A 144,179-nucleotide genomic window follows, 5' to 3' on the forward strand; every position below is an offset into this window, starting at 1 on the left:
CTCCCAGTAACCCAACGCCAACTGATCAGGGTTGGTCCCATCCTCACCATTGTCGTCGAGTCTAGATTTATGTTTCCCAAGCTCCTTATCGATGATGCCCCGTACGACCTTGTATTCGATCAGGTCGTGGTCATCTGTGTGGTGAATCAGGCAGTAGCCTCGACCCTTCTTTTTGTCCTTTTTCTCGAAGCGCCGGTGCGGTTGGCTGATCTGTTCGACCGCCATGACGTCGGGCGGTCCTACCTTGTATTTGCTCCTTTTCTCCTTCCGGCCGACCCTTTTGAAAGAGGCGGGGTGGTCGAAGGTCAGCTGCAGCTTTGGGCCGCTCTGACGCTCTTGGGCCTCAGCGGCATGTGCATACTTGTCCGCGAGCTCGAAGAGCTCAGTAGTACTCCAAACTTCCTTGGTGACCAGCCTTTTGCCCATCTTCTTGTCTTTGATCCCTCTCCGGAACGCTATGACAACTGACTCACCCTGATCCTTGGAATGGTGTTTCGGCGTTTGATGAAACGTCGGATGTAGTCTCGCAGCGACTCGTCCTATCACTGCTTGACCTGGTACAGGTCGTCCTTGACCCCTGGTCAGGCATAGGTCTCTTAGTAGTTAGCGACAAACTGGCCGCACAAGTCCTCCCAAGAGTGAACTGACCCGTAAGGGAGGTTCATAAGCTAGGAACATGCTGAACTGGCCAAGATGGTCAAAAAATAGTTGGCCATGACTTTCCCGTGGCCTCCCGCAGCCTGCACTATGGTGGTGTAGATCTGCAGGAACTCCTCAGAGTTGATCGAGCCATCGTATTTTTTGGCTAGGACCGGTCGAAACTGGTCCGGCTAGCGCATCTCTCACAGTTGGGCGGACAAGGTGTTGTACCCCGTCCTGTAACGAGGAGTCGCTCACTGATGGGCAGCAGCGTGTGCTTGGGGAGAGAGACGAAAGTCTCATGTTCCTGGTGATTGGGTGGAGGAGTCCGACACCTCCTGGCAATTGGGAAGTGAGTTGTAGGGCTACTTGTCCTTTTTCTGCTCCCACCGAGCACGATCTTCTTGCTCCCTCTCGGCCCTTTAGCCCTGGATCACACCGCGGAGGTCTTGTTGGCGAAGAGAGTCACGCGGGTCAGTGTGTTGGCTGTTCCAACATGGTAAGGGTCTCCAAGCACTTCCTGTCGTGTGGCTTGTTGAGATTCTTGGCGACCGCGAACTTCATCAGTCCTTGCAATAGACATGGTGTTTTCCGCCATGCTTTGGTGTTAGGAGGTCTCTACCAAGAGGGTGAGGTCGTGTAGCTATGGTGCTATTGGCAAACTCTCCGGCACGGCCATCGACAAGTGGTTGAGGAGCATTCGCATGGTTTGCATATTCTACGCGGAAGTCATAGCCTCGTAGTCGAGTTGCTGAGCGTTGAGTGACAACATATCACGAAGAAGGGAGCCCCCAATGCTCATGTGGTGTTAGACGACGATGCCACCAAGAACTGCGCCCTATGCGGGGGGCCCTCTGGGTGGCACTGTAGTAGACAGAGTTGTATCGGAGTGCCTACTTGTTCGGTACCGAGCCAGTTTCCCTCTGGGTGCAAGGCTGGGGGCTCACCGATAGTGCCTAGGACACGAGGGCCTCCACTGCCCCCTGCTGCACGGTCTTCCATGTAAACATCATGTTGAGTCTCGAAGCTTTTGGACTCCGATTCAGTGTCCCAAACTTGGAGCACATTAGACTCATCTAGGTTATACCCCATGATAAACACCTCATGGCGACCAGGGTCCTCGGAACGGGACTCAGTGGTTGCCATAGATCCGGCCATGGGCAGCCTAATCGAGTTATCAACACTTACCGAAACATGAAAATGCGTCCCCTTACCTAGCATGCCAATTGTCACGAGTTAATCCTTACCAATGTACCCGGGGTATGCTAGATGATGGGTGCGTGATTAACGTTTCCGGTGGTTGTTGGTGTGTGTCGAAGGAACTCAAGAACATTGAGGTTTATCCGGGTTCAAGTCTTCTGTGGATAACAATACTACGTTCTATGTATTTTCTTATGAGTTGGATGAATTTATCCAGAGTGTCCTGTTATAAGCGTGATCCACCCCCTTTATATAGCAGGAGGCGCGATGTACATACAAGAAGATTGTGCCAAAAATGGTGGCTACTCTATAGCTGACGAATACAACTACTCCTAGTTCATCATTATAGAGAGTGGGCATGCCCGACCCATCCTAGTCGTCCTGCACGCCCTGTCCTATCCGTCAAATACCATCACACCTGCCTGCCAGCCCATCATGCTCGCCTGTCAGCCCGTCTCGTAACATTAAATGCTACGTGACAGTCCACCTCTGCACCGGCCCACAAATTCATCCGTCAAAAGAGTGCCTGGAGAAGAAAAACATATGAGTGAATGACATTAAATACGATTAGACTGGTTATATGTGTACCTGCCTCATGAACAGCAAGGCCTAATCGTAGCGTTTTCATCTACGATCAGGGAACTGGTCACGCGAGCCCCGCCTGGACTCACAGTGAGATCATGGTCTCGAAAATATCAACTACTAGCTAGCATGTGAGTCCTTATGATAAGAGACTATCTTATTCTTTATACCGATAATTACCAAAAAGGTGAAAATATTGTTACGATATGCCCAGGTTTGAATTGTGTCTATCAAGGAGCATGCACAGTAGTGGCAAAAAGAAAAGGATAGTAAGATAAAAACACAAATTGATGATAAAGTGAGGATGAAACCATGGTACATGCATAATTAGATTTTTAATACTAACTGTGCAATTGCACGGGTCACCATGCTAGTTTATGGAGTGCTTCGTAAAAGATACACGATTGCTAATCGTATGTGCACCTTTGCATATACCAGGTCATAGTTTGTGTCTTATTACTGACTAATGTGTGGGTTTATCAATCTCGTTGTGGGGAATGATTAAACCGAATTTTGTTCCGATGGTATAATTTTTTTCCAGTTAATGAATACTTAACACGTGAATTGTACAAGTATTTGCCAAACTTAAGGTTTACTACTTTGCATGTTGTACACAACAAGATGCAATATGCATGCATTATTTAGCCATGGAGTCTATCAACAGTATTCTCCATGGGAGTTTCTTCCAAATTAAATTAAATACTTTTGGTACGCCAAAAAGGACTATGCGTTATATATGGGCATATAGGAATATTGTGGCAAAGACAGTACTAGCTGCCTTTCGGAGCTTGATTCAATAGCTTAATTACTACGCTGTGTCAAGAATGAGTTTGACTTGACAGTGGTGCCACATCTCTTTGGCCTATCCGGCCAAGTGCCCATACGCCAATAGATGCACTTGAGCTCCTCAAACGCGTACAGCTAGCTACAAGTGGACAACAGTAGTAGCGTGCTCCCATGCATGATCTTCGTCCAATTATCGGAGCCCCCAGAGCCATTTCTTGGCCTTCTTTGTACTGCTAGATCTGAAGTCATTTCTGGTGCCAACAAACCATAGAGGCAAAAAATGCTGTTGCAGGAGTTCACATATATACCGGGGTACATGAAGTTATCAATAAGTGGAAAATAAGAGTTCCAGAAAATCATCTTCTAAGCTCCAGTACTGGAAATGAAGAATTTACAATTTGCCAAAAAAATAGGAAAAAAATATTTCAAAAAGAAAACAGAAAATGGAGAATTATTTTAAAGGAAGCGGTACTATTTTTAATATATCTTTGCATGTATATGGGAAAGTCAGGAAAATCATTTAAAAGGATCGGATACCAAGAAAGCCCGATTCTGTTCCACAAAGTACGTTTATATATAGTCAATACCTCTGCGGATACTATAATAATATTGGCAAATATTCTACATGAGTTCCGCAAAATCATGTTGTATATGCGCACACATGCATATACATATTAACGAATATGAGGAGCCGATGATGACTATTTATAAGTGATAGATAAAGATTTGTTATCAATAAGTTTGTTGATGACGAGTCAAAATTTAATCTATCACTTATTAAGTATGACTGATTTATATTTTTCGTGTTTTTTATAGAAAAAAGTCAAAAAAAATAAATTTTTTCGCCTGAGCCATCCCAACACATGCCTATTAGCACTAGCCATGGATCACTTCTATTTTTTTAGCACTATTTTCAGTCTTTACGTCTAGCGAGAATCGAACCCGCCACCTCTCATCTCGCGCATGTTACCACCTCAGCTATCGTGTGTTTGTGATGGATATTGGATATTTTATCCTTTTACCTTCTTTGCCGAAGGTCATAAGTGATGGATCGTAACTGTGACCCATCACTTATAAAGGTTATAGGTGACGAGTCGTAATTTTGATCCATTACTAATGATTATTTTTTTTATTTTACATATAAAATTTGTATTAATATTTACATATCAAATATGTATTAATATTTACATCTAAAATTTGATAGGTGACTGGTTATAATTTACCTATAAAATTATATTAATATTTTATTAATTTTTGAATATCTCATGGAAACCATCGTAATTTGATAGGTGCTCTGGAGTGCCTCCGGTAAAATAGACATAACTTTTACATACGAACTCCGATTTTGAATTTTTTTGACTCTATGGACATCTACAGAAAAAGTTACATCAATTTCTCCCAAACTTTCTCGAATTCGGTGAATTTTTCGAGGTAAAAAACGGTTTGAAAGATTGAGTTCTCATCCCCGAAAGTTTCTGCACTATTTTCAAAACACGCGTCTGTGTCCATAGCCGCCACATCTTACATCAAACTTGAGCAGAAATTATATATATTTCCTATTCTAATGTTGCTGAAGTGATAAAAAATAAGAAAAAAATAAAATAAAAATTAAAAATATTAGTAAACTAAATGTCTATAACTATTATCATTAGTGACGGGTCATAATATGACTTGTCACTGATGTCAGGTGTGACCCATCACTTAAGAGTGTTAAGTGATGGGTCACCTTAGGTCAGTCATAAGTGGCGGATCATCTTGTACCATTCATAAGTGACGGATCATCTTGTACCATTCATAAGTGACGGGTCATATTATAATCCGTCGTTATTATCGTAAGTAACAAGTTATATTATGATTCATCATTAATTTCATATCTCCTTTATTTATTTTTCACGTAATAGTGATGAAAAAAAAATCAACTTGTAAGCACCAACATCGAAAGCCATGCGAGGACCGCGAGGTCTTTCGAGTTGGGTCGTGTAGGCCTTTAATTTCGGTTTCAGTGGATAAATCTCATCGATTAGATGGCTAGGTTTTACCTGAATTGATATTGTTTATCCACTATGACTGCATTTCTCATTGTGTACTTCTTTCCAAATTTGCAGAGTGATGGACGTACCATCGAAATTTGATGCGAATTCAATCCACAACCTCTATTTTATTTTCAGTCACGTGCTTTAACTTTTCTTTTTTTGTAGTTGAAGGATAAAAGTGAAACTAGTCTGCACTACTGCGCTGTTCATCGATCTCGTCGGTCTCTGTAACCTGATGCGGATTTTCCCCCACTGCCAATCCAGCCATTCCACACATGTACGGCAGGTGTACACGTACGCTAAGCGTATGAATACGTATTATGCAGTCCCTTATACGTCAGTCGCACGCAGTACATGTGGCTACGCATACGCCTGCAGACCCGAACATCATCAGATCATGCGTACACGGCACATGCATGTATGGAGAGAGAGGAATAATATTGCGGCAGCAGTCTCCTTCGCCCTTTCTGCCATCCCGTCGACCGGTTTCCGGCGGGTGGGCCCAGGGGGACGGAGGCGTAGATACGCACGGCGGGGCTGGACCACCGGGACTGTAGCTGTGTAGCACGTCTCTCCGCCTTGGCGCAGTACACGTCTCTGTCCCTCTCCTCCGACCCATCCCACGTTTCAACGCGCCGCCGGCGCCGATGGACAGCGACGCGCAGATATGCGGATGCGCATGCCTGCCAGCGCCACGTACGTGCGCCCACACTGTAGCCGCGAAAGCGAGCCTGCTCAGCTCGCGCGCGCACGTTTTCCCTTTTGCCGATGGCGAACGCAGAAATCTGCGACTGCTGGATGCATGCATGCATGCATCGGTGGGTGGTGGTAGGCCTTTCGTTTCCTTCTGCTGGGCAGCTGACCAGTCCGCTGGCGGTGTGTTATGCCTAAGCGCTCGATCTGGCTGCGAAGAGGAGGTATCAAAACCGGCCGGCAGGCGATTGTGCGGGTCAAGCCGGGCGGGGAGGGAGGCAGGCAGCGGGCCGGCCGGCCGGCGCCGTCCCATGCATGTCTGCGCCTCGCCTTTTTTTGCGGCCGCGACGGCGACTTCACGTGCCGGGCCGGCAGAACGTTCGAACGCGCAGTCGTGTCGCGAGGGCCGCACCCACACACGTACGTATCTCCGCCCGCACGCGCGCGCGTCGGCTCGGCCGGCCGGCCGGCGACCAAGAGTCCAGGACGCGCGGGGAATCGCCCAAGCTCGCGCCTCCGCCCCGCGCGTTCGCTCGATCGGCTCGCGGGTTCGCACGTACGCGTGCATGAGCTCGCACGTGCCAGACGACTCACTCTGTCACGTTGATTACGATCCCCCCCCCCCCCCGGTGAGCTGCCTACGCAAGTACTGCTTCGAGTACGTCTTCGCCGGCTGGCCGGTTAATTGCGTCCTGCGGTGGGGTGTTAGTACAATTAATCTCGCTCCATCCATTAAACAAGGTTATTATCTGCTCTAGTTATTGCGTGTTCTTTTCTCTTGTCACAGCAAGGACGTGAGTCACTAATTAAGCTTCCTCTCGACCGCCATGATCGATCGATGATCCATCTCGAGTGCGCTCGATCGATCCGGCCGGGCTCGTAATGATGATTAGGACTCGATCGATCTGACGCCAACACGGCAGATATCGCAAAAAGGAGATCGGACCCGTCGAATTCGGCCAGTCAGAGTCGAAATTCCGCCAGCTTACGAATTTTAAGAATGCTATCCGTTTGGCGCGGCAGCTTCTCCTCCCGCCACCTTTCCAGCTTCCTCTGCAAGCTTTCTGCCGTTCTAAGCGCCGTGCCCCCCAATTCCGACACAACACAGCAGATCATGTTAAGTCAAAGCACTGGCCGGCACGCCTGGTACTCTGCGCGCGCGGCAGAAGGAAAACATTTTCACAGATGAGAAGTTTAAAACTGTAAGGGACTTTTCTGCGTCTTCAAATGGAATAGTTAGCTGATCGTTTCTTGTTAGGTCATCTTTAATAGAAATTTTAAAAATTTATCCTTTATAATACTATTACAGCATCATCTAATACTATTATAGTATCATCTATTTTTTTTACTCCAACAGTTATCCTATTTTCTACCATCAATTTCTCTCCTCTCTCTCCGGACCTACAGTCATCCACACGTTACAGTGATATGAGATCCTTTTTCTTCCCGCAAATTTTCCGACACTAGTATCCTTTAATATTGCTGTAGCACGCGATACAGTTCCGTTGGAGAGTCCTTCCACCAGCTTCGATTGGCAAAATATCAGAAAACTCATCGCTACAGTATTTTACGGATGGAAAACCTCTCCGATGGAGATGGCCTTAAGCATTTTTCAGATTCGGCTGCTACAGTGTTTGCGGTACTGTTCACGTGCTGTAACAACTCCAGTAAATCGGTACCGGTACTACAGTTGCTACAGTGCTGTGGAGGGAGAAAAGGGACTGCATACCTGCGGAGCTACTGTAGCACCCGTAATGTTGTAGCAACACTGTTCACAGAGACCGACGGAAAAGGAACCAACGGCTGGTACTGTAGTGGTACTGTAGTAATACTGTTTACAGAGGCCGATAGCGGGTCCGGAGGGAGAAAAAGATGAGTAGAAGGTAGAAAATAGGGTAGCTACTGGAGATAAAAAAAATAAAGAATACTATAATAGTGGTAAGAGATACTATAATAGTATTTTTAGGATGAAAATTTAAGTAGTTATCGGAGATGACCTTATACCTATCTAGACAGCAAAGTGCAATGTCCATCAAAAGAAGAGTCGGAACATCTGACTGTCTGTTGTAATTTAGATCAGTATCTACTGAAAAAAAACGAACTGCACTGCAAGGTCGATCTGATAGCAAGCAATGAACAAAATGAACAACAAGCAGCCACTTCTCCATGTGTTGCTGTTCGGGAAGTAGACATGCATGCATCCACTGTAGAGCATTGACCAGAATCTTCAGGCACGTACTGCGTTTCTGATATATGTGCATACTCTACCTATCCCTACCGGAACATTAACAAGTCAACTACTTCTGACTTCCGATTGGTTGCAAGTTGGTTTTGAGAAAATTTGACTTTTCTTAGATGCCGTCATCAGACATCAAGAAAAATACAGTTTCATCTACTGTCGGTTCACGTCGTCACTGATTACAGACTCTGAGTTGAACAAGTATTGAAGTACGGGCCATGGCGCCATGCGCATCAAATCGCTAGTGCTGCCTGTCACCAAATATTTCAGCTCAACATATGGAAATTGAAAATGCCGCTGAACCACTCGACACTGATATCTGAACACATAAAATAATGGATCATCGATCAATGCAGGTGTTTGTTTCTGACAATCACAAAGCTATTCCTACTTATCAAAGATCTCAACCACTTCAGATCTGCGGTGCTCATCTGCAACGGACGCGGTGGCTCTATTCGGTCACAACATGCTTGTTTTCTGCGCATGAGGCAGTATGATTAGAATTAATATGCAGGTTACACCAGCAGAAAGTAAAGCTTACATCAGTGAAAATAACATTGTAGTCCAGTGGCAAATTCTCATGGAAGAGGTGAGCCAGGGTTCGATCTCCCCTCCTGCACACCTCCTTTAAAAATAGGCTCCAAAGGAGCCTCTGGGTAAAGAGGAGCCTGGTAATAAAAAAAAATATTGTAACAGCAAAAACAAGTCATATTTTATAAAATATGATCAACTACATGAAAACAAAGCTGGTCAAACAATCTTGTCAAATCTTATTTTCACACAGTAATGGTTGTCCACTTGTTGTATCTAATATCTGCATAAGTTGCTGCCTTGCCTCCAGCATGTTTGGCCGATCGCCATAAACTAGTATTATATTTCTTTCCCCCATAAAAGTCCTACATTTTTTGATGTCATAATTAAAAACATTATATGTGTTTTTTTAATACGGGGAAACCCATTTCTATTACCATGTAATAGAACCATAACAATTTGTCCATACTTACATGTCACAAAGCAAGGATAGAACGAGAAACCGAGGAAGTATCATCACAGAGCATAAACCTAAGCAAACGTAACAACTAGAGTACGAACTACCAGAAAAGAGAAACCAAAACATCCAAGTCCACAGACAGAACGAGAGCACAAAATAACAACATAACAGGACTTCAATTGTTCACATCATCATCCTCAGCGGGGATAAGTGCATCCTCATCATCAGGAGCTTTAAAAATCGTCACACCGGTACTGGGTAAGGCCCTCAAGTACGACTAATGATGTTGTTGGGCAGCAAGAATGTTTATCACCGTAGTTAACAAACCTTGAGCATCTTTAATCAACTCTGTCTTGTCCATATCCTTTAGAAGATCTTCCCAGGTTTTCAAAAGAGAGCAAGCATGAAAATAATTTTACTAGGGTCATGAATAAGTTTTTTTTTCTCAAAACAGGTTCTATTTTTTTTCCAGATAGCCCAGAATACAGCTGCTAGACCAACCACATGAAAAACTTTTCCATGTGGTAGAAAAGAATGTATCCAATTGTAGTATTGATGTATGGAGTTTGGAAATGAATCACCAAGAAACAAAGCCACAAACCCCCATACATACTTGACAATAGGACACAAAAAGAAGAGATAGACACAAGATTCTTGTTGTGTACAAAAATAACAAGAACCATCCCTGACCCACTTTCTTTTGATCATATTATCTTTAGTGAGAAGAGCATGTTGTTCCAACAGCCAAAGGAAGATCTTAATTTTTTGAGGGATTTTTGCTTTCCAAATATATTTGAAAGAAATATTGGGGGAACCCCTCATTAATCATTTATACATAGATTTAAATGTAAAGCAACCACTTGTTTCAAAGGACTAGACAATAGAGTCATCAAATTCATTCAAAGCTACCTGAGCAACCAAGCTTTGACACTACGTAAGAAATCAACATAAGAGACACCATGTTAGTGACAACCATTCATAAACCGTCACTAATGTTCTATTAGCGAAGGGCCCAATGACGACCCGTCACTAATGTGACCACAGGTTGGCACTCGGTCAAGACCCATCACTAATGACACGTCATTAGTTGCGGAAGAGAAAATCACCCATCACTAAAGACCGTAGTGACAACTCACATGAAAGCCCGTCACTAATGACAGAGAGACGATACACATCACAAAAGATAGACTCTGGCATTAGTGATGGGTGATAGCTACACCCATCACCGATAATTAAGTCATTTGTGACGGGTTATAACTATAACCTGTTACTAATGACTAGTCTATATATAACTCGAACCCTAGCGCCCGACCTCTTCTCACCCGATTTTACCGAACTCCTGAGCACCCTAATCCTCCCACCGTCGCCACCCTCGTCCTCCTGATGCCCACCGCCACCCGCTGCTGGCTGACGCAACCACCCCCTCCTCCTCCCGCCATACCCCCGACACCGGAGGAAGAGGCTCAATCACATAGCAGTAGCGGCAACAGCAAGCGTCACCGCTAGAGGAAGAGGAGTTGCCATGTCATGGGGGTGAGATGAAAGGAGGTGGTGCTCCACATGTACGACATGACAAACAATGACTTGGAGAAGACAAAAAACACAATCTTCCAGATCAATCGCATCTTCAAGGACCGCATCAACCTCAGCGACATCTTTCAAAGCGCCGTCCAGGTAGGATTCCCCTCTCCCCTCCCCACCCAAATCCCAACGAGCAACGCTTACGTGCGCTGCCTCCCCTTCCTAGATCCCTAAATCTTCCAGCTCCTCGAATTGCAGGTGTATGGAGAGGAGGAGTGGTCACTATGGTTCTGCGAGAACGGCAGCGGCTTGTTCAGCTACCCGTGAGGAAGAACCCCATGTACACCTATTACGAGCGCATCGTCCTCGGGGAGACAGAGTGCAGCATCACCACCGTGAACTAGATCCTGCACAAACTCAGCCACGAGAGACCGGGCCACTCGTACAACCTCCTCTCCAAGAAATGCAACCACTTCTATATTGTGCTCTGTGAGAAGCTCGGCTTCCCTAAGCTCCCAGGTAAGGCCAGCTGTGCGATGCGTATCTGTTAGCAGTATTCTCTGCCAAAAATATCATCATATTGATTGGGAGATTGCATATTCTAATTTAGTTAGTGATTTCCTTGGCTAGGAAAAGAATTAGCCAACTGCATGGAACAGAAGAAATGGTTGTGAACTGGACATCACAGAGAAAGCGTGTAGGGTTTCATGAATTCTGAATCAAGGAGCTGGCTGCTGTTGAAGTATGAGTAGATAAACAAGTGTTCCCTCGTACCGAAAGCTTTAGAATAATATGGTTAGTTTATGAAACTGAATGCTTCTTGCAATAGGACTCAACTTTGGAGCTAATTGTACCAACTTGTACTATAATTTGAAGCTTGGTTGAATAGGCCCCTTAGGTGAAGTAGGTGTCACTAGTTTAGAGCATATTATTGGATTAATGAACTTTCTACGTTGCTAGTAGCCTTGTACGGTAGTGTTACTGCTCAATTTTGAAAATTGAAATGGCATAATTAATTAACTTTTCAGTCTGTATGGCCTTGCAAGTTCGGTTAATCATTTTGCCCATGCTGGTGATACTACTGTAGTTGTTGTTGAGAATACAACAGTTAAGGTGTGTATTTATCTGTTCTTGGTTCTGCACTTTCTTTGTTTTCAATTGCAATATCACCTTATCCCATGGTTATTCCTTGTTAATCATGATCAACTACTATGTTACACTATATATTTGACTGTTACTTGTTAAGTCTAAGATGTTGCTGTGATGCATTATCAAATGTTTCATGATAGCACACCAATGCACCATATTCTTGTCTAAACCTGTTAAGTAGTTTAGTGGCACATTGAGTTGTATAAGAAGAACCAGATGTTTTCCCCCCTTATTTGAAAAGTAATAATACTAAAACATTGTATTGTTATGATAAAATGTATAAGTTCGATTTACTTAATCCTATCTCATAGCTTTCCCTGAAATCATGATTGCTCCTTGCTATCCTGATGTTCGTTATTTTTCCTTTCTAATACTCATGTTTTAGATCTCTGCATTTTCTCAAAGAAAATATCATCTATGTTTATGTTTTCTTTTTCCACATGCATTTGCATTGGAGCTTGAAATATTGTTTATGTAAAATGCTATAATAGGCTCATGGGTAGGGGCATTCCAATCAGATGATTAGTAATGGGTGATAGATAATTAAGTCATTAGTGATGGGTCCGCACCCATCACTAATGTGTCATCATTAGTGAGCGTTCAGAGTGACGGGTATGGAACATGTCACTAATGGCGTTAATCACCTGTCACTAATATGTTGTTCTGAGGTAGTGTGAATAGAATTCTACCGGGAGTAAAGATCAATATTCATCCATCTTCTAAAAGACAAATTCCAACCTTTATCGAAAGCATTTCTAAAGAAAATGCCAGTATTAATACAAATCCCATATAAAACTGGAAACAAATCACACGTGAGTTTGGGAGTCCCCCAAGCATCTTCCCAAAGTCTGCTATTCCTCCCATTACCAACAAATACTCTTCTTCCTTGAAAGTAAGCATACCTGACCTTGAGCAGATCAAACCATTTATGTTTCACATTAGCTAAAAGATAAAAGTTAAGGTATTTCTTTCTAACAATTTGTTGCCACATACCCTCATTTTTATCCAATTTTCACCATCATTTGCAGAGAAGGGCAATATTTATTTTGAATAAATTTCTAATACCCAGACCTCCTTTTTTTTTATTAAGATTGTAGATAACATCCCATTTAACTAGATGATATCTCTTTTTTATCCCACCACCTTACCAGAAAAATTTTCTTCTTGCCTTGTCAATATTCTTAATCACTATTTTAAACAGCAAATAAATGGACATATGATAAATTAGAACATTGAAAAGACTAGCATTAATCAGGACCACCCTTCCTCCAATGGATAAAAGACCCCCTTTCCAAACATCAAGTTTCTTATGAATTTTCTCTTCCACTATAACCCAGCACAATGTATAGCCTATTTGGGCTGACTGGGACTCCAAGGTATTTGATTGGGAAATACCCAACCTCTAACAGTGAAAGAGGATGGCATAAGTATCCATATTCTCATTATCACCTCCAATCACCAAGACTTCACTTTTTTGGAAATTTATCTTTAAGCCAGACATTAACTCATACATATAAAGCAAAACTTTGAGGTTGCTGGCCTTTTCCAGTTCATTTTCAATACAAAAATTGTATCATAAGTATATTGTAACATTGATATACCATCTTAAACCAGATGATACACAAGGCTAATAATTTTTTTATTTTTCTGGGCAGCTTGAATCATTTTAGAAAGGCTATCTGCTGCCAAATTAAACAGAAAAGGAGAAAGTGGGTCACCATGTCTAACCCCTTTAAAACTTCTAAAATATGGCCCCATTTTATTGTTGATTTTAACATTTAAAGTCTCATCAGTCACCACTTTTTTAATCCAATTCCTCCATTGATAGCTAAAACCTCTCAACTCAAGACAAAAGGAACTCTCAATTCACCTTGTCATAAACCTTTTCAAAATCCAACTTAATAATAATGCCAATTTGATTAATCCTCTTTGTTTCATGTAAAATCTCATGTGTAAAGCCATTACACAATTCACTTTTTACATTGCTATCCATATTTTAATACAAATACGAGTATAAATTCGAATATCCTCAAATGTGAATACGAATCGAATTGTTTGAATCCAAATCTGCACTCAGATATCTACTCGATTAGGTTATATGCAAATATCCTACACCTTTAACAACAAGAGTTTTTATTTTTGTGCACAAAAAATTCATTCACATTTGGAATTACTGAAATTTTAGTTCATGTCAAAAATTCGTTCATGTCAAAAATTTTAATTTTTGGTCAAATTTGACTAAAATTTGATCAAATTTGATTGGGCTAGAATATATAAATTCCATTAGCCTCTAAAATTTCTAAAACTTTAGCGAAATTTGGTTCCCTGGTGGTGGATACAGATATTATCCATTTCCACATCCGAATTCAAAGCAATTTGGATATCCACATTTACATTCGAATCTCGAAAAAGAATTCGGATACATTCATTTTAGTATCCATTTCAGAAATGAATATGATTATAGATATCCATATTCATGTTCATGTTTTGACGAATACGAATATTGGATAATTCAGATACCTGCTATCCATTTTCCACCCTAGGTTTTTATAAATGCATTTTGACATTCACTATTGAGTTTGGCCATAAAGGGCTCCAATCTAGTATTTAAGACTTCGGTGATCAACTTATAAGAACAGTTTAAAAGACAAATAAGTATAAATTGTTGTACTTTTTCAGCATGTGTTACCATAGGTAACAGAGTGATCACTTCATAATTGAGCCTACTAATATCCAAAGAACCAGTATAAAAATTATAGAACATTTTTAACAAGTCTCCTTCAATCACATCCTAGCATTTTTGGAAAAAAAAATCAATATGAAAGCCATCAGAACCAGAAGCTTTGTTGATATTCATTTGAAACAAAGCTCTTTTAACTTCTTCAGAAAAAGGAGAATCCAGAATTACATTGTCCTCATTATTTAACTTTTCAGATCAGTCCAAAGATCAGGGTCTATAAGAATCAAATTACCAGGGACCGGTCAAAAAAGTCCTTTATAAAAATTAGTAACATGCTCCATCAATTCCTTTTCCCCACAAATCTTTTTCCCCTCATGCAATCATGTATAAGATATTATTTTTTTTCTCATTCTGCCATTGACTATACTATGATTTTTTTATTTTTTTTTACCCCTTTCTGTATCCACTTTGTGTGGGATCTTTTAAATCAAATAACTCTTCTTCATCATATTTTTTTTGTAATTATGACACAATATTTACTTTTTCACAGCAGCATTAGAATCCAGAGGACCTCTTTCCTCCAATTTTTCCAGATAATCCAACTCTTCCTTAATGATACATTTTCTCTTTTTGATTTGTCCAGCCAAATGCCCACCATCAACATTTGAGGTGAGCTCTTAATCTTTTCCAATTTAGTAATCCACACATCAGCACTATTTCCATTTATATTTCATTCCAAATTTTTTCGACTTCAATCATAAAAGACTCATGATCCAGCCAAACAAGTTCAAACTTGAACACACTGTTTTTAATGTTCTTGATGTTAGAGGTAGAAATCACCAAGACATTATGATCAAAAAGGTCTCTAGGAATCTTTTGAACATTAGACAAAGGGTAGATGCATTCCCATTCATTATTTATCAGCACCCTGACCAACATTTCAAGAGTTGGATCTTCTCTGTTATTAAACCAAGTAAAGGCCCCACCACTTGTGTACCTCTCTAAGCTCGTGAACATGAATGATAGAGTTAAAAATATGAAAGAATTGGGATAAAATATTTGGCTTATTCTTTTCATGAGTATATCGAATTATGTTGAAATCCCCACCAATAACCATGGGCAAGTTTGTTTGAGCACAAAAGGTGGACAATTCAGTAAGGAAATCAGCTTTGTCTTCATCTTGGACAACCCCATACACAAGTATGAGTGACCATTTCGTTTTAATATGTTTTTCCATAAGGTCAATCTGAATTAGAAATTGACATTTTTTAACCATAATAATGTCAAAAACATCATTTTTTTATTCCACTCATGATCCCTCCAGATTTCCCTTGAGAAAGAATCCATTCTCAAGAGAAATTGGAAGCAGGGTCATAAACAGAGATATTAATTCTAGGTCTCTTCCAAGCACAAAAAACTGAGATGATAAAAAATAAATGAGATCTCTAATACAAAAACTCATCCCCTTTTTACCCAACCCTCTACAGTTCCAAAAACAACCAATCATTTATATTACTTTGGTTGATAGCTTCACCCACATGCCTCTATGAGATTCTCTTTAAGGATCCTAGTCTCAAAGATCCAGATTTGACAGAGCTAGCAGTAACCATTCTTACTCTTTTCCTATTTCCTTTTTATATTATTTGACCAAAACAAAATTGTCAGGGTCCGAAATTTCATCTTTCTCTAACCAACCAAGCAATTTAGGAGAGGAGGTATACTCAGTAATATCAAGAGGGACTTTTGGACAAACGATAGGTTTGGCTTTATCAGCTAATGCACATCTAGCATCCTCTAAGTTTTTAAATCAAATTAATCACTTCAAAATTAGAGGAGCCTAATAGACCACCCATATCAGAAGCTTTATCAACAATTTCAGAGCAAGAGAGAACAACAAAAGCATTCATATTCTTTGTAGAGGTAGGAGGAGGTGGTGTAACTTCTAGATATCTTTTCTTTGCACTTTTAGCAGCTAGGTCAACAATATTGCTCTTGTGGGTTGCACATGGTCTTTCTATACAAATGATTTCTCTTGTTGTTGAACTTGAACCCCCCAATGTTGTTGTCAACACCTCCAATATCTACAGTACTCAAGATATCCTTTGGTAAGCCATCGGGTTCCTAGATTATCATAGGTTCAACTACACTCTCTTCATTCTTATCAATAGCACATCATCTTACCATTCCACTGCATTGTTCTTCTGGGATTTTCTGAGATCTTGAGGCAGATCATTCTTCCTGCAACTCATCATAAATATGGTCTTCTTCTCCTTCACTTAAGTCTAGATCTTGCAGAGCATCAATTTTTTTCCCCATCTTTATCAGGGAAAACCATTCCAGAATATGTCCCTTTAGAGATTGGGATTAACTCAAAAGAATTCATAGTAGGGAAAATACTAGTAGATTGGCCGTCACTTTTTCCCCCATAGAAGGAAATTTTCCTTTGTCAAACTGGTCATAAGAATGTATTTTAGGAGGAGCAGATTGACTATAATTGGAGATAAGTTTCAAGGAGGGAGCACTCTTAAGTTAAGTTTTTCCTCCACTTGTCACCGTAAAAGATTGAATACTTCCTTTTCCAGAGTCAAAATTTGTCTTCTTGGGAGTCTTCTCACCAAGATCAGACTTAGCATGTGAAAGAATCTTTTTCAGTGTTAGCAGGAATGACAACAGACTCTCTGAGTTGAGGTTCATCCTCATTTACTTCTCTTTCAAACAGAAAATAATAAAAGAAGTATCCATCAGGCATAGCCAAACAACCCTCTACCATAGCAAGAACTTTTTTAATATCTCTACAACTATTTTTGAGTCTGGCATAGTCTTGCTTATGCATACTGACTTCATCAATTTCCAAGGTTATACACATAAGAGACCCAACATAAGCTAACACAGGTTCAGACCTACTTTCATGTGGAATATTCCTTACTCTAAACCAATCTATCTGAAGTAAAATGGGACCATTCCTCAATTTTTTAGCATTAGAAAGCCTCATGCTAAACTAATTGTCTGGCCATTTCTTAGCTTGACACCTCCATATGGTACCTAATATATCCTGAAATTTTTGCTCTATTTGTTGGGCCGAGTTCACTCCCTTCACAACAGTGATCATGGCCAGATTAGCATGCTCCTTGATAGCATTAGCATTCAAGATGTTTTCAATTAAAAAGAATGCATGTTCAGCACATTGCGTCCCACACATGGGAGGAACAAATTCCCACGGTTATCTCTCGGGACAGAGCCGAGAGCCATGCCCATCACGCCCACACCTAATGCAATGAATAGATCTAGGACAATCCTTAGCCAAATGTTCAAAAGAACCACAGCTAAAACATGCCCCAACTTAAAAGTTCATACCCCGCTCTCTCTTTAGATGTGAAGAAGCATTCACGTTCATAGTATAAGAAGGCATAAGGACACTTACATCAGATCCATGGAGTTTTGAAGCAGAGCGATCATTCACCTCCTAACTTTTATCTCCTTGTTGAAGAGCCGCAGATCTCTTTGCCCACATCTCTGGACGATGGTCCAGATGCCTGTGATTTTCTTTAGTATCAAAAGCCGCCCACGGGTCTGGAGCTTGTTGTTCTGAACCAGTCACCATAGACGAATCGATCTTCGGAGGACCTTGTTGAAGCTATGGATCTGGACACGCACCTGTAGGTTGCCATGTTCTTCCACCATCCTGATTGAATCTACTTCGGGCCAGAGTGCGCCTCACACCGTGCCCATACCTACTAGATCCAAAACCACCTCTACAACCTCCCCATTTTTGGCACCCAGCCATAACAAATGGAGCAACAACATTGATCTGAGAAGAGGGACACGCAATCACTTGAGAGAACGACCTCGTATCTACCGTGATTGTGCCTGGTCAATTCGATGAAGGATCTGAAGAACTTGGCTTCCAAAAGTGCTTAAGCTATCGTCCCAGCGTGAGATTGAAGGGAAGCGGCGCAACCAGAGGAGAAGTAGGGTTAGCGCGAGATATATGCGATAACGGGTTCACCTTCCCATGGTGTAAACCCAAAACTTCCCTACCATCAGCTGGAATCGCCTTGGTGGGAACCGCTGGACCCGCCTGTAGACGTGCCTTCTCCCATGGAAAACCAGGGTCCCAACCCATCGGCTCACTACCAGGGGCGAAGCTACGTTGTGCTACCCTGGTGCATGTGCACCACGGTAAACAAAAAAATTGCAAGTAGCTAACTCATTTTCACCATGTATTTCTTTAAAATTATTAGGTAAACTACACCATGGCATCACCATCGTTCTGACCCTGGCTTGCCACTGTGCGCTACCCAGTATTTCTAGGAATATTCACGCGTTACACCATGCCACCTCACATGCGAACATCCCACAAGATCGAAGCTGCGTGAATGGAGGAAATCGCCCAGCTTCGCGGGGAAGAGTGAAGCTTGATGTCGCCCGTTCGTGCTTCGCCACCGGAGAGAGCGGGACTTTCCAATTTGGCAAAGGTTTGAGGCGACGAGGTTGCTTTGGAGCCGGTGCAGGTTTATCGTCGAGAGGTGATAAAGCACCGGAGGTCCTTTGACTCCACCGCCAGGTGTCGATCCCTACTACCTTGGCCTCGATTTCTGCTGCTCGAGTTCCAAAGCCAATCGGAGGCCGTGTGGAGCAAAGATGTGCAGCCGCAGTAAGGGCTCGCAAGGAAGAAGATATGCAGCTAGTGGCGAGGCGAGGGCACACCTGGAGGCAGATGCGTGAGGCTCGGATGCTGCACGTCGCTGGAGGACATACGGGCAACGAGGACATGGATGGAGTCGCAGAGACGAAGATAGCGGGGCTCGTGGCGAGTGCGAGACTGTGAGGACGAAGGGGTTCTGTTCCACACATTGGGAGGCGTTTTTTTATTTCCCCATCAATCCACACGTTTTGAGGTGGAATGTGCCAGGGTTTTTCCAGCCCGCCTTGCACCCAAACGATTAACCGAGTTGGGAGGAGAGCAAATTCACGTGGCAGTTTGTACCCAGGAAATTGGCTGGGATCCCAACGGGATTTAGGACACCCAAACACACCCTTAATGGTATGCAATTGTTTTTTCAGACATGTATACGATTGTTTGCTACGCAAGTATACACATATCGCACCGTTTACAAGCATCCAAGAACTCTTTATGCCTTAAAGAAAAAGAGAGCTTCCAGCTTAGCTTGGATGGATTTGCTTTCAGTCCTAGTTATAAAGTGCAAGAATTTTCAGCCGTCGGTCTTTCTGATATCCGCTCCCAAAATGCAAAGAGGAGGATCTACATGTGGAACAGCATTATCTAAGTATATTTTCCCATTGTATTTGAACATAAGATCTCGTGCGAAGCCCTAAACATAATGCCTTAGCTATCATCTGAAGTAGTTTCTATTTAAGGGCAAACATCATGTAACCCGGTGGAAGCAACCGCGTAGAGCCATATATGTAGCTTCGTAACGTGTTACGAGAGAAGCTATTTGGAAGACAGTACGAATCGAAGTCTAAACCACTGAAGCAACTCAAACTTTCTGTTGATATGACTTATATTCATTTATTAAAAGAAGAAACCTCTTTATGTACAGAAGATGCTGAGAGCCCGTCAAAGAAACATTGAACCTCAGCCGCAAAGTTTGTACCGTTCAAACAAGACCGCAACATTTTTGCTGCAGCATGGCCATTCGAGGTGGCCGAGGCAACAGGATTGCACTATGTACTCGGACTTTCACCTTAACCACGTATGCTGGAGGCTCAACGCATCTGGTACGCACTCAAGGGATGGGCCTGTTGCTGATGTTTTCTATTGGTTTGGTTCGGGATGAGGTGAGGTTGGAGATTCCGGTGGCGCTACCGCAAATTGCATTGTTCTTCTATTCCGGTGCAGAATGATCGCCACTTCTGTTGGTAATAACATTGCTTCTTCCTGATGTATCGAAGTGAACAATTCAAACAGTTAATAAGAAGATTAAGAGAATGGAGAAGATAAACTATATGATAAAGCATGACTACATAAACATGAAACAAATGTTTGTTCTTGATTGTTTTTTAACAATTAGAATAAAAGCTCGGTGTAGTCCAACCTGCGCAATTGACAGGCACTGAACTACTGAAAACCGAATCAGACAAGGAATGATCTAAATTTCCTGATAAAGCAACCTCATGTTTGGCCAGAAAGGATAAATCACAACCATCCCAAGTTCCCGACTCCCCAGTCCAAACAAGGGCATGTGTGCCAGCAAAGGGTTAAAAACACAGTAGTGCCCTACGTTATTTTCCCAATAAGCATATGTGTAAAATTTGAATACTAGGTTGCTTAAATGTGTAGATATATTATCTGGTGCCATGCTAGGTTGCTAGATATGCATATTTTGTAGATTTTTTTTGCTCAGAAGACCGTATATATGTGAAAGAGCAAAAATACTTCCATTAGTCACCAACCTGTCTTTGTCTTTGACGCTGCATGATGCTAATAGCCCAAGCCATAATGTAGCATGGCAGCAGAAATCCAGCTGCCCTCAAAAGAAATAGCTGCCAGGGATCAAGAATCAGTTAAATTTACGGAGAAAGCAAGGATATATAGGAGATATATAACGGTGCATTAAAAAAATCACTAACCGAGAAAATAGCGGATGCATCATCTTCATCGTCACTATTAGTAATGGTCAGTGTGTGCCTCAGGAGCAGAAGAGCCATTAACTGAACAGACATAGTGAGGACACATCGCTATCACTTAATAGTACATGGTAAAAATGGAATTTTTTGAAAAGGGAAGTAAAATATATATGACTTATAGTAAGAATTTAAAGAAGCAAAAAAAGCTAAGATGTATTGAACTTTCAGAGAAATAAGAAGCATGAGCTTTAATGGTTATTTGAGGTTAACATGTAATGTCAGGTGCAGGGACCCAGTTGAATTGAAGAGATAGTTGATCCTTTTTATGGATCTTATGAGTTCAAAATAATAGAACTTAAAAGAATGCATTTTTCAAGAATAAAAGCTACAAAACTTACAATCAGAAATATGGAGCGGCAAAAGGCAGCGGCATTGTTGTTCGTTGCAGTATATTCATCATACTCATCTTCAAGTAAACGGTGTTGAGCAGCAGCCATCGCCAAGATTCTAGGATCATGTAAATCCAAACGATTGCCAGAGATGGTCCAATCTCCACCACTTGAGAAAATGAAGAATTGCACACATAAGAAATAAAAGAGCTTTATGCTGTAGAAATACATAACTGTTGGCTAATTGCACAGAAATATCATTCACATAAACACTAGGATAGAAAGGAAAAAAGATTAGCTTCATGATTGAAGGTAACAAACCTTATCTCTATGGTAGTTTCATCATGGTGTACCTGGGGTGGGGCAGTGTAACCGGGCTTGTACGGCTGAACAACAGAGAATAGAAACTCATAATCTGATTTACAGCAGCAAAGTTTACAGTTAAATCAGCAAGGAAACATAAATACTTCTGCAAAGGCAAACATACTTCAGAGAAGCTGAAAAGTGACAACTTGATCCATAAATTTTAAGAAATCACAAAGTATCATTATCCAAATTATTTTCAACCAATAAAAGTTTAGCTTGAGTTATTATGCAGGCCCATGATTCTCTTTATGGTAGGTCCTAGTACTTCCTCATAAAGTCTTATGTAAAAACAATAGCAGAAAACATAAAACACCGCACATTGATACTAGGCACATAAAAAGAAACATTTGAGGAATAACGAAAAACGATACACTTATTCAGCCTACTGAACTCTTTTGAAGAAAACAAAAGGGCAAAAGAAGGCCAATGATTTGAGTGTTAATACAAGAAATAACAAAACAGGACATGCATCGGTGAGCTGAAGAACAAACAAATGTTTACCTCATGGCAGATTTCACAGGTTATGTCTCCTTTCTCATTGCACCAACGTTGGACACATTCCCTGTGAGCGTACTGTGCAAAGAAATGTAGTACAACAAAATGTAGCAAACACATTTACATATGCAAACAAAGCAATATGGAATAAAGAGTTTAGTCCGCACATATAAAATGCTAAAGTAAATTTTGGTAAGCGATTAGACCACTAGTAAACAATGAAAATGGCTTTTTAAGTGCCTTCAGTTGAAGGCAACCTGCACAAGATACCAAGCCCTTATGACTTCTTTTTTAAGCTCGCCGAGAGTAGCAAACAGCAAGGAAAAAGGATGCCCAACTCTTTAAGCAACAACGATATTAACCAAAGCATGCTCTTATCAACTCATTCTAGCATAACTTTATGGAACTACTTTTTCATGGAAATATCAAGAGCCACAGCACCAAACAAGATTATATATCACACATACTGAAGAGCCACCCAAAAATACATAGATGTATCTAAAAAGCCAAATCATCTAAAGTAACAGCTTATTCATAGCACATGAGGCACCAATCAGTATGGGCTCCAAATGCTGCTAATCGTCTCAAGAAAAGGTTCAAGATTAATTCCAACGTTGTATTTTGGTTCCTCGACGCTTCCATTCTTGATACCTTAAGAGTTTCTTATCTATGAATAATAATAGCATGAATCAGAGGCAAACTGCATAAGCAACATGGAATGAAACCAAAATTTATTGTTTTGAGATAAGTACAGGAGCACGCACCTTGAGGCTGCCGCAGCAAGCGCAGGGGCTCTCGAGGTTCTTGGCCAGGTCCTCCTCCTGGCAAATGCGGCACTCCACCATCCCAATCAGCGCCTCCGTTTCCTCCTTGCCGGACACCAGCCCCGCCGCCTCGCCGGTTCGGGACGCCACGAGCCCCCCAACATCCACCGCCACATGATCCCCCATGCGGGCAAATCACCCACAAAATTCCACGCCAAGAAGCCCAAACCTTTCGAGGACCTCGTATCCTGCAATTTAATACCCTCAGAATCGTCAAAACTAGCTGTATCCACCGCATATTGAAGGGGAAGGCTAAAACCCTAGAAATTTTGTTTTGGCCGTGGGGGGGGGGGGGGGATGAACCGATGTCAAATCCTGTCGGGTTCGGGCGATTCTTGGGTCAAATCGAAGCTCTTGCATCGGAAAGCCCCACGAAATGCAAGGCTTGCACAGATCACCGCGACTGGAGAGGAAATGGAGAGGAAAGGCAGGGGCTTTTTACCTCGACGAATGAGCTGTGAGGCAGGCTCCTCTTCGAAATGCTCTCTGTAAGCTTTTCCTCTTCGCGTTCGTCTCGTGTGGAGACCTCGGCGGTGTTTTTATTGCTCGCCGCGTGACGGCTCGCCGTGACGGAGCCGTTAGCTCGCCGTTGGACGTCGTGTTCTCTCGCGGTCTGTCCCAAATGTACCAAACGGCAGCGAGTTCACGTAACCGACCCGTGGCCCCGAGGACGTAGGGCCCGCGCGGTAGTTACACGGGTGTAAGCCGTTGCTGTATCTGTAAAAACAGGCATATCGGATTCTCATCCACCTTGACATTATCCAGAATCCATTATGCAGAAGCCGTCCAAAGAGAGCTGACGTATTTTTTACCAGAAAGTCAAATTTTATATATTGTAACTAATATTTAATTAAATTATAAAGGTATAATATATAAAAATTATATAATTAGATTTATAATTTAAAATAATTTCACTTTATATAGGTTTTATAGCTATAAATGATATATTTTTCAAGAAAATCTTAATCAAAATACAATTTCGAAAAACAAATTCAAAAGAAATACGAATGCTATTTTAAGGGAGTAATAGATTCCAGAAGGTGTATTTGCTACCTGTCCACCGCAAATGTCCCCCGTCCTGGCATGTGAAGTCTGTTCTTTTTCTTTTTTGAGATGATGCCAAGGTTGTTAACGCTTTGTCTACCGCTAAATAAGCGTGGTGTCTATTTGGTTAGATGGTTACAGCGGTGCCCAGGGATGATCAGGGCACTTTTCAGGCTAAGAATCTTGATTTGGCAAATGCTTATGCAAAGGTCAGCATTCTTCATAGTGATTAATTCATGGACATTGTCCTTCTGCAGCAGCTGATAGGTCATCCATTTGTTATGGCACAAGGCGTGAAAGCCGAGGATTCGGAATGGCGAAGCATATGACAGAACCTGAGACCTCTTGTAATTTGCTTGTTGCACTTGGGTCAACAATTAGAGATGAAATGAAAATGGTAATTCTCGGTATTTTGGAGGTTGTTTTTAAACTTTTTTGATCGTACCAGCCAGAAATGATATATCGAAAAAACGAAAATAGAAACGAGAAAACTCTACGAAAATAATAGCAGAAACGATTTAAGCCATTTCCGATCTTCTTCGAGTTCTTCTATTTTTGACCGAGAATTTTCGTTTCTCCTTCTTGTAGTCCATCTCAACTCGAGCACGCCCCATAGCCCAATAGGCAAAATGCCTCTCAGGCTCTATTCACCCAATCACCTACGGTAGGCTGACAATCGACCTATCGCAGTCGGCCAATCCAACCCTAAACGAGCACAAAGTCGCTGCCATCGGAGTGCCTCCCTACGCACGTCCATCGACAGCCAAATCCCACCTCCCAGATCCACCACCTGGAGCCATTGATGCTCTCCCTCCTCCGCTCTCCCCTCCTTGATGTGACACAATGTCACCGTGTCCGGTCGTCCTCATGTAACATGAAGCCGCACATGCGACACGATGCGACACCACTATCGATGCCATGAGCCCATAAAGCAACAAAAACAAACTTACGCATAAAATAGCTAGGGTGGAATAACACAATCCATCTTTTATGGTTTGCTATTATCAAAAATCTTTGGATCCATTCTCTTCTATTGTCATATCCAAAATCCTTATAATCCTAAAACAATTTAGTTATTGTAATGAAGTTCGAAGTTTGATGTTTTTGGGTTTGAATTATCAATTCTCGATCGATACCGGTATGTTTCCGTCCTGACAACACTATTTTCAGTTTTCGATGTTGTATTCATTTCTAACATTATCATCGATTTTATTTTTAAGAGAAAATATGAAAGTAAAAGTGGTTTAGACCTTCCAATGTTTCCATCCCTATCCGCAATAGTCTTAAGACCTGATTTGAACAGATGTGAAGTGAGTATAGGTAAGTTGGTTAGAATTCCGATGATGAAATTTGTCCATCTAGGTTAGTCTCAAACAGACACAGATCCTCTGCTGCAGAGAGCTACAGTGGAGTGCATTAGGAGCACTCCACAGCCCTTGATTTAGAGATGGATGGATTGGATCGATCGCTACAGCAACGCTACAGTACCTGGTGCTACAGTACAAAATCGTGGTACAGTAGAATCGAACACGGTAGCTACAGTACGCAGTAAACAGTGATTAATTAATGCAGAGAACTGTAGCAGCAGACTCATATTACTGTGCAAAACAGTAATCCTCTGCATTAATCATCATTAATGCAGAGGATCCGTGTCCGTCTCAAACTACTTCCTATGAGGCGGAAAGTTGCACTTATTTTCTAGAAAAATAAAAGCATCATCATTAGATTTCTGAGGGACCAATTGGGTGCCTGGACTTTTGCGTTGATGCGCTCCAGCGAAAGCCGACTACGGTGGGCCCAGCCGCCGGCACGATGCAGCTCCTTTTTGACTTTCGCTTTCCTCTCCCAACTGCACGATGGCACAATATTACCGATGAGGATCCTAACTTGTCTGCCGTCGCTGGTGCGGTCTCACGCGTTAACGATAAAATTATCGTGATATTAATATTAAGTATTCAGATCCTAATATTACTCTTTTCGTCTGCAAATAGAAGGCATATTTTCTTCTACATTTAAAGACTAAATTACTCCTAATTATTACCTCTAAGGTCTATATTTAATGGAGCAAACTGCACACAACCACTATCTTTGGGGCAAAATTGGCGCGGAACCACTACTTTTCAATTTTTTGTCACTTAACCCACCTAATGGGACTAAATGTTGCATCTCACACAAATTACGCAATCTGGGCTCTAAGCAGCCAAACTGACATGTCAGGCCCGCTGTCAAATATGACGTAACCATTGGCTTATCCGACGTGCCCACCCGCGTATTAAGGCCAGCTCTAGCAGTGAAGGTCTTCTGTGCTACAGTACTCCGCAAAGTATTGTAGCATTAAAAATTCATCTGCAGCTGATCCCCTATCTAGCGCTACAATGCTGCTACAGTGTTGCAGAGAGAGGGGCTCTAAATTTGCCGGGTACTGTAGCAGCCGCAACACTGTAGCAGTACTGTTTACAGAGGCTGATAGTGGATTCGAAAGGAGGAGAAGAGTAGTAGAAGGTGATAAATAAGGTAGCTGTTGGAGATAAAAAATAAGGGATACTATAATAATGATAGAGGATGCTGTAAAAGTGTTTTTAAGGATGGAAATTTGAGGTAGCTATTGGAGATGGCCTAACACGAGAAACCAAAGAGCGGCCGTCCAGTTCGAGCCGTCCAATTCCTCACTACTGCATCGAGCGAAACAGGTCGGTGAGGAGGTGGCGAGGCGGCGTCGGCTAGTGGCGAGGCGACGATTTTGACGCTGGCAATGGATTGGAGCGAGGCAACATCAGGTATTAACCCCCCAAATCGACGACGGCCTCTTGAGAGGCAGACATTACTGCCACCTCCTGCCAGCCGTGGATGAAGTTGACCGGAATGACGACGTCAAATGGAGGTGATGGTCGCGTTGGTGAGGGTGAATTAAGCGGGTCAGGTGTCCTCATGGTGAAGGTGCGTTTCAATTTGGGGATTAGGGTTTGCTTGTCCTGTGGTCGAAATGGGGAAGTTCTGAATTTTTTTGATCGAATTGGTCTTTGATTGAAGTAATTTGGTTGGTTTTATGTTGGTTTTGTAGGAGATTCATGGGGAGGAGGATGGGACTCGGTGGAGTTGCCATGGAGCTGGGCTGATGAGGCGAGTTGATTTCGAAGGACCTGACCAGAAGAAGCTTAAGGCAGAGGAGGACAAGATGAACATGGAGCTCGAGCTGGCAGATGAGAGTCCAGGTTGAAAAGATGAATAGATGGCTCATGATGGACACTAGTGTATGAGTGGATTGTTTGTTTGGAAGTGTATTTTGGGCAAGAAAATTTATGAGCAATATGTATCACTTAGTGCACTTTGCAAGCATCAGGTCTTTCAAATGAACCAACTATATATTTGAGACAAACGAACCATAAGAGAGTGAAGTCAAATGAACAGAATATGAACATAAAAGAAGGCATTTTTGTGCCATAGCATAGCATCCAAATTACATGTTCCATATCATAGCATCCATATTACACTAAAATGAAAAGTCCAGCTCGCTAAGTTTCCTGGTAGTGATATGCCAAACCCAAAATTCTAACTTCTAACCTATATACATGGTTTGGCTTCTGTCATTCAAAAAATTTATAAAAAGGGCTAAATCCTGCCTCCCCTTCTACTGGTTCCCACTGGCAGTGAAGTAGGCCATCATCCTCCCTCTTCTCACACTTGGCAGCTTCTGGGTTGGTCCTGCTTGACCTTAGGTGCTTGAGCGGCTGGTGCTTGAGCTGATGAGCCTGCATCTTCTGGCATGGTCTTATTACTCTGCATTACCAATAAAAAGACATTGATTGTGCATGACAACTTTAGAACCAGTAAAACAATTAGAACAAGTATGAATTGAGATGACCTTGTGCTTGGTTTTCCTCAACTCCAATTCAGGCTTCAACTTCTGTGCACAACTTGTGTACTTGTGGCCTTGCCTTTTACAGTTAGAACAAGTTATAGTAGTCATTCTACCCCTCCCAGTTGGCACTGAGCCCGCATCTTTTGATTTCCTTCTGTTCTTTTTGGGTCTTCCTGGTTGCTTGGTGAAAATGGGAGGATCAATGTCTGGTGAGGTTGTTTTTGTCCAGTCATACGGTACAGGCACTGGATACATAAGACCCTTTTATGCTTCCATGTACAAAGGCCTTTTGAAGAAGTTATTCACATAATCTTCTGGGTGTTGCTTAGCTTTGTAGATTGCAGAAACAGCATGCTTACAAGGCACTCCAGTGAGGGTCCCACTTGAAACATCCACATGTTTTCATTTCTAGGTTGACTGCATAAGTCCTATCACCACATGTTACTTGCCAGATACCCGTTCCAGCACAAATAGGCTTGCAGTACCTAGCAGCTGCCTTCTCAATCTCTAGTTTTTCAGCATAGTGAGGGGTTATGTCCCATTGAGCCTGTGCTACTCCTTGCCTCTTATTGCAAAACCTTGCCATTAACTTGGTCCTAATCTGATCTATCATTGTAACTATAGGCTTGTCCCTCGCATCAAGTATAAAGTTGTTAAACACCTTGCTAAGGTTGTTAACAACTAAGTCAGTTTTGCAATTGGTGCCCATTGCATGTCTAGCCCAATATTTAGGTGGAATTTTAGACAACCACTCCCATGCAGCCTCATTATCCTTTTTCAACTCCTCCATTGCATAATTAAAATCATGTCTAGTGTATGCATAGCTAGCAGAGTCCATGTGTTCCTTAAGCTCTCCACCCCTAAACTCAGCAGTTACGAAGTTGGCATAAATGTGTCTAGAAACAGCATTAAGAAGACCCTTTTGTCTGTCAGACATTATGGTCCACCTTCCAAAGTTCCCTAATCCACCAACTAGAGCATACTTCAGTTGTTCAAGGAACCAACACCACCTTGCAGTGTCCTCCTTGCCTACAACTCCAAAAGCCAATGGGAACAAGTTATTATTGCCATCCATTGCCGTAGCAGCAAGTGCTTGGGCACCATTAGTCAACTTGACAAAACAACCATCAACACCTGCATAAAAGGGAAAGTTATCGGTAATTGTAAGCTGTAGCAATATGAAATTAACCAAGCTAGCAATTTTAATACTCACCAAAGAATGGCCTACATCCACAAAGAAATCTTTCCTTTTGGGCATTCAAGCAGAAGAATAGTCCATGGAACCTTGGATTTCCTTGTGGTGATAGATTCTGAATTGTTGAAACAATACATCTACTCCCTTTATTTGTATCAATTACAGTTTACAGGTAATCCCTGATTCTCAAGTATTGCTCCTTCTGATTCCCTAAGACCACCTCAATAGCCTCCTCCCTTGCCATGTATGCCATTGTCTTCGATATCTCAACCACAAAGTCTCTCATAAAATTGTCCAATAAGTGCAGTTACCTTCCAATTTGGATCACTTCTCAGATTTTCTTCATATACTTTGGCAAGCCATGTACTATTCACTCTTGTGCTATCCCTTGTTATGCCACACGTGTGAGGCAAGACCAGCTGCCTTATGCAATGAGTGCTCTCTCCCTTGATTTGTGATGACACCAAGTAAAAAGGACATGTTCCCTCAGTTTTACAGCACACAATGACTCTTTCTTTGTCATTTCTCAGATAAGTGTAAGGATAATTAGTCCCTACACTGCATGATGTGGTAGTTCTTCAGTGCTCTTCTGAACTAGTGCACATCACTGAAACACAACTTGATTCTGAATTATTCATGTGACTGTTGCTTTTTCTCATCATACCATACCCTCTGTTTTGGCTTCTTGGCTCTACTCTTCCTCTTTTTTGGTGCAACAAATATAGCAGATTCAACACCATCATCATCACTTGAATCAATTAACTGGCAATCTGAACTATCTGCATCACTGAGAGCAAAGCATTTAGTGATTGTACCACTACCTGCCCTCTCCCTTGCTTTCTTGGCCCTTGCTTCCTTCACCCTCGATTCCTTGGCACCTGCTTCCTTGGCCAATGTCTCATCTTGTAATGGCTCAGCTTCTTCATTTATTGTTGGGAAAATATCCTCAACATCTGTATCTCCTTCATAGTGCTTTAATAGTTCCTCCTCAAAGGCACAATCTGAGTCTTCACTACCACTTGATATTTCCACTTGCTCTAATAGTTTCTCCCCATCAATCTCTTCTGTGCATAGTCTCTTGCTCTGGATGTTACCGTCCTTATTGACACTTTCTTGAGTACCACCCGTTTCTTCACCTCTAAACACCAACTGCCTCTTTTGTTTCTTCTTCCCAACAATTGGCACATCACCAAAGAACTCTAAAAAGTTATTCGCAGGTGACAAGCTAGTTTGGATGTAACTCTCTTCAGGATGTACAAGTTCGGAATCTTGACACCCTCGAACATCTTCACCATTGCATCCACTTTCTCATTGTTGTCCAATATCTCCATGCCAGCTAAACCTACCCCATCTTCCTCCCTACAGTACATGAAATTAGATTCCTTGTATCCAACACTCACCATCAACTGTACCAAATTCAGATACCGTAGGTATGCCCGACCTACTTCCCTTTGCACATTCCTAATGCCATCAGAGTACATATTGACGATCCACAGTTCATCATCGGAGCTATGCAAAAACAGATAAGGTATATAAGAGAGAGAAACATAGCAATGTCTCAATCAAGAACTAAACGATCTCGCACTAAACATGCCAAAATTCTTGGTCCTCAGACCAAAATTTGACCAAAAATACAGCAAACCAATGGACCAAATCAAACCAAAATAGCCCTCAACGCCCCTACCACCATGGTAGGTGTCCATTCTAGGGTTCAATCAATGGAGCAAATCAGCCCCAAATTCCAGGGCTCAACCTATGCGGGATAGAGAAATAAAGGATGGGGACAGAATCATACTATAAGCCCGATGTTGCCTCGCTCCAATCCATCGCTAGCGCCAAAATCGCCGGCTCGCCGCCAACCGACGTCGCCTCACTGCCTCCTCACCGACCCGCTTTGCTCGGCTCAGTGGTGAGGAACTGGACGGCCGCTCGTCGATTCCTCACGTTAATACGCGGGTACATGCCAACGTAGCAGGCCCATAGACACGTCATATCTGACAGTGGGCCACACATGTCAGTTTGGCTCTTTAGAGCCCAGATTGCACAATTTGTTTGAGATGGAACGTTTAGTCCCATTAGGTGGGGTTAAGTGGTGGATCCGCGTCACCTTTGCCCCCAAAGATTGTGGCTCTGTGCAATTTGCTCATATTTAATGTATATAGGTAAACAATGAAAAGTAAAAATGGGTATTTATTGAGATATATAGGTAACAAAACACTTATTTTGCATTGGAATATGGAGTAAGTCTTACATTGGCGGACAAGGCTATTAAAATAAATGACTTGGATTCGTGGATGGAGACACTATTATTTTTTAGTTACATAGAGATGCATATTATTCATGCACATCACACTCCAATATATGTACCTTATCTAGTCTAACTCGGGCTCAATCGGTCATCACTCCCTCCGCTCGCCACATGTCGCCGCCTCCCCTTGCTCTGCCACGATCGGAGCCCGACTTTGCGGTGCCCTCGTCCATCCATGTTTCGATGAATTTATTGTAGTAGCAGTTGATAAAGTACACACCCAATAAGTAACATCCTAAGTTTTAGTATATCGATTTATAACAAATTTCACTCCAAATTTTATTTTTTTATGATTAATTAAGCTAATTAAAATCAAGAAAATATACAATTGAATGTGTGTGTATATATATGTGTGTCTATACATTCAATGTGTTACTTGGCTAAGTATTCCAAAATGTATTGATTTAATTACTAAACTTTTCTATATGTTGAATTGTTCATGTGCATTTGGTTTATTATTGTTATGGTTCTTTGTGTGGAGGTTTGAATTTAAATGTCTCTCAAATTCGAATCTACTCTCAGTTTCCCTTCAGTTCAAATCCAGTTGAATTCAAATCCTCTCTCAGATCTCCAAGTCCAATCCAAGTCATAATTCAAATTACCTATTTGAATTTATGCTAAGTTCAAAGCCAAATCCAAATTCAAATCTCTCTTTTGAATTATCCCAAAAACATTTTCCCTTTTTCCTTTTTTTTCTTCGCTGGGCTCAATTCCCTCCCTCTCTCTTTGCGCAGCCCAACCTGTGTACCAGCCGGTTCCGGCTTCTTTCCCCGCTCCACTCTCCCACGTTTGGGCCGTAGATGCACCATTGGCCCAGCTTCGCATGCACACGCTAGCCCGCCCTCCTGCGCCCACACGAGTGTCACGCTGTTCACGCGTCGCTCATCCGACGGCCCGTCACCGCGCCTTCTCCCTTTCCAACGCGACGTCGTCGCGCTGTCCGCCCCTCTACCGCGACGGCCAGCACATTCAATGCGCTGGTGACTTTCTCGTCTATCCCTTCGTGCTCTCGCTCTCTCTCCCCTCTCTGTCCTCATAGCATGGCGCCAAAGAGCCTAAAGCCGCTTGACTTTCGCGACCTCGTGCGCGCAAGGCCGGCGCAGTCCTGCCACCGCCGCAGAGAAATCGCGCTGCACCTTCTCGCCGTCGCCGCCTCCCTATGCCACGTCTCGTTCCTTGCTGCCTTACTGTGCTCCCTCTCCTTCTATAAATAGACCAGCACGGCCTCCATTTCTCTGTTTCCCCACCACGCCACCACCACAGAACTGCCGCCGCGCCATTGCTCCACCGTCATTGTTTCTCCCTCATGAGCTATCGAGGAGTACCAAGAGGTCACCGTCGTCCCTGTGCTGCCCTCCATTGCCCAAAAGCCCGATGTGAGCACGCCCGCTGTAATAACCCAAGTTCTTAAAACCCAGGAAATTAAAAACTTTCTCAAAGAGAATAAAAGAGTTTGCAAAAACTAAATAAAAAACCTTAAGTGTGTATGTGAGCCTTTATGCACATACACATATATGTGAGCATGTGTGCCATATGTATAAATACATATATACATTGAGGGCTATTTTTTTCTTATAAAAGAATATATATATGTGTGTGTGTGTGTGTGTGTGTGTGTGTGTGTGTGTGTGTGTGTGTGTGTATGTTGATTATTTATTTGATTGTTGTTTGATTGATTAAGTTTGTGGAGCTAATATAAGAATATATATAAGTATATACATGTAGTATGTATATATATATATACACACATGTGCATATACATGAGAAAAAAAGAAAAAAATTTAGTTTAAATCGGGCCGAAACCCTCCAATATAGCCGGTCCATCTCTTTCCCTCTCGTCTCTTCTCTATGATCCAGCCCAAGCAAGCCCTTTCTTCCCCTTTCCCCGCTTGGGCTGGAGTTAGCCCATCGTTTCCCTCTCTATCTGGGTCGCGCTCGCTCGTGCCTTAGCCTAGCCGCCCCGCCAGCCGCTTCCACCCACCGAACATGCACCCGAACCATCCTGCCTCTGCTCCGAGCCACTGCCATGAGGGCTCGTAGGTCGTCCCCGACCTCCCGCCATTCGCCATCAGCCCGAGCTAGAACCCACTGTGAAGGCCGAGCCAAATCTGGACGGATCACGCAATGGGAGATCTTCTAGAAGTTCGCAATCGAGTTCCAGACCAACCCCTCTACAAATCCTAGACTTATCTCTAAGGGATTCGGGTTTGAACAAGGAAACCACGTCGGACACGAGCGACCATCGCCGTGGATTCAAACCGAGTTTGGACTCTATCTCTATCACCTTCACGCCTATTTATAGCCGCCCTTACACCCTACTAGGAGCATTCCAAGCCTTTTCCCCAGCTTTTCATCGAGAAAATGATGCCATAGTGCCCAAGCCCGATGCCGAGCCATCATTGGTGCTCCTCGATCAAGCTCGCCGACCTGTCATTCTCGTGTCGCATCGCCCTCACTGAAGCATCCTATAGCGCTGCCAAGACCCTGCAAAGCTTCCTCCATCCTCGCCTTCGCTCCCTGGTCACCAGAGCACCGTCGCCGACGAAGAACTGAGGGTCATCGCCGCCTCTCCGGTCATCCTAAACCCGTAGGTGAGCTCTCCGCCCTCTTGCAATGCTTTTCCACCGCTCGTCGTCGACCTTAGGGCACCAGAGCACTATTCCAGTGGGTTTCCGCGATGCGCCGCCGCGGGAACCGTCTCTGCCGCCGTGCCACTCGAATAGATGTGCGCCAGAGCCTCTAAGCCGTCCAATCTGCGTGGTGCGGCGCAGATTAAATCCAAAGCATACCCTTTCGCTAGCCAATCGTAGAGGGCCACATGTTCAACATAATCCCAATCAGCTCTGTTTTGCCACTGTGTCGTCGACATCAGCGTTTTTGCTGATGTGTCACCCATGTCATCAGCCACCATGTCAGCACCCTTGCACACGTGTCAATCCAGTCAACATTTCATTTTGTGTTTTTTTAATTACGGTGATGACGTCAAAATTAGTAAAAATTACGCAATAAATAGATTTCTAGTATGAAAATAATTCTAGAAAATAATAATAAATTGGGAATCAATTTCTAAAAATGTTTAATAATATTTATAATTATATTTAATTCTATTTTATAGTTTTATAATTCAAATAAATGTTTGTTAATTCTATTTAATGTTTTTCCAATTGTTAAATAATGTTTTCTAGAATAAAAATAATTTCATAAATAGGATAAAATCTGAAATAGTAGTAGCAATGTTTAGTAATGTTTTTATGGTGTTATTTAATTATTTTTAATGTTTAATATAGCTTAATAATTAAAGTAAATGCTAATAAATTCTAGAAAATTCCTAGAAAATCATAGACAACCTTAGAAAACTCTAGAAAATTCTTAGCAATATAAATTTATATGTAGTTCATCTTTTTAGTCGTGTTTTGATCTTTAGAAAATTGTGAATTGTTAATAGTAGCTCCATTTTGAGCTGTTCTTTCGCCGGGTTATGCGGAATAGCGTGATCTTGTATGAGATGATGTTTGTTGTGTGTTTTTTTTTGGATCTTGGTGTTTATGTGTTGCCTTTTTATTTGTTTTCGTGAGTAGACACCAACATTCTGGAGGAGTCAGAATGACTTCAAGATCAAGACTTCGCTGAAGACCCAACTGAGTCGAGTGAAAGCAGGTTGTGTTCTTAAACATATTTATCCCATTTTTAAAAATGTTTTGTTTTACAAACATGCATGCTAATAATTTGTTGGAAATCCCAAGTGTTAGGTTTTACCCTAGTTTTCCTTATCATCCTTGTCGCTTTAGTATGGTTTTGGGTTATGGATGGGTAGATGATGATTAGCCTTGCTTTGAGATGGTAATCATGATAATTGTTACACGAACTTGATAATGGACACAACAATGATAAATATGATGGAATAATTTTTGTAACAACATGGTATAGGAATTTGAGAAGGTGGTATGATAAGATGTATGGTTGGGAAAGTAGTAGTCTTACTCAAATCTAATGATCGATTCATAGGATGACTTTTCTGTATTTATAGTACAACCATAAGCCTGATATGGGACGGGTCTAGCCAAGTAATTTGCTTACTCGTAGCATAGTGTAGATCAGATAGAAGAGCGATGAATGGACGATGTCTTGGGATCCGAAAGGCTCAAGAGGGGGCCTCCGTTGTTGAGGTAAAATCACGTGATAGTGAAACCTTAGCGGATAGACATGTGCTGAGCGGGGTATTGTAAAGGCTTTGTAGTGATCTCTTGGCCACACACCTCGAAAGTGTGCAAGTGTCTAGCTAACACGGGCAAAATGGAGACTTAGTCACCTACTTGTGGGTGATGAAATCATGACTTATGGGTAAAGTACAACCTCTGCAGAGTTAAAAACTAAATATTTAGCCGTGCTCACGGTCACGAGCGGCATAGAAGACCTACCATGATTATAACTTGATGGTTTAGTTAGTGTGGTCAACTGTGGTGGTGGGAACCATAGTTGATGTGTGGGTCAGTCACAATGGTAGGAATCATTGTTGACGTAGTTTGTCTGTAGTTTAACTTAGGTGGTGGGAGCTACGATTGAGGTGTTTATTGTTCAACCTTGGTGGTTAGAATTTTGGTTGAGGTGGTCAGTTGGTTAGGTCAAGGTGGATGTAATCTTGAGGTGCTTTGCTATTCACTTAATTATTATCGTTTTTCAAATTATTTTACTTAAGTGTCATTTTATGCAAAGATCCATTTAGCCATAACCTTGTTAAAGCTTTCATATGTATACTATTTCCTTCACAACTTGCTAAGTACAACATGTGTTTACACTTGCTATAACCAAACACTTAGTTAGGAAAGAATAGGAAGACCTCGAGGAGGTGAAATCTAGGGAGGTGTTCTCCATTGAGTTTTCATGTGGAGTTATCAGTGAAGATGCAGACTATGCTTAGGTCCCGCTGCAATATTTGGTTCTTTAACCATTAAAGGTCTTTTGTAAGACAATTTATCGATGAAGATTTCGATATTGTAACGATTATCATCAATGAAGTCACTATGTATTAGGATTGTTTCCTGGGCTCATCACATATATGAGATTAGTTTGTTTCTTGAACCGGTCTCGACACCTGTGCAGGGAGCCGAGCCGCTCCACCGCCACCGCTCCATCGCATCACCGGCCGCCATACAACTTCTCGCCATTTTTGAGCTTGGTTAGTATCCCCGTCCCCTCACACAACCTCCTAGATAGCATGCCACCGTCCTAATGTTCATTCTTCACGTGGCCGCGTGCAGTAGCATGTTTTTCCCTCCGCCGTTATGCCATGGTCACCATCGGTGTGTGTTTCCCCTCTGGATGTGGTCTGACCATTGTGCTATGTAGCCCAGGAGGTCTAAGCTTCTTTTTCCTTGCAGGTAGATCGCGCGTAGAATAAGGGAGGTGCTACCCGAGTTTTCTGTGCCGCTGTCGCCTTCTTCGGACGCAGTATGGCAATGCTCCGGTCATGGCCTGCCTTTGATGGACCCCCAGCCAAGTACCCCATAGCGCGTAGGTGGCCGACGTTTGCATCTCATGGTGGAACTCCGGCGGGAACGCGACTTCAGCAAGTTCCCTGGTGGCGCGCCGCTGTGATTGCTCGTCGTCGCTCATTCACCTCAGCTACTGTTTCAAACCCGACCGGCGCATTGTGCACACATGCACGAGGTCGCCTTGGCCTGCTGGCACGGCCCGGCTAGGCCAGGCCATGGCTCGGCCCTATAGCAGCCGGCCTGCCAGGCCAGCCCAACCACCAGAAGGTCGTGCCCCAATGGGCCAACCCAGCTCCCGCAGCTGTAACCCAACCGACCCGACCTAAGTGGACCGGATACTATGCAACCCAAAACGGTGTGGCCTAGGCCTAATGTAAGACCCCGATCTCGGGATCTTCTGTGTCTCCTATATCATTCCTTGAATTAGTAGCTGATATGCATAGTATAACAGTTGTAGTATCACAGTCAAACTTCGTACATAAGTATTAAGGTTACAGAGTATAAAAGGCCACAAATCAAACTGCATATTACAAACTTGGCCGAATGGCTAACAAAAGCATAGCGGAGAGCAAAGACCCAAGCCACAAGCAGCTAGGGTGCGAACATGACCTCTAAGACTACTCTTCATCCTTACCTTCATCTCCAGCGAAGTCGGCATCGGCTTCCTCATTTGAATGATAGCAAGAGTGAGTATGGAAGGTACTCAACAAACCATATACTACTTCAAGCTGTTGATAGATGCATAAAGGGGTAATTCAAGGATAAGGTTTTACGGTTAGTTTTAAGCGTAAAGCAGTTTATGAAGATTTTCAATTGTATTATTTATGATTGACTTTAAAACAGTTTAAATAGTTCAAAACAAGGTAACAAGCTATATATGGGGATTTTCGGTCCTGGGAGGGGCTACACCGTGCTCCGCAGTCCCTTTCATCACATTTGGTGTACCTCTAGTACCACACAGCTCCTGGCAGATTAAGCCATCAACATCATCACACAGACATCTAGTCTACACACTCACTCATCAAGATACACGCACCCGGAGTCTAGTAAAAAAGGTTCTACGTTCGTATGTCCATGACCGTAGACACGGCTATTCAAATAGGTTTACACTCTGCAAAGGTTGTACACTGTACCCATGCGATATGCTCAGCCTCCAACCGTTGCAAGCGGAGGAGCGAATCATACCGAGACACTTCAATCACCTTTCCTGTCAGGCTTTTCTACGATACACCCCAAGTCCCATAGTCCTTGGACTGAATACTAGATTGGCTACGCCGTCTCTTGAAATATTCAAACAGAGGGGCAGATGGAAACTTGGCCTCTCGCTGCTCCCCATCCTCCTAGTATGATGCCTAACCTAGTCTGATGAAAGAAAAGTCAAGTCTTGCCCATTCAGGACGCATGGTTACACGGGGTTTGCGTAAGCATGGCAGCAAAATGACTCGGTCCTTAAGCAGCCGGAACGGCATTTTCATTAGCAATGAATACCACAAGGTAACTCAAACCCCCAAGAGCATCCTCCCCGGAGGACCACTCTACCTGCCCACGCTAAAATAGTTTTCACCTATTTTTACACATCACCCTCCATATCCCACACGACATCAAGGATTTCACAACCATCACGGAATTCACAACTATATAATATTCATAGTATATGAGTTAACATTGATAACAGTAAATTGTTATCTCCGAACAGATGTATTTTAAAAGCGACGTCTCCGAGGAGACGTATTCAATCCTAAGCATGCTAGATATCAAGGTGTCGACTGTTATTAATATAGATAACAATAGGTAATCCTAAGGTGGTATGTATTTTGGATGATAGAATTTATGGCATGAAAAGTGTTTAATAGGATTAACTACTACAAGTAGTTTGTAAAAGCACATTACATAGCACATGCGATATAAGTCCAATTTTAGTTGATCATGTATATTAGTTGAAAACAAAGGTTCAATATGATCATGGAGATATGACTTGCATTCTTCGAAGTTCTCTTCAAAATCTTGGTTGTAGTCAGGATCCTCCTTGCTCCTGATGCTTCCTGTACAGCACTCGTAGAACTCTAGCAGCTCTACAATGCGACTATGATCAATAACGAGCTATACTAGAGAAGAAATAATTTAACATAAAATAGAAAACCAAATGATTCCTAAAAGATATCATAATGTCACAGATGAGTAGATCTCGATTTTAGATGAATTTTGGCGAAAGAATCGCTGAAATCGGAGCAAGAATGGAGAAGTTATGGCTCCCGAAAAATTTAATCTAAAATTAAATCAAGAAATTACAAAATGATACTATTTATAGGTGGGACCCACTGAACAGTAGCTCGAACCCATATGAATAGTAACCTATGTGGGGCCCATAAGAACAGTACTTGGTCAGGCCAATTTGGGCTCTGATTGGCTAGGTCCAAGCCTAGATGGGTCAGGCAGGGCTTGGGCTGCACAGTACTGGGTCGTATAGTGCAGGCCTACTCAGGTTTGGGTTAGTGGCTATTGGGCTGGCCTGGCAAGCCAACCACGACCAGGCCGAGCAGAGGCCCACTCGGTTAGGCCGAGCCATGGCCCGAGGTGAGTCCACGCGAGTGCGCCGGCACGCTGGCGCGATGCGAGTGGCGGAGGGGGAGGGGAAATCGGTCAGCGGCGACAAATCCTACAACGGCGTGCACTAGGAAGCTCGCTAGAGAAGCAATCCAATCGGAGCTTCACGCTGGGAAGTTGACATTAGGCTTCTGTGCGATATGACGAACTCGAGAGAGGGCAGCAGCGAGAGCGGTGCCAGATGACGAGCGGAGAGAGTATAACGGCATGGGCAAAAATGGGCAGCACCTCCCCTGCACGGGGAGGGGCCAACCTGCAAGGAAAAGGGGCCAAGGGCACCTTGGAGCACACGAAGCGATGGCTGGCCACACATACGAAGCACCAGCACACCGGCGACAAGCATAAACATGGCGGCAGAAGACAAACACACGGTGGCGCGCGACAACAAGCTAAGAGAGAGTACGGGGGGTCGACGACACGCTATCTAGGAGGGGCGCTAAGGGATCCGAGGTGCTCACCACGCTCGAAGGCGGCGAGGATTGGACAGCGGCTAGCGGGGCAATGGCAGTGCGGCTCAGCTCGGGCTACGGATGGCCTCTCGTCGAGCTTTTGGTGAGCGGGTGCCAGCACATGGACGGGCGTCATCCCCTTGATTCTCCTCGGTGGCTTGCAGGCGGCGGAACAGTGTCGGTGAGGTCGCAGCAGTGGTAAAGGCGACGACAGCAATGCGATGGTGCAGTGAAATGGAGAAAGAGAGAGAGAGGGAGGGAGAAACCAGGGGCTCTATTTATAGAGGGGAAGGAGCACATAGAGAGGTGGTGAGCGCGTGACATTGAGCGAACTTTAGCGGGCAGCGCCGCGGCGAGGTGGCAGGCAGCACCCACCATTTTCCTGGGGCATGGGCGCTCTGCGCCGTCCATGCGAATGCGACACAAAAGTCGTGCGGCATGGATAGCGTGAGAAGCGAAGAGAGAGAGAAGAGCAAGAGAGAGCGGAGGATGTGAAGGCCGGTCGAAGCGTGCGGGGATATTTCCAAAGAGGGGGAAAACGGCGGCTGGCGCGCGGTGAGGTGGAGGAGGGAGGAGATGGGAGAGGGCGTGTGCGTGAGGGGGTTGGCCGACAACGCGAGCAGGCGGGTCGAGCAACGCGCGAGCGCGGCTAGGCTAGCCGCTTGGTTTCGGCCTAAGCGCGGGAGAAGGGAAAGGGCTACCCTAGGTCAGCTGTTGGGCTGGCTAAGAGAGAAGGAGAAGGGAAATTGGCCTGGGAGAGGAGAGAAAAAGAAAAGGAAAAGAGGGCTTGGGTTTAAATTCAAATGAGTGATTTGAATTTGGATTTGACTTTGGATTAGGATCAATTCAAATAAACATATTTGAATTGTGAAATAGACTTGAATCTTTGAGCTTTCTAAGATGTTTTGGACTTAAGGGATTGAATTCAAATTGGATTTGAGCTGAATAGAATCTAAGAGCAGATTTGAAATTGAGAGACATTCAATTTCAAATCTCCACATAAAGAACCATAAAAACCAATATATGTGAATTAATTCAATGCATGGATTAGTTTAGAAATAAATTTTGGCGTAACTTGGAATACTTAAGCCAATTACATATATGAATGTAGACATACTGGTATATACACACACACGTACTTTCTTGACTTTAGTTAGCTTAATTAACCATAACAAGTTTTAATTTGAAGTGAATTTTGCAATTAATTAACATGCTTAAAACTCAGCATGTTACACCTAAGCACGGCCAAATACGAGCCCATTCGGTCCAACAGGTACCGTGCATGTGAGTCCCACTAGTTACTGTTCAGTGGGCCCTAGTTAATGTTTAGTGGGTCTCACCCATGGGCCCCACCTATGAATAGAGTCATTTCATATTTTCTTGATTTAATTTTATATTAAATCTTTTGAGAGTCATAACTTCTCTGTTCTGGCTCTGATTTCGGTGATTCTTTCGCTGAAATTCATCTAAATTTGAGATCTACCTATCTATAACGGTATGATATCTATTAGGGCTCATTTTAATTTATTTGGTATTATTATTTCTTATCTAGTATAGTTTGTTGTTGATCGTAGTCGTGTTTGCATAACCAACAGAGTTTTGTGAGTACTGCGCTGGAAGTGTCAGGTGCCCAGAGGATCCTGATTACGACCAAGGTTTAAAGGAGAGCTTCAGAGAAGGTAAGCCATATCTCCTTGATCATATTGAATCTATGATTTTAAATAATCTACATGATCAACTAAAACTGGATTTCTTATTGTATGTGCTATGTATTGCGCTTTTCCAAACTACTTGTACTAGTTAATCTTATCAAACAATTGTTATGCCTAAAATATCATCATTAATAATACATATAACCTTAGGAATTACCTGTTGTTATCTATATTAACGTCGAATGACACCTTGATATCTAGCATACTTAGGATTGAATACGTCTCCTCAGAGATGTCGCCTTGAAATGCTTCTCTTCGGAGATATCGATTCACTATTTATCAAATTAACCCATATATCATGGATCCTTAATAGTTGTGAATTCTGTGATGGTTGTGAAAACTTTGATGTCGTGTGGGATATAGCGGAAGATGTGTAAAAATGGGTGAAAAATGTTTTGACGAGGGAAGGAAGAGTAGTTCTTCGGTCGAGGATGCTCTTGCGGGGTTGAGTTAACTTTATGGTATTCATTGTCAGAAGATATTTGCCCTAGCTGTTTAAATACTGAATCTTGCGCTATCATACTTAGACACCATGCATCTTGTTTGAGCGGGATTTGACTTTTGTTTCACCGGACTGGGTTGGGCAGTATACTAGGAGGTTGAGAGAAACAAGGAATCAAGTGACTATCTGTCCCTTTGTTTGAATGTGCAGAGACTGACAAGTGCTTAAACATAGAACCTAACATTTAGTACGAGGCCTCTAGTACTTGGGGTGTCTTGTAGGAAAGCTTGGCATAAAAAGTGATTGAAGCATCTCGGTATGATTTGCTCCTCTGCTTGCAACGGTTGAAGGTTGAGCATATCACGTGGGTACAATGTATAATCTCTGCAGAGTGTAAAACTATTCGAATAGTCGTATCCACGATCATGAACATGCAAAGGTATGGTCACGCTTGATTAGACTCTGAGTGCGTTTATCTTGATGAGTGAATGTGTGAACTAGATGCTCGTGTGATGAGATTGATGACTCAATCCCCCAGGATCTGTGTGGTTCTAGTGATACACCAGATGTGATGATAGGAACTGCAAAGTGAGGTATAGCCCCTCCCAGAACCGAAAAACCTCTAAATATGACTAGTTACCTGGTTTTAAACTATTTCAAACCATTTTAATGTTAACAGAGAATACAACTAAATCCCAACATAAACTATTTTGGCTTAAAACTAAGCCGTAAAGTCTTATCCTTAACTATCCTTTATACATCTATTAAACATTTCAAGTAGTATAGGACTTGATGAGTACCTTTCGTACTAACTCTTGCAGCCATTTAGATGAGGGAACTTAAGCCGACTTCGCTGGAGGAGAAAGTAAGGATGAAGAGTAGACTTAGAAGTCACGTTCGCACCCTAGCTGCTTGTGGCTTTGGGTCGTTATTTTTCGATGTGCTTTTGTTGGCCGTTAGGCCAAGTTTGTAATATACCATATAGTTTGTAAATATTTTGTACTCTAAACCTTAATACCTTATGTATAAAATTTGACTATGATGTCATGGTTATTATACTATATGCATCAACTACTTGATCTAGAGACTGATATAAGAGGCATAGAAAATCCTGAATTTGAGGTCTCACACGAGGCGTCGCGAGCACAAGGTGCATGTGGTGGCTGGTGACAGATAAGGTGAAGCATCATCCATACTAATATGCGCAACGTGCCGGAATATGTATACTATTAACACATAAAGATGTAATTGGTTGGCAACATAGATCTTGTTCGCATGGACCGCATATACAAACTGAGGGGAAATAAATTGAACAGAATCATATTTGTTGAAAAGAATAGTGTTTGGTTTGTTGTATCTGTCTGGACAGACATAGCTAAATTTATATTTGGTTGATCAAATCTATGGCCATATGAGTGAATGCAAGATTTATGATTGTGATTAGTTGCTCGTATGAATGTGATTTTATGACACACACGTGAGCTCGCTTGTATGAGTGGATACAGGCTATAGCGAGAACTTGCATCCGTTGAATCAGACTACGGAGGGAAGTTTGAATTGAGCTTCCCTTCTGAACCAAGCTACGAGTGTATATTTGTATTTACTGACTCAAATTGAAACAATATATATCGATAATCTAACATGTTTCTCTATAAAATTATAGACATCTACTAAATCGTGTTGCTCTAAGTACCGATAAACAATTAGACCCTTAATGCTCTGCACGCCGACGGAACCAGCTGCTACCTGCAGTCGATCTGTACTTGACCTGTAGGAGATGGAGCTCAGCAAAGAGCAAGACATCAAGATGGGCTTACCTTGCAAAAAATCGATTCGCTCGAACAACAACGAGGGAGTACGGCGTGCATGTATGCATATTTCGCGATGTGTTTCTGCTAGCTCACGATCGAGTTGACTCCAGAGTTGAGACGACGAAACAAACAAGAGATCGAGACACAGCGCACGCGGTGCTGCCTGCCTCGCTCTGAGATGTTCGTCTTCACGGCTGGTTCGTCGATCTGCGGCACAACGATTATTTGCAGCTCATATACTCATGTTGGGTTGGGTTTGATACGAGAGGTCTCTCTGATCCCTTGCTCGAAATGCAAAACAAATCGCAACCAGAGAAGATCACACGGCACAACGCAAGGCATAGTCTGGTCGCTGAACCATCTTGGGACTGAAGAATTCCAACGCTTGCAGGAAGTTAGTTTCGGGCACGAACCGATTAATCAATCACAGCAGTTCAACACTCGTTTCCAACGCGCCTGAACAGTGTTCACCACGAGATTAGTTAACTGGTTAACCAACTGGTCGTAGCTTAATCAATCAGCCGCGATCCTGCGATGCGTGCCGCATGGAACGACATCCCTATAGTTTTACACGCTTCCTAGAGTTCAGAACGTGTGAACACGTCTGAATTCTAGGAGTTTGATGCTTAACTCAAATTCTCTTGGAAAAGTAAGCTGGTGTGGGAGATGTACCAGGGATTTAATTTTATATTGCCTAGTTATAGTAAGTTAATCTAATTTAAATAGAAGTCTCATGTAAGACTTGTAATTGTGGCAGGAGACTTATAGTTATGGTAACATATACGTGTATTTTTTGTGTCACTTGTGACTCACGGCGATGCACGATTGCGTCGTGATGAGTTGTGCGTCCAATTGGGTGGTTCCCCTTTTGGCACGCGTGCAAGAACACCACATCATCAACACCTAGGCTACCACGTGGGACCACGGAGTGAGATAAGCACGTTCACATACGATGAGTTCGTCGGTTCCTCGTTTGAGAGATACCATAGGGCGGTTCCTGATCTGGTAGATTAAAATCATGGGAGTTATCTCTTCTATATATCAGGAGACATTCTATGCAACAACCCGAACTACATTCTCCTGTTTCTGTTGCGCACGCCGCTTTTGAGTTTTGCCGCCCCTCTCTCTGTCGTGCAACAGATCGAGGGTGAGTGGTATTTATAAGCCGACGCTGGTGATTTGAGGCCTGCACGAGGGACTGGTGATCAAGTTTTTGAGAAGTGCACCCACGCGACCGCTTCTGCGACTTCCTCTATGACATTTACATCGACTTCTTCATTCGTTCATCTTTCACCTAGCAGGATTCGATGTAAGTTCATTCACATGCAATGATAATACATGTATCAAGTGCTTTGTCTATCTATCTAGCATATATTTGCGCTGTTAGTAGATCTGTCATAATGTTTTTGCCTCCTTAGGAATCAAATTAATCTTGTGCACTATTAATTTTACAACATTTAGGAGAGGAGTTGCCACCGGCAGGGTTAAGGGTGGGGGGTTTCCTTCGTCATTGAGCTTAGAGAGATCCTGGGGAGGGAGGCCAGGTCAGTGGAGCGGCAAGATAGTGGGGACACCGATAGTCACGAGAGGAGGAGGACCTCCGGTGGAGGTTGTTAGTGGGTGGTTAAAGAAAGACTATGAGCACAGCCGTCATCAGAAAAAAAAATTTAAAAATATGCACCTAGCTATTAAATAACAACGCCTATAGTTTTAAGCTCCAATGTTCCCGCTCGTAAGACGTTGGCAACATGAGCCATGTACATATAACACACCCACGACCTGGTTTTTTCTATTATCTATGCACATATAACACACCCACGTTGGCAACATGAGCCACACGGATCATTCTTTCTAATAATATCTGCCCCCTAACAGTGCTAGAGGCACTCTTGCTACATATCATCCTTCGTTATCACATAATCAATTAAAATAAAGAGTGTCACATATAGTTTTTTAACCTGTTATGTCACATATAGTTTTTTAACCTGTTACTGATAAAATACCTACAACTGGTTGTTAAGATAGATATACCTATAACATGACCATCGTTTGGGTGTAGTAGAACTCACATATGGTTTTTACAAATCCATCTGCCTATATCATACAGACACAGATGAACTTCAGAAAAACTCATCTATGATATTATCACAGACAGTTTTTTTTAAGATTTGTCTGTTTTTTTACGATAGATTCATACGGATTTTCTGGGAAAAAAAATGTACTTAAAGACCCAACTATTATTTTAAATTTAACCACTCACTCTTCAGCTTTCCTATAAGCACAATCCGCTCATCGCCCTCGCTCTTGTTGCCATCCGAGTCTCTTCCGCAAAGGTGTTTGACGGTTTGTTTCCATGACGTAGGTTCGAGATCTGGGTACCGAATCTCCTTCCCTGCACTGAGGTGAGTAGGGTTTGCACCATGTTTTTGTTAGGGTTTGTGTGTCCCATATCTGCAATATCTTTGTTCACTGCTATCAAGCGCTAGGTGGATGCAGTTGTTCCTATGGCTACTTCCATGGTCTGTATGTTTGGTGTCAATTTCGGTCATGTGAAATATGTTTATTTCGCTGCTGTGAAGGGTACCATCGTGGACCCAATTTTTACTGTGAATCGTGTTCTATATTCTGGTTTTCCAAATAAAAATTTCTCGATAGTTGTTCATCATAATAGAGATATTTTTTGAACTGCAAGACTGATTTGAATAGTCATTTCTTACTTAACAAGGGCTGGCAGTTTATCAGCAATGTAGTTTGGTTCTAGCATATGACTGAGTTAGTCAGGTTAAAGCCAGGTCCGAATTACAGCACGATGATGATTGAAGATGATGCTTGGGATATTGTGGTGAAATACTAGCGGTTGAGATGATGTCATTCATTTCATACTTCTGGAAGATGGTGTAGTGAACATGCCCTTAGGAACACTGTAGTGGAACATCTTTAAGGCATGTATGTGAATTTGGTAATTAATGGCAATATATTCAATGTCACTAACATGTTTTTTCAAGTATATGGTTTAGTTTAGTAGGTCTCATGGATGCAACAAAAGAGAAGTCATTAAAGCCGGAACAAAAAGAGAAATAAATTAGACTTGTTCCATATTTTTATGTGATTCAATGATATGGATTTCTATATAACCTTATAGAGCTCTTCACAAGCTTTTCATAGAGTCTAACATCATCAAAATCGGAGTTCAGAGCGAAAAGTTATGCCCAAAATACATAACAATGTTTTGCTGAAATTTGTCTGCCTGGATAATCCGGTGCTCACATCAAAATTAGTCCAGTGCTATACCGCATAATCCGGTGAAAACAATGAAAAATAGTCTGATGTTCACAAAAAAGTTTGAAGCAGAGTCTTTTGCCTCACCAAATAATTCGACGTTCACAAAATAAACACATCGGACTATTATTTCCAGAGAGCTCCAAAATGAACATATGCACATAGAATAATCAGGTGCATTTGTTCGGTGTTCAGTGAGTCATCACAGTATATCCGGTGTTCACAAATGAGTTTGGGTGGGTTCTAATGGCTAGTTTCTTTTGTTGTACTCATTGGATGATCCAGTGCTTGTACTACTGTTGTCACCGGATCATCCGGTGTTCACAGTTTCTGTGAGTCGTTGGGGGCAACGGCTAGTCCACGGGTTTGAGGCTATAAATACCCTCCACTTGGTCATTTGAATGTGTGGCATGCTACTAGAGTCTAGAGACACACACACTTAAGAAGACATTCAAGCCATCAAAGTGCTTAAGGTGATTATCCAAGGTAATTAAGCACAAGATTAGAGAGCGTTTAGTGCTTATAGGTCTAGAATGAGTTGTAGCTAGGTGATGCAGCTTGAAGAATGGATCAATGAGTGATTCTAGCTTATACCGAGTGATACGTAGGCGCCTTGGAGTCTTGGTGACTCGCTGGCGTCTTGGGCCTCGGTGGCTTAAGCTTTTTTGACCCTTCGACTTAGTGTGGAGCGGTGGCAAGACACGTGTATGAGGGATATAGAGAACCTTGCCTTGGTGGCTCAAGCTCCGAAATGATCATTGCGACAAGTGACCGGAAGATAGGCTACTGGCGAGACCTTACCTTAGTGACTTGGTGGCTCATCGTGCTTGAGAACTTGTCTTGGTGACTTGGTAGCTCAAGAGCCGTGACCGGAAGAGACTTAGTAACCGAGAGCATATCCTTTGTAGAGCTCTAACATGGACTAGGAGTGGCATTCATGCTATCAATACCACGGGATAAAAATCACTTGTGCCAAATTTGTCTCTTTACTTATTTACATTTTCGTATTTATGTACTTGCAATTTACCTTGTTAGAGTAGGTTGTAATCCTCTTGAGCGGTAGAGAAGACACACTAGATAAACCTAGAGTATATTTAGATAGAAATTGAGATAGATTTATCTTGTGAAGTTTTTTGGAGCTAATTTGATTTAGGTTTGTAAGTGTCCTAATTCACCCCACTCTTAGAATGTCATCGTTCCTCATAATTAATATCAGAGCCCTGTGCTCTTGATAGGTTTAATTACCTAAAGTTGTGATATTCGGGGTTGGGATGGATACCTATAATGACTTTTCGGTGACATAAGTTTTCTCTGTTGAAAAATTCTAATATCTTGTTATTTGCAAGCTAAGGGTCTAGATATTTAGAGGGTCATCGAGGAAGGGATGAGACCTCGTATCACCAACAAAAAGAGGCAATTAGATGCATTGGAGAAGAGTATCCTTTTATCATCTTTAAATGTTAATGCATTTAATCGTGTTTATTCTCTCACCAATGCACATGATATTTGGAATAGGCTCATTGAAATACATGAAGGCACAAAAAATATGCGCAATGAGAAATATCATATGCTTGTTACTAAGCTCAATTGCATCAAATAATTTGCTTATGAAAGTGCTAATGACACGTACTCACGTTTGAATATTCTTGTCAATAAGATTAGTATGCTAGGTTTGACAACAAAATTGACGATGATCAAGTGGTGAGAAGAATACTTCAAACTCTTCTTCCAAAGTACAAGTTGATAGTCTTTATTATCTACAACAATAATGACATCAAGAAGATGACTCCAAGTCAAGTGCTCGGTAAAATCACCGCCCATGAGATGACCATAAAGATAGAGGTGGAAGCCACTTCCTCATTTGACGCCAAGAAGCTTAATCTCACAAGCAAGCAAGCATTATGCTCACACATGAAGGCAAAGATGAGGAGGCAAGATCAAGAGTTAAGCTCAAGTGAAAATGATGGAGATGAAGATGAAGATGAAGAGAGCAATGAAGTGATGAGCAAAGTACATAAAGTGATGAAGAAATAGACCCCCAAAGTCAGCAAGCTTATCTCTCAAGTGGAGAAGAACATCAAGAAGATCAAAGCTAAGATTGACCATCGAATCTACATGAAAGACTTGGTCAAAACTATTAATCACATCAAGAAGGAGAAGAAGACCAGGAGCAAGAGGGAGACAAGAGGAAGAGCCACAGCATTTGCAAGTATGGAAAGATGGGTGAGTGAAGATAAAGATTTAAGCTCAAGTGATGAGAGTCTCGCCACCCACTCCTCCAAGAGAAGTTGTTTCTCAAGGTTATCATCACGCAAGTCATCACACAAGTGTCTTATGGCCAAATGTATGGATAGCAATGTAAGTGATGATGAATTCGATGAGAATTCTCTCTCCTATGATGAACTTCTTCATTTGATTAATAAGAAACAAAGGACCCTTAAGAAACAATTTAAAGAACTTAAGAAATTCAATGCTCTCAATGACAGTCATGCTACATTTGTTTCTAATTATGAGCAATTATTGAGCAAATTCAATTTGCTAAATAAGGAACATGAAGAGCTTATGGTAAAATTTGAGTGCTTGAATCTCAATTTAAGGCTCTTTTGGAGCAATCTACCTATCTATTTAATTTTAATCCTAAGATAGATACTTGCACTTCTTGTGATAATTTAATTGATTTATCTAGCTCACCCCTTTGTAATAAGATATGTGTTGAGAATGTTCTTATAGAACCATCTAATTAACTCATTGCACAAGAAACTGATGAGCTCAAGCAAGAAATTAAAAAGCTCAAGAAGAACTTGACAAGATTAAAGGACAAGAACCATGTCCAACGTCTTCAAGACAACATGCTACCATGATGAAGAAGCTTGCGAAGGGATCCATTGTGACATACTTCAAATGTCATTAAGAAGGCTACAAGTTCTTCCAATGCAAGCAATGAACCTCTCCAACAAGACCTCCAACTTCTACACTAAAACCAACTACAAAATCAAGACCAAAAGCAACCACTACAAGCTCAAGAATAAGAACAATGATAAGATGGTTGCGCACATAATTAGGAGAAAGAACTAGGGGTGGAACCAACCCATTTTACTGCCTAAGGAAGTCATCATCAACTTGAAGGGACCCCAATCGATTTGGGTTACAAAGAAAACTTGAAACCCGAAGCGGCTATGAGGATTTGTAGACTTGGCTCACAAAATAAAGTGAAGGTTAAAGAAAAAAAGCCAAGTGTATAAGATTAAGAGTTTTGATGAAGATCATAATCATCATATATCCAAATCCCTACCCAAAGGTAAAAGGTAATGGAGCTAGATGCAAAAAAAAAATATTAATTGTTGTAGCTCATTTGCCTTGTCAAGTATTGCTAGTGCTTATTTCAATTTATTACAATACCTAGTATATGTTTTTATATAGTAGGTTGCTTGTGTTTCTCTTTTTCTTATGAGAAACCTATATGGTTTATTAGTTGTAGGTTCTTTTCATGGCATTAGTTTCATAATTGATATCTTGCATGTGTCATGATCCAATCTATAGGATAAATCCTCATTGTTATTAATAACAAGTACATATGTCTCGTAAGTATTCTACACTTTTATGTACATATTTAGGGGAAGTATATCCTATGAGTTATGATTTTAAGACTAACATATGTTGTTAGATGTATCTGTTGTAGTCTCATAGAGAAATTAACATGTCCTCGAAGATATGCAATGCTTAAATGTTTCGATTGGTATCATTGTCAATTCATTTCTACATTTAAGCTACCTCTATAGATGATATGACTTAAACTTTCTACCTCTATTTATTGTCTAGATGTGCATATATTGTTGTATTCCTATAAGTGGTATTGACAAGTGGGTCTCATTATATGTATACGCACATAAAAGGGGAGTTTAGATTATATCATGTGAGTTTCATGAATTATGTTCCTTGTCTTTTTTAATTTATATCAATGCATCATATCCTTACAATTAGTATATCTTTTCAATTGGTGCCATTTCATTGGATCATGATTTATGAAACTCTCTTCTATGCGCTCTAACGCTTTTTCTTGAGTTCAACATATGTTTATAGCCTTTTTTGAGATTGTTGACAAAGAGGAGAAATTTGATGACCAAAGCAAGAAGCAAGATACAAGATGTCTAGAAATGCTGAAGTTAACAAAGGAGGAGAAGAAGACGATACAAGAAACAACATTATGCACCTAGATTGATAAAGGGGGAGAAGTTCTTACATGGATCGATCAAAGGAGATAGTGGCAATAGAGAAAGTAGGAGCCCCAACAATAGGGGACTAAATGGTAAGAATATACATCCAAGCATTGTGATATGACCTTGTACTCTTTACAATTGGTATAATTTGTTATTTACTACTTGCTTTGATTGTGTTGTCATAAATCAACAAAAATGGGGAGATTGTAGTGAACATGCCCTTTGAAAGATTGTAATAGAATATATTTAGGTATGTATGTGATTTTAGTGATTAATGACAACATAGTCAATGTGATTAATATGTTTTTCAAGTATACGCTTTAGTGGATCTCATGGATGTAACAAAAGAGAAGTCACCGAAGCTGGAACAAAAAGAGGAATGAATTAGACTTGTTCCATGAATTTTGATGTGATCAAATGGGATGGATTCCTTTATAATCTTGTAGAGCTCTTCACAAGCTTTCTATAGAGCCCAAGATCATCAAAATTGAAGTTTGGAGCGAAAAGTTATGCCCAAAATACATAATGTTCTTCTGCTGAAATTTGCATGATCGGATAATTCGGTGCTCACATCAATATTAGTCCGGTGCTACACCGTATAATCCAGTGAGAATAATGAAAAATAGTCTGATGTTCATAGAAAATTTGAAGCAGAGTATTTTGTCTCACTGGATAATCCGATATTCACAAAATGAACACATCAGACTATTATTTCTAGAGAGCTCTAAAATGAACATATGCACATAGGATAATCCGGTGTATTTATCCGGTGTTCAGCGTGTCGTCACAAGATGATCCAGTGTTCACAAAATGAACACACCAGATTATTATTTGCAGAAGGCTCTAAGATAAACATATGCACATAGGATGATCCAATGTATGTGTCTGGTGTTCAGTGAGTCATCACAGGATAATCTGGTATTCACATATTAGTTTGAGTGGGTTTCAACAGCTAGTTTCTTCTACTATACTCACCAGATGATATAGTACTTATACTACTATTATCACCGGATCATCCGGTGTTCACAGTTTCTGTGAACCGTTGGAGCAACGACTATTCTGTGGGTTTGAGGCTATAAATACCCCTCTACTCGGTCATTTGAATGTGTGGCATGCTGCTAAAATCTAGAGACTCATACACACTTGAGAAGACATTCAAGCCACTAAAGTGCTTAAATTAATTATCCAAAGTAATTAAGCACAAGATTAGAGAGAGTTTAGTGCTTATAGGCCTAAAGTTAGTTATAGTTGGGTGTTGCAACTTAAAGAAGGGATCAATGAGTGATCCTAACTTGCACCGAGTGATACGTCGACGCCTCTGAGTCTTGGTGACTTGTCGGTATCTTGGACCTCGGTGGTTCAAGCTTGTTGACCCTCTGACTTGGTGTGGAGCGGTGGTAAGACACATGTAGGGGGATGCGAAGACCCTTGTCTTGGTAGCTCAAGCTCCGAAGTAATCACGGCGGTAAGTGATCAGAAGAGACTAGTGGTGAGATTTTGCCTTGATAGCTTGGTGACTCATTGTGTTTGAGACCTTATCTTGGTGACTTAGTAGCTCAAGAGCCGTGACCAAAAGAGACTTGGCGACCGGGAGCATATCTTTTGTGGAGCTCCAACATGGATTAGGGATGAGATTCATGTCATCAATACCACGAGATAAAAATCTGTTATACCGAGTTTGTCTATCTACCTTATTTATATTTTCGTATTTACATACTTGCAATTTACCTTGCAGGTTGTAATCCTCTTAAGAGGTAGACTAGACACACTAAATAAATCTAGAGTACATTTAGATAGAAATTGAGATAGGTTTATCTTGTGAAGTTTTTTAAAGCCAACTTGATTTAGGTTTCTAATTGTTCTAATTCACCCATCACCGTTCCTCACAGATGGCATCGTTAATCTCATTTTTCTGGAAGACTGCGTCAATTATGTCAATCATCTCATCCTTCTAGAAGACCGCACGAGATACAATTAGGGATTATGTATAGTTAGCTAGGTTTATGTTTTGATCTATGTGTGCTACTAGTGTATATAAAAAATGTGTTTTGATGTATTATATATCTGTGTTCTTATATGCTATATATATTTTCACGATATTCTTATGTATATGTCTGTGATATTTTTATTTGTGATATGTAAATATATGTGATATATGCTATATCACGGGGACAGTCAACAAGCAAAATGATTTTTTGGGATGAAAGGGTTACACATATGATTTTTTTTATATAGACGGATTTAAATAACTACTATCTACGACTTTTAATATGCATAGACGAGTTATCAAAAGATTCATGTACGTATAGCTATATTATAGACACATGTCTTATTTAGATTCGTCTCTGTGTAGCTCTGTTATAGACAGAGTTACAATGAACAAGTTCGATATCATAAATATTTTTATAGAGATAAAATTCATAACCGTTTATGATAGAATTTAAAAATCATATGCGATAGTTCTGGTGTAGAGCTTATCGATGTGGCGTTGTAAACTTCCATCACCACAGGTGAGATGAGTGACGACGATGAAGGCAAGCAATCGATCAGTACAAATTGGCGAAGTCGAGAGACCAGGGCCGTTTCGTCATGGGCATGCACAGCACGACACCGTGCTCGTCTTGTTTAAGAGATGCTGGAGCGTGAAGCCCTGCTTGCCCGCCTGCCAGTGCCCCGGGACGGGCACCACGTACTTACGTTCCCTCTCTTGTTGTCGCCCGTTACTCCTCGTCCGGCCTGAGGCATATGCTATATATGCTCCCTCCGCCGCCTCGTCTTCTCCTCCCTTCTTCTTCTGCAATCACCGTCGCATCTCCATAGTTGAAGATCCAAGTACAAGGTAGCTATAGCCAGCATCGAGCCCTTGCATGCATCTCTCTCTCTCTCTCTCTCTCGTTTTTTGCTAGATGGTTCCAAGAGCAAAAGTTCATCTGCATCGATCCTTGGACCATGTTCAAACCATTTCGTGCCTTCTTTGTTCATTTGAATCATCTCAAGTTATTGGCTTGATCGATGAAGCAGAACCAGTTGCCTTTTTTTCAGTAGGAAGACGAAGCAGTTGCTTGATACAGCATGCGCACCGCGTAGTTATTGGACGAATTATTGGTACTAGAGTGATATAACTATAAGTTTGGTTGTGGCCTTTTGCAAGCTCTTGAATTATCCGCTTTCACTTTTTTAGGGAGCCATTCTCAGTTTGAGTTTTCTACATGAAAATAACTGCAGTGAACATTTTTCTTCGCAGAAAGCAAAAGGAACAGAAAGGTCAGAATTGCCGCCTCCGCGTCCGAAGACCACAAGAAACCAGCGACAATTGCAAGGACTCGACTGCGGACGCCTGGTCCGGCACGGAGCCACACTTGGCATTTCCAGGTGGTGCATTCTCGTATCTTTCGACAGCTCCTACCTACAACTTCTGAATATTGGGCACAATACCATGGGATTTGAAACGGTCACGTATGCAGATTGAGCCGGCAACTTCCTTTCACTGTCAGTCTATAACCGTCCCCAGTCTATGTGCTCAGATTTCAACTGAATAATAAAAATTTCATTGGATTTGTATTTTCTGTGTGCTCTGAAATGCCATCAACTTGTAGTAGTACTTTAATTCCATTCTATTTTCTAGCAGAAGTGTTTAAATTGGATTATATATATAAGTATCATCTATTGCACAGACAGGTGCTGTGCCGGACTTCGATCAGAAGGGAGGACAAATACTAGAGGGCTGATAACATTCCACTGTAAGTCTGCCACAACACGGGAGAAAAGGAGATCAAACATGTGGATGACAAAGAAGCTCGCCATCACGTTCCTGATTGCCCTCTTCTCTCTGCTGATTGTGCGACGTCTGATAGTGAACGGCCCAGCTTCAGGGATATCTCAGTATCAAATCCTCCGTGCCAATCCCCTTGTATGGTTCAACGGACCGGTGGAAGCACAAGAAAATACTCCAGAAGTAGCGGTAGCAGCAACAGCAGATTCTTCAACTTCAAACAGCTCTGGTTCTGGAAATTTCTCTCCTGAAGAATTTCAGTGGCTAAATACATGGAATCAACTGAAGCACTTAGCCAACATCTCCAATGGCCTTCCTCATGCAAGCGAGGCCATCAGCGATGCAAAAACTGCATGGGAAAACTTGACAACATCAGTTCAAAATGCAAGTTCTCAGCAGAGACAAAAAGAGAGGCTCTGTCCATATTCGATTCACAGAATGAACGCTTCCAAGTCGGAGACTGAAGCTTTTACTATGGACATACCTTGTGGGCTGATTGTAGGTTCTTCAATTACTCTTATAGGCACTGCAGGAAGCCTCTCTGGAAACTTTTGGATTGATCTTGTCGGGACAGCACTTCCAGGGGAATCCGAAAAGCCCGTTGTACTGCACTACAATGTCCGCCTAACTGGCGACAAAATTACTCAAGATCCAGTCATAGTGCAGAATACCTTTACAGGAAGCAATGGCTGGGGTTTGGAGGATCGCTGTCCCTGCACTAACTCTAACAATGCAACCAAAGGTACTTCAAATTTACTTCTCTTTAGCAAATAAGTTAATACTCTCGCACACTACTTAAGCGGCATCTTCTACAGTGGGCAATTTGGAGAGATGTAATGCAATGGTTGGAAGAGAAGAAAAGAACATAATGAACTCAAAACATCATCCAGCTGCCAAGAAACATGGCGAACCAAGCACATATTTTCCATTTAAACAGGGATACCTTGCTATTGCAACGCTGCGTGTCGGATTGGAGAGGATCCATATGACAGTTGATGGAAAACACATTACTTCGTTTGCTTATAGAGTGGTAACCCCCTTCTTCCATGTGGATCATTAAATAAATCTGATATAACTTCAATCCTAACCATTGGTGCTTCTGTCATTAGGGTTTGGAACCTTGGTTTGTTAATGAAATAAGAACTTCCGGTGATTTCAAGCTAGTAAGTGCGATTGCCAGTGGCTTGCCCACGTCAGAAGACTTGGAGAACTCTAATCTTGAAATGCTGAAGTCATCACCTATTCCAGACGGTAAAGATGTCGACCTTCTGATTGGCATCTTTTCAACAGCAAACAACTTCAAGCGTAGGATGGTAATTCGAAGGACATGGATGCAATATGATGCTGTGCGCCAAGGAGTAGTAGCAGTGCGGTTTTTTGTTGGCCTGGTAATACACTAAGAGAATAAGTGATATAGTTAACTGACAAGAGTTATCTGCCAGACTTTTTGACAAAATAATTTTGTCTTTCCTGTTTAAAAGCATACAAACCTCATGGTGAACAAGGAACTCTGGAATGAGGCTCACACATATGGTGACATCGAGGTGTTGCCCTTTGTTGATTACTACAGCCTGATAACATGGAAGACACTAGCAATATGCATCTACGGAGTAAACACTAGAATCATTAAATTATGCTTCTCCATTTTCAAGTTCTTGTGTTACACAACGCTAACTGTGATTTATTTGACCAGACCAGTGCTGTATCAGCTAAGTATCTGATGAAAACAGATGATGATGCTTTTGTCCGTGTGGATGAGATCCAATCCTCGGTAAAACAGCTTAATATCAGCCATGGGCTGCTTTATGGTCGCATAAATTCCGACTCAGGTCCCCACAGAAATCCAGAAAGCAAATGGTACATAAGCCAAGAGGTAATGTCTTCACATAAAAGGGTTTACTACCATCAAAGTCCAAAACTCCAAATCCCTTCTTGAAAAAGTAACAGAAAAACAATTATTTCAGTCCTTTTCAATCTGAACTCCAGAGTCATTTAGGCAGCGAAATAATCTATTTGCCTAAGGACATTTAGGCAGGTTAATTTGCAACATATTGCTGTACTAACAGAAACACAAGGGGGGCACACACGAGTTATATTCTACATCATCAGCAAAATATGTAAATGCTAACAATTCTGATGTGTTCTGCAGGAATGGCCTGAAGAGAAATACCCACCATGGGCTCATGGACCAGGATATGTGGTCTCACAAGACATTGCAAAGGCAATCAACACTTGGTATAAAACAAGTAATTTAAAGGTATTCTATTCAGGTGCAAAATAATATGTGTTATACATACTACATGAAAAACTAGCTTACACAAGATTCCTCAAGCAATAAAACAAGTCATCTGAAGGCATGCTTGTTTACATAGCAAACATAAGCTGTGCGATGACTAGTAAACAAAAGCTAGCTTAAGAGGGACTCAAGCTATAAGCTTCTTAAACAAGTAATTTACAGCAATCCTAAGCAAATTCACAAGCTACGACATTCATGCTAAACAAAAAACTAGCATAGATAAGTGCAGACAAGCTGTCCACATTTCATTTTGGTGTTTCACTCAATGTTCTGCTTGAAAATGGCAGCAAATACCAATTTGGTCTAGCTTGCAGTCCAGCAAGCTCATAGCACGTGATTTGATGATTTCAACTCTACTTAATGTCTAGCTTCTTGTTCTCTCATGTGCTCTGCTACCAACACCCAAATGATATTATGCAGATGTTCAAACTAGAAGATGTAGCGATGGGCATTTGGGTCAATGATATGAAGAAGGGTGGATTACCAATAAAGTATGAATCAGACGAGAGAATTGACACTGATGGCTGCAAGGATGGGTACATTGTTGCTCACTACCAAGAACCAAGGCAAATGTTATGCATGTGGGAGAAGCTCCTAAGGACAAATCAAGCAGCATGCTGCAATAATAACTAATTGACAAGGAACTTCGATACTTCGAGCATGGCCTTTTTTTGGCTCATCAGGCCAGTAACTAATTTGTAAAGTGCATGCAAAAAGAGAGGGAGAGGGGGTCATACCGGCCAGAATTTTGTGACACGCTATGGACAAAGAAGGCTAACATATTTCTCATTTTCTAGTGTCCAATACTATTGTAATTATGAATGAATTTACAAGAATGCAGTTCATCACTTCATCTCAGCTTGTCCTCAATTCCAGAGCAGCTTTCTTGGATGCTAACAAAATGGACGAAAATGGTTGCCATATTTTGTTGCTTCTAACTTCATGGGGATATCAGCAGTCAAAGTGTATGAACTACAGGCAGCTAGTGTACAAGTTACCACCAAACTATAAAGATAATCTTCAGCATGGAAGTCCTCTAACGAATCAGAGAGACAATGTAAACATCAATCCTAATAACTGAGAACCTTAGCCATGACTGAGCATGGATAGCATTTCTGGCATCCAAATGTTGCTAGCTCAGAAAAGAGCAGCTTGTTTAACAACCATAATCAGGTGTTACACATTTCAGATTTTCCATTTATATAATGCTAAAAGTAAATCAAACAACAATTGCATTCATGATATCCCATGGAATCCTTTACCATTATTACAAACAGCAACATATCAAGTTCCTCTATGTTCATTGTTAACTTCATGCCTCTCCCTAAAGCATTTGCAACTGAAAAATGAGCAAAGCAAAATTCTATTACTAAACTCTTTTAGCTGATTACAACGCACCTATTTTTAAGAGGTCCATGGTCCCCGTCAATGGCAAACTTCGGTGTCCTCCAGCAACTCATGCCTCAGGCCCATCCTTTCTCCACGGCTATGTATGGAAATGTAGCCCTGGAGTTTAATGACAGCATGACCCTAGCAGAAGCATTACTGTTTGTCTCCCACTGCTGATTATATTACGAGATAAGAGGACAATCCATTAAGCAATTCCATCAGGCGACGTTTCCATGTCTCTCTCCTCCTGAACATCATATATCTGAGCCTTACCGTCAAGGCAGAACTTTAAATGATATGTGAAACTTAACTTATACTCCAAATTGTTGCCCATGCCATCGATGGAGGGTAATTTGGTTGAATTGAACCCGAACTCAAAGCACTGCCACTTCATAACCAGATAGTGCAGTTACCATGCATACAGTGTTTCTTGGATGCAAGCTCACAATCTCGCCTTGGTGGGCGACAGTGTCGCATCCAGCAGCCGCTCTCTGAACTCGTCATCGTTGCTTGTGAGCATGTCCTTAAGCGACATCTCGACGCCCCTCAAAGCCTCGTGCCTCGGCCTGATCCTCCCCTCCAAGCTGAACGCGAAGTAGTGCGGGAACTCGGCTAGCTCAGCAGCGGGGTCCCTCCCCATGCGTTCGGAGAGGAACAGGAGCTTCGGCGTGAGGTTGGTCTCGATCCCGTAGGAGAGGATGGCGGGCGCGCGCCTGAGGACCGCGCAGACGGCGGGGTCGGGGAGCCCCGTGGCGTCACGGAGGAAGAGGAGCTTGGGGAGGAGGGTGCGCTCGACGGAGAACGCCAGGAGCAGGGCGGCGGCGAGCGGGAGGGGCTCCCGGCGGAGCGAGACGCGGCGGCGGAGGAAGCGGAGCGCGGGGCTGAGGGTGTCGGGGACGGAGGCGGCGAGGAGGCGCGGGGACCGGACCACCGCGGTGCGGAGGAGCGGCGGCGGGAGCGGCGCGTCGGCGGAGAGGAAGCGGAGGGGCACCTCGGGTGGGGAGGTGAGGAGGGACGGGAAGGCGGAGAAGACGCGGGCAGCGTCGCGGGAGGACAGGCCGTGGGAAGTGAGGAGGCGGAGTGAGTCCTCGAGGAGCGGGAGCGGCGCCGAGCGCAGCGCAGGGTGGAGAGCCAGGAGCGGGAAGGGGTCCAGGTGGAGCTCGGCGGAGAGGAAGTGGAGCTTGCGGCGGAACTCTACGCCCCCGCCGCCCCGGGAGGCGTGGGAAGGCGGGGCTGTAGGCGTGAGGTGCGTGTGGGCTAGCATGGTGGTGGCGGAGTTGGCTGGGTTTTGGGGGGAGAAAGGAGGACGGCCGGACGGGGGGCTGCGGCGTGTTATCCACTGCCGCATGGCTGCTTGGGGGAGCAAGGACTGCAAGGACCGAGAGCCGTCCGTTCGTGCGATGGACGGTCCTGATTGCGTGCTTTCAAATATTTTAAAGGCCGAGAACTGCCGATTTCACTGCTGAAAAATGGAGTACTCCCAGTAAACAAAGCAAATCTGACAAATCCTTTTGTCATTTGTTCAATTCAAACGGGTCTGATCGAAGTGTCAAGTGACACAACACGCCCGACTAAGGGCTCGTTTGGCAGGGCTCCAGATTCTCCTAGAAACGTTTCGGTTTCAGATTCTTCCTGGAAACGTTTCTCCGGTGAATCACCTTCAATTTTCTGAAAACGTTTGGCAGGGATTCTGGATTCGGATTCTTGAAGAAAAATGACCTGAGTGATTCTAGAAACGGGTGAAACACCATTTTAGGTGATTCTCCTCGTAGTGTTAAAAATGAGAAACGTTTCAGGTGATTCAAGGTGAAACGTTTCACGTTTTAGTGCTTTTGGCAGGGATTCTAGAGAATCACCAGAGAATCTAAAACGTTTCTTGCAACCAAACGGGGCCTAAGTATTGCCAGCACGAAAAACAAGGTGAAAAAGCAAATGAAAAGCCTTCACGAAATAATACTCAAGTTTCCAAGCAGGATCGATATATTGAGATTGGCCTCTGCAGGTAAGAAGTTGTGGACCATAATTGGAGGGATCCGTATTCTCTGACTTTGTTTTAATAACATATGTGCTACAGTAATTCATTATGTATGAACAGTGGGTGCAGCTTGTTGCAAATATTACTGTAGCAGTACTGTATCGCTGAAATCTTAGCCGCTCATTCGTGATCTGGCGGACGAGAGAGCAAACTGCTGGTTACTATAGCGCATCTGCTTTTGTCAAAGCAAAGTCAGAGGATGAGGATCCGTATCCTCTAATTGGAGAGAGGCAATTCAAAGAAACATACTACAATAGGCTATCTTAGATACAGCCGAAGTGAACACAATGGCTTTATCCATTGGTGCATCAGTGCAAACCTCATTTAATGGTCTTGTCACCGTTTCAGCTTTAATATACTGCAATAAAGGATTAGTACTTCTTCGAGATGGTACCATTGACGACATGCTAGTCTGTGACCTAGTTCATATCAAAAGTGTGGAAATCACTCGCCCTAGCACCAGATGAATATGACTTTATTGTTGTAGGGCTAATGCTAGATGACTCTGAACGATACTCCAAGGTGATGACAATGAATGGAAGGGGATTTGCCTCTTTGCTGGGGCAGGGTATAGCTTGGGTTGCAACTTGCAGCTTTCACCCAAGGGTAGGAAGATGGAGCGAGTTTGATAATAAAATTGACTTCAAACTCAACTCAGTGGAGATCAGACCTCCATCAGTGGTAGCCGAGAAGGCATGACATGTTTTTGAACTATAACAACTACATCTTATCCATTGATCTGGAGGAACCACATAATGTAAGAAAACAGCTACTGGTCTTCCGCCCACGGCTACCGATTCCATCACACCTGATTGGGTTAACGAGCAATCATCACTAAGCTTTATTGGCTCGTGAAGATAAAGGGATTGTCATTTGGGCATACGATGGACGTGATCCCAACAAGAATGAGGAAGGAGTAGGAATGGCTAGTGTATACAAGCGTCACAACAACTTCCCACAAATTTCATTCTGTGCATATGCCCGTGAGAATTGCCTTTTTGTGCTCCCCTTCGTGTTACCTACGGAAGAAATACTGATAAGAACATCAATTATGCCATATGAAATGGCTTGACCACCTAACCCGGTACTGCATGTTTCCTAAAGAATGGGCATCAAGTTGGATTGAAGTGGGGATAGAAGTGTTAGTTCTTGGATCTAGAACCTCGATCCTAATATCCAACTAGAGTGTTGATATTGCTATTTCTGTGGTGAATCTTGTGTTGTCCAATGTCTGCCCAATACTGTTGGAAAACGAGATGATCCTAAAACCCACTAAGTTGAAGACCTAAACTAGACGAACTAACACCTAGCTCATGTGAGTCAGTTAGCCCTTTTTAATTTATAATTACTTAGTGCATTGGGTCATTTCAATAACAGAGCCGCCTTCTCACTTTCGGGTGGCAGAGCATACCTTCAGATGGATCACAACTTAGTATACACTAAGTACTTAGAAATTAATGACCTAACTGGAAGACTATTACTTACAAAAAAAGCACATTTTATTACAACAACATAACTATTACACAAGGATAATACATAACTCTTTTCGGTGGCTATCCTAACTCTCACTCTTCTCTTCTCTTTTCACGCTAGCACCCTTACTATCATGCTCTCCCTTCTATGTGTATCATGGCGAGGTGCATGGCATCTCTATTTATAATGCTAGGGGTGATGGGGTTGTGCCAAGCATCCCTCATTCTAAAGTTATTTAGAAATATCTAGCTAATGGATAACTCTTACATTGTCATGACAATTTTTCTAGTAGTTTCCTTGAAAATTATCTAGTTCTTGCATGGTGAAGATGGCTCTAGAAGTTTGGTGTCACGTCCCAGAACCCGTAATCATGGAATTTTGAAGAAAATCATCTCCGATCGAGGCACTCAGCTCACCTCTCATTTTTTAAAGAGACTTCATGAAGCTATGGGAACCGAGCTCTTCCATAACACCGCTTATTATCCCCAAACCAATGGTCAAAAGGAGAGGGTGAATCGAAGCTCTCTATGATCGAAGATGTCGAACGTCGTTGAATTGGTCTGATTCCGATGATAGAGTTTTTCTAGGTCTGGATTTGGTCAAAGAGGCAGAAGAGCATGTTCTGACTATTCGTATGTGTCTCCTCACGACTCAATCTCATCAGAAGAGTTATGCGGATTGCCACCGAAGAGAACTCGTGTTTTCCATTGGAGATTTTGTATATTTCAAGGTGTCTCCTCTCAAGGGATTTGATGCTTTCAAATCAGAAGGAAGTTGGCACCTCGCTATGTAGGGCATTTTTAAATCGTTGCTCGATGAGGAGAGGTGTCTTATCAGCTGAAGCTACCTCCATCCCTCTCCATCGTGCACAACGTCTTCCATGTCTCCCAATTGAAGAAATGCTTTCGAGTCCCGACCGAAGTCATCGAAGTCGCAAACCAGGATTTGTAACCGGATCTCTCTTATTATGAGTGACCCATATGAACTTTGGATGAAGCTGAGCGCAAGACTCGACGCCACTCCATCAAGTTCATCAAAGTGCAATGGAGTGATCACTCCGAAGATGAAGCGACATAGGAGAGTGAAGATCAACTACGTGTCAATTATCCCGAGTTCTTCTCCAACCTATGAGTGTTACCTTAGTGCTATCTCTCACAACGTGGTATTTTGATGTTGTCCGCATCATTTCTTTACTACTCAATTCATGAAGTTTCTAAAGTCACCGTACTCTCCCCTAAGCTCACCCGAATCTCATGATGATATTCTTTTAAGGGAGGGATGTTTGTCACGCTCCAAAACCCATAATAATGTATTTAAGCATAATCATGCAACATTAGCATCATATTTAATTTTGAACAATTTTATTTTTGGAGCACTAGAGCAACTCGGTTTGGGTAATAAAAAGAGAGAAAGAATAGAATTTGCAATTAAAATATCTTGTTTCTCTGACACATAGGACCCACTAAAGTTGGCCAACCACCCCTTTCCTCTCCCTCGATTGCAGCCCCACCCCCTCACTCTTCCCCCACACCTCCTCACCCTCTCTCCCAGTCAAAACAGCAGCAGGAGCTACTGCTCCCCCTCTCCCTCAAGCTATCTCTCATTCTCTCCCAAAAAACCACTTCAAGGAGCCAAATAAAGGTATGCATGTCACACCATAGCGTTCCCTAGCTCATTATCTTTCTGTCCATCCAATTCTTCTACGCAAGCATGAAGGATTCGAGCCATTCATGATCTCTTTTGGTGTTCTTGATGTTTGGAGCTAATTAGAGGAGTTTGGATGAGTAGGAGCTAGGAAAAAATTGTGTTATGGAGTTGGTGGATTAAGTATATAACCTATGTGCTATCACAAAACCCTTTTTCCCTTGGATTGGTGAGGTTTACAAATCGAATCGACCAAAGTTCCTTGTAAAACCTGTGTTCTGCCAGAACCCAGAAGTTTTGGGTTCAACCCAAAAGTTCCGGGTAAACCGAATTGAATTATATTCAGAAAATCTCGTTGATTTAGTGTGTAGATTGAGTCTAGGACCCTTGGGCTAGTGCATACACATGTTTATGTGGGACAGATTTAACATGCAAGGTGAATCGGTAAGGAAATCAATGAGAACGTGTTTTCTTCCAGAACACGGAAGTTCCAGGTATAGCCCAGAAGTTCTAGGTAATTTGAATTAACTCTAATCGAGCACCCTCGCTCGGAACCTCACCTGGAGCATCCAGCCCAACCTGAAATAACCCGAAGTTCCAAATTGATCTGATTTAGGATTAGCCGAGCACCCTCATTCAGAAGCAAACTCGGATATTCTGGCCTGACCTAGAGGTTCCGACCTCAACTCGGAACCTCCGAGTCAATCAAAAAGTGGAAACCCGAGGACTCCCACCCAAAGGTTAACCCGAAAGTTTCGTAACTCGGAAGTTCTAAGTTCAATCCGGAACTTTCGGATTCTGTCAGAGTTTGCAAACTTGTTAGAATATAGACTTTGTTAATCTTTTGTATATCTTGTACTTTTAACTTGTTGTTATGTATCTTGTGGCATACATCTTTGTATTTCTTTCATACTCATCATTGCATGAGTTCTTCTTTAGAGAACGGAGAACCGGAGTGTGATGCAGGCGTGACTGAGGGTGGTTTGGAATTCTATGAGTGATGTGTAGGTAGCATCAAGCATGCGTCAGAGCAGTAAGGCAATTATCTAAGCATGCTCTAACTACTATTTTGGATCATGTGGTGTAAATTATGTCATATGTATGTTATGCATGTTAGTGAGTTGGTGTCGAGAAATGGTGGGTAGCTCCTATGTTGATGTATTTGCTCATGTATTGTTTATTTGATGTTTCATATCCTTGTAACCTGGGCTCAACGATATGGTTATCTAACTTAAAAGTTAAACAAGATGCTTAGCAGGGTATTAGTTTATCGATAGAAGTCGAGCAGTTGAATGTTTCATCATTCACAAGCTATAGGTTTAATTATTGTTCACAATGATAATAACAATGATGGGTTGATGAGTGGTGAGAATAAGGCGAGATGTGGGCGGTGCTAGGGGTAGGTCAGGAGAGGAACCCAAATGTCATAGACTGCTTGCATCGGTTAAGTATCGCTCGTCAGTGCCGTTGGCTTTAGTATTTTCCGTACTAATTGCATGTCGATGTAATAGTAAGATAAGCCGATTATCATACGTCGTGCTAATACTAGCCGTGTGTCCCTATAATGTGTAAGAGAAAAGGAATAGGAAAAGTAAGGTGGCTGGGAGACAGAGGTGTCCGAGACACGCTCACAATAACCCCAGTGTCATAAGGGTATGTGCAAGTGGCTAGTTCCGGGCATAAGAAAGATTGACACGAGTACCCCCTTGTGTGAGCTTGTGTGGTCACACAAGCCGAATGGTCCTCAAGTCGTGTGGGTAAAGATGCACCCTTGCAGGGTGTAAAAACAATTTAAATTATCACACCCTTTGTCATAAGCATGCTTCTGTCCATCTGCATCGGTCGTAGAGTCATAAATGTGGGATGATATGGTATAATATGTTAGGATGTAGTTAAGATGGTTCTATTCTCAGATATATTTATGATAGTTCCAGTTACATATATGTTTATGTCATTGATTACAGGATAGAATGATATAAGTGGTCATATTTTGGTGCTTACATATTAATGTCAAAAATTATTTTCGCATGTGAATCTACTTAACCTTGTGGTTATTCCTTGCTAATCATCCAAATGCATAATTCTTAGAGTCAGGTTATTTATATGTACTTATTATAGATTAAGTCTTGCGAGTACATTTGTACTCACGCTACTCTTTCAAGTTCTACAGGTGAGAAGTAGCTAGTGTTTGGCTACTTCACGCCTGCCGATGTAAGTGAGGGGCATGAGTTGTGCCAACTACTCGAGTGACGAGTTTTTAGGTGGTGCGTTAGGGCAATAGTTCCACCCACGTTTTGTTGTCAATAGATTTTGTTTTCCGCTGCGTAATGTCTTGTAAATATTATGGCAATGTAATGACTTAATGACATGTAATATATTTTAATTGCTCACTCTTAAGTTTTGTTGTGATGACCTATGTTGAGAAGGCATGTGTTTTGATCTTGAGCATAAAACATATGTCGGAACTATCAAAATGTTATTCTAGTTAATCATTACAGTTATGATTATAAAAATGATTGACTTAATGATTAATTATAATACTATTTGGACGGTTCCTCATATTTGGCTTGCCTCTTCCAACAAATGGAGAGTAGGGATTTATGTTGACAGCAAGAGAATAGAGAATAGAAAAACTAGGGTTTCATGAAAAAACTTTTTAGGGATGCTTTTGTATGCATCTTGTGAACTCATATATGCAATAAAGATACAATTTTGTAAGTTTTCCTCCGTGTTCTTCGTATTCGTCGTTTGTATTGATTTTCAGTGGATCATTCGATCGTTGCAATTTGTGTTTGTTTGATCCATCTAAAATCATCTTAGAGTATCAAGGTAACCTTATGAAAATTTTGGTTGGTCAAATTTTCATAATTATTGCAATATTAAGGTTTGATCTATTTTCTTCAACATATGTCTCAATCTGTTTGCAAATTTGATGTATTTAAATCCAGAAATTCGATTGACCTTATTTTTATTGAAATAGTTTCACATGATTCTTTAGTTTCTACAGTAAATATTTGAGGGTGGTTACGGTTGGATATTTCTGGACATCGCTTTTAGTGATGTGATAGCAATATGTCCCGAACTGATTTCACGATGAAATTGAATATTTGATCTGTGTGATTTAAAATTTGAATTTAACTTCCACAATTATTCACCCCTCTTTTATGAGGGTATTTTGTGCGTAATCGATCCTATAATATTGCTACGTCACAAACCTGCAAATGAAATGCCTAAGAAAGTGAAAAAGACTAACCTGCACGATGGACCAAAAGTCCAGCAACAAACTTGTTCTATCATATGTCACTTAAATTCTAGCACAAGAATTGAATAATTATGATAGGTATATTGCTCTAATGCTGATGGTTAGCCTTTGATTTATTTCAGTTTGTCCTGAAAAATGCGTAGACACATAAACATACACGGTCGAAACTACAATGCTATGAGCAGTAATTTTAACATAAATCAGTTGTTACTTTTATGTTGCCTTTATCATACTTCTAATCACCATACAAGTCGTCCAATGTTATCTCATCCTTTTCAACGTATGGAAAGACATAGGGGTTATTTCACATATTAAGAAATGCTATTTTCCTACAGAACAACTAAATGGAATTAGTATACTCATTCCCTCAGCAAATCCATCACCAATTGTCCAATCTCGTCATCAAATTGATCAAGATTCGTACGGGGCTTCAGAATCATTGACTTGCAAACGAAGCACTGCCTACACCACCGCGAGCATTTGTGTACTCCTACCAAACATTACTAATTAACACAGTATTCTATGACCTTTCCAGCACCGAATTTTTTTAACCTTCAAAAAGTGACCTTTTAACACATTTACTTTCATCCCAGCTTTTAGTCATGCGATGCTCATGGAGTGCATAATCAAAGCATTCACCATCTGCTTGAAAAGTTTCAAAGTACGAAACCTGGTCAGAAAAGGCTAAGAGCTTCGAGAATTAGCAAATTGGATCAAATGAGAAATAACTTATTAAAATACTTCAAGACCTGCTCTAAATGGTTGTCGACACGCTCGGGGCCGTTCGGCGCGGCTGTGTTCCGCTCAACGCCGTCTGCCGCCGCTGCGGAGCTGGCCGCTGTCGCCGCCTCTCGTCATGGAGGCATGGAGCGCGAAGCACCGGCCATTCAGCTCCCCAAACTTTGACGGGCTTCAGGCCTTCGTCACCAAATAATTGAGCCGCTACATTTTACATCATGTGTGTTGAAGGGATAACCTAATTGGGTCGAGCGAATAGTAACGTAGGTTGGCCTGTTTCTTCTTCGAGTTCGTTTTGTGTATTACGGCACATTTACCAGTCCTCTATTCTTCTATTCAGTTCACATCTCGCAACGAATTCAGTACCTACGTGCTAGGAGACCTTAGCAGTTCTTCATCAAAGAACTCTTGCATGTTCTGCAGGATTTGGCCATCACTTGCTGTGCGATGTACGCAGATATTTGCCAGTAATAACTTAGAAAACTCCTGTGCTGTTGTGCATGAAAAATTAAATCGCTAATTTTTCCTGTCATGTGCTCAGCTGAACGGTAGCCACACAGTCACAGCATCAAGATCATGTATTTTGTTGAAGCAGCGGAGTAACACATACGTATAGTAGTGCTAATAATCAGGTTTTCTGTAAAAAATATTTAAAACCTTCATCCATAACCAAATGGTATTACATTCCTAGGTCTACTTATAAAAGTATGTACATCAAGCAAGGAACGCTGCAACATCATCCAGCGACTTGAGCGTCTTCTCGTAGTAGAGGTAGGACTCGTAGACCTTGGGAGCCCGCACAAACCGATCGAACTGCAGCACAGCACGGACATCACAGAATGCAATAAGTTAGAAATCACATTCTCAGTAGAGAAAGCAATCAAAACTGTCGAAACTAACGAACATGCGTGATGATTTTAGTCAGAACTCAGAGTTGGTAATGCACATACCTCTGTCATGTTGTCGACGAGCTCGTTGGCGACGCGGACGTAGTCGGAGCGGCGCCCCTCGGGGACGCCGGCCATGGCGGTGGTGAGGTCGAGGTCGAGGTACTTGGACTTGAGCCGCACGTAGAAGAGCACGTACTTCCACGACATGGTCTCCAGCATGGGCCGCAGCGTCCGCATCCCCTCCGCGGTCTGCCGGATGCGCGCCGCCGCCTCCTCCGCGGTCAGCCCCGGCTCGAAGAACCGCTCCCTCACGTACGACCGCGTGCCCCACCGCGGCACAGTCCCGGGGGGCGTCGGCGCGATGGGCACCGCGGCCGCCTCTGCGGCCATCGCGGGGGGCGGCGCCGCCGGGCGCCGCGCGTTCAGCGCGGTAGTGGCAGCCAGCGCAGTGGACGCGGCGACCGCCAGCCTGCGGGTGGCAGACTGCGGGGCTTGGTTGTCCGCGGCGTTAGGAGGCACCGGGCGGCGGCGGCGGCGCGAGGGGGACGAGGAGGATGAGGTGGAGGTGGTGGTGGAGGAGGAGCATAGGATGAGGTGCTTGGCGAGCGTGGCCATGGCGAAGTGGAGCGGTGCAAGTGAGAGTGTGAGTAGGAGAATGTTGCCTTGGTGTGTAGGACGGCAGCAGGAGATTGTTTTTCTGAGGTTGGAGGGGGCAGAGATATTATCCGCTGTGGTGCTCTATGGACCTTTCAGATGATCGAATGTGCAGGGTTTTGCTTTTTTGCTTCTGAGGTTCAGAGATGGATAAGGAAATTTTGGACGTATTGGTTGGATGCTGATCGAACAAAGTTTCAGAATTCCACGGCAATAATAAACCCAAATCATTTTTCAGATTATATTAAACCTTTTCTTTCTAAAGAATCAATAAAGCCCTCCTTTTTCAATAAATAAATAAATAAATAACCCGAATCATTTTCAGGTATTTTTCATGTTCATTTGGTGTCCCAAACGAGACTGAATTGCACGATACACTCATATGTTTTCGCCCTGATCACCCCACTCTCCACTCCTACTGTAATCAACAAAATTTTAATTGTTCTTAGCCCGATGGATCATGTTCCCTTCCTTGCCACCATGCCAGAAATCGTTCTCCCAAACCCATGAGCACTTCGGCATCCGCGTGCACGCCTACCTCCAGAAGAATCACTCCCTGCTCTGCGCCCGTACAATGACCACATATGCTCGTGTCGCGTTGATCTAATGGATGAAGAAAATAGTGATTTATCCTAATGCTTTACATGTTAGTTGAAGTTTGACTTTCCTCTTATAACACATTACTACCCCAATCTCACATAGATGTCATTCAGGATGCATGTAGCCAAACTTACTAAACTTTGGCCAGTAACATAGAAGAAAGTATTAAGGTTTGTCATATGAAAATGAGATTAGAAGACTCGTGATGAAAAATACTTTCAAATGACCATATATTCAATAGCTTTTGATAACAAATTCTTAAAAAACAATAGTCAAAGTTGCACATTAAAAACCGTATCGATGTCCTAAATGAGAAGTAAGTCTACATATGCCCCTACCTCACATCCCAGACGAGGTGGTTCAGCTTTGAATCATCTGCTAGTTGTTGTGCTTAGAAACCTTGAAGCACATATGCTTATCATGGGATAAGCCTTGCTAGCTAGTATAGAAAAGAGGATATTTTGAACAAGGAAGAAGCGCGGGAATCCTCTGAATCAGGATCTGAGGGAGATCGGGAAGGACTTCATCTCTCTCGACGCTTACGCTAGTTCTCAATGTGGCGTCATAGGTCATGTCTGTTCCCCTCGTTGGAGCTATAAGAGTAGTTAACCTGAGTTGGAGCTGTAGTGGCTAGGATAGCCTCAGCATTTATCTGCCTGTCACCAACAAAGGTATCGATGTTCTCAATTCACCTTCGGACTTGTGGTGTTTTTACCATGTCGACAGGAGGTGCGGCTAGTCAAATTTTAGCCCCCCCCCCTCTAGACACTTAGCAACGGGTGACTGGAATTTAGAACTTTATCCATGAGGAGCCCTGAGTTGAAGAGTCTTCAAGATGATGTACCAACAACACCCTTTCCATTAGGTTTGGGATGGTTCTGATGTTTCGCAGTAAGCACAATGGTCAGAGGAAGACTTTCGACAACTGCACCATCACCAACCTTAGTGAGATTAACGGCCTTGATGGCTTTGGCTTCCTTGACAGCTACCTCAACATTGGCTTGTCTCTGGGAAAGAGCTGCCACCTCGTCATCATTATTGTTTTTGACTTCTTCTAGATCGTCTTGTGGTTCGGTTATCTCGGCCATATTGACATTGTAGGTTCCTGAGTCATTGGAGTAGACTTTCTCATTGGAGAAATTTATAGCATAAATGCGAGGCTCTCCCTCTGGAATTAACTAATCCAGACAAGAAGTATTTTGGTAGTGTGAACTATCAGTGGCGTGTAGTTGGAGATGAAGATCTCCAAGCTACAAACTAGAGTAAAAGGAACTGGATCATGAGTTGAGGAACTCGATCGCGGAAAGATGAGATCCAATCTTGCGGATCTATGTTCACCTGGTTGGGTTATACATAGATCTCAGGGCCGAAGTCATCGTAGAACCCGTCATCTGAAAAACCTACCTTGATAGACATGATATTGTCAATTGATAAAAACGCCTTGTCGATCCCCACAGACGGCACTAGCTATCAAGGTTTAGTAAAATGATAATGCAATATTTGTATAGGGTAGGGATCACCTGACAGGCACCTATTGACTGTAGTTCGTAAATAAAAGGGCACACAATGTAGATAGGTTCATGCCTTCCAGAGAATAATAGCTCTATGTCCTATGTATTACCTTGAGTCTTGTATTAACTCGATTGGAGGATTACCATTTAAGGTGTCTAGATCTAAACCTAAGTTAACCGATGAGTCTTTCGAGCTTGTTGAGGGGTTCTCCAGAGTTTGAAGGTTAGATCACTACGTGAAAAAAGGTCATTAGTGACGGATGATAACTGTCATTAGTGACAGTTCTCGCACCCGTTACTCTGAACGCGACACTAATGAGAGGTCATTAGTGACGAGTCGTAATAGTGACTCGTCACTAATGACTAAACATTTGTGACAGGTTGTAGTCTTGATCCATCACTAATGATTGGTGAATATTTTTTTGTATTTTTTAAACATGAAATAAGTTAAAAATATATATATATATATTTTTCATCCGAGTCATCCTAACGCAAGCGCATCGCATATGCCCCCACAAGCCACGCTATTTTTCACATCATTTTTAGTCTTTGCATTCCATGGGAATCTAACTCACAACCTCCCTTGACGCACGAACCCCTCTTACCACCTCACCTATCACGTAGTTGTGATAGAATCATATATTTTACCATTTTAACCTTCTTTACCGAAGGCCATTAGTGACACGTTAGAAATGTGACCCGTCACTAATGACTTATTTTGCCAAATTTCATCAAGGGTTATAATTTACATATAAAATTTTTCTTCATCCAAATTTGTATTAATATTTTATGAATTTTTGAATATCTCATGCAAACGATCGTATTTTGTGTTGTGACTCGCAGTACCTTTTGTAAAATAGGTATAATTTTTGTATACGAACTTCGATTTTGATGTTTTTGTATTATATGGACATCTCGAGCAGAAATGTATAATGTTTCCTATTCTAGTGCCACCGAGGTGAGAAAAATAAAAGAAAAATAAAAAATATAACATCATGTTTTGCACATATTTACTATATAGACATTCTACGCACTATTGCTACTTATATGCACTTCACTTTGTTCCATAGGCATTTTAGTGCCAATCCTAATTTCAGATTCTTCATTGCTCACAACATATAGTAAGTAGTAAACACTTTTCTCTAACTTAAATTAAACGCTATGTAACTAACCTCACACCTCCCAAGAGCTTGGTTACCTAAACACATCATGCATCACTTTTTTCATGCTTTTTATTTGTTTTATATATCACTATACTAAAGTTTGTAAATAACATAGAAAACAAAACCCACAAACATAATCTACAAACAACATCAATATTTTAGAACATTTAGACACTATAGTGCACAACATTATGGATTGCATGTACATCAAACAACAATCTCATGCACCAGATACTAATAAAAACTCAGATTCAGACATCAAACAACAATATTATCATGTAATCGAAATTGAGCCAATATTTGTAAATACGGTCATTAGTGACGGGTCAATTTGTGACCCGTCACAAATTGACTGGCCTAGGATAAGTTTGTCACCCGTCACTAATGACTGCACTAGAATGATCCGTCACTATTATCATCAGTGATGAGTTATTTTATGATACGTCACTAATGATCACTCATTAATGACAGACCTATGTTAGGTCCCAATCAGATGGCACATTAGTGATGGGTTGTAGTGAGACTCGTTACTAATGGGTCATTTAGTGACGAATCATGACCTGTCACTAATTTTGTGTCTTCTTTGTCTGTGTTTCACGTAGTGGATCTGGTAGAGTTGATCTAACTTGAATTGAGTTGTCTCAATCATACCCATACCTTGGTTATATAGTTAGGTGAAGATGAGTCATGTCTTACTCGGAGTCCTGAGCCTAATTGACTTGATCGACACCTAGTAGGATATCTAGGATAGTTGTTTCCTTATCAGAAAAGTACAGATAGATCTTGACTTTGAGAACTAGTTCGTGTCGTACTTACTATAGTGGTTTCTAAAACCCTACCTCGCGGAAGCTAGATACGTGTACGATAAAATTCCATCCTTAAATAATATTATATTTCTAATAATATCTAAATTATCAATTATATATTTCTCGTCAGATCCGCTATCACACCATCAACCTATCACCTGTCTTAGCCAATATGCTGGCTGCTAGGACCACCTTCCCAATCAAATACCTTGGTTTGCCTCCGAAGATCAACGCTCCCACGCCTCAGGAAGGCAGACGTCTAACCGCTTCTTGATAAAGCAGCAGGACGCATGGGGAACTGGCAAGGGAGGTTGTTAACCCAGGCCGGGAGAAAGACCCTTATCAAATCAGTGCTTGTGTCATAGCCGATCTACTTCCTCATGGAGTTTGTCACCCTATGGGAGCGCCTACTGACCGTGCATCTCAACGCAGACACCCTGAATCAGATCACATGGAAGCTGAACACACATGGAAATACACCGCAAAGTTTGCCTACATGGCACAATTTCATGGTTCGGTTAACTTGGTGTAGGATGGACACGTAACACCAATGAATATCCGTAGATACGTACTAGTACAGTTTAATTAACTAACTAGTCATTTTAATTCAATTAAAATAATTAATTAGTTGATTAAATTAAATTTAATTAAAATAACTAGTTAATTAATTAAGTTAAATTAAATTAGATCCATGTATTGCTTCACGCTCATCTCTAATTTGGCGTCCTTAGGTACCTCCAAAGTGCAATTTTTTTTGTTTGACTAACCTTCAGAGCCTGCTTTGGATGGCCGATCGCCTCGCTTCCCGCGGATGGCCGAATCAGCGTGTTTGCCCCTCTACCGCTCCACCGATGAGACGACAATCCATCTCTTCGCTCATTGCTACTACAGCTGCCCGCCTGCCCCTATGGACGTCAGGTAACAGGTCGAATTGTCAAACAATTGCACAGTAGTGGGAGCTGATTGGTAATGCTGCAGGTACGCCGTCCAAAACGGTCCGCTCATTGATGCTAGAATAACATGGGAAATCTGGAAGGAACTAACGCCAGAGTTTTTTCAGCGCAAAGAATCATCCACGGATACTCTAATTGCTAAGATCAAGGATGAGGCAAGGTCATAGTGCTTGGCAGGAGCAAAGAGACTTGGACAAATAATACCGGAAACATAGTGCCGCTTTGCTGGGTTTCTTCCTATCTCGGGCCTTGTTTTTTCTTGGCTCTCTGGACTTCGGTCCATACCTTTTGTAACTAACTATTCACCTTATTCTCTATCAATACAAATCACCGACAAATCTCTCGCCGGTTTCGTTCAAAATAAAAGAACAGATGTAGTATTAAGCGCTTTGTTACCCGGGTAAGTCACCGGCGCTCTACGCTTTACCATATTCTATGGGTGAGTTCACCCCTGCTTGCAATTATGCTATAGTTTGATACATTGTTTATGGTTAGTCGTCACTTTACTCTGTCTATGTCCCGGAAAGTAAAAAAAACGTATTTAAGACACGTGCACTTCCATGTGGGCACAACCAAAAGACAGTGCCACGTGTGCACCGTAAAAATCTCAATGCAAATTAACGAAAAAAACAGCTTTGCTATATCTCACCTAGGCAAATCAAGGGGTGGTCTCACCTAAATTTTTATTTATTGAATCTGTGACAGGATTTGTGTTGGATGGTTAGCCTTTTACAAAAATCTAGGTAATTCAGTCTCTCTCTCCTCACCCTAATTTTTTTATACTACTCACATATACAAATTATATATCAATTACAATTAGCTTATATTAAAGTTACAACTACTTTATACGGAAATTACAGTCATATTTTTATGTAATTTTTAAATAATAATGGTGCAACGAAAAAATTTAGATGAGAAACACCTCACTCTCACCTGAATTAAGGGTGGTCTCACTTAAATTTTTATTTATTGGATCTATGCCAGGATTTGTGTTGGAGCCTTTTACAAAATTTAGGTAATTCAGTCTCTCTCTTCTCATCCTAATTTTTGTTACCGCTATTATTCGATATAAATTTAAATCATAGATCTTAGATATAATGGTTAGAAATGAAGGTGAGATTTTCTTTTAAATCACTCGGGGAGGTATAGGCAGGCAAAAAAAAAAAAAAAAAAACCTGAGTGTGAGGACATGTGCCCTTCACGGAAGAAAACTGCGTCCATCTATATTGCCGTTGTGTGTCGACCAAGACGAAGTTTGTCCTCCGCATGGTTTTCATGGTTAGGCTCGTGCTTCGACTTGGATTATGCCTGTTGACCGTATGGTCTGCTAGTCTGGGCTCGTGCTTCGACTAGGTTGAGCTCGTGCTTTGACTAGGTTGGGCTCGTGCATCTTGTCGAGATCACGAGCACCATTAAATCCTAAACCCACATTTGCGAGTGTTCATCGCCCCCGAAGGAAAGAAACCAGCGACCCCGGGGCAAGCAAAGCACCCGAGCCATGGCGAGGCCTCGCAGCCGCCTCCTCGACCTGGAGAGGGACGACATGTTCTACGGCACCTACCACAGTGCCATCCGCGCGATCGTCGTTTGGCCCATCTTCCTCGCCGCCACCCTGCTCCTCCACCTCGCCGCCCCGTTCCCGCACGCCGCCGCCGTCTGTGCAGCGCTCTGCGGTGCCTACTACCTCCTACTCGACCGCCGCGCCGGCGCGCTTGCCGCCCTCATTTGCTTCCTCTGTTGGGCCGGTGGCGGCGCACTGGCCGCCCGACTCGGCTTCTCCCCCGGACGTAAGGTAAAAAAAGGGCATGGTGGTAGGCCACGAGCAGAATTAATACTGCATTCGTTAATTCAGTTGATCAGAATGTGTGGGCTCTGGCGTTCATTGTGTAACTCTTATCTTCGTTCTTGTAGAAGCGAGTCCCTCCTGCCGTTGACAACCTTGTCCAGGCTTTCCTCATGGTCCCATTCTTTGCGCTGCTAGAGGTAAACCTCAGCTAGCATCACCGTGTGTTTTTCGGGCTGCCTCCCCGCCATGGACGACCATATATAAGATCACCTCATGACGATCTTCTTGCTTGCTTCAGGTTTTTCAAACGTTCGCCGGAGACGAACCCAATCCTGGCTTTGACGCCACGGCGAGCAACTTGACCCAGGAGGCCAGGAAGGAATGGGAGGACAAGAAAGCGAAGAAAATGACATGAGATCGGTGTCATCGTACGACTCCGGATCATGCATATAGGTCGACACAAGGTGCTGCTGTAGTGGTTGATTATGCTCATGTAATGTAGCTTCCTAACTGCTTACCGGCCTTTTTGTCTTTTCCCATCAACCACTTGGCTGATTGCGTTGTGTAAAAACTTGTGCATCTTTGCAATTCTCTCAAATCACAATGAATCGACTCGCAAAGCTTTTGCACGTTTGAAAAATATATACTCCCTCCGGCCGATATTACTCGACGTCCTGGAGAGATTGAGAAAGTTCAAAAAAACCCTTAACGTTTCCCATGTCCGAACGGTTTTCTTCCACTTTTGCCCCCGACGAACCCTTCAGCCCCACCGCATCACTTCCAGTGGTGTGCTCACAGACACGCCCCTCGGCGAGCCGTGGCCCTGCTGGCCACCGCGCTCCTCCTTGCTCCCGCTGCCGCCATTGCCTGCACGCACGGTTGATGCACCTCCCCTTCCGGCCGGCCGCAACACTGGCTCATCGCGCCACCGTGGCATCAGCTCAAAGTACTCAAAATCGAAGCCCGAGGCATGCGAAGGCATGATTCGAGGGATCGTGGCCGTAGACCGCGGCGGCGGCAGCGCGTGGCGGTGCGTGAGTGGATAGGACTGCCTGAATTGAGTGGAAGAACAAGAGCAAAAGAGTAATATCGCCCCCACCTTAGTATTTGCAGTCCTATCGAAAACATCATCTAAAAATGATCGGAGGGAGTAGAGAGAGAGAGAGGTCGATCGGTCCGCTCATCGTGGACCAACTGGGGATTGGATGAAATTACTACAAGTATTTAACGTGTAAGTAGCCAAAGAGGGTATACGAAGTTATTTGTGTTGTAAGGTAAGGCGTGCACTATGTTGGTTTTTGTGAATATTCTACTGGAGACAAGGATGTAAGTGAATATATATGGGTAGTTTTAAGTCACTATTTAATTTATTTTTAAATTAATTTGGTGAAAATAAATCTTTAATTTAATTGAGTGAGATTTAGGTGGATCCAATAAACCAAAAAATATAAAACTTAAATTCCTAAATAGGGAATAAAGAGAAGTAGAGAATAATGTTGTTAGGAAACTCTATTAAAGATTAGAGCTTAGAGGGCTCCTTCCACCCTACATCTACCGGTTCTTGTGCTCTTTTCTATGTTTGTGGGACCCCGATCCTCCGCAGCGGAGAAGGCAATGCATTTTACTGTAGCAGCTGAAACAGTAAAATGTGTAGGTGAACAGTGATTTGCAGTAGTATTTTAATCTGACGGTTGAGAAAGGGTCCTAATGCATTTTATTGTAGTCCTCTGTAATTGCTAGTTGCAACTGCATATGATCCCGATCGGTGTTTGTGAGACTTGCAATCGGCGTGGGAAAAAACTAATTCCTCATAAAAATACTTAATGTTTTAGACGTAGCATGATCTTCAACACGTAGCTTTGACTAAGTGATAATGTGACTATGTCTCACTTGTTTGCACGGATGAAAACGAGCACTATCACAAGATACACTTCAGCGGCACCCGTTGTGCCAATATTGATGAGCACTTACACCTCGTCGGCCCTTGAGCGCCGTGCTCCGGTGATGGTCGGCGTCTCGGCTACGCGCTAACGCGGCAACGCCCGGCCTGAAGCGCCCCCCCCCCCCCGCCCCCCCAATACGCCAGTGGAGCAGAGTGACTAGCCTGCAGCCGAACTGAGTGCCGCCTTCGCCCGACCAGCACCGATGGACGCATCGTACGTCGACGGCGCCTACGAACACCACGTGCGCGCGGCCCCTGTGGCTCCGCTCGGGGTGTCCACGCCGCTCCGCATGAAGCCCGCTCACGACTCCAACGCCGCCTGCGGACACCGCCGGTGCACGAAGAGCCTCTACCGCCGCCAGCGCCCGGCCGCTCTGCAGCGCCGCCCGGGGAGCCTCACGGCGCCACAACTGGGGGAGCCGCCATCGGCAACGCCGCTGATTTATGGGCTTGGCAGGCCGCCAAACAAAACAGAATAGTAAACCCAGCAGCATAATGCATGAAGAATGATGACCCAACAGCCTAAGCGGCTAAGCCCAACTGTGGTTGAACTGAATTCAAACTCGCGTCGAGTCATTTGTTCGGGCATGATGAACAACGTGAGAGAAAGTCAAAAATTTAGCATTTTCATCCACGTAAAATCACATCAATGTGTACGCCCAAAAAAACACGCCAAAGTTGACTGAACAATCTCTCGACACATGTCTCCTCCTATCGCCAAAGTTTGACTAACTACAATACGCCAAAGTTGACTGAATAATTCGTACTATACATATAGTATGTGGATTAACTGCAAGGAAAGGAAAACCGGGACAATTATCTTGAAAGAAAAAAGGAAAACCGGGACAACAAAGTCTTTTGTGTGTTTTTTCTACGAGCATTTTATAGTTGAACAAACTATGGGCTCAACTAACTGTCACAACTATCATCAGCGGTCTGTGGGCATTGTGGAAGCCCAAACCCACACATCACAGCATACCAAATGTATTTTATAGTCTGCAGAAACTTATGACTGGTCGGAAGCGTTGAGTTGCAAATACAAAAATTCTCCTAACCACCTGGTCCAAGAGTTTTTCGCCTCTTCCTGCAGAAATAACCGAGCTATGAAAATTAGAAGAATTTGAAAAGGTATCTTGAATGAATCAGATTTGTTATTCATATATCGCTCCATTTGTTTTTTTAAAGTCTAGGTCATCTTTCATGACACATTTTGTATATAGATTTATGGGTTGTTTATCTAGGAAACGAAGGCGATTTATGATTAAGAAAAAAGAGGAAAAAGAGAACCCTCTATATGTCACTCAAATTTTTCCCTCTTGTAACTCATTATAAACAAACTCCCCGATAAGTAATGGTAGAGCGGCATTAAATTTTAGGATGCATGGACGGAGTTACACCATAAATTATCTAACAATAAAGCAAGTCACGTCGGGAACCAAGCTTCGACTTTAATGGTTAGTGGATATGGTTTTACTCCTACCCATTAGAGATCAAATCTTAAGTTTGTTCCATGTGCGTCTCACTAAGAAAATTTTCTTTCAGTAGTAGATGACTGTGTGATTGTATTTATATGGTGGTATGAGTATGTACGCATATTTACGTATTGTACTGGGATTTTAAAAAATAAAGCAAGCCACATCGTTCTATCATGCTGGCCGTCACGGTGAGAGTATGTGATAGAGAAGTGTTCCAATATGGTCCCGGCTTGTTTTTGAATGGTGATAACCACCACTAGGTGTGGTTATAATCTAAAAACACTAAATAGCGGAGTCTTCCTCTTTCCTGCAGAGTTTAGGAGTGAGTTTAATAGAAAATACTTTTCCTCTTTTTTGTAAGTGAGTTTAGGAGTGAAGAATTAAAACATGAGTTACGATTAACAGTGAAGATATAATTATACTGCACTCAGCACGTAACTCCTACCCAATTACCATCCATTTCCTGGAGAGATCGATGGAAGTTCATCCCCAAACTCACATTCATCATCGGACAAAAATTCCCTCGCATAAAACAAACAGGAGATTTTTAAGTCTCGCTTCTAAACTCAGATTCCCTCCCACCAATTAACCCAACCAAATGGATTAGTTGCGGTTATTTGTTAATCAGGATTTAATCTATTACCCGGGTGTGTACTGGGTTGGGCTCGTGCAGCTTTAAAAGCGACCTATTGCCAGGCACAGGCACTCCCATCTGGCGTGGACTCTAGTGCCGAGGCAATTAAGCAACCGAGCCATGGCGAAGCCTCGCGGCGGCGGCGGCCTCCTGGATCTGGAGGGGCACTACGCGTTCTACGGCGCCTACCACAGCAACCCAGTCAACGTGGGCATCCACGAGCTATTCGTATGGCCCATCTTCCTCACCACCCTCCTGCTCCTCCACCTCACCGCCCCGTTCGCGCACGCCGCCGGCATCGGCGCCGCGGTCTACGGCGCCTACTACTTCCTCCTCGATCGCCGCGCTGGTGCCCTCGCCGCGCTCCTCTGCTTCCTCTGCTGGGCCGCCAGCGGCGCACTCGCCGCCCGCCTCGGCTTCTCCCTGGGATGGAAGGTAAAGAAAAAAAAAGGGGGCCCTTTTGCCTCGATCGCATAATTGAGTGTGTCTTAATAATTTCTATCATTTGTTCCGTGCTTGGATTGAGGTGTATTTGTAGCTTGCTGGTATAATCGGCTGCACTGATTTGGTATCCAATGGGGAAAATTGTTTGTCGATTTGATTATTGGAAGATTACAAAATTTAAGATCGTTGTCATGAGTAGTGAGTTCTGACTGGTGCTTAGGTAGTTCTTGTACTTTTAGTGGCACTGTAAGTGCAATTTGGAATTTTGGGATGATAGTATGATGCTTCTATAGGTGCAACAAGGATAATCGAATGATGCTGGCCATCGCTAGCTGTTTTAATGATTTATATATTGCAATTTATACAGTTCAGTTGTTTGCGAGGGATTGACATGTGAAGCTTTGATTTATGGTAATTCCATTCAGTTAACATGCTGATAATTTGCTATTGTATTGTTTACAAGATGATGTCATTGGAAACTAGTGCTATTGTATTTTAGTTTGATTTTATCTATAGGATAGCAGGGAAGCATTTCCCCTATCTTTTATTGTTTAATTTTACTTAATATTCTTATGGAGCATATAGTTTTTGTTGCGGGTGAAGTCATGGTCCAATTTAGTGTGTTAATTGACGGTGTGCGATATCATGATTAATATTGTTCTTCGCTAGTTTGTTTCTTGATGGTGGGCTGTGAGCAGAATTAATACACACGTAATTAAGTTGATCAGGATGTGTGCACCACTTTTCATTACTGGAGAAGGATGAGGGTATTGGAGCCTTGGAGGTTATTTGCTGCATGCTAACTAGATTTAATTGCATCCTAGTTGATTAGTGCTAGAAGAAGGATATGGAGTAGCTGAAACCTGCTTTCCGTGAGAGAAAAGGGTTCTGGTCATCTCCCAATGGTAACATCAAGTTACTAGCTTGAGACTCTTTTCCTGATGTGCAAATGTTTATACCTATAATGTATTCACTTAGAAATAGGCCACAATATACAAATTTGATAAAATATTAATAAGTCATCATTGTCCTTCATGAAACTCCTGGCAACATATGAGACTGTTGGTTGTTTGGCACTTCAATGATCATATCTCTAGCAGAAAAGGGGTTATACTTTCAAATTATGTAGCACAAAAAATATTTGGTTATGATATGATGCCATCTATAGAAAATTATTTGTCGTATAAACAACAAGATGCAGCCTGTCATACAGTGCCAAGTTGGCAGACTTCTAACAGTACTTGCTCAGATCTTTCTTTTTTATTGATGCACAAATTCCTTCTATTGAGCTGCCTGTGATTTCAAGAAGGCAGATTGCATGTTTTCTTCATCCACTGCCAGTTCATGCATTAATAGTGATCACTAATCATGATTCTGACAAACTAATTGCCTGCATTTAGTTACTTACCTGCGTCAACAAGAAGGCATTTTAGCATATCTATGCTATACGGTTTTTATATATACTAGTTCTGAGAGGAGACAATCTATAGAAAAAAATACTTGTCATAAACTTGTTCTCAGATCGTGTTCATTATTGATGTCAATTCCTTCTATTGAGCTGCCTGTAACTGCAAAAAGGCAGATTGCATGTTTGCTACATCCAGTCATCCATTGCCAATTGCTGCACCAAAAGTGATCACTGCTCATGATTCTGACAAACAAATTGCCTGCATTCAGTTACTTACCTATGTCAGCATGAAGGCATTTTAGTCATCTATGCTATATGATGTTTGTATAACTAATTATGGAGTCTACTGCACTTAAGTTGATAGTTCTTTCTAACCAATATCAGTGGGCCTAAGTCACTGTAACTTGTACATTTCAGAAGCTAGACTACACAGGTGCTTGCCTTACACACAGATCTTCTTTCTTAACATCAAAATTTCAGAATCATCATCGGACCCTTCCTTTGGGTCTTATGCAACTCATACCAATCCTTGGATCAGTAGCTGATACGCACATATATCTGACAGAAGCAGACATCACAAGCATACATCGATTAAAGTATGATATTAGGTATAATACAGAATTTATTATAATAAGGACCAGTAGGCATAATTAAATAAAGCCTCACAGCACAACGGAAATAACGCAAAAGCGAGTCATACCCTACAAATAACTTGAGTGTGGACGAAACAAAACTTTTCTATTCTTCATCTTCACTTTTGACGAAGTCGGTCTCTGGATCATCTGAATCCACATATAGCAAGAGTGTGTACATAAGGTACTCAACAAGTCATACCTTAAGGAAAGACATTAGATGTATAAAGGTAGATAAATGATGAGGCTGTAGAGTCTTTAGGTTTTGCAGAAAGCTAGTTTTCGATGCAAGGTTCAATTTGTAAAGATTATCTTAAAATATTTTTTGAGGGAACACATAAGTTGAGTTTATGGGGTTGTTGTTCCTAGGGGAGATACTTCCATCCCGCTAGTTCTCACACTTCTTTTGCTGGTGGACACACAGTTTGGAATATTCCAGGCACATAGTCAACACTTTTTGAAAACACGGGCACACTGCCCACTCACATGTCGAGGAGATACACACGCTGAAAAGCTAATCATTGTGACCGAACCATAGCATGTCCTCGTTACCCACATAATATGCACAGATTTTAATCTTAGCAATTGGTGGAACTGTCATAATGAGACATAACACAATATAGCCACAATACCTACCCACGGGGCACTAAGATACCAAGAGCATTAGAATATTCACGGGAAGGATCACTTGGCAATCCCAAGGCTCTAACATAGCCTTAATAACATCACTAGCCGGACCTTCGGTTATGTACTACCCAACTCTTCTCCTAGTCCTCGTCGCCACTACCGGCCTCCGAGTGAGTACCAAACTAAGTTGAAGTGGTTGGGTCAAGTCCTGCTCATTTAGGTTATGTGGTTGTACGGTTGAATACTAGGTAGGATGTCACAACGAACTGGTCTTTATACGACCGAGACAAGTGTCTCCCAGCAAGAACACCACAAAGACGAACCTTGCTTTAAGGTAATTTTCACCTTTGTGGGGTACCTTACTCACCCCCGTCAAAAACACACTAGAGTTTCCATGAACATATCTTACACACACCAAACACACAACATTTCACACTGTTTGAAAAGGCATGATTAACATATGTAATTATTCTGGTTCTTTCATTTGAGCAAATGAATCCTAAGCATGTTAGTAAACAAGCATTCATCCAAACAATCATTATAGTTAATGTTAGAGATCTTCTAGGGTTTCAACAGAATAAAGGTGACAATATCAAGGCATGATATAAACAAGCTAGGTCATAACTACATTAGCATATTTTTAAAATTACAGTTATTAACTTAAGCATGCATATCCTTATAATTTGAAACAATGACTCTACGGGTTGAGCTTGAAAATATAGGATCAACATGATCAATAGAGTAGGACTTGCCTTCGTTGAAGTCCTCGTCTGCTCCTTCTTCGAACTCCGGATCCTCTGGGTTTTCCTCGAATGCGCCTGCCTCGGCGGCGGCGACAGCAACACTCGGAGAGGAAGAGAGGGAGAGGTGGAGGTGTGGGAGGTGGCGCTGTGTGGTGTGGAGGAGGATGAAGGGGTACCCCTCATTATATAGGGGGGCAACGACGCGACGTCATGGGCACGGTGGCAGCGCGAGGCGCGAGGCGAGGTGCGGGGCTCGAGGGAGCGACGCTGGGCGCGAGGCGATGTGAGGCACGAGGATGGCCTGTGACGGGATGGGCAGTGCAGCGTGGAGCAGAGCCTTTGTGCACGCGGCAGCGAGCGGCGTCGAGTCACAGGGATGAGACAGAGAGAGGGGGAGAGAGAGATAGAAATTTCAAGATTTTTTTAGAGAAAACACAGGTGTGACAATCATATAATGTTGTACTTTGAATATGAAATGCTTAGCGAACTGAGTAGGAGCTCAGTTAGTTAGTGCTTCCAGTAGAGGGGACGGTCACTCGGGTTCGAACCCGGGGCACACCGGTTTGTGGGTATCTCCTTAAAAAACTGATTTTAGTGAGTTTCCTGGCTAGTCAGGGTTCGATATTCCCCTACCTTAAAATAAAAAATAAAATAAAATGCTTGCATGGTTTGCGTTGGTGCTAGATGCCTGGAGCTGGCATATAAAATTAATAGTACCAAACTGTTCTTTTCTGTATTTCATATTGTCATAGTGTGAACTGAAGCAATTGCACGATGCCCTTTATTTTGGTCTATGGTTCAATCATTAACTCATGTATTTTTTTTAACTGAAGGTGGTATTGGTGGCTCAGTTGTTCTGTTGGACTATGCAATTCATTGGCCACGGAGTTTTTGAGGCAAGTCTCTATCATGCTATTTGCTTTGGCACTAGTTGTTAGTAATCCCACCCATGGATTACGTGTCTGTTACCTTCATTACAGAAGCGAGCGCCTGCTCTCCTTGACAATCTTGTCCAGGCTTTCTTGATGGCCCCATTCTTTGTTATGCTAGAGGTAAACTTTTGCATCGCTGTTGTTTTTGGGCTGCCCTATTGCCTCCCTGAATGGATAACACGATTATTTCATGACAATCTTCTTGTTTGCTTCAGTTTCTTCACACATTTGCCGGATACGAACCGTACCCTGGCTTCCACGCCAAAGTGAGCAAGTTGATCGAGGAGGCCCGGAAGGAATGGGAGGACAAGAAATCGAAGAAATCGGCATGAGATATGCGTGACTCGACAACTCCCTACCATAGCGGTCTGCCTGCTCGTCATGGACCAGACCAACTGGATTGGATGAAACTCAACTATTTAACGTGTAATTGGTCAGGGATGATTCCTGCTTCTGTTTGTGTTGTAAAATGAGGTATACTCTGTTGGCTGTCGTGTATATTTTACTGATACAAACGAAACTAGATAATAATGTGAGGCTGTGAGCATACATATGTGCTGTATTGTACCGGTGTGATCGCCTTGAAAGATTCTTTTTTGATAGGTAAGATTGTCTTGCAAGAGCTATGCACAGCTTGATGATGGACGTTTACGTCCATCAGCCCGTGGATGTTGGCTTGCCCTCCCACATTTGGGCTTAGACTCGGGTCGGTCTACAACGGGCTTCACTTGCTTTCATGGCCCATGGGCCATAGCAACTTGGCATTGCAAGCAGCCCAGTCTTCTTTGTGAGATAAAAATCCATTAAGCAAGTTGGTAATATTGTTCAGTAAGATACTCTCTATTATTCTCTCAGAAGAAAATAAAATAAAAAGGGAAAATATGCTGCAGAAATAGTGGGAAAGTCATTGAGACTGGTCTGGTTTCAATCAGCAAAAACCAAACCATCTAGCACCTATAATACCTAGAGTCAGTGCTGAATAACCTCATATCTTGGTCTATGGCTCAAGGCCCGTGCCTGACAGCTATAATATATACTTGAATGAGCACATGAACCTGAAGTACGCAACTGCAGATATCTCCTCTCGTAGCTCTAGGTTTCCGTCTCAATGGAGCTCTGTTGCGACTTTCTCGTGATTTAAGTGTTGTCTGATTATACACGGTGACAACATTTATTCATCTTGATGATGTTGAAAAGTGATCGAAGTAATGCCGCGATGTCGATGAGTCAAGGGAACAGCTCATTAGGTGATATTTGGCTGAACAAGCTGGAGGCGAGAAAATGACTGGTAAAAAAGGAAATGCAGGCAGAATTTATTTTCCATGGAACTTAAAATGATTCTTTTTCAGTTATATTACGATGACAGAACGCATATAATCAGTTTCAACAGATATACACCATTCCCCGCGGTTACTGATGCGGAGGTCATGGAGACCACCGCCGGCAACCGTCCTGCTCTCTCCGGCGGTCTCCACCGGCAAATGCTCCTTGTCCAAATCGACATCCCTCATCACCCAAATCGAGCTCTTCTCTGCTGGTTCTAAGCATGATCTTCGTCTCCATGTGCAATCTTCAATCTGAAGTGGCCTCCTTACGTAAGACAACCGGAATCTCGACTTTCCCGGCCAATCTAGCCATGCCCATCGTATGCTAAAGTGAAGTGTCTAACTTATTTATGTTTTCTGCATTTGTTTCTTTACTTTCTGAATAGTAGGGTTTTTCACCTCTTTTTCCAAAGACACACAGGTAATTTCTATAGAGGTGCGATCTGTCAAAAAAAATTCCGCCCGGCCTTTATATCCATAGGGGATTATGCCCTAACACCCAAACAAGCCCTGAATAAAACAATTGCATACATGTTAGCCAGACCGCTGTATATTATGTCTTTTTTTAAAACTATGTACACGTAACAACGAAGAAGTCAAGATGGCCGAGTTGGTCTAAGGCGCCAGTTTCAGGTACTGATCCGAAAGGGGTTCTCCCATTCTTAACAACGTCTTTTTACCTTGATTTTTTTTTTCAACATGGGGCGTTTTCAGCTTAGCGAAATGTCGAGTTTTATTTTTCATCACAAGAAGCAGGACACAGTTTTTTTAAAACGAAGAAGCAAGACAAAGATTTTGGCTATTGGTTGGGTTGGTTCTGATTCTGATATGGTTCCGGTTTTAGACCTTATTTATTTGAACTTCTACAAGCTGTTGTTGTTCTAGAAGATTGTTGCTGTTAGAAGTCAGCAAAAACTACTTCTGTCTTCGGTGACTACTATAGTAAGAAAGATTGTTTTTATTTCTTAGAAATAACAGCTAGAAACTAAAAAATAGACTATTTATTTGGATTTCTGACTAGTGAGAAGCCTAAGGATCCGTTTGGTTGGGAGACAAAGTGGGATGGGATAGGGCCGTCCCTGTTTTTAGGGATGTGATGATCCTCTTTTTTGTTTGGTTGGTTGGATGGGCTGAGTCTCTTTTTTGTTTGGTTGGAGGGACGAGGACGGATGGGGATGAGAATCATCAACTAATTATATTTTTTAATTTTAAATAATAATTATTAATAATACACTAATCAATATGCACCAACATATATTAATGTTACTCTTGCCATAGTCCTTACTAATTAACAATAAAATATACTAATTAACCATAATCATACTCTAATTAGCTCATTAATTAGCAATAATTAGTACATTAACCCTTACAAATTCTAATCTCATAGTAATATGTACTAATAAGTAATACAAGCATACTAATATCATTAATCATTTTACTAATGTGCATGATTAGCAAAGATGGATGGCTTCATCCCACCAATTTTGAGGGATATCTTAATCTAGCATATTGAGAGAATATTCTTTAGAAGGGATCATCCCATCCCTGTTGCCCCTGAACTAAACACCACAAAAACAGGGATCGTCCCATCCCATCCCACCTCATCCCTTGAACCAAACGGACCCTTAGTTTGTTTCATCCATGCATGAATTAGATTCGAATTTCTTCTCCTGTTCATCTTTTTTTTTAACGATTCTCCCATTCAATTGTTCTTAAGCATGAGATGCGGACTTTGATCTTATTACCCTCTCATCAAGATCTTCGATCATCGTGTATGGAGGGTGTCACCGTTGAATGTGTTGAGGAGCCTCAGTCCGTGAGAGAATCTACCCCTCAAACATAGCTGGTGCAGGCTCGAGAGTAGTTGAAGTGTATGTAGAGGTTGCAGGACTCTCTGCTGGAGTAGAAGAAGCTATTTGAAATACTTAGCGATGCATAGATCCTCAATAGAAGTCGAGCGATGGTGTAACTATTGTTCGTAAGCTTAGGGCTTACTTATTGTTCACGAATATTGATTATGATGGCGATGGTTGAATGAGATGTGAGCGGTGTTAAGGGTGTTTTCTATCCCGGAGGAATTCCTTGTGGTAGTTTGGGAGAGGCGCCCAGGCACCATAGACTGTTTTGCATCTATTAAGCACCATCCGTCGGTGCAATTGGCTTTAGTACTTACTGTACTCACCACATGCTGATCTAATGGTAAGGTAAGTCGAATACCCCTGTAGCTGTGATCAATTGGACATGAACATCGACGATGTGAGTGGGCGGGCTTATAGAGACACTTGTGGTTGCTCCGGGAGTTAACCAAAGTGGGCTCCGCACTGAGCGATGCACGATCCAAGTGGTTAGAGCTTATTGGGAAATGTTGACATGAGTACCTCTTGTATAGACCTATGTGGTCATATAAGCCGTATGGTCCTCGAGTCTTGCGGGTAAAATTGTACCCCCTGCAGCGTGTAAAAATAATTCGAATTATTGCGCTCTCGGTCATGAGCACGCTTTTGTACATTTGCATCGGTTGTAGAGTTACGAATGTGGAATGGTGGTATGGATAGTATGTTGGAAAATGTTGATGACTGGCTATTGATGTATTACTATTATTCCATTTACATTAATGTGCAGGTTGATAGTTATAGGTTTGGGAAGGGTACGTTGGTTAAGTCTAGATGCTCACACATATGTGTCTAGTTTGTGGGTGTATATGTTTTAATCAACCTTGTGGCATGTTTTCTTGCTAATGGCCCAATACATATTCCTTAGAGTTGGGCTATTTATATGTACCATATATGGATTAAGTCTTGCGAGTACCTTCGTACTCAGCTGCTCTACAGGTTTTGCAAGTGAGGAAGATACGGTGTTTGGCTACTTCACGCTTACCGATGTTAGCAGCGGGAATGAGCAGACAACTACTCTGAGGTCATGCTTTTGGGGTGAAGCCTAAGTGCATATGGCTTCAGCCATCTTTTGCTATCTTTAGCTTTTGTTTCCGCTACGTAGTTTTCCCTATTGGCTAGGAGTTAATCAGTTTTAGTATCCTCATAGATCTCTTTTGATGTAAGTTGTTAAACTTGTAAATGCTTAAGAACTTATAATATAATTTAATTACTCGTTTTTTATTAAGTTTGGTTGGGAGTGCTTATGTTGGAAAGATATGTGTTATGATCTTAGACACAAAACACGTGTCGGGACTAACAAGGTGATATTCTGGTTAATCGTTGAAGTCATGATTGTGTAGATGATCGACTTGGTGATTAACTAGAATATTATTTGGACGGTTCTCCCACAACTAGTATCAGAGCCTAGTTTAATGAAGTCTGGTGTGTTCTGTATGGCAATAGTACAAAAAGTGAATATGTTAGCAATAATGTATGAACATCCACCATACTATGGTAGATATGATCGTCTACCCATGTGGCGATTACATGAGGTGTCCTGTAAGGCGACGGTACAAAAAGTGAATATGTTGGTAACAACGTATGCAAATGTCTCTTGTGCGGCTAGATACATAAGCACCGTTTGCGCAGGATAAAAGGTAGCGGAAGGCTGATGGTTGAAAACTACTACATGTATGAATGCCCGTGATCTTGATGTTTGTTGCGAGGAGACGTGTTCGAGAAAGAAATATGTAGATAAAAATCGAGCACCCCTTCATTTTCTATAGCTCATATGCATGCATTTTCCAAATACACGGTGTTATGTGTCCAAGTAAATGATATTCGGCTAATGCTATTATACTAAGTCAGAATTTGACTTTTCCCTCTTCGTCACAACAGGATGAGAACCCGCCAAAATCTCTGAGACCTTCCAGAGGGTTCCAATGAGAACAACCCTCCACCGCCTCTACCATCGAGTATGGAGGATGTTCTTGCAAATAGAGCAAAACCGTCAAGCGCAAACGGCTCTCCTCAAGGCACTCGTGTGCAACACAACCCCTCATGGAGGAAGTGGGGCCAGGCGTTGAGATGACTTCTCGGATTTTCTACGGACCCAACCGCCTACCTTCACGCATGCTGAGGACCCCCTCGATGCTGATCATTGGCTTCGTACCATCGAGCAGAAGCTTGCACTCCTTTGGTGCGAGGACCATGAGAAGGCGCTCTTCGCTGGCCATCAACTCCAAGACGTGATGGAAGCGTGGTGGTCCAACTTTCTATCCATGCACCCCGCCAATCACCGGATGTCTGGGCGGAGTTCCACTAGGCATTCTGTGACTTTCATATTCCTAAGGGCTTTATGGAGATCAAGAGGAGGGAGTTTATGGAGATCATCGCTTTGATCACAACTACTAAGCCGAAGATGCTAATCGGGTTGTTGCGGTAGTGATTAATAGCTATTCAGTAGACTCAAACTGGTTTGTTGACACCAGAGCAATCGACCACATCACCAATGATTTGGAGCGCCTGACGACTAAGGAGCGCTACGATGGCAATGGTCATGTTCAAGTTGCAAATGATGTAGATTTGTCCATAGCTCACGTTGGAAATTCTTTCATTGTTGTTGCTCCTAGAACTCTTAGATTGAACAATGTGTTACACGTGCCTAGAATCAACAAACACCTTCTATCAGTCCATAAACTTGCTATTGACAACAATACATATGTTGAATTTCACCCTAATCATTTTCTTATCAAGGATCAAACCACGAAGAACACACTACTCAAAGGAAAGTGTGAAGATGGCCTCTACTACCTTCCAAATAACTGCCCCATCCAAGCACTTTCTTCAGTCAGAAATTCCAGAGAAATGTGGCATCAAAGGCTAGGACATCCTGCTCCTTCAATAGCTCATAGGGTCTTAGAGAGAAACAACCTTGCTATAGTCACAATAAAGAAAATTATGTCTGTGATGCTTGTCAACAAGCAAAAATCCATCAACTTCCTTTTTTCTTCTTCCTCTAATGTTTCTTTGAATCTTTTAGAACTAGTTCATAGTGATGTTTGGGGACTAACTCGTGTTTCAATCAATGGATTCAAATATTATATGAGCTTTGTTGATGACTATAGCAGATTCTCTTGGATCTATGTTCTTAAACACATATCTAAAGTTGAATCTATTTTCCATCAATTTTAGAAGCATGCTGAAATGTTAATAGGGAAGAAAATTTGTGTAGTTCAAACTGATGGGGGGGGGGGGGGGATGAATATCAGCATTTGCATAAGTTTTTCACTCATAAAGGGATTGCTAATCACATTTCCTGCCCACATACACATCAACAAAATGGCCTAATAGAAAGGAAGCATAGACATATTGTAGAAACAAGCATAGCCCTTTTGGCACAACCCCAAATGCCACTTCGGTTTTGGGATAAGGCTTTTCACTCAACATGTTATCTTATCAATAGATTACCTAGTCGAGTGACCAATCATGATACACCCCTATATTGGCTTGTTGGCTGTGATCATGACTACATATTTCTCAAGGTGTTTGGTTGTGCATGTTGGCCTAACTTGAGACCTTACAATTCTAGAAAACTTGATTTCAAGAGCAAACAATGTATTTTTGTTGTCTATAGTGCAAATCATAAAGGGTACTAGTGTTTGGATCGGCAAACAGGTCGCATTTATATATGTCAAGATGTCATTTTTGATAAAAGTATGTTTCCCTTTGCAAACCAACCAGACATAGCTACACAATCTCCACATACCTCCAATCAACCCACTGTTTTGCCCTCTGCCACTCCTTTTGCTCAGTACTTCAAGCAATTGCTCACTGAACCTTCCCAACAGATAGCCAATCCACCTGAACAGAATCCGACAACAGAACTAGTTCACATTTCCACCTCTAGCAGCACAGCGATAAATGAATTTTCAACTAACAATGGACTTACTAATCCAGTTGCTGAACAACTTGTTAGTAGTGTCTCTAATTCTGCAGGTTCCTCAGACCATGTCGATCAAGCAATCTCATTTGCATCTGACTCAGAACAAGTCTATTAGGCTCCCATCTCGACTGAAGAACACACATGCCATCCAATTCCCACAAGACTCAAAGACAACATTATCAAGCCAAAAGAATTCAAAGATAGAATTGTCAGGTATATAGTTACTATCCAGAAACCAACAAGTCTTATTGAACCATCATCACACATTCAAGCACCGCAGCAACAAGAATGGAAAAAGGCAATGGATGAAGAGTATTTTGCACTACTCAGAAATCGGACTTTGACATTGGTTCCACCAAAGAAGGGGGTAAACTTGATTGACAATAGATGGGTATTAAAGTTGAAAAGAAAGGCAAATGGCTCTATGGACAGGTTTAAAGCCAGATTGGTGGCAAAGGGATTCAAACAATATTTGGAATTGATTACCTTGATATATAAAGCCCTGTTGTGAAGCCCACCACAGTGATGATTATTTTGTCTCTTGCTGTCACCAAGGGCTTGAACTTAAGGCAAATCAATATACAAAATGCTTTCTTAAATAGAGTGCTACAAGAAGAGGTATATATGAAGCAGCCGCCTGGAAATTCAAATCCACATGTCCCTTCAAATTACATCTGCAAGCTCAACAAGGCCTTGTATGGTCTTAAACAGGCTCCACAAGCATGGCATTCAAAATTGACAAGTAAGCTTCAAGAATTGGGGTTTTCTTCTTCTAAAGCTGATGTTTCTCTATTCATCTATTGCAAAGATGGTCTCACTGTATACATCCTAATCTATGTGGATGATATCATTATTGTTAGTTCAAGTTTAAGGGCTACTGACAGACCTATAGAAGAATTGATAAAGGATTTTGCAGTGAAAGACTTGGGTGCACTTGAGTATTTCTTGGGCATTGAAGTGAAAAGAAATTCAAAGGGGATACTTTTGTCTCAGAAAAGATATGCGCAAGATCTACTCAAGAAAGCACACATGGAGAATTGCAGACCTATATCAACACCTATGGCCTCAGGTGAAAAGTTGTTAAAGGAGAGTGGAGCTACCTTATCAGAGGATGCACAGTTTCAATACAGAAGCATAGTTGGAGGGTTGCAATACTTGACAATTGCAAGATCAGATTTGTCATTTCAATCAACAAAGTCTATTAGTACATTCAAAGTCCAACCGATATACATTGGGTTGTAGTGAAGAGAATACTTTGGTTTATCAGAGGCATACTTGACCAAGGACTGCAAATTTAGAAATCAACAACAGACCTCAGTGCCTTCTCGGATGCTGATTGGGTTGGGTGCCCTGATGATCGACGATCTACACGTGGCTTTGTTGTTCTAATGGGAGTCAACTTGATCTCACAGAGCTCACGCAAACAGCCTACAGTCTCAAAATCTAGCATTGAGGTTGAGGTCAAGGCAATTGCCAATGTTGCTGCATAACAACTTAGGATTTTTCAGCAAAGGACGCCAATATTCTGGTGTGATAATCTTGGAGAAACGTATCTCATTGTGAATCCAATGTTCCATGCAAGGACTAAACACATCGAAGTCGATTTTCATTTTGTCCGAGAGCAGGTGGCACACAATGCCTTGGATGTCTGGTTCATCTCTTCTAAAGACCAAGCTACAATATGTTCACCAAGGCGCTGTCAAGATCTACGTTTGCTCTAAATTGTGCCAATCTCAATCTAATCTAGCAGGTTGAAATTGAGATGGACTGTTAGAAGATATGTTGTACATATATTTTTGTTTCTTTGTGTAGTGTGTCACGGTTAGTTCAGTTGCGAGCGCGGCGTGAGTTTGTTAATGGTGACCGCGTCTTAGGGTGAGTGCGGCATCCGCATCGTGTGTGACCGTGGCGTGACTGTGAACATACGCATGTATATCGGATCTTCAATGATCCCATTGTAACTTGGCTGTTGCTATAAATGGAGATCATGATCGGTGTGCTTGCCAATCTATTCTTTCTTTAATTCTTTTATATATCTCGGAAGCTTCTCTTCCAAGCGATGGGAATTAGCACGCTTCTCCATGCATAACCGCATAACAGAACACATCTTGTTGTGCTTTATACAAGTAGTTTCTTGTGGCGGAGCTGTTGCTTTATGCTCTTTTGTTCTTTCATCATTCTTGGCTTGTTCTTGCATGTCTCCTTTCGCTGTGGATTTAGTGGGTCCCAATGCAGCCCCGTTCAAAGGTCCAAATAGCAGCAGTCACAACCAAATGCACATGCTAATGCAAGCAACAACCCTTCGTCTTTCAGCAATCCAGCTTGTTCAAAACTTAGATGGTCCCTTCTTTTTTAACATGAAGCATTCTCGAAAGTGTCCTCTATAGGAAATAAGCACAATTTATAGTGTTAAATAATATGACAGTATAATTTTGATGACCGATGAGTAATGAGTATGTAAAGATACATTTTTTTTGCGAAATAAAGAGATTTGAAAGTTCTTATGTTGCAAATAAACCAAATTGCATCCATTTCTGCCATGTCCGTCCGAGAAATCAAGAAGTTCAGCGCATTCATCGCAACAAGGACTCAGCGGTAACAAGTTGAGCTATGTGCTTATGAACTTGCTTGGATTATTATTAGTATACATCAGAGAGCATTTTCTAAAAAAATGTCTTGCTAGTATGTGCATTGAGATGAATCGCTCCACTCGTCATGTGTGAACAGGTTTGTGGATCCCACCGGTTAGAAGCACAGGGTTAATGGGGATTTGTGCGAATTAGCTGGTTCAAAGTGCTGCTACTTCTTTAGCGTGGTTCAAATGACCAACTGTCGTAAATTATGGTCCAAAGTGAATTTTGTTAAGTTTAAAATTGCACATCTCAATATTTTGGAAACATCATGTACGAAAATTTAATTGAAATTTGAAACATGATCATTCAGATTTTGAATTAAATTTTGATACGAATCATATATTTTTTATGATATTTGATCCTTCTACGGAGAGGATTTGGATATTTGAATCTAACCAACCGAACCAAACGTTCATACTTCACCTTTCCCCAACCCGACACGCTCTCTAAAAGTCTAAACCGAACCAAGCCCAAAACTAACAAAAACCTGCATGACACGTCCTCAAGCATGCTTGGGTTAGGCCAAACATGGCCAAATGGGCCATTCGGGCCGGCCCAGCACGGGCCCGGCTCGGCATGGCCTGGCTACAGCACGGCCCGAACGGCCCATCTACTGTAGCGGCCATGCCGTGCCGTCCCGCGTGCCTCTCCCTCGGCCCACGGCACGGCCTGTCGGTGACCGTGCTGTGCCGGGCCGGCCCGGCGGCCCGGTCGGCCTGACGGGCTGAAATAGATAAAAAAATATATAGAAAATAAATATATATATAAAAGTATATAGAAAATAGATAAAAATATAAAAAATAGATAAAAATAGCTATAAAATTAAAAATATATATATAAATATAAAATAGCCGGGTATTTGCGTGCCGGGCCGTGCCGTCCTGGGCTGGGCCGTGCCCGTGCCGGCCCGACTCGGCCGGGCCGTGCCGTGCCGGCCCGTTGTGCCGCGCGCTCGGCCTAGGCACGGCCCGTGGCCTCGTGCCGTGCCGGCCCGGCACGTCTCGACTCGGGCCATGCTGTGCCTCGGGCCGGCCCAGTAGGCACGGCCTATTTGGACGTCTTTAGGTTAGGCCCAGCTCGCGCATGGGCTTTGTTAGGAATGCTGCCAGCCTCCCATCCAACTGACCCTGGTTAGAAATCTATTGCGGTTGTTGAATTTTGTTTGTTGATTTTTACAATAAATTTTAGCTTTTCAGCACACCTAAAAGTCAGAAAAGTCAGCTAGATCCTACTTCTCAGCTTTTAATTCATTTTAGCCACAACCGCTTTCTTAGTCAACCAAAAACTATTATAAGTCAGGGCTAGAAGGCAGCCGTTTAGATAGCTTCTGGCTTTTTTAAAGAAAAAAGCTAAAAAAATTATCCAAATGAAGGGTAAACATAGTCCTACATGAAAAAGATAGAAGGCAAATGTAGCACATATTACATAGTGGAGCGGTTAGATCATCGACTTGATGGCAAAGGTAAGAGGGGTATTTGGATCATCAGTAGTCATGTACCTAAGATCTTAATTATGTATAGTAACCATCTTATTGTATAGAAAATTATACATCTTACCATTGGAAAATAGTAACACTACACTAGTCGTAGCTTCCTTTAAGTCTGGCGACTCACCCTTGTAGCGAAAATAGCTTTATTAGATCATGATTGTGATTTTGGTGATTAATGACAATGTAGTCAATGAGACTAACATATTTGTCAAGAATATATGTTATTAGATCTCATGGATGCAATACATGAATAAGCCACTGAAGTCAGGAAAAAAATTGGTTGAATTGGAGAAGTCTCAGGAAAAATGACTTCACCGGATGATCTGGTGTTCACTGTGTTGAACTCACTGGAGCATTTCTGATAAAAAGGGACAGAGGGCTGAAGACCTCACCGGATGGTCCGGTGATAAGCAAATGTGCTCACCGGGCTAATTCATGCAGAGAAGAATTCAAGTGCTGGAGGATGAAGATGAACTCATCGGATAGTCCGATTGGCACTGTTCATTGTCTGGTGAGCTTTGCAGCAGAACAGAAGAAGTTGAACCCATCGGATGATCCGGTGACCAGAGGAGATACACACCGGATTAATTTCAGCATAGAAGGTTCCAAGTGCTGAAGAAGGAAAATTAACTCACCGGATAGACCGGTGATGAAGTAATGTGCACCGGATGCTTACACCGGAGCAATTTACACAGACAAGAAGGAAAGACTCGGATGGCTCAGGATAACTCACCGGATTGTTCAGTGATGAAAAGGATGTACACACCAGAGTATCCGGTGTTCACAGAGGCTTGAGTGGGGTTCCAACGGCTAGTTTGTGAGAGTGTACTCGTCGGATGATCCGATGTTAGTATCACTATTTTCACCAGATCATTCAGTGTTAACAGGTTTTTAAGTCGTTGGGTTAATAGCTAGTGCACGAGTTTGAGGCTATAAATTTTCTTATTGAATCACTTACGAAAGCAGGTGTTTAGGCTCTGTTTAGTACACCTTTTTTCTATAGAGCTTTTTTGAGAAATTGTCTGTCGTGAGAAACGAGCTATCTTGAGAATCTATTGTGTGGAAAGGTATGTCATTTGGTAGTCTTACTTTTCATATGACTGCTTGTCTGTTTAAATGTGAAAAGACTAGAATGTTACTGAGAAGTATGATAACTTATTTGTTACTGGTTTAGTAGAGACATTGATGTCTCATTACTTTTTGTTATTTTTTGAAATAATTTTTTGATGACAATATTATCCAAAAAATAAGAAGAAATTCTATGTTCATACAGGCACATATTTGAGAAGAAATTTAAGAAGAAATTCTATATTCCATGATGACAATACAACATATTTTTTGAGCATCTAACTTCTCAGAAAAGCTCATCAGAAAAAACTGTGCCAAATAAAACCTTAGTGCAATGGAAAAGTGCTGCTAGGAGAAGCTGCCTAAAAAGTGAGTCGTTTGTGAACACCCTCGCTTTTTAAAGTTTTTCTAGAAGTTGTGTCAAACAAGACCTTAGTTTGTAACGCCAAACGAAGTTCCATTGTTGCAAGACCATGTTTGGATAGATAGGGATTTGATCAAGGAAGATTAGTTCGTTTTCCCTTTCAATTTTGTGTTGAACTTTTTCTGTTAGGAAGCGAATCTATGTAAACCTAATCACCATAGATCCAAACAAAGTGTTAAAACCATTCAAGTTTAAAAACAAAACTAAATCGATTGCCCAGTTGGGCCGTTCCTACACCGGCACACAAGTGACGCATCGTACGGCCGAACTCCCCACGACAGCTACAGCCGATCCTTAGGGTTAGGGTTTTAGAAAACCCCCGCGCGGATCCGACGGCCCTGCCCGTCCCAAGCCGAGTCAACACTCCGCCGGCGCGAATCTCAGCGCCGCCCTCTATAATAGAGCTCCCGCGGCTCCGCAGTGTACTCCCCGGCTCCGCCTCCCTTCCCATCCTTCGCAAGCCCGCACACTACCCGCTCGCACCGAGGCAGAGGCTAAAACCCTAGCGCGAGGAGGCGAGGGGAGCCGGCGGGGGTTCGCGATGACGGCGCCGGCGGACAGGGGGAAGAGGGCCAAGACCGACGCCGACGGAGGCGAGGAGAACGAGCAGATCGACGGCGCCCTCGTCCTCTCCATCGAGAAGCTCCAGGAGATCCAGGACGAGCTCGAGAAGGTGAGCCGCAAACCTCCTTTTCTTCTCTCTCGGCCTTCTTTGGGATGTTCTTGCTTTGTTGTCGTGGGTTGGGGATGGCCGGTCCGCTGGATTTGGCAGTGGGGGTTTGGGTTGGAGAGTGGGTTCGTATCAAATTTGGGTGAAATTCAGAGGGGAGAAGCGGTTATAGTATGGTGGGATTCTCCGGCCACTGAGTGGTGCGGGCTACCTGGTGGCGTAGAACATATGGGCCGTCCAAAAAGGTTCGGTGTTGACGGATTTTGTTTGGATGTTGCACTGATTGGACAATTGGAGGATGGAATTCTAGTGGTAGTTTCCAGTCGGGAGGCTTGTGCCATATTGTGGTACGTGAGTTAGCTTGTTGTGACTTAGGGTAGTAAATATTATGACGTTGCAGAATATTTATCAGCGCTCCAAAAGGCGGCTAGTTTGGTCGCAGCATTTAGGTGGCCTCAATGTGGATGTCAACAATTTTCATGCAAGGCAACATGCCCCTGTGAGAGTGCTTTAAAAAGCGCCTTGGTGGCTAGTAGGTGGCCTGGGCGGCAAATAGGCATCAGACAGGACGATGGCGCCTCCTTCCTTTGGCGCCGCCTAGGTGGGTTTAGATGTTTTTGAAACAGTGACATAGACACCGTTCAAACGATGTAAAAGTGGCAAGCGTGGTATGCTAACTTCAAATTCAATGCATGTGTTAGCACTTTCATTACCAAAGTTGAACAATGCAAATCACGCTATATATCCTTGTTCAAAAACAATGGCTTCCGTTTCTTACATGCTCCATGCGTTAGGCACTGGCTCCACATGACCTGCCATGGCCTAACATATCAGTCAACTTAATTGAGAAATGGAATCTTCAGACAGGTGAATGAGAGTGCTATTATTTGCGATTGAAGTAGACAGTCAAATAGATTAGTGGTTCTGAGACTATTATTTGCGATTGAAGTTTCGGAATAGAAAAATAATACTGTCCTGCTTGTTACTTCTATTCATTGTTGACAGGTGAATGAGGAAGCAAGTGACAAGGTTATGGAGGTGGAGCAGAAATACAGTGAGATTCGTAGACCTGTCTATCTTCGGAGGGGTGACATTATCAAAACAATCCCAGACTTCTGGCTGACAGCGGTTTGTAGACTACTATATGTTATAATCTTTTTTTTTGTTTTTATTGGAAGTGTTTATGGCCATGTGATTCTAAACTATCGTTTTTGTGCTGTTTACTCTACAGTTTCTGAGTCATCCTCTACTCAGCGAGCTTTTGACTGAAGAGGATCAGAAGGTATCTTTTGTACCTTATTCTAACAATTGATTTCAGTAGTCATTCAAAGTTTTTATGAACGTTTTCTTGGAAAACGAAGAGACATTTTTTAATATTAAAATAAATTCTGTGGTACTTCTTGATGGATCTATGTAACATAGAATTCTCTTCTTGTAGGTATTCAAGTACTTGGAGTCTGTTGATGTGGATGATTCTGATGTCAAGTCTGGCTACTCCATTCATCTTGTGAGTACCATTTCCGGCAGCTAATTATAATTTCTCATTGCTTCACTTGTATTAACTTTTTTAATTTTGAACTGGCAGAACTTCTCTGAGAACCCGTACTTTGAAGACACAAAGCTTACGAAGACCTATGTCTTTGCTGACGATGGAACAACCACAATAAAGGCTTCTTCCATTAAATGGAAGGAAGGAATGGTACTGTGATCTTCCAAAACTACAGTTAATACTAGTTTAAGATGGAGAAAGTCTAATGTCTTTTCAATAATACATAAAGGGACCTGCAAATGGAAATGGCATTAACAAGAAAGGGAGCAAGCGGCCATTCGTTGAGGAAAGGTTAGATGTTCATCTTGCTTCTATTGCCTGTGGCAGTACTGTAACTAATTTCTGCAATCTATAAATAGCATATTTGTGCCTTTATTGTTTCCTTTTTCCAACTAGGATGTCAAGTTTTTTATGCTGTCTTTCTTGTTTATAATCTTCTCCTTGGATGCTATTTTATTGGATGTCTATGCCATGGTTGATATAGTGTGATCCTTTCTTATGTGGCATCTTGTGTAGTAAGTTGTCAAATTGCTATGGTATGCAAGTTTGCAACTGTTGACATGCTTTTAAATTAGTTCCCATTTTTTACACTTACAGTATCGCAAGTGATGCCTTGAATATCTCAAAAAAGGTGATGCATTGAACAAGCAAAGTGATGTGATTATTTAGCAGGAATTCCAATTCCACATGTTATTTTGTTATGTTATATATGTTCTTGTTTGCAGTATTAGCATAAACCTGATATGTTCTGAAGTGTACCACACAGTATCGTTTGTGTTATCATTAATAAACAACTGGTGGATTATATAAGTAATATTGTGTTATAGCGTTACTTCCTAACATGTTATTTGTTATGTTGCATATGGTTTATTTTGCATTAATGTAAACCTCCCGTGGTTCGAGGTTACCCACTTTAAATATTCCCTCTGTATACAAATGTATGGCCGTTTGGACAAGGTGCAATCAGGGGCGGACCCCCTCCCTCCCGGGGTGGGTGTGTGCTGGAGTGGGGGATTCAGTCGAAAAGAGGATCCACCACACCGTCTAAAATGGAACATCTCTTGGGGGAGGGGGGGGGGGGCTCAAGCCCCTCTACTCACAGGGAAGGATAGAGAGGAGGGGGTGGCTGGAGGAGGAAGAAGGATAGACCTAGGTGGGTAGGGGGGCCATGTTGGGCGCAATCATTTTTTCAACTTTCATACATACCCACGTGGAATGTGAAAGTAATACTAGTAGGTTGCTAATCACAAGTGTTTCCATGCTATTATTCTTGTAGTTTTTACCAACATATTGTGATATAAATTACTAGCCACTAGCCAGTTGTTTCTTTCGAGACTGTTGCACGTCCAAAATGACATTTTTATATACAGCATGAGTAGTATTTTCTGGTGTGGACCTTGTTGAATAATCACAATCTTGTTTGTGACTACAAAACCCTAGCTAGGCAGCTAGTTCTTCCATTTTATTGCATGCTTGCAATCTTGTCTGTGATTACATAACTATAGTAACTTTCATTTAACAATATTTATCTCAAATTATTATGGACTCTAATCTTTGCCCATTATCAGTATTTTATTACTAAGCCCTAAGCCCATGCATTATGTTGCAAGTCAGTAAGATGTGTTTTCTTCTTTTATCATGCAGTTTCTTCACCTGGTTTGGTGATACGGAGCACAAGAGTCTCGCTGATGGGGTGCAGGATGAGGTAAATTATGCGACTCATATAGATACGGCTATTCACATTGCCACCAAAACGTGGTTCAACTTGGTTTGTCTGTTATTCAGTACGACAGCTGGAATTTGTTTTTTCAGAGAAGGTGTTTTTTCTGTTAAAACTAAAAATACTGAAGTAACTGATACACTAATTGCTTAATTATTTACTTTATCTGTTCAGTTGGAAATTCAGGCCATTAGTTCTTTTTGAAAGACCAGTTTCATGTTTTATTCCTTTTGTGTGAGAGTTTTCTGAGACTTTTAATTATGCAGGTGGCGGAGATCATCAAAGAAGACCTGTGGCCTAATCCTTTGAAGTACTTCAACAATGTGAGTGATTCCTTATTTGTCACTGGACCATTTCAACTTAATCTTATATCCTTGTGTCTGGTCCTTAACTTCTCTTGTTGCAGGAGGTTGAAGACTTTGATGGAGAAGATGATGATGAAGATGTAAGCTCATTATCTTGTTTGTGTTATGGTTCTAAGTGGCAACAAGACTTATATTCTTATGAATTTAGATAAAACGATCAAGTCCTTGACAAACTTGGCTAAAGCGTTGATGCACTTCTTCATCCTCGATTCTAGACACTAGCAAGACAATGCATGCTTAAGTAACGAGCAATGCCTATCCTGTAGTTCTACTCACATCCATGACTACTCTGTAGTTTAGTTAAATGCAATTACTGTTGAGTTTTCCTTCTTGGTTTTGTTGGCCAGTTTTTCCATCTTTGATGGTACCTAATATTTTGTTGTTTGCAGTTGGAAGGCGAGGAAGGTGAGGATGACGACGATGAGAACTGAGCCCCTGACATGTCAGCAGTTGGTGGTGGCTGTGGCTCTGAAGGGTGGAATTATGTGACCCTTTCGTGAGATTTTTTTGTTGTTGTTTGACTTAGCTGGAACTTACCGTAGGGAACTACTTAATGCATTATGAAGTCAACCAACTTAAAGGAGACTGCTATATCATAATCTGGGTATATTTATGAAGGCAATTTGACCTGCTGGTGTTTGTGGTTCGTGTTTGTGCTGTCTTTCTTTTTCCTCTGGTTCTATGCTATGGCTTCGACCTGTTGCTTTCTTCTGCGTGTTTGTGGTAGCCTGCTGTCTCTGTTCAGCACTTCTGCTAGTCGCGTGTTTCTGATGACGGCACAGTATCATGTGTCTATATGTGCATCGCTTGTGGGTCACATGTCCGCTCAGAGGACAGAACGCGGTCCAGCGAAATGCTCTGCGGAGGCTGGCAGCGTGGTCATCCGCCGGCCCGACGCTGTGTCGCGGAGCTGGTCCGGTCGGTTTCTCTGTTGGCTGCCTGTGCGGGCTGTGCCTGTGCGGGCTGCCGCTGGTGGCGCGGCTGCGGTGGCAGTGTCGCTTCTGTTTCACGGCGAAACGGCGACCCTGGGCCGTTGCGTGGCTGGAGCTTGGGTTCCGCGATAGTCGCCGTCGCAAGGCGCATTAGTCCTATTCTCGCTTAGATTATTTCTAATCATATTCTCTTTATTTTTATATCGTTTCCTTCTGAATTCTTTTTTTTTATTTTTTCTTATTCCTAATAGTTTTTTTTAAAAGATTCGTAAAGAGAAAGAAGAGAAAATCTCATCCTGAAAGAAATAATTTTAAAAATAACATTGAAGAAAAACGTGAAGAAAAATAACACTGAAGGAAACGAATTTGGTCTGTAACGGGAATCCTCGATGGTCTTATCAGGACCAGTCTTATGTTACACGCGCCGTCAGATCTGTTGTGTTACCCTAGCTTAGGATACCAGCTTTGTATTTTTTGGATTATTAGATTTATTTAAAACTAAAAAATTAAAGATTCACTAGTATTAAAAATGAATTAAATAGATTCAAAATTACAGATTAGATATCCACTTATTATATCGCTACCCTCCCGCCTCGAACCCTCCACTTCTGGTGGCGTTTGTTTCAGTTCACTCACGTGGCCCGTCTCGTCTCGCCGCCGTGCTGCAAACCATGGCTCTGCTGCGTCCGCGTCAGGTGGTGACCGGTGAATATTCCAAGCGTGCCCCACCCTGTGTAGCGGTGGAGGTGGAATCCGGGGATGCCATTAGCTGTTCTGCGGCCTCCCGTTTTGGCGTTTTCTACTGCTACTTGCTTCCTATCCCTAGCTACGCTATGCATATTCTTTTTCGGACATGAGCTCCTATGCTATACATCGAAGCGATGCATGTGACATAAGGTAAGTTTATTCACTGCCACACATTTAGAGCTGAGAATTGAGTCGCGCCATTCTTAGACTGTTTATGATACGAGTTTTGGTACGATTTATAGCACGATATAACATAACACGAAATATTTTGGATTAAATCGATACGGCACGAACACGAGGGTAGTGCCATGTCTAGAAACTTGGCACGGTGGGCGTGCTGGTACGACACGATAGCTTGGACTGTGTACGTGTTGATACGACACGAAAAGGGCACGACACAGTCTGGGTAACTATTTTTCTGTATTTATTCTCTAAACTTTCTGATACAAAATATGAAACATTAAAAGAAATGTGTGAGTCTAAGAGACACAAATGTGGGATAATAAGAGATAAATATGTAAATATTGTCAATATCAAATGATATGGAGCATGTATGAACATGAGAGACATAAGTGCGAGATGATAAGAAATAAATATGTAAATATTACCAAACGATATGGAGCATTACCGTGCCTAGACCAACACGGACGACAATAGCACAATGTACTGAAGGCCATGCTTGAGCCTTCCTAAAGTTGACTCATACTGACATAGCATGACACGATAAACGATCATACCTAGTAAGCATCACAACATGACACGAGACACAACAAGACCAGGCCGTACCGGCACAGCCCAAGTACAAGCACTACACACATCCCTGCAACTCTTTGCCAAACCTTGTCTTTATCGAAAAATTTTACATAAGGTTTAACAAAATGAGAAGTTAGCGACAAGCAAAGCAGAGATACAAACACTCTCCTAAAAGATTGTGACGTGTCTAACGTTTGGCGTGACAATGTTCGACAACCAACCAAACATTCGAGAAGTCTTTTCCTCTCCTCTAGAAATGTTGGGGGTATGTGTAGCAGCAACATTGTTTTGAGTGGAGACCGGGGATTGTTTCAAACTAAAGTGTTGCTATAAATTTTCGTCTGGACAGAAGAACATATTACATGACTTTGAACTAGCTACTTGCCTACTTCTATACTTCAGCGGTCGATGCTACAATTTGTGGTTGTTGCGTTGTGCGTGCGTTCTCGATGACTTCTTTTTCAAGACTCTTGTGAATGAGTAGCTTGAAAAAAAAAACGCTAGCAGTCCAGAGGTAACCGTGACTTTACTTTGACTAACATTATCCGATCCACCGTTGCATTACCATTATATTTGTCTCCTGGCATGCTTATATTAGCCTTAATAACATTGTTTTCAATATATAATTTCTCATTCGAATGGTTAATAAGATCCAAAGTTACTGGTGACATGGTCACACAACTTCTATATAGATTGGTCAAACTATATTGGAAACTAGCTATTCAATTCCTAAACGCTTACCATATAAATTCCATGTGTTTCGAGCCTGCCTAACACTCATTACCATAAGGAGCAGGCACACTCCATTTCATGTGAAAATGAATTTGAATATAAGGCCGCTTTTACGTACGTTGAGATTCATTTGTTTCTAGCTTGCCAACCCACATAGGCGCCGTTGCTTCATTAGGCATACCCATTTTATTCTGGTGAAAATAATTTTCTAGATTAAATAAATCCAAATTCACACCTGCTAATTTCCATCTGTTTCCATCTTGCCAAGTCTCATAGCCGTCAGGTATACACACTCTAATTTATTTCTATGAAAATAAATTCCAAGACCAATTCTCACATTGGCGATTAGCTGGCATGTCAAATAGAGAAGCTCACACAAGTGAAGGATATTGGAAACTAGTTATTCAAATACTAAACGCTTACCATCTAAATCCATATGTTTCCATCCTGTCTAACACTAATCACCATAAGAGCATGCCCATTTCGTTAGTGTGAAAATGAATTCGAAGATAACACAGATCTTACACATGTCGAATTCCATTTGTTTCGAGCTAGCCAAACCACATAGCTATTGCCCGACTATGCATGTACATTTCATTCCAATAAAAATAAAAGATATGATAAATTCAAACTCACACTTGCTAATTTCCATCCGTTTCCACCTTGCCAAATCTCATAGCCGTTAGGCATACGCACTTTATTCATGTGAAAATATTTTACTAACAAGATCAAATTAAATTCACATACGTCAAATTTCACCCGTCTCGAGCCAGCGTAACCCTTAGATACACACATTCTATTCTTATGAAAATAAGTTTATAAATAAGATAAATCAAATTAAATTTACTCGCAATCTCACACTAATTTTCACCTATTTCCACCCTTGTCGGACCTTCATGGTGTCAAGCATTCACGCTCCACTATGTGAAAAATTAATTTGAAGACCAATTTATACATTAGCAATTAGTTGACATACCAAATATAGATAGTATAGTAATAATCTACTTCATTTAATCAGATCATACCCTTTTCTACCTATAATTTGAACGGTAGATACATACCCTGCCAGCCTGGCAAAATCTCCTTACCAAGAAACAGATTAAGGATCGGATAACCTTCTCTTGAACAGATAAAACCATCCGTCGTGTTGTCTCACTGCCGGTGGGCCACCCGCCATAAACCACCCCGCGTCGGCCACCCCCGCGCCCCGCCTTTAAAACCCCCCCCTCTCCCAGCCTTCGCTTTCGCCATCCCATCCGTGATCATTGTTGCCCGTCTCCATCACCATCCATCGTTCTCTCTCTCTCTCTCTCTCTCTCTCTCTCCCTCCCCCTCCCTCCCCGGCGACCAATCCGCGTGCCTGTCTGTCTCCTGCTCGAGCTGCAGCGATGGAGGACGGCAGGGGTGACAGCAAGGAGGCGGCCAGGCGCATCGAGTGGACTACCATGAACTTGGAGAACGGCGGCGAGAGGGGCGTTGGCAATGGCAATGGCCGGAAGCCGATGAACATCTTCCGGCTCTTCTTGGCCTGCATGGTCTCCGGCGGCATCCAGTATGGCTGGGCGCTGCAACTTTCCCTCCTCTCGCCCTACTCTCAGGTATCATCTGTTTCCTTTCGTCTCGTCGAGCTTTTTGTACACGTTCATGTCGTCCTTTTGGTATACTTCATTTTCTCTGATACGGTTTGATCTTTGTTGTCCCCAGACTCTTGGGATTTCGCACAGCTACGTTTCCCTGACATGGATCTGCGGGCCTATTGCTGGATTTGTGGTAGGTGTTAAATTTCGTACGATTTGATCTTATCTTCTTTTTTTTGAGAAAAAATTAGTCTTATCTTAAAGATCTTCTAAAAAATATGTACGTGTGAAACGAGTCAGTTAGGATATACTATTTCTATCTTTATGTACTAGCATTCAGGTTTAACCAGAGGATATTTTGAATAGATAAGACAGAAATAAATTGTTACGTGATCCGTTTTCATGCGTGCATTTACCTTTGTCCTCCTCCAAGCCCGGGATTAATGTGTGATCTTTGGCAGGTGCAACCCATCGTCGGTTACTACAGCGACCGATGCACCTCGACGATCGGGCGGCGGCGGCCCTTCATCCTTGCTGGATGCCTCATCATCTGCATCTCTGTAAGCTCATCGAACGAGCAACCAACTCAGCATTTCCTTCACTTTCTACTAATAATATCTTCTCATGTTTTCACGTGATGGCTAACTGATATCGGCGCTCCGATCCAGGTGATGCTCATCGGCTTCTCGGCGGACATCGGGCGGCACCTCGGCGACACCAAGGAGCACTGCAGGTCTGCTGCGTCTCTGAATTCTCGAGCCTTTCCTCTCTGGAATTAATGATAATGCACACGGATAACGAGCGAGTTCCTCTGTGACTGCAGCACGTTCACCGGCTCCCGCTGGGCCGCCGCCGCCGTGTACATTGTTGGCTTCTGGTTCCTCGACTTCGCCAACAACACCGTCCAGGTAGGATTCTGTTTGCCCAACACGGACGGAAAGTTCAAGCACGATGTATGAATTTGCCTGCGGTTTAATTTGGTGAACCTGTCTGTGTTTTAGGGACCGGCTCGCGCGATGATGGCCGACCTATCCGGTGAGCGAAATCATCTCATCCATCTACTTCTGATGTTCGAACTTGATCGCGTACGTGCAAGATTAAAATTGGTGATGCTTAACGTTTTGTGCAATGCAGCTGGGCAGCACGGCCCTAACGTTGGCCAGGCGATCTTCTCCCTGTGGATGGCTCTCGGCAGCGTCCTCGGCTACTTGTCCGGCGCCAACGCAAAATGGCACGAGTACGCCCTCAAGATCCACACCCCAATCTCTTCAAATCCATTCTCTCCGGTTATTTTTGTGATCGACTGACATATGCTCGTGACGCCGCTTGATTAGGTGGTTCCCTTGGCTCAAAACCGCGGCGTGCTGCGACGCTTGCGCCAACCTTAAGGGCGCCTTCCTGACTGCAGTCGTGAGTGCTCCGGTCGTAGGATGATGCATGGCTTGTCCCAGCCGTGAACGATTTTGATATATTGTCCGTATGTTGTTTGGTCAGGTCCTCATTATCATCAGCATGGCGGTGACCATGTCCCTCGCCGCCGAGGAGCGGCTCAACAAGGACGACGTCGACGCCTCCTCCGGCGGCGGGTGCTGCTCCGCGTTCGCCGACCTCTTCAAGAGCCTCAAGAACCTGCCTCCCTCCATGTTCAAAGTGCTCGCCGTCACGGCCGTCACCTGGGTACGCACGCGCATCCATCCCCACTTGTACATCTTTTCGTTCACTCGTCGACTCTGTCTCTGACATGGCTCTGGACCGATTTGATTGCAGCTCTCGTGGTTCCCGTTCTTCCAGTACAACACCGACTGGATGGGCCGGGAGATCTACCACGGCTTGCCGCAGGGCACGGGCGGCAAGGCCGACACATTTAACGCAGGCGTCCGCGAGGGCGCCGTCGGCCTCCTCTTCTGCTCCATCGCGCTCGGAGTCACCTCCTTCCTGATCCCCAAGCTGTGCCGGAAGCTCACGTCCAGGGTCGTCTGGGCCATCAGCAACCTGCTGGTGTTCGTCTTCCTGACGGTGATGGTCGTCGTCGGCATGGTCTCCATGAAGGGCTACAAGGCCTCTCTCACCGCTGGCCTCACCGGGCCCGATCCCACCCTCAAGGGCATCGCGCTCGCCGTCTTCGCGCTCATCGGCATTCCCCAGGCCGTAAGTTGATTCACATCGTTGTTTCCGGTTCGCTTGACCGTGCTGTTTTATCTGCTTGCTTACTGTTCATGTCGAATTTTTGCTTGCTTGCAGGTGCTGTTCAGTGTCCCATGGGCCGTCGCGTCCGAGGTCGCCGCCGAGGAGGGCGGAGGCCAAGGCCTCACCATTGGCGTCCTCAACATCGCCATCGTCGTTCCACAGGTAAAAAATCGTTCTTGATAATCGACTAGTGATGCTCTCTACCGCTTTGTCATTCTTTTCGCAGTAAAGATTCTTGACTCCGAGTTCCTCCTCGTTCAGCTGGTGATCGCGCTCACCGCCGGCCCAATCGACGGAGCCTTCAACAAGGGCAACACGCCGGCCTTCGGCATCGGCGCCGCCTTTGCTGTGATCTGCGCGGTCCTGGCGCTCGTCCTGCTCCCAAAAACGAGAGGCATGTCCAGCGCCGCCGTCATGGCGGGCGGGCACTGAGCTCGCACCGAGACCGCAGCGGGATGAGAGGCAGGAACTCGATTACATGATCCGGCCTCTGCTTCTTGCCGCACGCAAATTAAACAACAATCATTAGGAGAGAGAACAAACTGATGCTACCAGGTGTTCGGGGTTGGTTGTTGTCAAATCCCTGAGTCTTGTCTGGCTTGTTCATATGTGATGTTGCGCTGCAGACTTGCATCTCATAATTTCGACATTTACTTATGTATTTTTTATATCACAGCAGTAGAGGACAGGAGAGATCTTTCCTGGTTGCAATGTTTAGCACACCAGGAAACCTCAAATGTTCAAGATGAACACTAGTTCTCTCTCTCTCTCTCTGCTGTAATGAGTAGAACTTATCAATGAAATACATTTGAATGGCACGAGCATCTATATTTTCTTACTGGCTTATCCTTCAGTTAAATCTCCAACAATCTCAAATTATGTTTAGAAAGACTTGCAAGAAACAAAATTCTGGATGGGCAAAATCTCTACCCAGCCATTGTTGACACTGTGAAACCTAATCGACCTGAGGCAAGACACAGAGTCCCAGGCCACACGCTAGCCATCTCCATCTACATGTACGTGATCGGAAAGATTGCAGTTGCAGTGCATCCATCGGAGTCAAATGTAGCACTGCTTCCTGCAACGGGCAATGCAAGCCATGTGTCTCACCCAGCGAGATGGTTACGTTTCCTTTTCAACTCCAACCCACTCCTGCTGATAAACAAGCGTGGCTCGGAAGAACATGCAGGTTGTTGAAGTCAGGAAGTAGAAGCGCTCCTGTCCTTACTGCGAACCCTGGACGGATTTCCATCGGTGACATTGCGATTGCGGCAAAGTTTTGGCAACGGCCAGCTGATTCCTACTGCCAAACTCTCAGCATTTGGTCTGTTACCTCGCCGAATATATTGTTCTGTGATCGATCAGTTTCGTGGGAGGATTGTTTGAGAAAAACTAGATTAATGGGAGGACGGTTAATTTCAGCTGTCATTTACTGTGGACGATATTATTAGACAGAGAGATATGGTAGCTGTTAATTCGCGGATTACAGGTTCGATGATGCGTTAAATTTGCTGGCAAAGGAATAAGATTGCGTTACGCTCGTCCATTCTTGACAGGCTTTAATATACGTTGATTCACTGCTAAATCAGCAATATATCCTATTTTAGATTCGAGAAACGGTTCGTAGCATCCATTGGAATCTGAGAAGCAGTAACTCTTCAATGTCAACAAGGTACTGTATGTAATGCAGAATGTTGACAGCTGCGGTACAGAAGTTTTACAGTCAATTGTTCATTGTCGCATGAATGAGTAAAAAAAAAAAAAACCCGTTCCAAACGAGTCCAGGCCATGATATGGTAAGGTTCATTGTTAAAGCTCCCCCAGGTCATTTGGTCGGTCCTTCTTGATTCCTCATACTATAAATAGTGGCAGAACTTAGATCGAAATTAGAGAGCTTAGATCCCTTATTAAAGAAGTATCGGTCATTCCTGATTCCATTAGACCGAAGTCAGCAAGTAGAAGCGCTCCTGTCCTTACTGCGAACCCTGGACGGATTTCCATCGGTGACATTGCAATTGCGGCAAAGTTTTGGCAATGGCCAGCTGATTCTTGACAAACTAAGTTAAAATATGTCTTAATTTATTTATGATGAGTAAGTGATATTGATATTTATTTAGCGTGATGATCTTTATTTTTGCATGAGCTTTGACTTGATTTGAATTGATTTTGGGATTTTATTTTAGCATATTAATTACAGACTAACTGGAATTGGAGTTAGAGATACGTGTTTGCTTGTCTCATGGTGTGCAGGTGATAGATGCAACTTAGCAGTCAACGGCGGGATGATCGGGACCAAACAGAGTGCTTGAAGCCGGACGATCAAGGAGACCAGTCGGAGTTAAAGATGATTCTAGCTGAACACGTTGAGGTCGAGCAAAATATGAAAGGCAGATGAAGATATCGTATTGACAAAGTCAAGCGAAGGGGATGTCGGTGCAAGTGACAAGACGGCTTGAGGGATCAGGAGCAGGAGAGACTTACCAGCGGTAGGATCACATGACGGAGTATACACATCGACATCGAAGCGCTTGCTTAAGATGTAAGCAAGGCGACAAGTCACACTTTGAGAACCGTGCAAGAGGTTTCGCGGTTTAGCCTCAAAACCATGGGAGGACTGGAGGAGTACGTGGCATCATCGCTAAGCTTGCGTCGAGACGAAGCTAAGTCGTGAAGGCGCCGTGACCGTCCGATGAATGGAGAAGAAAATGGACCAAAATGCTTTCGACGGTAGATAGAAGTGTAGTACAAGAGAGAATATTTTGGAAAAAAGCTAGAAAACTTAGGGGTCAAGTTCCCTAGTCTTTTAAATAGAGTGGTAGGGCTATGAGAAAGTTTGAAACAGCCACTTGAGCACCCTTGTACCACCAATTTGAGAGCTTAGAGCTAGAGTTTTAGAAGAGAGAAGATGAATGCTTAGTCTATGTAATATGTAAGAGTTTTGAGAGATAAATTTTTATAATCCGTTTAAAATAGGGCTGATCTCTTTGAGTAATAAAGTTTATATTTTTTCATATACTTGAATTCCCCTTCTTCTAGCTTTCATCTATTGGTTCCCTTGCAAATTTACAAGTTTTTTAGTTTTCGATTTCGATTTTCGTTTTGTTTTTTGGGTTAAAATTTCAGCACCTTGTGAGGTCATTCTTCTTATTGCTAGAGACATAAAATTCATATATACACACTTGTGTGAGACATAAAATTCATATATACACACTTGTGTGATGGGGTCTTAAATTCTCTTGCTTCTAGACAATCAACTTGGAGAGTTTCGTTGCTCGATGTTTATCTTTTTTTATTTTTTTACAAGTTGTGATCTTTCAAGTGCTAAGATATATGGATTGATCTTAAATGTAACATATGGTTCATATACCATCCGTGAAGTCGTGTTGCCTCAATTTTCTCCTGTTAAAAATTCTCTCTATTTTTGTTTCTGTTTGAGTTTTGAGTATATTGAGTGATCCAAATAGGAGAAGGTCATCAATTTCGTAAGAAATTTATTGAGATACCTAGTCACCCTCCTCTAGTCACCAATCTCGTTCCTACAATTGATATCAGAGCCGGTTTGATCACTTATTGACCTTAACCGACTTTGTGATCCGTAGGTGACATAGGGAGAAGTGGGAAGTCCGCTGTTTGATGGCCGTGATTTTTCGTACTGGAAGGTGCACATTGAGGCTTATCTCTTGAGCCAAGGAAGTGCAATTTGGGAGGTAGTTGATTCCAACTACGAGATCTCTGCTGCTCGCACGACTCAGGTTCAAATCGAACAGTATGAGACCAACAACAAGGCCAAAACTATTTTGTTCCTAATCCTGAGTCGAAATGAGTTTGACAGGCTCCGTACTGACCGGGAGATATGGACTACTCCAAGTGTCTTTCATGAAGGCGCTAATCAGATTAAGGTCAGACGCCAAAGCACATACAATCAAGAATATAAAATATTTGTGTACAACCTCGAAGAGTCTTTAGATGCCATGTTTGCTCGTTTTGATGGAATTGTTAGCAATCTTCGATCAACTGGTGTTTTACCCTATTCTGATCACAAGAGAGCGATCAAGCTTCTCTATGCTCTGAATCGTAGCATATGTGAAGTGAAGATCTCGAGCATTGAAAAGTCATCAAGTTACGACACGTTAATTTGTGATGAACTCTTCAGCAAGCTCAAGTCCACCAAGGTAGCCAAGGCAGCTTGGATTGGTCTCGAAAACCCCCTGTCTCAGAACATGGTATTATTTTTCGGATCTAGCGGTGGCAACCAGTCTAGAGTTGGTGTTTCTTGTGCTAACACATTATCTGGTAGATTTGCTTTATCTTCCTTGGTCTCTGTCACAGAGGAGCATGTGGATATGCTTGATGATGAGGATCTTGCACCGACATGAAGAAATTCACCAACTTCTATAACAACCATCAAGACCGGAGGAGGGACAATTGTCGTGCTTGCTTTGAGTGTGGTAACACCACCCACTTCAAAGTAGACTGCCACAAGCTCAAGAAGAAGAAAGATCGCAACCACAACTATGACAAATATAAGAAGAAGTACAACTCTTCTTCAAGAAGAACCATAACAAGATGGCTAAAGAGGCGGTCAAGATGGCTTCTAGGGCATTCATGGCAGCTCTTAGCGACATCAACACCTCTTCATGTGAGTAGGGGAGCTCAGAGGATAATGAATCATAAGTGAAGCGCAAGAAGAAGATCAAGGACCTCACCGGTCTCTGCTTCATGACGGATGACAACAACGACATCAACCCCGAGCTTGATCCCTTCAAGGTATTACCTTCCTACGACCAGTTTTTCATCCAAGTCGATATTTTGAATGATGCTCTCGTTAGGTAGGATAGCTTACTTAAAAAAATTATGCGTGAGTTGAAGGATCTTAGGCCTAAGTATGAGTTGGATTCTTCTGAGCTTGCATTGCTTAAGTCTAGACGTGATGATGAGGAGTGTAAGAGTTGTTTGGTGGTTATGAGAGAACTTACCGAGTTTTAGGCTTTGCATTCTCTAGTTGCCAGTCAACATGAGACTGCTGAGAAGCAATTCTCTGAGGATGAATCTAGATCCACTCTCTTAAGCGTCTGCATGAATTGTCCTTTGCTTGCAAAGGATGTTGAACTGAAAGTAATGTACATCAAAGAGTTGGAATCTAGATTGGAGAGTTATAGGAGTCCGAAGGATGTTTAGTCGAACTGTCCCACCTGCATCATCTTTCAGGACAAACTCAACTAGACTAGAGGGCAAGTTGAGAAGCTTTTAACGGAGAATGAGTATCTTTTTTCTCTAGTGGAGAAATGCTCAGAAGGTAAGAGCAGAATAAATTTGATCTTGATCAAAACAAGATGTGTGCTGGTAAGACGGGTTTAACTCTTAAGTTAAATTTTGAGAGAGTGACTTAAAATAGAAACAGTAAGACTATTCACCCCCTCTAATGTTAATTTCGTTCCCACACCTACTGCCAAACTCTCAGCATTTGGTCTGTTACCTCGCCGAATATATTGTTCTGTGATCGATCAGTTTCGTGGGAGGATTGTTTGAGAAAAAAAGATTAATGGGAGTACGGTTAATTTCAGCTGTCATTTACTGTGGACGATATTATTAGACAGAGAGATATGGTAGCTGTTAATTCGCCGATTACAGGTTCGATGATGCGTTAAATTTGCTGGCAAGGAATAAGATTGCGTTACGCTCGTCCATTCTTGACAGGCTTTAATATACGTTGATTCACTGCTAAATCAGCAATATATCCTATTTTAGATTCGAGAAACGGTTCGTAGCATCCATTGGAATCTGAGAAGCAGTAACTCTTCAATGTCAACAAGGTACTGTATGTAATGCAGAATGTTGACAGCTGTGGTACAGAAATTTTACAGTCAATTGTTCATTGTCGCATGAATGAATAATAAAAAAAAGAACCGTTCGAAACGAGTCCAGGCCATGATACGGTAAGGTTCATTGTTAATGCTCCTCAGGTCGTTTGGCCTGTCCTTCTGATTTCTCGCACTATAAACTACTATAAAGAGCGACAGAATTTAAACCGAAATTTAAGAGAACCAGTGAAGCAAAATAAGTTCTAATTAGACCATAGAGACTGAATCAAGAAAATATTAAAGATTGAAGCTAAAATATATTATAAAATATAATTTTTTTATTAAACTACGGTTTATATTGGTCGTAACAATGTTCCGCCCCTGCTATAAAATAAGAGGACCAAGAACGAAGCAGAGCATCAGTTAGAAACGGTAAAGGCCGCCAGACAGCCATGGCACCAGCGACTTCTCAGATCGCCGGCGCCCTCGTGGTGGTGCTCCTGCTGCTCGGCGTGACCGAGGGCCAGGTCCTGCCGACCCCGTGCTGCCGCTGGGACTGCTGCGACGGGTACCAGTGCTGCTCGCCCGGCCCTGGCGCCGACGCGGCTACCACGACGGCTGCCAAGGCACGGACGAGCGCCGGTCGCAAGGTCGGTCCCGGGAACTAGCTTGGCCTTGGCCTTCCGCGGTACCGCTGACCCGTCGCATGTGGGCTTGTCTGCCATGCAGTCCCACTGTCCTGGGCTCGTGGCTACCTCTGTGCGTTCTGTGTGTTCCATGTCACTTGTGCCTGCGGCTAGCCTGCTAGTACCAGTGTACTACTGCTTGCTGCTGGGACAGGTTGACGATTCCTTCGATATTCTTGTCCTGTTTCGTTTTACCTTTAGCCTGGTGATGCACTTCGGATTCTACTACAACTTATGCTGGTGATCGTTGTACGACAGTTCCATCGGTGACTTGGTATAATAAATAAATTAAAGCATGCATGCTCAGACGTATTCACCAGTCGAACAGAGAGAACAAATCCATAACTGAAGAAAGATCACCAAAACTTCCAATCCGAACGGACCTTTCATTGCTACGGATCAACTTGGTCTCACTCGCGGACTCGCCCAAGCATACAACAGCAATATCTGAGGTATGCCATAGCGCCCTATAGCTAATGCTGTTGCAGCTTTGGCAAGATGTGTGCCTCACCATTGGAGTCCCTGCTTTCGTGACGAAAGACGACGTCTTGCATTTGCATGCTCCTGTGCTTGATATCCCTGGATTCGCAGCTCCTTTATTCATAACCTGATTAGCACACTCTAGATCACCTAGGAATCTTAGCTCTCCTCCTGGCCGCCCATATCGCCCAAAGAGTGACAATGAGCTTCGTTAGCTTCTCATGTTAGGGTGTGCAGGTGCTCGGTCCAACTCGCTATACCCACGAGCGAGCGCTCCCCACCTCAAATCTCAATAGACCTTGCTAAACGCATATGCCTAATCAAAACCGCGATTAAGATCGCGGGTCAACAAGATCAATCAAAAAGACTAGCACGATATATGAGAGATCCTTCACCTTTTATGTCATGCTCTCCATTATCAATTTTTGATATGAGACTAAATTCAACATGTCATTATCCAAAATTTCTATCATGTGAAAAGCCATAGCTTAATTTTTATATAATATGGAGCCGTTACAGTCCTCTGGCGACCAGGGGAGCGACTTGCTAGTCCTATCCTCTTCTAGCCCTATTCCCCAATCTTCTCCCACCCAATCCTTAGATCCAGCTCAGATCCGGTAGCCTACTACACCTCCACTCCAGATCCACCAAGTTACGCAGGGAGTTCTGGTAGCAGTTGGCTTTTCGGAGCCTCCTATATCGCTGCAGGGTGTAGTTTCGAGCTGTTCGATCTCTGGTAAGTTGGATCTCCCTATCGCCGGTCAGGGGGGCCGCGTGGCTTGCCTTCCTGCTCTAGTCAGCTCATGTATTTGCGCACTGCTCTAGGGTAGATGCGCCCTTCATGTATTCCAGTTTTTACGTATTAGCTCTCACCTTCATGCAGGTCCATCAGTTGTTTCCGCCATGCTGTGCCGCCCATTCAGGGCTTTTACTGTGTTGAGGGTGACCGGGCACGGCTGGGGTCACCTCTCAATGGCACCCCGGTGAGGAGCAATTTTGTGATGCAGTAGGACAATGTTAATACAGCAAGGGAACATGATCTCCCTCAAGATCTCCTCTGCCCGTCTTTGAGTGCATTGTCAAAGCCCCTACTGCAGTTCCTGCCACCCCTGGTTCTGTTGTTCCAAGACCCCCCTGCACCTTTGTCCAATAGCTTTTCTGCCTTTGAACAGTCGCGCTTATCCTTCAAAGAAGCTCTGCTAGGAAGTTCCACCATGCAAGCCTCTCTTCAGCCTGTTCCCCAGCTCGGTGTTAGCGATCAAGTATCTATGGTTGCCTTCCCTAGAGATCCGACGGCTAGACCTCTTGAGGAGGATGTGGTCGTTTCTGTTATCGACGTTGTGACACGTTGGATGGAGAAGCTGTTGGACCGTGCTATGGTGTGTTGGCTGGCTGGGACTAGGCCAGGCTCAGAGGAATTCCATCTCTTCGACGTGCTCATGGAGGAGTTCGACATCGCTATGCACAAGTGCCAGGTGGTCAAGCACCACCCGGAAGACTTCCTCATCTTCTTTAGCAACTGCCGGAAGCGTGATAAGGTTGTTTCTTTGCGTGGTCTGTTATAATACATGAGATACTTCCGCTTCGCAAACTGGACTGAGCAAAGGTATGCAGAGGGTACTCACTTTGACTTCCATGTTCGCTTGAGGATCAAGGACCTCCTGACCCATTGCTTCTTCGAGAAGATTGCCGCTCAAATCATCGGCAAGCGTTGTGCCATCTACTATGTGGAGGAGCACTCTCACAGAAGGGAGAGAACCAAGACATACGACCTCTAGGCGTGGTGCAAGAATCCGACTCAGATTCCAAAAATTATATGGCTCACCATCTTGGAGGCCGACTAAGAGTTGCCATCGACTGACGTTCCACTTCCTCAAGTGCAAATCAATTATGATGAGCCATCTGAGCCAAAAAGGGGCTAGACCTATCGGTGCTTCATTCATCTAGAGGTGGTTCATGACCTTGCCTTCCTCATTGACAATCCTTCGAGGGGGCTGGGAGAGGCGAGGCACTGGGAGTAATTCCTAGACTAGAGCTACATCGCGCTAGATGGTGACATGGTCGCTCCTCTTGCCCAGCCTACAAGGTCGTACTACAATGAAAACGGGCCATGGTGTGGCTGTGAGGATTATGCAGATGAAGATCACAGCAGGTAGGGCCGGCAGAGGCACCGTAGCCATTCCCTCTAGTCCTGACTGTTTAGGCCGTGTCAGGACTCGAGGGACTTTGTTAGGGGCCATGTTGATCGGGCCTACCAGGGACACTACCAGGATGGCTATCAGTGTTGACATGGGTCCCTATCACCAGACGATGTCCGATCCGCAATCGGCGCAAACTGGGGGCGACACTAAGTGGACTGCTCCCAGAAAAGTCTGCTTCGCTTCACCCCATCGTGTCTTTCCTGGGCTTTGGAACAGGTGAACACGAAGGGAAAAAATCCATTTAGATGCAATATGATTTGGTTTTGCTTGGTCAGATGGAGCACATCTTTGTCAAGAATTTTGACCCCATGATAGATGAGTGCCGTTTAGTGTCTGTGGTTGCAGGACCGATGTACCTGCATCTGGGCATCGACAACAACATGGTGGCTTCCCCAACCTTCGAGCCGGTGTAGCGAAAATGATACTATTAGGCCATGATTGTGATTTTGATGATTAATAACAACATAGTCATTAGAACTAACTACAGAGAAGAATGCAAGTGCTGAAGACTAAAGATTAACCCATCGGATGATCCGGTGCTCTGTGTGTTGAACTCACCAGATTATTTCTGATAAAGGAGAAGGCTGTGAACCTCACTGGATAGTTTGGTGATCTACACTGGGTAACACCCGAGTATTTTCTGCAGAGAAGAATGCCAATGCAGAAGACTGAAGATCAACCCACCGGATGGTCTGGTGCTTGGTTTGTGCACACTGGATTATAGCATTGGAGCATTTTTTGTAGAGGTGACTACAAGTGTTGAAGAATGAAGAACAACTAACCGGAAGGTCTGGTGCTCTGAGGATAAATGCACTGGAGTATTTTACACAGAGAGGCAACAAAGGCTCGGATTGATCAAGATAACTCACCAGAAGATCCGATGATAGATTTGATGGTACACTGGAGTTTTTGAGATTATACTCATCGGATGATCCGGTTTTAGTACTACTATTCTCACCGGATCATCCGGTGTTAATAGTCTTTCTGAGCCATTGGGAAAATAACTAGTTGATGAGTTTGATTCTATAAATACCCCTCCACTCAGTTATTTGAAGGTGTGGCATCCTACTGGAATCCAGGAAATCTCATAGACACTTGAGAAGACATCCAAGCCACCAAGTGCTTAAGATGATCATCCAAGGTAATTAAGCACAAGATTAGTATGTGATTAGTGCTTATAGACCTAGAGAGAGTGTTGCTAGATGATGGTTGCCTAGAGAATGGATCAAGGAGTGATCTGAGCTTGTACCGATAGGTACGCCAGCACCTTAGAGTCTTAGTGACTCGCCGACATCTTGGGTCTTGGTGGCTTAAGCTTGTTGATCATCTGACTTAGTGTTGAGCGACAGTAAGACACGTGCATAGGGGCGCAGAGACCTTTGTCTTGGTGGCTCAAACTCCGAAGTGATCACGACAGCAAGTGACCGGAAGAAAGGCTAGTGGTGAGACCTTACCTTGGTGGTTTGGTGGCTCATCCGGCTTGAGGTCTTGCCTTGGTGGCTTGGTGGCTCAAGAGTCATGACCAGGTGTCGATCAGGAGCATATCCTTGGTGGAGCTCCAATGTGGATTAGAGGTGGCATTCATGCCATCAATACCACCGAATAGAAATCCTTTATGCTGAGTTTGTCTCTCTACCTTATTTACGTTTCTGTATTTACATACTTATAATTTACCTTGCTAGAGGTTGCAATCCTCTTGAGTGGTAGAGTAGACACGCTAGATAAATTTAGAGCATATTTAGATAGAAATTGATATAGATTTATCATATGAAGTTTTTAGAGCTATTAGTTTTAGTGTCATAATTCACCCCCTTCTTATGACGTCACCGTTCCTCATAGCCGGTCCTTATACCTTTGGAGATAGTCGCGGTGTCCGGGAGCTCTCCACCAGAACACACAAATCCACAGGTCGACAACTGCAATAACATCTCTGCACCACCCAACCTCCCTTCTCTGGACAATATGCAAGGGTCATACATCAATCCGACATTTGAGGTACAAGAGATGGATGCCTTCATATAGCGAGTAACTAGGTCTCTTGACTTACCGCTTATTGCCTAGTTCCCCTATTCGCCAAAACCACCGATGGCTCAAATAAAAAATTCCTTTAATAGATCGCCTAGTCCAATAAGTTGGCTAAAGCCGAGAGCCACCTCAGGTAAAACTACCTTGCAGTTGGCTAGCGAGGTACTAGCTAATGAGTTGGGTGTCCAATTGTCGAGTGTCTCTGACAACCTTTCTTTGGTGAACTCTTATGTGCAAAAATTTGAACAAACACTGGGAGAAGTTGCCATGTTGGCTATTGCTACTCTAGTCAATAACAATGTTTGTGGAAAGAAGAAGAAGTCAATGAACAAGAGGGTGGCTCCAACGGCCATAGGGGGGATGGTAGAGGCTTAGCTTTTCACCCTTTGATTGCAAGTCATTTGTTAGATGATGTTTTAATGTGTTCCCAATGTTTTAGGGTCTCGATCATGTCCTATTGTTAGTCCATCTGTCTCGTGCTCGTTAGGAGGCCTCCCTTTTTTGGCACCTTGTTGTCTGCTTTGAAATTTGTACGCCATTAGCCAGAGTCAAGTTGGACTATGTTCCGCATAATGTGGGCATGTTCGTTGTTTGAGTGTTCATGTGTTATTTGGTTACCTTTTGTCTCCTCAATGTGTTCCAGTCACTGAGTTCTGTTGATCCATGTCGCAAGCAAAATGTAAGATTTTATGTTGGAAAGTCCATGGCTTAAACACCTTGGCGAGAAGAGCGAGTGTGCACATCATAGTGGAAAGTTGTAGAGCGACGATCATTTGTCTCCAGGAAACCAAGATTGCATCGTGGTCTGTGAACTTGGTTGTTGAAACTCTAGGTCCCCGTTTTGCCCAGAACTTCACGTGCCTGTCATCTCAGGGAACTGCCAGGGGCATTTTGCTTGCTTGTTTGGATTCCTTTTTCTCTCTTCCTGACATCCGAACCACCCTGAACCCAGTCTCAGCCAATATTACTATGCAGAATGAGAACACTACTTGGTCCTTGACTGGGGTCTACGATCCCCAATAAGATGCGGATAAGCTGTCTTTCCTGCAGGAAATACAGGACCTCAGATAGCATATAAACCCTTGTTGGATGATTTGCGATGATTTTAATTTAATTTACAAAATGGAGGACAAAAGCAACGCGAGAGTTAACAGAACAATGATGCAGAGTTTCCGGGAAGCTCTAGACAACATGCAGCTACACGGAATGAAACTCAATGGTAGAAAGTTCACTTGGTCGAAACAGCAGCAGAACGCGACGCTTACTAGGATGGATCGTTGCTTCTACATGTCAGACTGGGAGCTGCTGTTCCTGAACACCTATATGGAGGCTTTATCTTCTAAGGTTCAGACCACTGCCCGTTATTCATTCTGGGAGATCATGCAAATAAGGGTTTTTTCGGGGTTCAGATTTGAGTTGTACTGGGTGAATATACCAGGCTTTGCCGAAGTGGTACAAAGAAGTTGTGAAAGGCCTGTGTACTCAGGTGATCCAATGTTCAAACTCCACATAAAGTTTTCTTGGCTATAGAATGATCTGCGTAACTGGAAGTGTAGGACAATTGGGGATACTAGACTAAGATTAGCTGTCGCACAGGAGGTAATTTGGAGGCTTGACCAAGCAGAGGAAAAATGTAGCCTTTCAGCAGATGAAATTGAGTTCAGGAAATTCCTAAAAAGTAGAGCAATCGGTCTGGTAGCCATCGAAAAGACTCGCCTACGGCAACACTCCCACCTCACATGGATTCGAAAGGTTGACACAATCTCAAAGTTTTTCCAGTTGAAAGCAAGTGCAAGGAAGAGAAAAAAAAAACATCATCCAAAAAATAGAAATATACACCGGCATGGCTATCACTAAGGAGGCAAAGGCGACAGAATTTCACGCGTACTTCATCAGACATATTGGGACGGCAAGGGATAGATTGGTGGGGTTCAACTGGGAGGCCATGCAGTACTTCCAACATGATGTTAGTGAGCTAAAGGATCCTTTCGAAGAAGAAGAAGTCCTATCGACTATTAGATCTCTCCCCTCTGAAAAATTGTTGGGCCCCAACGACTACATTGGGTTGTTCTACAAAGCATGTTGGCAGATTATCAAGCTGGAACTTCTGGGCACTTTTGTGCCTTCTATGACCTGAGATGCACCAATCTTCACCTCCTAAACGATGACAACATCATCCTGCTTCCCGAAAAGACTGATGCTTCTAAGGTATCAGACTACATACCCATAAGTCTCTAAGTTGCTTGTGAATAGGCTGGCGCCACGCCTGAACGATATTGTGCCGAGGAGTCAAAATGCTTTTATTGAAACAAGGTGCATCCATGACAATTTCATTAATGTGCAAGGTGTGATACAAGAACCGCATAGGAAAAAGACAGTGTCCTTGTTCATGAAATTAGACATAGCAAAAGCTTATGACCCCGTAAGTTGGCCATACTTGCTCGAGGTCCTCGTCGCGTTGGGTTTCGAGGTCTGTTGGAGGGATTGGATTGCATAGCTTTTGGCCACGATTTCCTCGCACGTTCTGCTTACTAGGGAGCCTGGAAATAACATCAATCACTCAAGAGGCCTTCGACAGGGAGATCCCCTTTCTCCGATTTTGTTTATCATTGCAATCGACCCGCTGCAACATTTATTTCAGCTGGCTGAGCAGAAGAGGCTTCTCTTGCTGGCCCTACCCAGAAAGGCAAACCTCCGTTGCTCCCTATATGTTGATGATGCAACTTTATTCTACAAACCGGACATAGCGCAGTTACGGTCTATAAACAGAGCCTTACATGTATTTGGAAATAGCTCAGGTCTGCTGAACAATGTCACAAAAACTGAAATCTTCCCCATTAGTTGTGATGATGCCCATCTTGCCAACATACAAGAGGAGTTTTCTGGAGTAGTCAAGAGCTTTCCTTGCAGGTAGGTATCTTAGCTTACCCCTCCATACAAGGAAATTAAGAAGGGTTGACATGCAGCCTCTATTGGACAAGCTGGGGGGGGGGGGGGGTAGATTACCAGGGTGGAAAGGAAAATTATTCTCTTTGGTGGGTAGAGATGCTTTGGTTAAATCATTTTCGTCTTCCTTACCCACCTACCATTTGACGGTCTTCCCTCTGCAAAAATGGCTCATTCGCCAAATTGACCGCATTAGGAGAGCCTTCCTGTCGAAAGGTGAGGAACCTAAGAATGTAAACGGTTCGTATTTCCTAGTAAATTGGAAGGTGGCAACTAAGCCTAAAGAGCTCGGGAGCATGGATATCCTTGATTTAAAGCATTTCACTAGAGCTCTGAGAGTCCGGTGGCTTTGGTTTCAATGGGTGGAGATGGAAAGATTGTGGAACAAGTTACGAATTCTGTGTGATAGAAAGGATCAAGATCTCTTCATGGTCTCCACTGAAGTTTCAGTTGGCAATGAGAGAAAGACCACTTTCTGACATGATAGTTGGTTGAACGGGGTGTCACCTAGGGTAATCATTCCCGATCTCTATAATTTGGCTAAACGTAAGATACGCACGGTGCACAAGGAGCTACAAAATGGAAACTGGATCCCCAACCTGAATCCTCTTACAACGAGGGACGAGATAACACAATTTATAGAGTTGTGGACTGCGCTGCATCATGTGAGTCTTGATTTGGATGTTGAGGATCAAATCTGTTGGAGGTGGACCGAATGAGGAACATATGATTCGCGAAGTGCTTATAACATTCAATATGTCGGAGCTTCCAAGCGTTATAACATGAAGCTTGTCTGGACAGCTTATGCTGAGCTGAAATGCAAAACATTTGCTTGGCTTCTCGTGCAGGGGAAAATTTTGATGGCTGAAAATTTGGCAAGGAAGGGCTGGGCACACACACAACTTTGTTCTCTATGTCCCACGGCAAATGAGGATGCCACACATATAGCAAAAAATTTCCCATATACGAATTATGTGTGGTGCACCTTATCTCTTTGGTTTGGATAGAGTGATCTCCCTGCTCTTTCGGACCACAATAGTGTCCGGTTGTGGTGGTGACACACACGTACCCAGATTGCAAAAGAAGGTAGGAGGGAGTTCAATGGAACTGTCTTTTACTTTTGATGGAATGTTTGAAAGGAAAGAAATCGACATATTTTCTAGAGGCAATTGCTTGATCCGGAAACGGAAACAGTGGCCATGTTGATGAAAACAGATATTGAGGAAAAGAGCTTGGTGTGAGTGGTCTCCTAGGTAAGGGGTTCGTTTGTTGCAGTTTGTAGCTCACCGGCCGTTGTCCTTGTTGTTGTAGTGGTCTTTTGTGCTCGTTGTTACCCCTGCTAGCTGACCAGATTTTGTTGTGCTGTACTTCTTTCTTGTTTTAATAAAACACGGCAATCCTCTTACCTGTAGTTCTTCAAAAAACAAAAAAAAGGAAAGCCATAGCTTTGGACTTGCTGTATCACACGCAGCAATCACCTCAGCTATATCTTCATCAACTAGCGCCCATACACATCGGGCCATAGTATAGTCCATCAGTGCATGCCTCCGGTTATCCTCCCCAGCATTACAGATTTTGCACACACTGCTCTTCTCCATATTCCTGTGCTTCAATACATTACCCGTAGGTAGAGAATTCTGAGCAAGCCGCCAAGAAAGTACCCAGATCTTTGATGGAAGTTTAACTTTCCACAAGGCTTCCCATTCTCTCTTGTTTCTAAGCATCTCCAAATTTTCTGTTCGTCCTTCTAGCCATGCCTCCCAAGTGTTTCTTATATGGACTAGCATTCTGTATGCACTGGTAATATACCGATCAATTAACTCACCCACAAGGGAGGGTTATGAGACTTTGCATGCACTGGTCGGCAGGGCCCCTCCCTTTGAATCCACTGATGTCCCCAGATGCTAGTACGAGCTCCCGTACCAATTCTGCTGACCAGCCCTTGTTTCAGAACATCTCTTCCGTCATAGAGCACACGCCAAATTTGTGAGGGTTTACTGCCAAGATGTGCTTGCAGAATATATTCATGAGGATAATACACTGCCTTCAGCAATCGAGCACTCAAAGATTCTTCAATTTTCAGTATTCTCCAAACTTGCCTCGCTAACAAAGCAAGATTAAACAACTCTATATCACGAAAACCAATACCTCCAAGGTACATTGGCTGTGTCATCGTGTCCCATTCCACCCAGCATGTCTTCCTTTTGCCATTCTTGTTTCCCCACCAAAATTTACGGATCAAACCATTGATGTGCTGGCACAAACCTTTTGGTAGCCTGAAGCAACTCATAGAATATGTGGGGATAGCTTGAGCAACTGATTTGATGAGAACCGCCTTTCCACCAGCCGAGAGAGATTTCCCCATCCATCCTTGAATACGCTTCCAAACTATCTTTTAGATATTTGAAACATCCATTCTTCGATTTCCCAACATCAGTTGGAAGACTCAGATATCTCTCATTTAAACTTTCATTGGGTACATGAATAATCTCCTTGATTTCTCTTGTAATTTCCGGACAGCCCTTACTGAAGAAACTAGAGGATTTCCCCAAATTAACTCGCTGACCGGAGGCATTACAGTATGTGTTCAATACATCAGCCATATCATGTGCATCATTACTTGAAGCTTTTAAAAAATAGGACTCTTAGGTTGATGGTGTGGCTCAGCCCACCGTTTGTATCATGAACTCCTCCTCTTCTTAATTGAACTGCAGAGCTCCTGTCCTTTTCGTTAAAAAAAATCAGTCACCTTCATTTCATATGCTTGGTGTGAGTGGTCTCAGCTACGTTCAGAACTATTCGTATGCTTCAGCAAACAAGACACGAAGCGTTCCTGGGTACCTATATACGCGGCTGGGCCTGGTCGGTAGGGTCCCTTCACAACATTGGGACATCGAGGTGCGCTCCTGCAGCCCGCGGGCACCATATGCAAGTCACGGTAGCGGAGCAGCGTGCCTCCGCGCGTCGCATGTACGCGGCACGGTCGAGCCTGCCCCTCAACGTGCACGCCTGGAGTCCGGCCGATCGGCACCCAGAGGCAAGAGCTAGGCCCATTCGACCCAATCACTATCGGGTATGGCCCATCAGTCCAGGCCTAGACTAGGTGACCAACTAATTTGGGCGAGGCTCTCGATCGACGAGTTTTTTTATTTTTATTTTTTATCATTAATATTTAAATAAATAGACATTTGATGATAATATTTATATAAATAGAAATCTACCGTCCTCTGAAAAGGTTGTAACTCTTTCAGAGAACGGTACAGATGATAACGTAGAACTAGAGATCCTTACCGTTTTTTATAGAGCGGTTAGTCCTTACCGCCCTCTTAGTGGGCGGGTAGACCCACCCTGAGCGCCTACCGTGCAGCGTCCCTTACCGCCCTCTGAGAGGACGGTTAGCCCTTGCTACCCTCTTAGGGCGGTTAGCCCCACCGCTTGGTATTTTTAATTTAACTTTTGTATATGTCAATTTGAAAAATAGTGCACATTTATTTGGTGAAAAATGTTAGTTGTGCAAAAGTGGTCAAAACGGTATTGCGGAGTAGTTATTTTTTTAGAAATTTCAGATCGATGTAAATTTATCGATATTTGTTTATTTATTTAATGTAAATTTGTATGAGTAATTTTTTTAGTGACGTAATGTTAGGAGGATATAAAATCTAATTTTTTGAACAATTGTAGTTGTGAAGCACTATTAGCATAAAACCTGGCACGAAAGTTACATACATTGACAAATATTACATGAGACATGGGGTTTGTCGTTGCTGCGTGAATGAACTCTAACCATAAAGACATGACGAAAACAAACGTTGACATATACGGTACGCCTAACGACTAACCTAATAGCGTGCCGCTGCTAATCCTAATATGCCTTAGTAAATGAAAATATGCCGGATTATAGTAGATGCTATCTATTGAGTGCACCTAGGATATTTGCCATTTATCAGGGCGTCAGGACCCCCTGCCTTAGCGCAACGTGCTCTCTCTCGCTTCCTTGCCCTTTTCGTTTCTCATGCTTGAGCCGCGACGAGCTCCTCTACTGCCTTCCTTATGCACTCCTCCTCCCGCCGCTTCAGCCGTGGTTCCTCCTTCTATTGCTCATATCTCGGTATTCGTACGCTTCCCTCCCCCACCACATGCTCATGTCATCCTACCACTTCTGTTCTTCATTTTGCTTCATCTCAAGCCATTCCATGAAGTCACAGATAGGTGAGGAGACTAGACAAATGAAACAAGATGTGAGATTAGTAAAATAGGGCATGAAATCATATAGAAAGTGCCACATAAGTGATCTATGTCGCTATACCGGTGGGTACTCATACGGTCCATGTTGAGGCTTATTGTATTGGTAGTTGGCACACATGAAGAAGCGTAGGCCATAGGTGTATGAGATGTACTGGGACTTGCGAAGCTTACAAGGATCGCCACAGAAGCACATCGGTAGTTCGACCTCCTAGGGGATAAAAATTCCCTAATGTTTTTTCGGATGGGCTTGGTAGAGATAAAGAAGACATTGCAGTTGAGAGATCTAAGGAAGGAATGGTCTATCCATGGATGAGTTCGACCGATTGGCACCCAGAGGCAAGAGCTAGGCCCATTCGACCCAATCACTATCGGGTATGGCCCATTAGTCCAGGCCTAGACTAGGTGACCAACTAATTTGAGTGAGGCTCTCGATCGACGAGTTTTTTATTTTTATTTTTTACCATTAATATTTAAATAAATAGATCCATGCTGAAAATATTTGCATAAATAGACGCCTACTGCTCTTTGAAAGGGCTGCAGCTCTTTTAGAAGGCGATAAGGATGGCAACGTGGCATCAGAGACCCTTACCTCTTTCTGAACCTTATAGCTTTTTGAGAGGGCGGTTAGCCCTTGCCGCCCTCCTAGGGGTGGTTAGCCCCACCACTTGGTTTTTTTATTTAACTTTTATATACGTCAATTTGAAAAATAGTGCACATTCATTCGGTGAAAAACGTTAGTTGTGTAAAAAGTGGTCAAAATGGCATCGCGAAGTAGTTATTTTTTTTTGAAATTTTGGATCGATGTAAATTTGACGATATTTGTTTATTTATTTGATGTAAAATTATATGAGTAATTTTTTAGTGACGTAATGTTGGGAGGATACAAAATCTTATTTTTTGAACAATTATAGTTGTGAAGCACTATTAGTATAAAACCCGATACGGAAGTTACGTACACTGACAAATATTATATGGGACATAGGGTTTGTCGTTGGTGCGCGAATGGATCATAACCATAAAGACATGATGATAACAAACGTTGGCATGTATAGTACATCTAACGACTAACCTAATAGCGTGCCGCTGCTAATCCTAACATGTCTTAGTGAATAAAAATATGCCGGGTTACAGTAGATGCTCTCTACTGAGTGCACCTAGGATATTTGTCCTTTCTCAGAGCATCGGGACCACCCGTCTTAACACAACGGGCCCTTTCTTACTTCTTTGTCCCCTCTGCTTTGTGTTCTTGAGCCGTGACGAGCTCCTCCGCTGCCTTCCTCATACGCTCCTCCTCCTGCCGTTTTAGCCATAGTTCCTCCTGCTGTTGCTCGTACTCCTGGCATTCTTACGCTTCCCTCCTCCACCACATGCTCATGTCCACCTACCGCTTCTGGTCTTCATTTTGCTCCATATCGAGCCATTCCATGAAATCACATATAGGTGGAGGAGACTAGACAAATAAAATAAGATATGAGATTAGTAAAACTAGGCATGAAATCGTATAGAAAGTGCCACATGAATGATCTATATTGCTATATCGGTGGGTACTCATATGGGCCATATTGAGGCTTATCATATTGGTAGTTGGCACATATGAAGAAGCGTAGGACATATGTGTAAGAGATGTCCTGGAACTCGCGAAGCTTACAAGGGTCACCACAGAAGCACATCGGCGGTTCGACCCTCTAGGGGATGAAAATTCCTCAATGTTTCTTGGGTGGACTTGATGGAGCTGAGGAAGACATTGTAGTTGAGAGAGCTGAGAAAGGAGTAGTCTATCCATGAGGGTGAGGTTATTTATGGTGGCTGGGTGCTGGTGCATGGACTAAGTGCATGAGATTGGCTGGGGACTGGAGCATAGGATTCCCTATAAAAGATAGAAAAGTTATGGCATTGATGCTAGACAGAGATTCCCTGTGTCAGAATAGAGGTGTTGTCATTTAATTTATGATTAATGCTCTGCCGTGTGGTCACTTCATGTTTGTAGCCTACGTCAGGACAGAAGTGTTATTATTTCATGCTTAAAGCTCTGTTGTGCTTGGATAGTACATTAATATAATAAACTTATCATCACATTGATTAGACATAAAGTTCACAAATAGTTCATAACATAGTATGTTAATATAAGACAGTAACCATATACCCATCGAACTGAACTAATAAAATGGAAATATAAATAAAAGAAATAATTGTGGCTGGCATTTGCATAGTTCTTAGTGGATAGATGTTGAATACCTAGATCATCTCAAGATGCCGGAGGAAAGTGGCGACGCAAATTAGCAGAAGAATGCCAGCTGTGCCAATCAATGCTATCAGGGTAAGATGGTTATCGTTTCCGAGGTGGTGATGCGAAGTTGTAAGGATAGGTACCATCAAATCCACCATCATTTTCAGGGTCATCAATGTCCTCCAGAGATGGAGACCTCGGAGGGAGGGGCCACTGTGGCATGAAATCATCGTCATCTTGAGCTATCACGATAGTAGCACGTCCTATTTCCTTGTCGGTTGTACGCCATCTCGATATGGTGTGTGAACGTCCTCTTGTAGTGTTCCTCGAACCTTCTCCTGTATTGTTGCTGGAACGTCGAGACATTAGGGGCATGAAATCCTCATCCTCATCGTCCTCGTCAATTTGTGGGTGAGTAGTAGAGGGTACCCCGTACCCCTTAGGTTCACTGAACGTCATTGTCTTCTACGCGAACCAGGCATCACACCCCTACTGAAGAGCATATACATCACCAAAAAGTTTGTGATTTCTTTGTTGATCAATTGTGCGTCTTTCGGGAACACCTAGCGCAAAAGATGAGCATTCAAATCAATGGAAAAAAGATAAGTAGTACGACCAAATAGAAAATAACAAACCTGAATGTGATATACATACTGGTCGGCCAATTCGCACACCTTGAGATACGTTTGACGCTGCTCGTGCAAGAGGGCCCTCAGGTCCTCGGTGGTTCCATGTTGGAGCGGAGCGGTTAAAGCAAAACAGAAAGGTCTTGCATGCAATTTGGCCACAGCCTGGATTAGGTTGTTCTCCTTGAAGGGATCATCATTCCCTTCACACACAACCAGCAAGGAAGCATTAAGTGCTATATGGATCGTTGTAGGTGTCCATGGAAAGCCTATACTCGAAGATCCCGCCATAGATTTATTGATCCTTCACTGTAACGTTATGGCTCTACACCAAAGCGCGAGTCCTTGATTATTTAAGAAATATTAAACAAGTATTAGATATCATAATTAATATATAACAAAGCTTAATAAATAACTAACAAAAAAATTAAAAATGCGAAATGGTGAGCTCTAGTATGCCTACGTTTGGTATACCACGGCCGTTGTGCAAGTGCGGGATTGTATGCAAAATGAAGGTATCCTATGAGCTCAAAACCTATGGGAGGAGATTCTTCCGGTGCTCAAACATTGATCCTGCGTCCGTGTGTCATGGGGTATTTAATTTATGTCATATTTCACATGATTTATCAACTTTTGTTCTGGATAGGAACTAAATCATGCATACAGTCATCCATTAAGCTTTGTGACTTTATAATGTTGATCGACTTTGATATCCAAGTTGAGGATGAGGAATGGGTCAACCTGTTGAACAAATACAACTAGCGCACGGTCACGTGGGATTAAGAAATGCAGTAATGACATGGTAAGTAGTACATAGAAAGTAGACATGTCTGAATATGTAAGACTAGTTCACGAATCGAAGAGACATCATGAAACAAACATGTAAGTTACAAAAGCAAAGGTAAAATCCTACTGCCGTCTCCCTCGCTACCGTCAGTCGTTCCCACCATCATGGTCCCATAGCCGCTGTCGCTGGTTTGCCCTCATGTGATCCCTAGAGTAGGTCAAGGCGTCTGTGGACCAACCTACCTGGTAGGTCTCGTAGTGATCACAGGTGTTGAGGCCTCTGTCGGTGTATCAGGAACCGGGGGTCCCCAAGTCCCGAGACCAGGCCGGCCGTCCGCCACGTGTCACCATCCCGCGAGGTCCCCCCTGCAGGATGAGGAAAGTCTGAGTTCTGGGAGAAGGTGCTCGGGGCCACAGCCTCTGGTCCTCGAGCATCCCAGTTCCCCGATGACCCACAGAGTCCAAGTACCGGGAAGATGTCCGCTCGCCCCCGAGCACTTGGTTCCCCGAAGAATCTACAGACGTGCTCGGGAGAGAGTGCTCGGGGCTACACGTGGCAGCCCCCGAGCACTTGGTTCCCCGAAGAATCTACAGAAGTGCTCGAGAGAGAGTGCTCGGGGCTGCACGTGGCAACCCTCGAGGACTCGGTTCCCCAAAGGATCTACAGAAGTGCTCGGGAGAGGGTGCTCAGGGCTGCACGTGGCGGCCCCCGAGCACTCGGTTCCCCGAAGAATCTACAGAAGTGCTTGGGAGAGAGTGCTCGGGGCTGCACGTGGCAGCCCCCGAGGACTCGGTTCCCCGAAGGTTCGCGCAAGATCACCCAACGCCCCGACGATCTGGAAGGACCCGTCGGCGAGGTGTCAACCAGTCAAAGGTCCGAAGCCGCATTTAATGGGCATGCGCGACCTGACATCCTGATATTCCCAACTGCCCACGCCGCAGTGTCAATCCCTACCATGCTTTGGCAGGGGGGCGTGGGTCCATTAATTGCACGGGTCCCGTCCCGTATCATCCGGGGTATCTCAGGATAACGTTGCCAGGATCAAAGCGTTCCGCCTGCCACCCTGCCCTGACAGAAGAACAAGATAGGGTGGGTGCACCGGGTGCCTCTGTGGCCGCCCGGTGGGCCCTCTCAACGGCGTCAGGACGTCCACAGTAGCGGGTGGTTGGATGCGTGCCACATTTTTTCCACCGCCCCTGTCACTTTGCCCGGAGGGAATGATGTCGCCTTTCTCCGTGGTGCCTTGGAACTCGCGCCCCCTTTTTCCCATTTGGGGTAAGTCGAGGTTGGCGTATATATAAAAGGAAGGGATGGATAACGCAGGAAGACAGCTTTGGAGAGAGCTTTGGAGAGAGCTTTGGAGAGAGCTTTGAAGACAGCTTTGAAGACAGCTTGAAGACCTAGATTGATCCAAGACCATGAAACTGGACACTCTCGAAGAACTCTCGAAGACACGCCCGAAAGACTCAGAATCCTCATAAGAAACCTCGAAGAACACCACAAGCAAGCTCGAGTAGAGCTAAAGCAAGGGAGCCTCAAGCTCTCTGTTAGCCATACACTCTTGTAACCAGACACATCCTTGAAGGATTCCCTTCAAGGAAGTATATTGCATCCACACAGGAGTAGGGTATTACGCCCCCGTGCGGCCCGAACCTGTCTAAACCCCGGTACATTTATTTCTTTTTGCACTAGGCCGATCATCCCCCACCACCGACCGTTGCATTTACTTCCGTTTCCATTTATTTCCCCGACAAACTTGTTCAGGATCATCCCCCGGCCGAATCTCTAAAAAGGGGTCTCTCGGGATCCCTGCGACAGGAGTTCATCCTCCGACAGCCTCCTTCTGGGTCTGTTGCGTCGGTAGTAGAGCACTGGGCAACTAGGACTGTGTGATGAGGTTGTAGTCCGGTTTGGCCTCGAAGAAGTCCCTCACGAGGTCGAACAGGGGGTCTAGCCCAGGCTCAGGCTCCTGACTTGGGTATGATGACCGCGATGGTGCCACCATCATCCATGTATAATCACTCGAGGGGCCTATGAACTGATGAATTTATTAGATACTGTAAATATGGAAAGAAATGTATTAGTATAAAATGCAATGTTGTACTTGTATGGTATGCAGGTGCAGCAGTAGATGGCCAGGCATGAGTGCCGAAGTAGGGTGCGAATGGTGGAGATCCGAACGGTGGACGTGCGGACGGTCGAGGTGCGGATGAAGACATCATGGCTTAATCACTATAGTAACTTGCGAATGGATGATTATATTAGATATACTATTGAATATATTGAATGCGGCAATATATTGGCGCCCATTACCTGAGAGGCCTGTGAACGGTGAAGGTGTCAGCACTGGCCATGGTCTAGGTGTCAGCGTCAATAAGTATGTAGGTGCACCTAATATATTTTTTGAAATTAATGCATAAGTAACAAAAGAATATAGCTAACCGCCGTGCGTATGAAAAATACGTACTTGTTATATCCGGCCCTAGAGGCCATGGTCTAGGTGACGGTGTGGATGCCGGTCATAGTGGAGGTTGTTGCACATCTGACCTCCTGGATGACTCTGTGTGGACCCCACTTGACTTGGAAGGAGCACCGGCGACATCTACAGTGGATCGACATGAGGTAAGCTTCAGTGCCCACACGGTCTTGTTGAAAACCCGCTCAACAAATCTCGCTACATCTGTTGCACTAAGCTACATCCCTTGCTTGAGACGCTCCATGGTTCTAGCTGCGTCCCTATGGATATCGTATATGATATCAGCCTATTGAAACAAACATGAAATGGGAATTTCAGTTTATAGTGGTTCTTATGAGATTATGTGATAAATAAATGAGACATAAATTAAACTTAATATTAATACAACATCCTCTTCCCAATGGCCTAGGTACGCCTTCATTGTCAAAGGGACGTGCTAGCAGACAGTATCTAGGGTGTAGGTGACCCGTGCACGTGTACGCGAGATGTACCACCACAAGTACTCTTCGAAGCTCGGGTCAGCGAAAGGACGAGGCTCCTTGATGACATCCTCAAGGGTATGGGCCCACACCGAGACGTATGGCACTAAGCGATCTGCCTAGATGTTGCCACCCGGTTGGCCCTTACTGTCCGGTAAATGAGGCGAATGCTATGGATTATATATTTGAGTTTATTTACCTGTGAACATGGCCCAGAACCGTGTGAACATTGATGATGGGGAATGCCTGGAAGTGTCTGAACTGCCTCATCACGCGGTGGGGTGAGTAGTCCTCGATGTAGATGTCGAAGACGAGCGGTTTCTTCGTAAGCCAGTAGTCCTCGTTGCGGCTGCACAACGGAGATAGACCGAAAGGCGCACAGGCTTGTATCATCAAGTGGCTGTAGGGGGTCTAATCCATGTCCTCTGGACGTAGATGGTCAAACTGCGACCTAAAAAACTCGTACGCACTGTGGGCCTGCTCGTGCACCCAGTGCAGGAGTGGAGAAAATTAGTAAGAAACAGGAATTAAAACATGTGGCAAGTGAAGGCGAGCTATATTTCATATGTACCCGATGTCGACACCACAACGACCCCATGGTGGGCCTCCTCCTCGGGTTCCCCATACTATTCCTCAGGCTATTGGGACTGGTCCACAACGGGCCGACCGATCGCAAACCGCTCGTACGACCACAATTGTAGCAGGAGTGGGCACCAAGCAAATGTGGGTTGTGGCTCCTTCTTCGTGCATGCGTTGCACAAGGCTCGATACATCACCGCTAGGACAGTTGAGGCCCAGCTCAACTGGGGACATCATCGAGCTCCTCATCTGTGATCCCCTCGCATACGGAATAAGGGTTCTCGAACATAACCCAGCTTAACAACCAAAGCAGGTATGTCTTCAAGTGCCTCGAGATCGAGTACACACTGATGTCCGGGTGGATGTATGCAGACTTGAAGTAATGCAAATAATGGTGAGTAAAATATCTTTAAAATCGTAAAGTAAATGGGAAGGTAAATTGCAAGGTACCTGGAACTGGAGGATCCACTTCTTCGTGGGCCCTCGCGGATCTGACAGGAACTCGGGCACATAGGTGGGTGCGTCGTCCGTCTACTAAAGAGGGGCGAACCACTAGAGCATGACGTTCATCCAGTCTGTATCCACGTTGACGACTCCAACGACGGCTTCGGCGCAAGGTAAGCCTAATAGGTAGGCTACACCCTGCAACGTTGGAGCCATCTCGCCTTATGGAGGTGGAAAGTGTGGGTCTCATGCCTCCACCGGTTGACCAGTGCAACGATTAGCGAGCGATCAAAATAGAATCGGCTCGCGGTTGCCTTAGAGTTCTCTGTCGCTGGGGCCTCCACCAATGACACAGCGGTAGGAGTCCAGATGCTGCCAACCTTTACCATTTGGAATATTAAGTAAATGTAGAGCATGCAATAAATAAATAATCAAGTACATACGTAGCTAATTCACGACATACCGGTGCTTCCAAGAATCGTCGATCGTAAGTAGCTCCCTAGGGCCACGTGGTCGGAAAACTTCTAATTCCGTCTAGTGAACGGCATACAAGAAGCTGCATTGCTTCTTGTCCACTGCAGGGTCAAGAAGCTCGGGGGTCGGTGGGTGCATCATATCTGCATTAAAACCAAATATAAATAATCTGTTACATGAACATATACACACAGTTATGTGAACAACATATAACATACAGGTACACAAAGTTACCTGACCATATTACAACATATAGGTACACAATCAAATACAAATGTAAGGTCCAGATAAAACATACATATGTAACATCGAGATACTCTAAACACATTCACACTTGACCGTCGTCATGACCCCATCTACACACCAGGTGCATTTTTCAGACAATACGTGTATGTGTGACATGTATCATCGCACTTGCTGCATCGCTTCACCCTTGGACCCACCTCGGATTCATCCATATCGTTTTGAATCCACCGAGTTCGTCGACATCCCGGTGTGTACTTCATTCTCTTGAAGTCTGGCACATAGATTCGTGAAGGACCTGGATTACTTGTAAACGTATCAATAACGCCGTAGCCATAAAGCTCATGGTTCAATATGTTTAGTATCTGATCCTTCATAAAGTAGTGGAAAATATATTGTTTGAGTAGCATATTGTGCTCCCCACATGCAGCTATGACGTGTGTACATAGCCTATGTAGCAATTGTGGCTTCTGACACGTAGAGATGCATATTCCAATTCTAAGCATGCACTCTTGCACATGGCACTCACGTCTGCCACCCTTACGACCCTTATCACAGCACAAGACATTGAACCCGTGCTTCACAGTTCCCTCTCTTGGCTCATTTTGTATCCACTACAAAAAGTTCCTAACAGCTGACCCTGACCTCCTTACTATCTGGGGAGTATATATTGGGATGAGTCCAAGAGCAACCGGGTCATCTCCTGTGTCTGCTAGCTCAGCTGTCTGCTTTGTGGTTAGTTCGTTTAGTCTTGCCCATAGTGCGTTGAACTTTCTCTGCTATAAAAGTTTGACCAATTCCTTATTTTTGAATTGTCTGTAAAGTTTGCACCCATACGTCTCATGCACCACTTCCTCTTCATGTTAGGCCACTTTGCTCTTACACACTGTCGAACACTGCCGTATTGCATATCCAGCAAATCCTGCAATAGCTCTGCATGTCTATCATGAATCAAACAAATATCAGGCTGGTCCAAGACAATAGCATACTTAACCCGCTCAAGGAACCAATACCATCTCTCCCCGTTCTCGCTCTCCATGAAGTTAAACGCTAGTGACATGACTTGGTTGTTCCTGTCTACCCCAATTACAGACAATATCTGTCATTTATACTTCCTAGTGAGGAACGTCTCGTCCAAGCAAATGATGAGTCGATAGTGCCTAAATGTCTTTGTGGTTGCCGCAAATGCAAAGAAAGCACGTTGTAATACTCGTTTCTCTCTATACTTCACATCAGTCGAGGGGTAATGCTTGATGTCAAAGTAAATTTCAGGGTTTCTCGCATATATTGTGGCTAGTTGACGTGGTAAGTTGTCATATGAATCTTCGTATGTCCCAAACCTCATCTTAATAGCCTTCTATTTCACCCTCCATGCCTTGGCGTAGTTTATTGTGTACTGGAACCTTTTCTCAATAACACAGATCATTGATCGTAGCTCATACTTTAGGTTGTTCACAATCTCTCAGTACATAACATTGGCAACAAAAATAGATGATAGTTTCCGGTAGGAGAGCTCTATTTTCTCAATATGATAGTTATGCTCCCTAACTATTGAGCACTCCCAGTAGTCATCCCACTTCTCCATGAATGCATGCATTCACCACGGACAATCAGGCACCAAACACTTGACGTCGTACTCCCTTTTGCTCGACTTCACAACCTTGAACTGCCTCCAAAGAGACAACGACCAGAATTTCACTACATCAATAACAGTTTCCTTACTACAGTACATAGCACCCTGGGACACCTCGTTCTCATGATATTTCCAAAGTGTCTGATGACCCTCACTCACCACTAGCTTTGAAAATTCCTGGTTTCTCCACTCTGCAGGAATAGAAACATTTTCCTCCTCGTCGTATGAATCCTCATCGGCAATGGCTTCCTCCAACTTTTGATCCTCCCTCTCCATCTCTTCAATTATACTAGGGATGTGCCCCCTTATCGGCTACACCCCTCGGTTGCATTTCCCGCACATCCCCAACATCTTGCTTGTTCCCCATAATTGTTAGGTCTACTTCATCCACTATTGTCTGACTTGTTCCTAATACTGCTTCCGCAATGTTTATCTCTGTTGGATCTTTCTAGTATGCCTCAGCTAACAGTATAAGAGGGAGGCCACGTTCATATGATATATCTACGTACTGCCTCAAAGTAGATGTTCCATTAATCGAGACAAGGTCACCGAAGTACCCATAAGTAGCATGGCTTAGCAGAGCTCTTAGCTTAAGCTCACGTTGCTGGGGATCTAGTTGGACATGGCGCATCGGCCACTTGCACACGTCCACTATGGTCCTCTCATTGACTCTACTAAGTCCCTTGACGACATGCTAAAATCCAGAGAAATCTACACCGTTAGGACCATAACTAATCTGACATTCACCATAATATATCTGAAAATATAATTTATGGGACATCCTGAAAACATCTAAAACTATGTCCAATGTTAATACTAAAAACTATACTTTTGATTATCAAAACTCTAACAAAATTACTGGCACTGATGATCACCTAACAATACATTGTAGTAATTGCTCCTAAGCAAACTAACCAATTTAAACTAATTAACCATCTTTCTACTTAATAAAGCTTCTAATTATTTATAATTATTACCTACATCATTATTCTACAAATCTAAATAATCGAAACTACCGTACTTTAAATACCACTATACATCTGATGGCTATCCTACATATTGAAACTGATCTTTATAATATACTACAAAAGACAGAAAATATCATTTTCTGATTACCTTTCTAAACCCTATGTCTCATATAATGTAACTACTGTTATATCGCTAAACCCCAGATCTAGTGATACTTTAATTACTAATAAAAGCATAAGTCTAGAAAAATTACTGGAAACTAAGATCCGAAATCCACAGATAAAAAACAGTAGGGCTTTACCGCACTGCCTCCCTCTCCTCTCCTCCTCCTCTCTTTCTTTTTTCTATATTTAAATAACTATTTTGGCTTATTTTCAGCATTTTATAGCTTGAGAGCAGTGGGAGAGGGGGGTGTAGGGGCTACCTTGTGAGAACGGCAAGTGGGGCTACCTGCCCTCTCAGTGAGCGATAAGGTGGTACAACCGGTAGATGTGATGGTGGGGCCCTATCCGTCCTCCGAGAAGGCGGTAAGGGGTGGTACTATCATTATGACATCCTTACCGTCTTTTGAAAGGGCTGCAACCCTTTTAGAGGACAGGAGATATCTATTTGTACAAATTTTGCTATAAAAATCTATTTATTTAAATATTAATAATAGAAAATATAAAAAAAAACTCACGAGGAACACTGACATGGAACCTAATGGCCTACTTAGGTCCACTTGACTTGGTTACACTGTTGGGCCAAAGAATAATCGGCATTGCCCATCACAACAAAAATAAATCTACATTGGCTTCCTCACGAGGAAATCAATAGCACTGGAGCAAACACAAAGACTTCGTTGCCCCAATGAAGTGACAAAGCAATAACCGCTTGTTTCCTAGCATGGAAACTCACGAAATAACTCTTTGTGGCAAAAACGACAAAGGCGAGATCTCATGCGTAGTTCACTCTGCATAAACACGATAAGACATGTAACAATTTCTACTTTTTCCTACTTCAGTGAATACAGAATCATCTTACTTTTTTTTGGGGGTGCATGCCCTGACATGCAACGCTTCTTCTTTCCCCGCTTGGGTGGTCAAAAGTTAGCCAATGCAAGCCCATAACCGAAGGCAACAAAAGAATAATCGGCATTGGCCATCACAATAAAAATAAATCTATATTGCTTCCTCACGATGAAATCGACTGTGCTGGAGCAAACAAAAGACTTCGCTGCCTTGATCACTACTATAAAATATCACATATATGTCGGTTTATCAGTATCAATTTAGTAGTAACTGGTATTGTTGACGTATCAGTATCGATTCTTAAACTCCTACGTACGAACAATCACTGAAGAGTTAAAGTAATAACTGTTGCACAATTGAGCCCTGACGAGGAGAACCGGTACACGGTTTCCCTCTTTATGGCGAAAATGACAAAGGCAAGATCTCATGCGTAGTTCTCTCTACAGAAACACGGACATGTGTAACGATTTCTTCTTTTTTTCCTACTTCAGCGAATACACAATCATCCTACTTATTAGTTTTTTTGGGAGTGCATGCCCCTGACATATAACGCTTCTTCTTTTCCCCGCTTGGGTGATCAAAAGTTAGCCAATGCAAGCCCATAACTGAAGTCGACAAATTAAAAGAATAATCGGAATTGGCCATCACAACAAAAATAAATCTACATTAGCTTCCTCACGAGGAAACCAACTGTGCTGGAGAAAACACAAAGACTTTGCTGCCTTGATAGAAATGACAAAGCAATAACTGTTCTCTGGTAGGAACCGCCAGCACTATCAGTTCCTAATACCAACCGGTATTGATACATATTATAGGAAAAAAATAAACTCGTATTTTAGAAATAAAAATGATTTCAGCACGCATACAGCTTGCTCATAGTATTTACATTATTTGATGCCACCTTCATTCCAATCATCTCACAATAATGAATATTACAATCATCTCACAGAGCACGAACATAGAGTAAACCAATCGGAAGCATTCAGTAATCATATCATATTACAATAATCTCACATAAGCAAATCGAATAATATCAGCAAACCAATCGGAAATATTCATGCACTCTAGCACAATATGACATATTTGGCAAGCAAATAACATCAGCTAAATTCAATAATCATATCAATTCTATCACACCATTAGCACCCAGAACTAACTAAAGAACCTAGCTGAAATGTGCACATACACAAAACCACACTTACCCATCAAATTTGTACTTACGGTTGGCCTCACATTTACTGGATAAAGGCTTATAGACCAATATGAAGCACACAATGAAATATCAAATTATACAACTTCTATATGGCCTACAAACCAATATAAAGTAAATAATAAATGAATAAAGGCTTAAGAAGATAACTTTTCCCTCTCTTATGCACTCTTTGAATGCATTAGAGAAAGGTAACCAACAACTTCCACACTGAAACAAACACACAATCTCCTCCTGCAGTAAAAGGATTATTACACCATACAATCAATGAATCTATTCAATCAGCTGTTCATGAATATATTCAATTGACCGCTGGTACTCAGTAAGAATGTAAGATCACATGCAACACCTGACGTTTACAAGGCAATACTAGGAGGAAAGAAGAGGAGGAGACGCACCAGTACCACACGTGCTTGCAACAAGAGCACTTCTTGGAGCTAACGCCGCCGCACTTGGTGCACGGCCTTGCCTCCCCATCGGCTAGCCCAGGCTCCTGCTCCCCCAGGGACGGCATCAGGTAGGCAACTGAGCTGCGGTGGTGGTGGTGATTGTCGTAGGAGGCAGCGAACCTAGCAACATCAATGATGAAGTAGCATGAGGCGGCGCGGCGGACAGTGACCATAGCCACCAAGAATAGCACGAGCCTGAGCACCGCCGAAAGGTCCAGTCCCAGGTCCTCGCCTGGGGACAGAGGAAATGAGAGGAGAGTTCAAGAGAGGGAGGAGAAAAGGGGATCAGAGTGAGAGAGAGGATGAGGAGAGAGGGGCACAGAGGGAGGAGAGCCAGACGTGAGACTTGCGAGCTAAAAGCATAATGAAGTGGAATTTTGGGTCTGAACTCGTATCAGTGCCGGTTCTAATTATAAACCGGCAATGATAGCATCAATACCGGTTTATTTCTGGAGCCGGCACTAATACTGAGTATCAATATCGGTTCAATCTGGCTTAATCAATAATCGAGCGTGGGATGTTATGAACTGACACTGATACTTCATTAGTACCAATTTTAGCCTAACCGGCACTGATGACCCGACATGGATGACCTGTTTTGTTGTAGTGTAAGGAAACCGACGAGATAGTTCTTTGTGGCGAAAATGACAGGCGAGATCTCATGCGTAGTTCTCTCTGCAGAAACATGACAAGACATGTAACGATTTCTACTTTTTTCCCACTTCAGCGAAAACACAATCATCCTACCTATTTTTTGTTGGAAGTGTATGCCTGATATGTAACGCTTCTTATTTTCCCCGCTTGGGTGATCAAAAGTTAGCCAATGCAAGCCTATTACCGAAGGCACAAAAGAATAATTGGCATTGCCCAACACAACAAAAATAAATCCACATTAGGTTCCTCACGAGGAAATCAACAATGCTGGATCAAACACAAAGACTTCATTGCCCCTATAGAAGTGACAAATCAATAAGTTTTCTACAATTGAGCTCTAATGAGGGAAACAAGTACACAGTATCCTCGTAAGAAAACAAACAAGAGCTCTTTGCGGCGAAAATGACAAAGGCAAGATCTGACGTGTAGTTTGAGCTCTGATGAGGAAAACCGACAAGATAGCTCTTTGTGGTGAAAATGACAAAGGCGAGATCTCATGTGAAGTTTTAGCTCTAATGAGGAAAACTGGTACATGGTTTCGTCGTAAGGAAACCGTAAAGATAGTTCTTTGTAGTGAGAATGACAAAGGCAAGATCTCATCTGTAGTTTGAGCTCTAACAAGGAAAGCCGTACACGGTTTGCTCATAAAAAACCCGACAAGATAGCTCTTTGTGACGAAAACGACAAATGCTCGATCTCATGCATAGTTCTCTCTACAGAAATACGACAAGACAAGTAACGATTTCTGCCTTTTTCTACTTCAGCGAATACACAATCATCCTACTTATTTTTTGTGGGAGTGTTTTCACTACTAAACCTTTTTCTTCTTAGCGAGTTTCCATTTTCATACTTAATACAAGATAAGATAACATTGAATGTAAAAAGAAATTACTTGCGTTATATCAGTAGTTTTTTTTAGACAGTTGTACCAATCACTACGTAAAAAATAGACAAAGTAAACATACATAAGTGACGGGTCATTATACGACTCATCACTTATGTCGTCTCAGGTCAGATCCAGGTATTTACCCGTCATAGATAACATGTAATAGGTGTCGGTTATAATATTACCCGTCACCTATAACATGAGTGAGGGGGAATAACTAAACTCGTCACTTATGACCAATGACCAGCCACTGTGCGGGTGAACATTTACTCAACAATTCCATCCACACAGTACTGGCGATTTTCACTGGCTCCGCTAGAGATTTTCTAATACCTTGTTGATTTGAAGTTTGAATTGGTGCTAGGTCTTTCAAGGTTTGCATCTTCCATTTCCTCTTCCTTTCCTCCTCCTACAATCTCTATTTGGTAGATTTGTTGTGATTTGAGTTGTAATCGGCTATTTTGCATCTTTATTCAAAATCTTAGTACAAGTGAGTTGTATTTATGTTAGATTTGTTCGATCTACCGTGATATGCCACAGATCTAGTGTATTTGTATGGAATTTTTAATCACATGCTTAACCACAAAATTAAGTTTATTGTTAATGAAGAATGAATGTTTTTATATTAATTACAGATGAGAGACAGAAGTTGGATGTACTTTGAGACCTGGACTTGTCCGGAGTACCTGAGCGGGGTGAAGCATTTCATGAGTGCTGCCTTGGTGGATATGAAATATCGTGGTAAAACGATAATGTATTGTCCATGTCGCGATTGCAAGAATGATAAGAAGTTCCCGAAACCAAACAATATCTATGCACACTTGGTTATGCATGGATTGAAAGAGAATTATATATGTTGGAACAAACATGGCGAGGAAGGCCTTAATGAGGGAGAGTTGGATTGGACCCTCCATGTCGATAGTGTGGATCAAGGACTTACACCCGGTGAAATGGTTCATGATCTCAGGGATGATGATATATTAAGTTTCAATGATAATGATCTTGAAGATTTTGTGAAGAATGTGGACCAGATAATGCGAGATGTCTAGTGGCACAACGAGTATAACAATAGTGAGTTTGCTAAATTTGAGGACATTGTGTGGGATTCTAAGACGCCACTTTATCCTAACTGCAAGGAGAAGTACACGTGAATATTTGGGAACCTAAAGTTTCTACAACTGAAGGCAACTCATGATTAGACTAACAAAAGTTTTGAAGTATTGCTGGATCTGCTAACGGATATGCTACCAGAGGGGAAC

General features: G+C 42.9%; 8 protein-coding genes and 2 pseudogenes across 11 annotated transcripts; 6 read left to right on the forward strand and 4 right to left on the reverse strand.

The window, feature by feature from the left end:
* Positions 1–7,506: 7,506 nt before the first annotated feature.
* Positions 7,507–12,336, forward strand: LOC133923006 (uncharacterized; annotated as a pseudogene).
* Positions 12,337–19,989: 7,653 nt separating this feature from the next.
* LOC133921894 (uncharacterized) lies at positions 19,990–23,720 on the reverse strand. The gene is made up of 8 exons (XM_062366978.1): positions 23,621–23,720; positions 23,119–23,366; positions 22,361–22,432; positions 21,815–21,879; positions 21,503–21,662; positions 21,108–21,188; positions 20,931–21,020; positions 19,990–20,415 (listed from the first exon to the last, which is right to left on the reverse strand). The coding sequence occupies exons 2-8, from the start codon at positions 23,302–23,304 to the stop codon at positions 20,293–20,295; spliced, it is 777 nt and encodes a 258-aa protein (XP_062222962.1). The 5' UTR covers positions 23,305–23,366; positions 23,621–23,720; the 3' UTR covers positions 19,990–20,292.
* A 3,898-nt stretch (positions 23,721–27,618) lies between these two features.
* Positions 27,619–37,197, reverse strand: LOC133923007 (uncharacterized; annotated as a pseudogene).
* Positions 37,198–54,099: 16,902 nt separating this feature from the next.
* On the forward strand, positions 54,100–58,511 carry LOC133921895 (beta-1,3-galactosyltransferase GALT1-like). 3 transcript variants are annotated; one of them, XM_062366979.1, is made up of 9 exons: positions 54,100–54,429; positions 54,816–54,962; positions 55,269–56,104; positions 56,178–56,392; positions 56,472–56,750; positions 56,844–56,972; positions 57,056–57,235; positions 57,512–57,619; positions 58,079–58,511. In XM_062366979.1, exons 1-9 carry the CDS (start codon positions 54,119–54,121, stop codon positions 58,289–58,291), a joined length of 2,418 nt encoding a protein of 805 aa, XP_062222963.1. In that variant the 5' UTR covers positions 54,100–54,118; the 3' UTR covers positions 58,292–58,511. The 3 variants fall into 3 exon arrangements, with proteins under 3 accessions (XP_062222963.1, XP_062222964.1, XP_062222965.1); XM_062366980.1 differs by having other exon boundaries at positions 54,835–54,962; positions 55,265–56,104; XM_062366981.1 differs by having other exon boundaries at positions 54,409–54,429; positions 54,835–55,079; positions 55,265–56,104.
* Positions 58,512–58,832: 321 nt separating this feature from the next.
* LOC133921896 (transcription termination factor MTEF1, chloroplastic-like) lies at positions 58,833–60,433 on the reverse strand. The gene has a single exon (XM_062366982.1). The coding sequence runs from the start codon at positions 60,393–60,395 to the stop codon at positions 59,490–59,492; it is 906 nt and encodes a 301-aa protein (XP_062222966.1). The 5' UTR covers positions 60,396–60,433; the 3' UTR covers positions 58,833–59,489.
* An 8,382-nt stretch (positions 60,434–68,815) lies between these two features.
* LOC133921897 (photosynthetic NDH subunit of lumenal location 2, chloroplastic-like) lies at positions 68,816–69,814 on the reverse strand. The gene is made up of 2 exons (XM_062366983.1): positions 69,150–69,814; positions 68,816–69,012 (listed from the first exon to the last, which is right to left on the reverse strand). Exons 1-2 carry the CDS (start codon positions 69,702–69,704, stop codon positions 68,914–68,916), a joined length of 654 nt encoding a protein of 217 aa, XP_062222967.1. The 5' UTR covers positions 69,705–69,814; the 3' UTR covers positions 68,816–68,913.
* A 6,401-nt stretch (positions 69,815–76,215) lies between these two features.
* On the forward strand, positions 76,216–77,170 carry LOC133921898 (uncharacterized). The gene is made up of 3 exons (XM_062366985.1): positions 76,216–76,568; positions 76,688–76,759; positions 76,861–77,170. The coding sequence occupies exons 1-3, from the start codon at positions 76,275–76,277 to the stop codon at positions 76,975–76,977; spliced, it is 483 nt and encodes a 160-aa protein (XP_062222969.1). The 5' UTR covers positions 76,216–76,274; the 3' UTR covers positions 76,978–77,170.
* A 3,501-nt stretch (positions 77,171–80,671) lies between these two features.
* Positions 80,672–85,936, forward strand: LOC133921899 (2-hydroxy-palmitic acid dioxygenase MPO1-like). Its single transcript, XM_062366986.1, has 4 exons — positions 80,672–81,048; positions 85,301–85,363; positions 85,448–85,519; positions 85,615–85,936. The coding sequence occupies exons 1-4, from the start codon at positions 80,734–80,736 to the stop codon at positions 85,729–85,731; spliced, it is 567 nt and encodes a 188-aa protein (XP_062222970.1). The 5' UTR covers positions 80,672–80,733; the 3' UTR covers positions 85,732–85,936.
* A 12,632-nt stretch (positions 85,937–98,568) lies between these two features.
* Positions 98,569–103,108, forward strand: LOC133921900 (NAP1-related protein 2-like). Its single transcript, XM_062366987.1, has 10 exons — positions 98,569–98,831; positions 99,834–99,956; positions 100,060–100,110; positions 100,267–100,335; positions 100,414–100,527; positions 100,607–100,668; positions 102,022–102,082; positions 102,364–102,420; positions 102,504–102,542; positions 102,852–103,108. Exons 1-10 carry the CDS (start codon positions 98,700–98,702, stop codon positions 102,891–102,893), a joined length of 750 nt encoding a protein of 249 aa, XP_062222971.1. The 5' UTR covers positions 98,569–98,699; the 3' UTR covers positions 102,894–103,108.
* Positions 103,109–106,899: 3,791 nt separating this feature from the next.
* On the forward strand, positions 106,900–110,207 carry LOC133920502 (sucrose transport protein SUT5-like). 2 transcript variants are annotated; one of them, XM_062365118.1, is made up of 12 exons: positions 106,900–107,224; positions 107,331–107,396; positions 107,665–107,763; positions 107,872–107,936; positions 108,027–108,111; positions 108,205–108,238; positions 108,338–108,440; positions 108,538–108,613; positions 108,698–108,880; positions 108,971–109,351; positions 109,445–109,552; positions 109,652–110,207. In XM_062365118.1, exons 1-12 carry the CDS (start codon positions 107,015–107,017, stop codon positions 109,820–109,822), a joined length of 1,581 nt encoding a protein of 526 aa, XP_062221102.1. In that variant the 5' UTR covers positions 106,900–107,014; the 3' UTR covers positions 109,823–110,207. The 2 variants fall into 2 exon arrangements, with proteins under 2 accessions (XP_062221102.1, XP_062221101.1); XM_062365117.1 differs by having other exon boundaries at positions 108,205–108,440.
* The last annotated feature ends 33,972 nt before the right edge of the window (positions 110,208–144,179 follow it).

Source organism: Phragmites australis, chromosome 6 (assembly GCF_958298935.1).
Source record: "Phragmites australis chromosome 6, lpPhrAust1.1, whole genome shotgun sequence".
Taxonomy (NCBI): Eukaryota; Viridiplantae; Streptophyta; class Magnoliopsida; order Poales; family Poaceae; genus Phragmites; species Phragmites australis.

Excerpts from the sequence above, each read along its gene's own strand:
- LOC133921899 (XM_062366986.1), top strand. The coding sequence starts at position 80,734 with ATGGCGAAGCCTCGCGGCGGCGGCGGCCTCCTGGATCTGGAGGGGCAC. Across the intron at positions 81,049-85,300 it reads GCTTCTCCCTGGGATGGAAG|GTGGTATTGGTGGCTCAGTT; the intron begins GTAAAGAAAAAA and ends TTTTAACTGAAG. Across the intron at positions 85,364-85,447 it reads TTGGCCACGGAGTTTTTGAG|AAGCGAGCGCCTGCTCTCCT; the intron begins GCAAGTCTCTAT and ends CCTTCATTACAG.
- LOC133921900 (XM_062366987.1), top strand. The coding sequence starts at position 98,700 with ATGACGGCGCCGGCGGACAGGGGGAAGAGGGCCAAGACCGACGCCGAC. Across the intron at positions 102,421-102,503 it reads CTTTGAAGTACTTCAACAAT|GAGGTTGAAGACTTTGATGG; the intron begins GTGAGTGATTCC and ends CTCTTGTTGCAG. Across the intron at positions 102,543-102,851 it reads GAGAAGATGATGATGAAGAT|TTGGAAGGCGAGGAAGGTGA; the intron begins GTAAGCTCATTA and ends TGTTGTTTGCAG.
- LOC133921894 (XM_062366978.1), bottom strand. The coding sequence starts at position 23,304 with ATGGGGGATCATGTGGCGGTGGATGTTGGGGGGCTCGTGGCGTCCCGA. Across the intron at positions 21,663-21,814 it reads GAAACTACCATAGAGATAAG|TGGTGGAGATTGGACCATCT; the intron begins GTTTGTTACCTT and ends CATTTTCTCAAG. Across the intron at positions 21,189-21,502 it reads GCCGCTCCATATTTCTGATT|TTAATGGCTCTTCTGCTCCT; the intron begins GTAAGTTTTGTA and ends ATGTCTGTTCAG.
- LOC133921897 (XM_062366983.1), bottom strand. The coding sequence starts at position 69,704 with ATGGCCACGCTCGCCAAGCACCTCATCCTATGCTCCTCCTCCACCACC. Across the intron at positions 69,013-69,149 it reads TCGTCGACAACATGACAGAG|TTCGATCGGTTTGTGCGGGC; the intron begins GTATGTGCATTA and ends GCTGTGCTGCAG.
- LOC133921896 (XM_062366982.1), bottom strand. The coding sequence starts at position 60,395 with ATGCGGCAGTGGATAACACGCCGCAGCCCCCCGTCCGGCCGTCCTCCT.
- LOC133921898 (XM_062366985.1), top strand. The coding sequence starts at position 76,275 with ATGGCGAGGCCTCGCAGCCGCCTCCTCGACCTGGAGAGGGACGACATG. Across the intron at positions 76,569-76,687 it reads GCTTCTCCCCCGGACGTAAG|AAGCGAGTCCCTCCTGCCGT; the intron begins GTAAAAAAAGGG and ends TCGTTCTTGTAG. Across the intron at positions 76,760-76,860 it reads CATTCTTTGCGCTGCTAGAG|GTTTTTCAAACGTTCGCCGG; the intron begins GTAAACCTCAGC and ends TGCTTGCTTCAG.
- LOC133921895 (XM_062366979.1), top strand. The coding sequence starts at position 54,119 with ATGAAGGCAAGCAATCGATCAGTACAAATTGGCGAAGTCGAGAGACCA. Across the intron at positions 54,430-54,815 it reads GTTGAAGATCCAAGTACAAG|TGAACATTTTTCTTCGCAGA; the intron begins GTAGCTATAGCC and ends AAATAACTGCAG. Across the intron at positions 56,393-56,471 it reads CTTCGTTTGCTTATAGAGTG|GGTTTGGAACCTTGGTTTGT; the intron begins GTAACCCCCTTC and ends TTCTGTCATTAG.
- LOC133920502 (XM_062365117.1), top strand. The coding sequence starts at position 107,015 with ATGGAGGACGGCAGGGGTGACAGCAAGGAGGCGGCCAGGCGCATCGAG. Across the intron at positions 107,397-107,664 it reads GGCCTATTGCTGGATTTGTG|GTGCAACCCATCGTCGGTTA; the intron begins GTAGGTGTTAAA and ends GATCTTTGGCAG. Across the intron at positions 107,937-108,026 it reads GACACCAAGGAGCACTGCAG|CACGTTCACCGGCTCCCGCT; the intron begins GTCTGCTGCGTC and ends CTGTGACTGCAG.